At 37.2% G+C, this 144,179-nt stretch overlaps 6 protein-coding genes across 13 annotated transcripts in view; 4 read left to right on the top strand and 2 right to left on the bottom strand.

Moving 5' to 3' along the window:
- OLR1 (oxidized low density lipoprotein receptor 1) overlaps positions 1-13,449 on the top strand; it is a 13,858-nt gene extending 409 nt beyond the window's left edge. The window contains exons 2-6 of the mRNA XM_049882443.1: positions 3,170-3,271; positions 4,921-5,166; positions 10,881-11,020; positions 11,346-11,461; positions 11,730-13,449. Coding sequence (XP_049738400.1) covers positions 3,170-3,271; positions 4,921-5,166; positions 10,881-11,020; positions 11,346-11,461; positions 11,730-11,871 — 746 coding nt within the window. The 3' untranslated portion in view covers positions 11,872-13,449. The remainder of the gene's footprint in view (positions 1-3,169; positions 3,272-4,920; positions 5,167-10,880; positions 11,021-11,345; positions 11,462-11,729) is intronic.
- Positions 13,450-40,390: 26,941 nt separating this feature from the next.
- CLEC7A (C-type lectin domain containing 7A) lies at positions 40,391-56,895 on the top strand. Of its 3 annotated transcripts, none has more exons than XM_049882433.1 (6): positions 40,391-40,598; positions 42,577-42,675; positions 45,772-45,873; positions 47,059-47,210; positions 48,706-48,824; positions 56,301-56,895. In XM_049882433.1, exons 1-6 carry the CDS (start codon positions 40,469-40,471, stop codon positions 56,431-56,433), a joined length of 735 nt encoding a protein of 244 aa, XP_049738390.1. In that variant the 5' UTR covers positions 40,391-40,468; the 3' UTR covers positions 56,434-56,895. The 3 variants fall into 3 exon arrangements, with proteins under 3 accessions (XP_049738390.1, XP_049738389.1, XP_049738391.1); XM_049882432.1 differs by having other exon boundaries at positions 45,772-45,906; XM_049882434.1 differs by lacking the exon at positions 45,772-45,873.
- Positions 48,737-90,488, top strand: CLEC1A (C-type lectin domain family 1 member A). Its single transcript, XM_049882431.1, has 7 exons — positions 48,737-48,824; positions 66,189-66,311; positions 77,126-77,224; positions 79,492-79,668; positions 84,229-84,380; positions 87,689-87,807; positions 89,354-90,488. Exons 2-7 carry the CDS (start codon positions 66,197-66,199, stop codon positions 89,502-89,504), a joined length of 813 nt encoding a protein of 270 aa, XP_049738388.1. The 5' UTR covers positions 48,737-48,824; positions 66,189-66,196; the 3' UTR covers positions 89,505-90,488.
- Positions 90,489-96,689: 6,201 nt separating this feature from the next.
- CLEC9A (C-type lectin domain containing 9A) lies at positions 96,690-106,972 on the bottom strand. The gene is made up of 6 exons (XM_049882442.1): positions 106,409-106,972; positions 104,439-104,519; positions 100,760-100,906; positions 99,548-99,699; positions 98,144-98,265; positions 96,690-97,287 (listed from the first exon to the last, which is right to left on the bottom strand). The coding sequence occupies exons 1-6, from the start codon at positions 106,497-106,499 to the stop codon at positions 97,176-97,178; spliced, it is 705 nt and encodes a 234-aa protein (XP_049738399.1). The 5' UTR covers positions 106,500-106,972; the 3' UTR covers positions 96,690-97,175.
- Positions 106,973-107,718: 746 nt separating this feature from the next.
- CLEC1B (C-type lectin domain family 1 member B) lies at positions 107,719-117,456 on the bottom strand. 6 transcript variants are annotated; one of them, XM_049882435.1, is made up of 7 exons: positions 117,287-117,456; positions 116,570-116,665; positions 115,404-115,523; positions 115,092-115,243; positions 113,376-113,491; positions 111,094-111,170; positions 107,719-107,872 (listed from the first exon to the last, which is right to left on the bottom strand). In XM_049882435.1, exons 1-7 carry the CDS (start codon positions 117,348-117,350, stop codon positions 107,793-107,795), a joined length of 705 nt encoding a protein of 234 aa, XP_049738392.1. In that variant the 5' UTR covers positions 117,351-117,456; the 3' UTR covers positions 107,719-107,792. The 6 variants fall into 6 exon arrangements, with proteins under 6 accessions (XP_049738392.1, XP_049738396.1, XP_049738395.1 ...); XM_049882439.1 differs by lacking the exon at positions 117,287-117,456 and adding an exon at positions 116,971-117,259; XM_049882438.1 differs by lacking the exon at positions 111,094-111,170 and adding an exon at positions 108,957-109,048 and having other exon boundaries at positions 107,791-107,872.
- Positions 117,457-127,044: 9,588 nt separating this feature from the next.
- Positions 127,045-139,948, top strand: CLEC12B (C-type lectin domain family 12 member B). The gene is made up of 6 exons (XM_049884823.1): positions 127,045-127,135; positions 129,411-129,509; positions 133,277-133,495; positions 133,988-134,142; positions 134,342-134,457; positions 139,798-139,948. Exons 1-6 carry the CDS (start codon positions 127,045-127,047, stop codon positions 139,946-139,948), a joined length of 831 nt encoding a protein of 276 aa, XP_049740780.1.
- The last annotated feature ends 4,231 nt before the right edge of the window (positions 139,949-144,179 follow it).

Genomic DNA, 144,179 nt, shown 5'->3' with positions numbered 1-144,179 from the left:
TTGCATACAAAAATTTATACACGTATTGTTTTCTGACATTAGTTGCAATCCCCACAATGTGACAGGACATTCCCCTTTCTACCCCAGGTTCCCTGTGGGAAGGGACAGGAACTGGTCAAATGATAACTTTTATTGAGCGTTTACCATAGGCTGTGTGTTATGCTAAGGAGCCCTGGTGGCACAGTGGTTAAGCCCTTAGCTGCTAACCAAAAGGTCAGCAGTTCAAATCCACCGGCTACTCTGTGGGAAAAAGATGTGGCAGTCAGCTTCCATAAAGATTTACAGCCTTGTAAGCCCTACGGGCAGTTCTACCGTGTCCTACAGGGTATCCCTAAGAGTCAGAATTACTCAGCTGTAATGGGTTTCGGGAAACCCTGGTGCTGTAGTGGTTAAGTGCTAAGGCTGCTAACCAAACGGTTGGCAGTTCGAATCCACCAGGTGCTCCTTGGAAACTCTATCGGGCAGTTGTACTCTGTCCTTTAGGGTCACTATGAGTCGGAAATGAAGGTACTGGGCTTGGTTTGGTTAATGGGTTTTGTTATGTTCTATGCTACTCCCTTCACATATATTACCTCTCTGAATCATCACAATAATCCTCTGAGATTAGCACTATTGCTACACACTTTTTTGCAGAGACAAACTGGGGATCAGGAAGATTAGGATTGTGCCACAATTTTCCATTTATCCATAATCCAATCCACCAGTAGATTTAAGAAACCTTGAATCCACCCAGTGTATACAATGGTAATTTTTATAACAGTGTCCTTAAATATCTTCTGAATTATCCAAAGCAGATTAAATGACATTTAGTATGGTCTAGCAAAATTTATATTTTATTGTATAACACATCTTTGAGAAAATATAGTTTCTGTTTGGCATAAACAATACCTTGAACTGTTTAATATAAATGAATACATAATCCCAACTCCACAAACACTATGAATAAACTACTTTTTATTTTATACCCATTCAGATAAAAAGGAACAAAATATATGAGAGGGAAGACAGAAGTAGCGTCAGAAATTTGGCTAAAAGGAATTCTAGATCATGTTTCCATAAACAAGACAAAATTTTTTTTTTTCATTTGGGAAAAGAAGTGTGAGCATGGAATGATTTAACATTTGAGCTAATGAACCAATTTGATTTAAACGCAGTACCAGCATTTCTTGGACTACAAGTTAACAATAAACAAAAAAACCCGTTTGCTGTCGGGTCAATTCCAACTCACATCGACCCTATAGGAGAGAGTAAAACTGACCCATATGGTTTCCAAAGAGCAGCCGGTGGATTTGAATTTCTGACCTTTTGGTTAGCAGCCAAGCTCTTAACCACTGAGCCACCAGGACTCCACAAGTTAACTATAGTCATTTATCATTCACTTATTTATTCATGTAGTAAATATTGAATGCCTGACTTCTACTTCAATTATGAAATTCATTCTTCTCTCAGAACCCTGATTAGATAAGGTATCTACCACAAAAGATCCAAATGCTTTTTCATTAGAAAAACACAAATGGGGTAAGGGTGTTGGAGTAATGGTCTATGTCTATCAAGGAGAGAGGAAAAAATGTAGCCTGTAGAAAACTGGAACACAGGCCGTCCCTGCACAGGTATGGGTCCTGTGATTTTCTTCTAAAAATTCAGAAATTTCATTAGTTAAGAATGGTAATGAAATTATCACTTCAAATCCTATAATATGAAATGAATATCCACAAGAAGGAAATTGTTACTCCAAAGACTTACACAGGCGCATTTGCCCGTGAGGCAAGGATTAGGCAGTTATTTGCAAGAGACTCAGCTATGTTCTACTTCTTCTCTGCCAACTTGCCGTGCTCTAGAGTCTTAATAACTATTTGTTGATTCAGTGAATGAATTATATTCCTCCCTGTAAAAATTTCTTTTTGGTTTATATCATCTGTAGCATGATACACTAATACACTGCTTTTGGCATATGAAAATGCTGTAAATATATTTGGCCATTCATTGGCTTGAATCATAACACATTCACACTGTAAATTTTGTGATGTAGTGTTCCAAGTTATGTAGCTATTGACAGTTGGGTTACAGATGTTTATGTAGTTTATATGGGTCTTAGCATCTATGTGATCTTAGACAAGTCACTGAACATTTCAGTTTCCCCATTTGTATAGAGGATACAATATCAATGTTTTATTTGTTTATCTCACAAGGTGAGGAGTCTAAATATATTGTGTATGATGTTTTCCTGCTGAACCAGGGATATGCATGCTCTTTTAGTGGTGAAACACATAATTAACACATTGCTGTTGAGTTGATGCCAACTCATAGAGACCCTATAGAACAAAGTAGAACTGTCCCATAGAGTTTCCAAGGCTGTAAATCTTTATGGAAGTAGACTGCCACACCTTTCTCCCATAGAAATGTTGGTGGGTTCAAATGGCCAACCTCTTGGTTAGTGGCCACGTGCTTAACCACTGTGTCACCAGGGCTCCTAACACATAATTAGATAGTCATATGTCTGTGAGTCAGTGTGTTACATGATTTATCTGTTTTTTCTTTTGTAACAATAAGACCATGGTTAGTATAAATATAGGAAATTATGTAAAATGAGCCAAGTGAATATTGAGATTTCATTCCTATATTTATTTTTGTTAATAATTCCAGTTCCAGATATAATTTTAATAGAACAAATATTGAATAACATAAAATTATATACTGAATTGAGGCAATCTCTGTTGATTAATGAAATAAAATTTACTTGCCTGACATTTGACATTCACTTATGATATGTTACTTATAAAACACATGCAAGTACATGTACATATGGTAGATATTGAAGACATCAGGCTCTCTGACTATGGAAAATTTGACTCGGTCAAACTGGACTGGGAGTTTCTTAAGGAATAGACCAAATATCAGCTTTATATTTACATATTTAGATATCTGGTCTTGAATCCGAGTTCTTAAATTTACTGGTTGGGTGTGTGACAAAAGGAAAATTACTTAAAGTCTTTAATTGTCCATATGGATATATGTGAATAATAAATTATTTGTAGAGTTAGTGGGAGACTAAATTTAAGGAAAGCAAAGCACCAAAAGGCACCAAACACGGACAGGATCCAAAGAATTGTTTGATTAATAGATGAAATCTTTGTTCTCATCCTTCTAATTCTATTTTCTGTCACTCTAGGTCCTAACTGTCTTTCTTCTCCATGGTGGTGCCCTGCTACAATGACTCTAGGAATCCTTTGCCTGGGATTACTGGTGGCCATTATAATGCAGAGAATGCAATGTAAGTGTTGAAACAGGGAAATGGGGAAAAAAATAAGGAGGGCTTACAAACGTTGTTTATAAGTTGGTTTCATAATATCTACGAACAGCCTTGGTTTAGATACATTTTAGAGAAAATATTTTTAGAATGAGTGGGAACATGAATTAGTACACATTGTTCTCATTTCTGAAAGGAATAGAGTCATGGAGATTGTATAGAGTCATGGAGATTGTGAATGGCAGGATGGGGGAAAAAAGATAATTTGAAGCTACCAATCCACAAGATCACCTGAGAGACCTAAAAGTAAAAGAAACTTTGTTGAGTTCAAAACTTAGAAGGTTGTGTTTTCATAGATATTTAAACACAATTTAAAAATCAAGAACCAAAACACAACCTTACTCAATAAATAAAACATTTAAAACAGAATGTACTTCACCTTATAATAGGTCCTTTTAGGAAAGAGGGAATACTGAGAGGGAAAGAAGAAATGAAAAGAAACATCACAGTGGTTAAGATGGAATGGTGCCCATTATCCTTCTCCTCTGCCAGTGTATTTGGGTTGTAGTTATGGGTTCTTTTGGCTGTCCAAGGTTCAAGGAGAGCCAAAGCACTCTGAAGTGCTATTTAGCTTCTCAATTGTTGTTCAAAGTTTAAAAAAAAAAAAAATTTTTTTTTTTTTTTTTTAATATGGAGCATGTAGAGCCTTTCCTAATGACTGGAAGAAGTGGCCATGCCTCATTGGTGATGGCTGGAGTAGTATTACTCTGAGGCTTGGATCACTTTACAACAGGGTCACATCCAGCCTTCAAGCCAGGGGCCTGCTTTATACTGAACCGTCATGCTTCTAGAACTGGGATATTAAACCCTAAACATTCGTTGCTTGCTTGATTTCACAACTTTTATTTCATCTCCACCCTTCCTAAAATGTGCTGTGGCAAAAGAAAAAAAAAAAGTTGTTTTGACTCTTGCAATACATCCCCTTACAATTCTGTGTGGGTGAGTGTCACAAAAAGGGTGTCACAGTTCTTAAATAAAATCAAGAAGTCTGGAATGGTAGACAGAATGATAGGCGAGATGGTAGAGGACTTAAGATACAAAAAGATAATAAATTACTAATGACCCACCTGTTGCTGTCAAGTTGATTCCAACTCATAGTGACCCTAAAGAACTGTTATATAATGTTTCCAAGGAGTGGCTGGTGGATTCGAACTGCTGACCTTTTGATTAGGAGCCATAGCTCTTAACCACTACACCACCAGGGTGTTCTCACTAATGACAAGTCCCACTATGTGTCACTGAGTCTGGTTGGCATCTATTTTAGATTATCTGTATTTTATTTGTACTTCTGCTATACTATTTATATTGTGATTACTTTTTACTTGTATATGTGACTCAATAAAAAGTTAAACCCTCATAATTCACTTAAACCCTGGTGATTTGTTGAAAAACCCTGTCGTAGCTATTAACATTAATATATATATATATATATATATATGGAATATTGAATGACTTTCAAATCCATAAATTCTGATTAAATTTGGGCCCTCTTCCAAGCAGTTGATATGTTGTCAAAATAGATTATCTGGTTCTGTTTTCATATTTCCTCAAAACCCAGTGGGGAGTGTTTTATTGGGGATTGGGAATAGAGTCTTGATCCAGCTGTGATTTAGTATCCCAGGTGTCTGATCTTCTAAAGCAACAGCAAGCCAACCTTACTCACCAGGAAAATATACAGGAGGGACAGGTGTTAGCCCAGCACCAGGCAGAAGAAGCTTCCCAGGAGTCACAAAAGGAACTCCAGGAAATTATAAACACCCTTATTGAGAAGCTGGATGAGAAATCCAAGAAGCAAATGGAACTTCAACACCAGATCCTGAATCTCCAAGAAGCTCTGAAGAGGGCAGCAAACTTTTCAGGTACATTGGGAAGGTAGTGGAAACATTTGTTCAATTTTAACACTTTTTTGGAAATGTTTCTAGGCGCAGGATAGGCATACTGATGCATGTATTATTATTCATTCATAATGTTTTATGCCACAAGCTCTCTATTTCTGTATTACTCACTTCACCGCAGAATCTTTGCGATTTCTTATTTGATTACGTTTTTCTTCCTCAGAAGAAACTCTTCTTTCTTTTTCAAATTCTAGTTTTGAGATTTTTCTGAAAGAACACTTCCATCATCACCCTTGGACACAGGTCCTTATTTCTTTCCATCCCAATGTATCTTAATTCTTGAATTTCTTTGCCCAAGGGCTCTGCTTTGTCTGGAAACCCTAGTGGCATAGGGGTTAAGTACTATGGCTGCTACCTACCCAAGAGGTCAGCAGTTTGAATCAGCCAGGCGCTCCTTGGAAACTCTGTGGGGCAATTCTACTCTGTCCTATAGGGTCACTATGAGTTGGAATCAACTCGATGGCAGTGGGCTTTTTTTTTTTTCTCCCTTGTTCCAGGGACTTGCTACCCCTTCCTTCATTCTTTACTTCATTCTATGGCACCATTTTTAAAAGTGTGCTCCCACATCAATTTAAATTGAGTCAATGGAGGTAGGTTGGCTTGGCAGAGTTAGGCTGATACTTCAGATTATCCAACAGCGTGATGAGTTTAGGAAGTCAGTTTATATGAGAAGGGTTGAGTTAATCTGAATTGACTGAGTGGACTCAATCTACGAGGTAGATAGAAATGGTAGCATTTATAAGAAGGAAATCTATATTTATCATTTAGTCTTTCTACAATGTGTAATTTTAGTCACAGGGAGAACTCAAAAGTGCAAGATGGAGCTATATCCTGAATGAATCACTTTCCAAATTACATTGCTTCCTTGGAGGTACATGAGTCAACACCCTATTCTCAGTATTAATAACTGCCATTAGCAAGCAGAAAATACTCCAGCTTCTTGCTTGTACAAACATCTCAGTCTCAAACATTTAATCTCTTGGAATAAAAATTTTATAATAGTATTTCACAGGTGCCTATTTCCTCATTTATGGATGAAAGAATTGAGACACAGATAAGTTAAATAACAATAAATTAATAAATATTTTTATAGTTTATAAATCTCTTTGGTATTTACAAAGTCACTTAAATTTCCATTGTAAACATAACTTTTCAGACAAACTGATCTTTAACAAGTGTCAGCCGTTTACTCAGTCTTTTTAAGGAGGAATTCAGCAAGGAAATAATATACCAAGAAGGCCTATACACCCGAGGGTAGAACGGTTTATGTAAGGAGACATGGCTACATATCAACCAGTGGTTTATTTCACAGGCAGGGCTGTAAAACAGTTTTTTTTTTTTTTTTTAAATCAGTTGTATGGGATTAAATCTGTGTCATAACCATTTAAAATTGCTTTCTAAAGATTCCAAGTATGAAAAACTAATTAAAAATAATAAGAAATATGTCTATTGCTGGAAGATGTACCAGATGTCAGATTTGCTTACCTGAGGGTATCGGATAAAGGCCAATGACAGAGAAACAAAATTAAGTTTTATTTTGCATCAAGCAGATTTGAGAAGAGTTTCCAATAATAATGATGATAATTTTTAAAAATACCATAAGCAAAAATATGCTAATTTTCTTAAGTTTGAGACACATTTTATCTTTATTACTAACAAGTCTGTGGCCTTCAATTTATAGATGAAAATGAAGCAGTGGCAGACTCTGAGAAGGTTTTCAGGATAACAGATTTTACATTTAACACGGAAATTTTCGTGGTGATTCTCAAACTTTACTGTACTATCACCCAAGTAGCTTGTTAAATATGACAGATTCCAGGTTTACCCCAAGATTCTGTATTAAAATGTCTTGAGGGGCACCAAGAGATATTTCCTCAGAAGATTCTAACTCAACAGTTTGAAAGGTAGTATGGTATAGTGGCTAAATATACAGACTCTAAAGTTAAACTATGTCTTAGTTTTCTAGTGCTACTGTAACAGAAATACCACAACTGGATGGCTTTAGCAAAGAGAAATGTATTTTGTCACAGCTTAGGAGGCTAGAGGTTAGAGTGCCAAACCTAGGGCACCAGCCCTAGGCAAAGGCTTTCTCTCTCTGTCGGTTCTTGGAGAAGGTCCTTGTCATCAGTCTTCCTCTGGTCTAGGAGCTTCCCACCATGGCGACCCTGGGTCCAAAGGAGGCACTTGCTCCTGGCTCTTCTTTCTTGGTGGTATGAGGTCCCTCTCCTCTTTGCTTGATTCTCTCTTTTTATATCTCAAAAGAGATTGACTTAAGACACCACCTAATCCTGTAGATTGAGTCCTGCCTCATTAACATAACTGTCTCTAATACTGCCTCATTAACATCGTAGAGGTTAGAATTTATAAAACAAAGGAAAATCACATCAGATCACAAAATGGAGGACAACCACACAATACTAGCAATCATGGCCTAGCCAAGTTGATACACATTTTGGAGGACAAAACAGGCTTGGTTAAATACCCATTTTCTCTGTAAAACAAACAAAATTAATGAAACCTATCTCACAGAGTTGTTATTAGGATTAGCTGAAATTATATATCTATATCTATCTATCTATAGATATAGATATAGATATAGGTATAGGTATAGGTTATAGGTATAGGTATAGATATACATAGATGATATAGATATAGATAGAGATATAGATAGAGATATAGATAGAGATATAGATAGAGATATAGATAGAGATATAGATAGAGATATAGATAGAGATATAGATAGAGATATAGATAGAGATATAGATAGAGAGATAGATAGAGAGATAGATAGAGAGATAGATAGAGAGATAGATAGAGAGATAGATAGAGAGATAGATAGAGAGATAGATAGAGAGATAGATAGAGAGATAGATAGAGAGATAGATAGAGATAGATAGAGAGATAGATAGAGAGATAGATAGAGAGATAGATAGAGATAGATAGAGATAGATAGAGATATAGATAGAGATATAGATAGAGATATAGATAGAGATATAGATAGAGATATAGATAGAGATATAGATAGAGATATAGATAGAGATATAGATAGAGATATAGATAGAGATATAGATAGAGATATAGATAGAGATATAGATAGAGATATAGATAGAGATATAGATAGAGATATAGATAGAGATAGAGATAGAGATAGAGATAGAGATATAGATATAGATATAGATATAGATATAGATATAGATATAGATATAGATATAGATATAGATATAGATATAGATATAGATATAGATATAGATATAGATATAGATATAGATATAGATATAGATATAGATATAGATATAGATATAGATATAGATAGCTAGAGATAGAGATAGAGATAGAGATAGAGATAGAGATAGAGATAGAGATAGAGATAGAGATAGAGATAGAGATAGAGAGAGAGAGAGAGAGAGAGAGAGAGAGAGAGAGAGAGAGATAGAGATAGATAGATATAGATATAGATATAGATATAGATATAGATATAGATATAGATATAGATATAGATATAGATATAGATATAGATATAGATATAGATATAGATATAGATATAGATATAGATATAGATATAGATATAGATATAGATATAGATATAGATATAGATATAGATATAGATATAGATATAGATATAGATATAGATATAGATATAGATATAGATATAGATATAGATATAGATATAGATATAGATATAGATATAGATATAGATATAGATATAGATATAGATATAGATAGATAGATATAGATATAGATATAGATATAGATAGATATAGATATAGATATAGATATAGATATAGATATAGATATAGATATAGATATAGATATAGATATAGATATAGATATAGATATAGATATAGATATAGATATAGATATAGATATAGATATAGATATAGATATAGATATAGATATAGATATAGATATAGATATAGATATAGATATAGATATAGATATAGATATAGATATAGATATAGATATAGATATAGATATAGATATAGATATAGATATAGATATAGATATAGATATCCTTCCAACAGTTTCTGGCACATAATAAGTGATTTGGTGTTTGTTAAATTAAAAAAGTTAAAAAACGAACAAAAATACAGGCAGTTTGAATACCACATTTTGAGATATGCCTTTCTTGTTTTGTTATGACTTGAAAAACTTGACTAGGCTGTTCCTTTAGTCCATGAAAACCTATGTTTGTTTTCTCTTTACCTAATACTATGGGTCTAGGCAAATTAAGAAGTAAAAAATTTGTATTCCATGCTTTCACCCAGAATTTTGTGTATCTTTTCTCACTCACTTTCCTGGTGTTTTCCTTTCTGATAGAAGTTACTCTTATAAAAAGTATCTAATGGTTTTATGCCACAATGAAAATTGAAATTAAAATGTTGCCTTTCTCAAGGATTTTCTTTTTTTTTTTTTTTTTTAATCTTTTGGTCACAGTGTAGACTAAAGGGCTTTGTTTCCTACTAAAGAGATTCCAAATGTTGCTAACATACAGAAGAGATGATAATGATGGTGATGATGATGATGACGGTGATGGAGATGGTTAGAATGATTTGGGGTGTTATTTAAAACATCTATAAATACATAGACATTGGCATATTTTGCCTACTGCCTAAACCCTGAATTGGATTTGTTGGTTAGCCTGGGAATTTTGCAGCCGAAAATTTCTCACCATTTTTCTGAATTCTTACTGAAACTGAAATCCTTACTTTATATCAATATACAATTTTCCCCAGAATAACACTGTGCAAAAGAAATATAATATGAACCATAAATGTAATATGAAATTTTATAGTAACCACATTAAAAAAGGAAAAAGAAATAGGTGAAATAATTTTAATAATGTATTTTATTTGACTCAACATATTAAAAATATTTTAACACTGTAATCAATGTAAAATTATTAATGAGACATTTTACATTTTTTCTTTCAAACTACATTTTCAAAATCTGGTGTGTATTATATACTTGCAGCACATCTCAGTGTAGACTAGCCACATTTCAACTGCTGAAGAGCCATGTGTGTCTTTGTTGTTGATAACGGCGACCCATGTGTGCAGAATAAAACTGGTCCATAGTGTTTTCAAGGCTGTGAATTTTCGGAAGCAGATCACCAGGCAGTCTTTTGAGGAGCCTCTGGGTGGGTTTGAACTGCCAACTTTTGGTTAGTAGTTGAGTGCTTTGTTTGTGTCACCCAGGGACTCCTCACATGTAGCTAGTGGCTACCATATTGGACAGCACAAGCCCAGAAGCAGAAGGCTCACTATTAAGTCTAAGCCTAAGGTCTTGAAGTTTTAAAATACACAAACATAACTTTTTGATGTCAGAATGACTACTAAGTGTCCACTCCCAAACTCTCACGTTATTCCAAACATAATGTTAAAAAAAAAAAAAGACCAAATTCTAAAAATACATCCCAATCAAGTCCTGCTTTTTAACAGGGGAAGTGAAAATGGTAGATGAGAAGTAAAATTAGTTTTTTTTAAATCAGATTGTTTTTCTTCAAAAAATGGAGAAATAAAGACTATGAGGCTACTTAAGTTTGTGGAGTATCTGGGTATAATAATCAAGAAGAGGTAGATGCCTGTGAAAGGACTGAGGAGAGAATTGATTTAAGAAAGAATTGCAGCATTTTTTACTCAGGCATAACTCACTGATTAAGTTCATACTACATTTCCTAGGTCCTTGTCCCCAAGACTGGTTCTGGCATGAAGAAAACTGTTACTTATTTTCCTCTAGCCCCTATAACTGGGAAAAGAGCCAAGAGACCTGCTTATCTTTGGATGCCCACTTGCTGAAAATAAATAGCACGGACGATCTGGTGAGTTTTTATGGATTTGTGTTGGGTTGGAGTATATGTTTATAAGGAAATAAATTTGGTTTAGGCCCATGGTAGGAGAACACTCATTTGAGAGGCAGAATACTTATATTCTAGAGTAGCCTGGCACTAATTACATGCATGATCTTGGATGGACAGGTTATGCATTATCTTTGGGCCTCAGTAAACGTTCTATAAAACCATCAAGGAGATGGCAAAATCCCTTTTGGTTCTTAAGTTTGTGAATCTAGTGCTAATGAACTTGCAGAGTCTGAAACCACCACCTTGGCTCCATAATCAACTCAGAAACTTTACTTACTCTTCACAGGAATTCATCAAGAAAGCCAGTGCCCATTCCAATTTCCCATTCTGGATGGGGTTGTCTTTCAGAAAACCCAAAAACTCGTGGTTCTGGGAAGATGGTTCTCCTTGGAGGTCTCATTTGTAAGTTTCCTACTATTTGCTACACCTACCGGTGAAGTTACTGCCAGTCCCTTACAGAATCCTCTTCTCACCAGAAAGAAGCTTGGGAATTTCTGAAAGTCTATTTCCCTACTGCTCTCATACAGGGATGTGCCCATTTACCCATTCTAACCTTCTCTTGAGTTTTCCTTCCCATATTTATTACTGACTTGAAGATTTTAAGACAAGTTCCTTACATAAAGTGGTAGTAAAATCTCACTTTTTTTTTTTTTTCTTTTCCTATCTGCAGGTTTAGACTCCAGGGTGCTTCCAAGACATACTCTTCAGGCACCTGTGCATATATACAAAGGGGAATTGTTTATGCCGAGAACTGTATTTTAGTTGCATTCAGTATCTGTCAGAAGAAGGCGAATCTACTGACAACACAGTGAATTTGAAGGCCCCGGGAGAAGGAGAAGGTCTCCAAATTCTATTGCAGAAATTAAGCTATTGCTCCACACTCAGGTGCAAACCACGAGAGTCCTGAGCACTGGTGCCTGCTATTAGCTGGCTGCAGAGTTCATTAGCAGAGATTTGGGTTCCAGCTGCCTGTCACCTTTACATAAAAAGTTTGTCTAACATGTCTCGATCCTCCCTGCCAGCCTTCAATTCCTCTTTCCTTTTCTATTTTTAAATTTGACTCTTCTCCAAGCCTTGGAACCCCTCTGCAGTCAGTCCTTTCTACCTCAGTGCCACCTTCCCCTCACCCTCCTAAAACTGCATAGACAATAGAACAGGGAGAACTTGCCCAACTGCAGGCAAAGGGGAGAAAAAAAAGGGGAAATATGCATGGGCAACAGTGCCCATGAAGAAATCAAAGACGGGAAAAGCCACATTGAAATCAAGAAACTCCTGTTCTCAAATTTAAAAAGCCATCTCTCATCGGTCTTTCTTTTGCAGTTCATCTCCACACTCCACCCTTTGCACACCCCACCCCCAACACAACACCTGCATATTTTGGGGGGCAACTAAGGAGTCCTAGGGAGTAATTAGATAGTCTTTTTTGTGAACCAGTCCACAACCCATTATCAGTTCCTGACTTAGTTATTATTTCTTCATTTTTTTCTCTGCCAAAGAACAGGAGCTTGGCAGATGCATAACCTCTCAGAACACGTGTTTGCAGTATTTGTCAGAATCTTGGTCCAGAAGCAAGAATTTAAAAAAAAAAGTGATAATTTTTATTTTTCCTGAAAGTACATACTCTTTGCAGCAGATCTCTTGTCAGCTCTGTTATGCTTTGCTATAAGGTGTAACATATAGGACAAAAAAGAAATAAATAATGAAGACACTCATTTCTAGCATAAACTGAACCAGGTCTGGAGATATTGCTGTACAGAAAAAGGGGCAATTAGAATTCTTCTCTCTATTTTCAGTGCTTCTACGCCCTTTCCACCTCCCCTCACAGACATTCTACTTTAAAGAGAGGCTTTCCGTTCTATTGTACCTACTGCTGCACGTACACTAGCACCAATCTTATTAAAAAACTCTATCATCCCTAGGAAGATAAGCGATGTCCCCTTTTTCAACAGTTTCATTGAGGTGTAATTGACAGACAACCAGCTGAACATATTTAAGGTGTGAAGTCTGATTGTTTGACATATGTAAGCACTCTTGAAATCATCACCACAATCAAGACAATGAACACCTCCATCACCCCCAAAAGTCTCATCATGCTCCTCAACCCCACTCCCCAGACAACTCCTGATCTGCCTTCAGTCTGCCTTTGGTAGAGATTTATAAAAGTGGGATCATACAATATACCCTTTGTTTGTTTCACTTCTTTCACCTAGCATAATTATTTTCAGATTCATCCATCTTATGGCTTATATCAATTGTTCATTTTGTTAATACGGGTTGTCATTCCCTTGTGTGGGATAAACCACAATTCATTTATTCATCCACTTTTTGATGGCATTTGGATTGTTTTCAGTTTGTGGCTGTTACAAATAAAGATGCTGTTATGGATTCAATAGTGCCCCCCAAAAATGTGCGTCAACCTGGCTAGGCCATGATTCTCATTATTGTGTAGTTGTCCTCCATTTTGCTATCTAGTGTAATTGTCCTGTGTGTTGTAAATCTTAATCCCTGCCTGAGGTTAATAGGGTAAGATTAGGTTATACTAAAGAGGATTAGGGTGGGATGGAACACCCTTACCCAGGTCACAGCCCTGATCTTATGTAAGGGAATTTTCCCTGGGGTTTATAGCCTGCATCACCTTTTACACATTACCTTACAAGAGGTAAAAGGAGAGAGAAAGGAGCAGAGAGATAGCGACCTCATGCCACCAAGAAAGAAGTGCTGGGATTGGAGTGCTGGGGTCCCCACGCTAAGAACTCCTAGACTAGGTCGAGGTTGATGACATGGACCTTCCCCCAGAACTGACAGAGAAAGAGAGCCTTCCCCTAGAGCTGGTGCCCTGAATTTGGACTTCTAGCCTCCTAAACTGTGAAAGAATAAACTTCTGTTTGTTAAAGACATCCGTTTGTGGTATTTCTGTTATAGCAGCCCTAGATAACTAAGACAGCTGCTATGAACATTTGTGTGCAAGTCTTTACAGGGATACAGGGTTTCTTTTCTCTTGGGTAAATACCTATGAGTATAATGTCTACAGAGCCCTGGTGGCACAAACGGTTAAATGCTTTACTGCTAACCAGAAGGTTGGCAGTTCAAACCCACCCAGTGGCTCCACAGGAGAAAGACCTGGAGATATGCTTTCATAAAGACTACAGCCTAGAAAACCTTATGGGCAGTTCTACTCTGTCACACGGGATCACTATGAGTCAGAATTAAGACGGCACCTAACAGTAACAACATAAAGTTTACGTCATTAGGTGTATATTTAGCTCTTTGAGAATCTGCCAAACTGTATTCCAAAGTAGTACCATTTTACATTCCCAGAGTAGTATATGAACGTTCTTATTCTGACTCATCCTTGCCAATGCTTAGTATGGTCAATCTTTGTAATTTTATCTGTCTTTCCAAATTATTATTATTATTTTGGTGAAGATATGCACAGCAAAACATACACGAATTCAACAATTCCTCCATGTACAATTAAATGACATTATTGATTACATTCTTCAAATTGTACAACCATTCTTGCTATCTTTTTCCAAATTATTCCACCTCCATTAAGATAATTCTTCAAAAGAGCATAATGCTCAAGGCAAACATTCTTTATTAATTAAGCTAAACCAAATTGTGGTTAAAAAATGGTTTAAATATGACTTCAGTGGATAGTTTCAATTTAAGGGTTAAAGGTTATCTAAGGACAATCGTTTTAAGGGGGCATTTAGCCTCAATTGCTCAAAAAAGTCTGAATTCCACGGGATTCTCAAATTCTGTTCCACATTTTACACCTTTGATGAGGAGTCTTTTGTAGAATCTTTGATCAAAACATTCAGTAATGGCAGCCAGACATTATCCAGTTCTTCTGGTCTCATTGCAAAGGAGGAAATTGTTCATGGAGATGATTAGACAGGCATTCCATTTCCTTCCCTGATTCTGACTCTCCTTCTTCCTCTGCTGCTCTAGACAAAAAGAGACCAATTGTTGTACCTTGGATGGCCACTCACAACCTTTCAAGGCCTCAGGCACTACACAAGGGGCTATGAAGTAGAAGAGGGATGTCCCATGAAACCATGACCCTAAATTTCCAAACTGAGAAAACAAACCTCATGAGGTGTTTGGTTGTACATTAGCAGAATCAACAGGTCCCTGCTCTTTCTCTTTTTTTTTTTGTAAAAATATATATGACACAGCATTTTGCTATTCAACCTTTTTCCAGTGTACAGCTTACTGATATACATTACATTAATCAGTTTGTACAATCTTTACCCTTAATCAATTTCAAATTTCCTGTCGCTATAAACAAAAGCTCATTGTTGCCCAAACAATAGCTCCCCCTCTTCCCTTCCTTCCCTTCCCTGGTAACTACTAATAACTTTGGTCTCTATACATTTGCCTATTGATATCATTTCATATAAGTGAGATCACATAATATGTGTCTTTTTGTAGTTGACTCATTTTACTCAGCATAATAATTTCAAGGTTCATCCATGTTGTGGCATATATCAGGAAGTCATTTCTCTTTATGGCTGAATAGTATTCCATTGTATGTGTGTACCACATCTCATGTACCCATTTATTCATTGTTGGGCATTTAAGTTGTTTCCACCTTTTGGCTATTGTAAATAGTGCTGCAATGAACATTGGTATAAATTTTATCCATTTAAATACATATGTAGTAGTATATCACTATAATTTTAATTTGCATTTCCCAAATGACAAAAGATCTTGAAATTCTTTTCAAGTGTCCAGCTACTGTGTATAAATTTCCTTTGATAAAGTATCTGTTCAAATCTTTTGGACATTTTTAAATTGGGTGGTTTTCTTGCTGAGGTTTGAGACTTCTTTATATTTTCTGGACAAAAGTCCTTATACAGATATGTTTTGCGAATTTTTTTCTCAATGTATGGCCTGTCTCTTCACTCTCTGAAATGTATCCTCAGAAAACCAGGAGATTTTAATTTTGATGAAGTCCATTTTCTTGTTTCTCTTAGTGGTGTTTTCAAGAAGTGTTTTCCTAACCCAAGGTCACAAGAATTTTCTCCTTTGCTTTCTTCTATGTTTTATAGTTACAGGTTATACATTGAGATCTTTTTTTTTTTTGGCGTATGGTATGAGTTATGAATTGAAATTCTTTTTTTTTTTTTTTTTTTGCTTATGGATATTCAAGTGTTTCAGCACCATTTTTTTAAAAAAGATTTTTCTTCCTTTATTTTCACTGCAATGCCTTTATACCTTTGTCAGCAATCAGTTGTTCATATATGTGTGGGTTTATTTCTGGACTCTACTCTGTCCCACTGAGTTGACTATTTTTACACAACCACCACATTAATTTGAATATTGTAGTTTAAAAATACATATTGAAATCAAGTAGTGATAGCCCTTCAATTTTTTCTTATTTTTCAATATTGTCTTGGCTATTTCCACATTGCATTTCCATATTAATTTTAGGATCAACTTGTCAATTTCTTCAAAAAAAAAAAAAAACTTTGGGGATTTTTATTGTGATTGTCTTAAAAATATTAATTTTTACAATCCATGTTACTTAAGGATTCTTTAAATTTTTCACCAATGTTTTATAGTTTTCAGTGTACACATTTTTTTTGTAGATTATCTTTAAACATTACACATTTTTATGCTGCTGTAAAAGATATTATTTTTAAATTTTTATTTCCATGTGTTTGTTTTTTAGTATATAGAAATGCAATTGATTTTATATTGATCTTATATTTTGCAACCCTGCTGTTGTTGTTTCTGGGTACCGTTGAGTTGATTCTGACTCATAGTGACCCCATGTGACAAAACAGAACTCCCCACAGAATTTTCTTGGCTGTAATCTTTAGAGAGACAGATTGCCAGGCATCTCTCCTGCAAAGCTGCTGGGTGGGTTTGAACAGCTAACCTTTTGGCTAGAAGCCAAGTGCTAAATCATTGCACCACCAGGGCTTGATAAACTCACTTATTTCTTCTATTAAATTTTTGTAGATTCCACTGGATTTCGTACACAGATAATCACGTCATGTGAGAATATAGACAGTTTTGCTTCTTCCTTTCCAATCTGGATGTCTTTTATCTCTTTTTCTTGCCTGATGTCATAGACTAGGACAGATACTTATTTTATAAAGTATACAGGTAGTAAACGAACATGTGGAAGTAAGCTCAAGATTGTTCCTCATTTGGGAAATGCAAAATAAAACTACGCAAAACCCAGTGCTGTCGAGTCGATTCCAACTCACAGCGACCCTATAGGACAGAGTAGAATTGCCCCATAGAGTTTCCAAGGAGCGCCTGGCAGATTCAAACTGCCGACCCTTTGGTTAGCAGCTGTAGCACTTAACCACTACACCACGAGAGTTTCCGATATACCACTACATACCTATTAAAATGGATAACATTACAAAGGCTGATCATAAAGCATCGGCAAGGGTGTTTCTCTCTTAAGATGTTTCATTTTTGATAGTTTCTATTGCTATGTCTTCAAATCCACTGGTCTTCTGTTCCGTAGTTCTAGTCTGCCATTAACACTAAAAAGACAGATTTTTTTTTCACTTTATACTTTGTAGTTTTCATCTCTCAAAGTACACTTTTTTATTTTCATCCATATCTCTACTTAACTCTGAATACATGAACTATTTTAAAGTCCGTGTCTTGTAATTCTTACCTCTGTGTGAGTTCTGAGTCAATTTTGATTGGTTATTCTCCATATTATGGGTCATGTTTCCATGAAAATTTTTTAAAAAAAAATTTACTGCATGTTTTTATTTTTAGGTGAAAGTTTACATAGTGAATTAGGTTCCCATTTAACAATTGTTATAGAAATTGTTCCATAACATTGGTTTCAATTTTCACGTTGTGTCGGCATTCTCATTATTTCCACTCTGCTCTGTTTCCATCGATCTGGCTTCCCTTCCCTCCTTGTCCTCTCTTCTTTGCTTTTGGGTAAATGCTGACAGTTTGGTCTTATATAGCTAATTGTTTAAGGGACACATTACTCACTGGTGATATTGTTTATTTTATAATCTAATCTATTGTTTGACTGAAAATTGACCTCCAGGAGTGGTTTCAGTTCTAGGTTAAAAGGGTATCTTAGGTTAATAGTCTCAGGGGTTCCTCCAGCCTCTATTAGTCCAGTAAATCTGGTCTTTTTTTTTTTTTATGAGTTTCGGTTTTGTTCTATGTTTCTTTCCCATTCTAACTGGAACCTTATATTGTATCCCTGGTCAGAATGGTCAGTAGTGATATCTGGACACCATCTAGTTATTCTGGTCTCAGGTTAAAAGAGGCCATGTTTCATGTGGCCTATTAGTCCTGTGGACTAGTTTCTCCCTCGAGTCTTTGGTTTTCTTCATTCTCTGTTATCCCAAATTAGTAGAGACCAATAGTTGTGTCTTAAATGAATGTTTGCAAGCTTTTAAGACACCAGGCACAAAGGTGGAGCCAACAGGGTGCTATAGACAGAAGCACCATGCCGTCCCTCTGCAGCAAAAACCTGAAAAACTAAGTAAAACAGATACAAATGTCAATCCTGGAACCCTAAGCATCAATTGAATGGATAAAGAGCTAGATCAAGCACCCAATGGAAGAAGAAACTGACAGAGAACAGAGAATGAAAAGAGCTACAGAGTGGAGATAACATGCCAGTTAACATGGCACAGATTTGCCATCTTGGAACACAACCACCAATGACCCTGAACGGGGATATAGGAGGGCAAATTCATGGAGCTCCCGAGAGGGTACAGGGCACCCCGTAACCAAAGATACATGCATCCCCACACCCCACCCTTCTGCCCTATATGCTGCCTCTGCTGCTTTTCAATGGGCCACAGTCACTCAGCCGGAGAGACACAGACTCAGTGCCACCCGGGTCTGCCCTTCCCACAATGGCTGGTTCCCTTAGCACTATATTTTGTTTGTTTCTTCTCCTGTTTCTCTTCCTTCCTTTCCTTTCTTCTGTGCACCTGGACGCACATGCTGCTCACGCCTCTTCTTTTTGGGCTGTGCTGCACTGCTGTACTAGAAAGCCACCAGCACACAGCCATCCTTTTTCTGCACTGCCCCCACCAACCAGCTCACTCATTACCATATTTTTATTTTTCTTTGTCTTTCCTTTTCTCCCTTCAACCTAGTCCCTGCACTGTCTTTGCCCTTTCCTGACAGGCTGTGCCACGCCATCCAGCAAGAAAGACACCAGCTCACCACCACCCCTGTTCTGCTCCACTCCCAACTGCTGGTTCCCCCAGCATCATATATATATTTTTCTCTCCCTTCCTTCCTTCCCTTTCTCCCACTCACCTAACCCAGTGTGCCACTTCTGTCCCTTCTCAGTGGGCCAGCCACTCTACTTGGCTAGAGAGTCACTAGCACATGGCCTTCCTGGGCTTCCCCATCCCTACCACTGGCTCCCTCAGTGCCATATCCTTTATTTTTCTTCAGTTTTCCCTTTCTTCCTTTCCTTTCTCTCTTCTACTGAGGGCCTGCACTGCCTCTGTGGCTTCCTGACAGGATGTACTGCACTGCCCAGGAAAAGAAACACGAGGTTGCTGCTACCCTGGATTCGCCCCAACTCCAAAGGATGGTTCCCTTAGCACCATATTTTTTTTATTTTGTTTTATTTTCTTCTCTCTTTCCCTTTCTTCTTTTCCTTTCTCCCACCCACCCAGCCCCATGCACCATCCCTGACCCTTCTTGACAGGCTGTGCTGCACCACTTGGATAGAGAACCACCAGCACTCAGCCTCTCTGAGTCTGCCCTGCCCCCATGCACTAACTCCCACTGCACCACCATTTTATTTATTTTTCCTTTTTTTTGCTTCTGTTTCTCTTCTCTCTCCCACTTAGCTCTGCACATCACATCATCTCCATTCCCTCTGCCTCTCTGCACCATAAACCAAGCACCATACCCCTGAGTGACACTTGCACACATCTTCAGACCCCTGGACGCAATCCTGCACCACCCCCTCCCCCACCCTGCCAAGTGTCACACACTTCAGTGGCACCAATGTGAACCTTCTGAACCCTAGGCCTTGCCCCACTGCACTGCCCCTAGACCTGTCCCACAGCTCCAGTTTGTGCTGCAAATGACCCATCTCTGCCCTTCACTGAACCTGCCTTACTGCACCATAGCTGAGTGACTGGCCCTGGACAAAGTGCTGAGAACTATCATGCCCACAGATGAGCAAGCAACAAAACACACGCAGCCTGCCCACACAGACATAACCAAATAAAACCAAAGAGGGTGAAACAAACAAACCTATGATCAATAAACAAAGAAAATAATTCCTTAATGTCTCAGAGACAACAGATAATATCAAAACATATTTTAAAATAAAACACAAGATGAACTTCTGGTAGAAGAGGTCACTGGAACTACCTGATAGGGAATTCAAAAGTCTAATATTCAGGTCTCTCCAAGTGATGAGGAAAGAGATGAAGAAAAACACAGACAAAACTAAGGAAAAAATAGACAAAATCATGGAAAATACAGATACAGCAATGGAAGAATTCAGGGAAATAATACAAGAACAGAGCATCCAAATAAACAATACGGAATAATATAAAAACAGCTATTAGAAATGCAAAAGACAACAAGATTTTCGGAAATGGGCAGTGCAATAGATTTTAGGGAGAAAATTTGAGACAATGGAAAACAGCGTCAGTGAAATTGAAGACAAATCCTTGGATACCACTTTGAGGAAAAAAATCAGGAAAAAAAATGAAGAAAGCCTGAGAACGATGTGCAGTACCATCAAGAGCAAAAATTTGCATGTGACCGGAGTTCCAGAACAGGGAAGGGGGGAAACAAAAAACACAGAGGGGATCATTGAAGACTTGCTGACAGAAAACTTCCCTAACACCATGAAAAATGAAAAGCTGAACATCCAAGAAGCTTAACAAATCCCATATAAAATAGACACTAAAAGAAAGTCACCATATCATAATCACACTCACCAAAACCAAAGACAAAGAATCCTGAAAGCAGCTTGAGAAAAATGAGACATCACATACAAAGGGGAAACAATAAGACTAAATTCTGGTTACTTGACAGAAACCATGCAGGAAGAAGGCAATGGGATGATATATATAAAACCTTGAAAGAAAAAAACTACCAACCAAGAATAACATGCCCTGCAAAACTCTTGCTCAAATATGATGGCAAAATTAGGATATTTACAGATAAACAGAAATTAAGGGAATATGTAAAAATCAAAGCAAACTAACAAGAATAATTAAAGGAAGTTCCTTGTTTAGAGAAACAATATCAGACAACAACCTGAATCTAGGACACAGGAGAGCATCAGCCAGATACCAACCTTGGTAATGAACTCTCAAGGATAAAACAAAACTAAAATATTTACAACAGGGAACCAGAGACATCAATTTGTAAATGACAACAACATCAGGGCAATAAAAGGGAGAATAATCAGTGTAGGTACAGAGCTTTCAAATGGAGAGGAAGTCAAGGTGATACCAAGTAATAAAAGTAACATCTCTCATGAATATAGATGAGAAAATGCTCAACAAAATTTTCTATCCAATAGCATTCAGTGTCATAAATATATATATATATATATATTCGTATATATATATATGTATACCATGATCATGTGGGATTCCTATTAGGTATGCAAGGATGGTTTGACATTAGAAAATCAATCAATGTAATCCACCACATAAATAAAAGAATCACATAATCATCTTGATCAATGCAGAAAAGACATTCGATAAAGTTCAACACTTGTTCCTGATAAAAACTATCAATAAAATAGGAATAAAAGAGAAATTCTTCAACATAATAAAGGGCATCTATACAAAACCAACAGCCAACATCATTCTCAATGGAGAGAGTCTGAAATCATTTCCCGTGAGAACAGGAACAAGACAAGGATGCCCTTTATCACCACTTGTATTGAACATTTTGCTGGAAGTTCTAGCTAGAGCACTAAAAAAAGGCAAGAAAAAGAAATAAAGGGCACCCCAACTAGTAAGGAAGAAGTAAAACTATTCTATTTGTGGAAGGCATGGTACTATACATAGAGAACCCAAAAGACTTCACAGGACAACTACTAGAACTAATGGAAAGATTCAGCAGATTATCAGGATACAAGATAAACAAAAAAATCATTTGGGTACCTATATACCAACAAAGAGAACTATGAAAAGAAACTCAGGAAAACAATATCATTTATACCCAGACCCAGTGCCATTGAGTCGATTCCGACTTGTAGCGACCCTATAGGACAGAGGTTTCCATATCATTTCTAATGGCCCTTAAAAATATAAAATACTTAGAAAAAAACTAACCAGGGATGTAAAAGACCCATACAAAGAAAACTACAAAACATTACTGAAAGAAACCAAAAGAGACCTTAACTCATTGCCATTGAGTCGATTCCGATGCATAGAGACCCTATAGGACAGAGTAGAACTGTCCCACAGAGTTTCCAAGGAGCGCCTGAAGGATTCGAACTGCGAACCTTTTGGTTAACAGGCGTAGCTCTTAACCACTATACCACCAGGGTTTCCTAAAAGAGACCTGCATAAATGGAAAAACATACCATGATTATGGATAGGTAGATTCAACATCCTGAAAATGTCAATTCTAACCAAATCAATCTACAAATACAATGCAATTCAGATAAAATATCAATAGTATTCTTTAAAGAAATGGAAAAACTAATCATTAACTTTATGTGGAAAGGAAAGAGGTCCCAGATAAGTAAAGCATTATTGAAGATCCACAAAGTAGGAGGCCTCACTGTACCAGAACTCAGGACCTACTAATCAGCTACTGTAGTCAAAACAACCTGGTACTGGTACAACAACAGACACACTGACCCATGGAACAGAGTCGAGAACCCAGATGAAAATCCATCCACCTACAGTCACCTGATCTTTGACAAAGGCTAAAATCCATTGAATGGGGAAAAGATAGATTTTTTAACAAATGGTGCTGGGAAAATTTGATGTCCATCTGTAAAAAAATGAAAAAGGACCCATACCTCACACCATACACAAAAACTAATTCAAAATATATCAAAGACCTAAATATAAAACCAAAAACTATAAAGATCATGGAAGAAAAAGTAGAGTCAGGGGTACTGGACCCTAAGTTAGGACACAAATAAGATGCAAACCATAACTAACAATGCACAAACACCAGAAGTTAAACTAGATAACTAGAATCTTCTTAAAATTAAACACTTATGTTCATCAAAGACTTCACCAAAAGAGTAAAAAGAGAACCTACAAACTGGGAAAAAATGTTTGGCTACAACATATCCAATAAGGGTCTAATCTCTAAAATCTACAAGATACTGCAACATCTCAACAACAAAAAGACAAATAATCCAATTAAAAAATGGGCAGAGGATATGAACAGACACTTTACCAAAGAAGACATTCAGGTGGCTAACAGAAAAATGAAGAAATGCTCACAATAACTAGCCATTAGAGAAATACAAACAAGCCACAATGAGATGCCTTCTCACCTTGATATTACTGGCACTAATCACAAAAACAGAAAATAAAAATGTTGGAGAAGCTGTGGGGAGATTAGAACTCTCATGCACTGCTGGTGGAAATGCAAAAGGAATAACCATTTTGGAAAATGATACAGCATTTCCTTAGAAAGCTAGAAACAGAAATACCATACTATCCAGAAATCCCACTTCTAGGACTATATCCTAGAGAAATAAGAGCTGTCACACAAATAGACATATGTATACCCCTGCTCATTGCAGCATTATTCACAACCACCAAAGGATGGAAACAACTTAAGTACCCATCAACAGATGAATGGGTAAATAAACTATGGTACATAGATACAATGGAATACTACACACTGATAAACGACAATGATGAATCTACTAAATATATCACAACATGGATGAATCTGGAGGGCATTATACTGAGGGAAATAAATCAATCACAAAAGGACAAATACTGTATAAGACCACTATTATAAAAACTTGTGAAAAGTTTTACATATAGAAAGAAATAATCTTTGATGGTTACAAGGGGGGGAAGGGAAGGAGAAGGAAAAACACTAACTAGACAATAGATAAACAATAATATTTGTGAAGGGTAAGAGTACACAGTACTAGGGAAATCAGCACAGCTTGACCAATGCAAAGTCATAGAAGCTTCATAAACCAAAAAACCAAACCTACCGCCATCGAGTCAGTTCTAACTCATAGCAGCCCTACAGGACAGAGTAGAACTGCCCCACAGGGTTTCCAAGGAGTGCCTGGCAGATTCAAACTGTTGTGCTTTTGGTTACTAACTGTAGCACTTAACCACTATGCCACCGGGGTTTCCAGAAGCTTCATAGACACACCCAAACTCCCAAAGGGACTGAGTTACTGGGCTGAGGGCTGGGGATCATGGCCTCGGAGGCCATCTAGCTCTATTGGCATAACATAGTTTATAAAGAAAATGTTCTACATCCTACTTTGGTGAGCAGCATCTGGGATCTTAAAAGCTTGGGAACACATCAAAGATATGCCTACTGGCCCCAGTCCATCTGGAGAAAGGGGGAATGAAGAAAACCAAAGACATAAGGGAAAGGTTAGTCCAAAGGACTAATGGACCACGACTACCACAGCCTCCACCAGGCTGGGTCCAGCACAACTAGATGGTGTCCGGCTATCACCACCGACTACTCTGACAGGGATCACAACAGTCAGTCCTGGGCAGAGCTGAATTGAAATGTAGAACAAAATTCTAACTCACAAAAAAAGACCAGACTTACTGGTCTCACAAGAGACTAGAGAAACCCTGAGAGTATGGCATCTGGACATCCTTTTAACTCAGTACCAAAGTTCCTCCTGAGGTTCACCCTTCAAAGATTAGACAGACCTATAAAACAAATAATAACACATGTAGTTCAACCACGTATAGGAGACTGAATGCACACACAGCCTAGAGGCAAGGACGAGAAGGCAGGAGAGGATAGGAAGCTGAATGAATGGAAATGGGGAACCCACGGTCTAAAAGAGGAGAGTGTTTATACATTGCAGAGTTGGCAACCAATGTCACAAAACAATATATGTATTAATTGTTTAATGAGAAACTAATTTGTTCTGTAAACTTTCACCTAAAGAGCCATTTAAAAAAAAACAAAAACAAAAACCAGGAGCTAATCAAACTAGAGTGTAGAACATTAACTTTATGAACTATGTTATATCAATTGACTAAGTTACCCCACAAGACAATGGTCTTAAGCCCTTCAACCCAGTTAACCAATTCCTTGAGTTGTTTTGATATGTCTAGGAAGTCTTTGCAACTGTGCTGAGATCATTGGCAAAAATAAAAAACAAGGCTCCAGGAACTGACAGAATGCCAACTGAGATGTTTCAAAAGATGGATGCAGCACTGGATACTCACTCATCTATATCATGAATTTGGAAGAGAGGCACCTGGTCAACCAGCTGGAAGAGATCCATATTTGTGCCTATTCCAAAGAAAAGTGATCCACCAGAATGCAGAAATTATAGAATGATATCATTAGTATCACACACAAATAAAGCTTTGCTGAAGATCACTCAAAAGCGATTGTAGCAATACATTGACAGGGAACTGCCAGAAATTCAATCCAAATTCAGAAGAGGACATGAAACAAGGAGTATCATTTCATAGGGTAGGAATAACAATCTATTGACTTATTTCACTCAGTATAATATCTTCTAGATTCATCCAAGTTTTAAGATGTTTTTCTGACACTTCATTTTTCTTTATATTGTATAATATTCCATTGTATGAATTTACAACAATTTGTTTATCCATTTGTCTAAAGATGGGCACTTAGATTGTTTCCATCTTTTTGTTATTGTGAATAATGCTGCAGTGTACATTGGTGTGCTTATGTATATTTACGTCACTGCTCATATCTCTTGAGTGTATTACTAGGAGTGAGATTGTAAGGTATTTATACTTCTAGCTTTTTGAGGAAGCACCATACCATTTTCCATAGTGGTTGTTTCATTTTAGAGTTGCACCAGCAGTATATAAGAGTTACAATCTCCTCACAGCTTTGCCAGCATTTGTTGTTTTCTGATTTTTTTTTCTTTAATCATTGCCATTTTTGTACGGGTGTGATGGTATCTCACTGTTTCCTGACTCTTTGCGTGCCTGGTAATCTTTCATGGAGGGTCAATTTTACTTTTTCAATATTGAATATTTTTGTATTCTTATAAATAGTTCTGAGCTTTATTCTTGGATATACTTAAATTACTTGGTAACAGTTTGATGCTTCTTGTTATTATTTTTATGATTGCTAGGCAGTATCAAGGAAGTACTCAGACTGGGTCTAATTATCCTCTAATACTGAGGTAATATATTATGAGTATTCGCCTAAGCTTATGACTTATGAGCTTTTCAAGCCTTGCTATTGGGAAAAGGCCCTCCCCCAGCCCTGTGTGAGCACTGGGTGTTGTTCTTTCTAATCCTTTTGGATAGTTCTTTCACCTACCCCTCTGGTAGTTTCCTCACACTTGTGTGCCCTGATCTATACTCAGCTGAACCCTCAGTGAAAATCCTCTGCAGGTCTTCGGGGCTATCTCCCTGTGCAACATCCCCTCTCTGGTTTTACCCTCACTGCCTTTATCTCCCCAGGCCCTCAGTTGTGTTTACTACACTTAGAGGATTTTCTGGTTTCCTCCTTAGGTCCTCCTCTCTGCTCCATGGCCTGGAAACTCCCTAAACATGGAACGCTAGGGTCGTCATAGAGTTCACCTTGTTTGTTTTCCACCTCAACGAAGATCATTGCCTTTTGCTGTTTAATTTCCAGTGTTTTGAAAATTACTGTTTTATATATTTTGTCTATTTTTGTTTGAAGTGGAAAGACAAATTCAGTCCCTGTGACTCTGTCGCCAAACCCTAGAAGATGGGTTTTATCTGGTGCACTCAGATCTGCCAATAATCTGGACACCAGCCTTTGAGACAGAGAAAGTAACATTATTGCAATGTGCAGAGCATGGAGCTGGGAGGAACTTCCTCAGATCTGACTCCCCAGGTGGCAGAGAAACAGGGCTTTTATATATTTTGGGCAGCAAAATGGCAGCTGGGCAGGCATACTGGGGAGGGAAAATTCTAGAAGGAATATGTAGGGAAGACACTGCAGAAATTATGGCAGCCAGGAAACAGGACGTGATGTGGTTCTCGTGGGACCTCTCGCTTTAGAATGGGGTTTGGGTGATGATTTTCCTTCTGATTCGTTCCACCTGTGGCTGCGTTGTTTGTTGAGGTCAATCACCAGTCACAGCTGGTCCTTTTGCGCATGTGGGCAGGCCAAATATGACTTGGGCTGGTTTAAGGCAGTCTTTTCTGACTAACGAAAATTTACTGGCATTCATAGGGCCAGGTTAAAACTCCATCTTGGCTTTAAGAAAAAGGCCAATATGTGTTTTTTTTAATTAAAGTAATTAAGGTTTCCTTTCTTTTGGGGCTCCTGATATCACTGAGCAAGGAAATGTTGAGCAAAAATTGTCTTTGGGAAAAAAATTCTAGTCGAAGACTAGAAGGTGAATTCCTTGCCTTTGGGTTTGGTACTTACTATTTCGAAGCTGCTGACAGAGCTATCTTCTTTAGCCAAGCCAACAGTGCCTATGAGCCATTGTCCATTCACCCTTACTATTTCTGTCTCCAATTTTGACTTCCTAAAACTGAGATTTGGAGGCAATTGTTCTAATCTCATTTATCCTGGGGGAAATACTTCTATATTTGTAGATACTGTTTCTTGATCTCAACCACACATGTTCCTATCCTTGTTATTATTTAAATCAGGCCTACAACTACAGCTCACAGCCAGCCTGTGGCCTGTTTGCATGTCCTATGAGATATGACTGGTTTTTACATTTTTAATGGGTTATTTAACAAAATAAAAAATATGCAGCAGAGACTGAAAGAGGCTCTCAAAGCCTAAAATATTTACTGTCTTGCCCTCTACAGAAAAGTTTGCCAACCGCTGATGTAAATAACTTACTGTTTATGTATGCATTTCTTTAATCAGAAATAAGCGTGGTGGTTTAGCACATGAACTGGAGTTGAACTATCTGAGTTCAAATCTCAGTCTGCCACTGACTATGTCTATAATCTAAGGCAAGTTACTTAATCTTTCTTCACCTTAATTTCCTCAATCATGAAATAGGAATAACAATAGTAGCTACCTCATAGATATTTGAGAATTTAATGGGATAATGTTTACATGGTGTTTCATATAGTGCTTCAAATTCGTTGAGTTCAATAATGTTAGCTATTAAAACTATTAGCTCATTTTTTTCTGTGTTTATAATCCCTACAAGTATCTCTGATTTAGATAGTAGGCTCTTAAGCTCTCATAGCACATTGATCAAATAACCTGAAGGCCTTCTTATGTTTAATTGTGCTGGCAAACACTGCTTGGAATTCTTTTTCTGTTGAAATAGTGTGCCGTGGAATGTACCCTAACCTGGCCTTATTAGCTAAGCATTCAGAGTGAAACATTCAACATTTCTTCCATTCCTCCTTTGTAGAGATTTTCTGAGGCTTATTAGGTCTCTGCAAGCCCTTTGAGTCAGTATGGGAATAGACGGTTTATAAATAAATGAATATTATTTCAAATACTATATTACCTTAAACTGCTGATTATTTGAACAGCAAACCTTAGGTTGTTCTGGTTTGGCAACATGAACAGAATATTTATGTTTTCCTGAATCTATAGTTCATGTTTCTAAAACTGAGCAAGTAAAACGAGCAAATTTATAATACCTGATCTTTATATTTTGATATCTCCAAATGCACCTCCCTTTTGCCTGTGCTTTCACTCCCAAATCCTCTGCACCCCTGTTCCTCCTTGATCAGCCTCATGCTATGGTGGGCAAGGCATTAATCTGCAGGAGATGCCATCGACCAGACAACTGACGGACCACTAATGTCCTGGGAGCAGATTAAATATGAGCCAAGAGTTTTAAGCAGTCACACAGCTGGAAACTCAGATTTCTAAGTAAGAGTATTACCCATCTGACTTATACCTGACCTGAAAGGAAATCTGAGAGCTAGAAAAATTGTTGAATTGACCCTTAGTTGTAGCACATTTAAACTTAACGACCCACAGCATATGCCAGGGAACAGTCATGTCTCACAGCTCTTCCCTCCTTCTTTTACTTCTTTAAGAACCCAGCTGACAGATAACCATAATTCAACTCTTAGAGAGTAAACAATTCAATAGCAATACAAATAATTTAAGTGAAAAAATGCATTCTCTAAGACTGACAGAAGGAATCTACCTCAATGTATTCATCAACATCAAATCATCGGCCTTTGCTGGGCTCTCTTCTGGGATAGGCTTATATGGCACTAAATCTTTTTTTTCCTTCCAAAAAAACCCCAAAAGCTAAAAAAAAAAAAAGTTAAATTGAACAGCTTTTTCTAAATTGTATGCTCATCCTAATAAGCATGTGTGTCATATTTTGCAAAGGAACCCCCAGTGGTGAAGTGGTTAATTGCTCCCTTGCTAACAGAAAGGTCACAGGTATGAACGCACCAGGTACTCTGCGGGAGAAGAATGTGGCAGTCTGGTTCTGTAAAGATTACAGCCTATGGGGCAGTTCTGCCTTACCCTATTTGGTTTTAATGGGTTGGAATCAACTTGACAGTAATGGGTCTGGTTTCCATTGTTGTATTTTGCAAATACAGGGTGCCAAATATGTAAAAAAAAAAAAATCTGATTATATAATTCAGTAAATTAGATACTGAAATAATAGTCTCAGAATATTTGCTTTTTCCAATTTATTTTAACTTCGTTAACACAGAGATACGGACTAAACTTTATTTTTCTTTTTGGTTTATTCTTTCATTCATTTAACAACTATATATTGAATGCTTGTATTTTTAATGCTAGCAAGTTAGACAGTGACGAAACCCATAAATTCTGTCCTTGTGATGCCTACAGACTCTTGTAAAGAAAGAAAATAAACAATTAATTTTTAAAGTTGTAAATAAATGAATTTTATTTATTCACTCAAAATAGTGCGAGTGCTACTCTAGGTGCTGGGAATTAGTAGTACAAAACAAGGCAAAGAAGTTCTCGACCTCCTGATACTTATATCGTGGTGGCGGAAGTAAAAAATAACAACCAAATAAAATAAACATACACGGTAATTCCAGATTGCGGTAAGCACTATGAAGAAAACCAACAGGTACGCATAACAGAGAATAACTCTTAACAACCATCATAGGTTGAAGAAATAAAGGTGCCTGTAAGCAGAGTGAAGGAGTACTGGTAGAGCAGTGGCTAAGTGTTCAACTACGAACTCAAAGGTCAGAGATTGGAACCCACCAGTTACCCTGAAGAAGAAAGATGTGGCAGTTGATTCCATAAAGATCACTGCCTTGGAAACCCTATAGGGCAGTTCTACTCCGTCTTATAGGGTCTCTATGAGTCGAAACCAACTCAATGGCAATGGGTTTTGGATTTTAAGCAGAGTGAGAGGCCACTTTTTTAGTATCAGTCAGGTCCAACCATAAAACTAAACCAAACCCATTGCTGTCAAGTCATTTCCAATCCACAGCGGCCCTATAGGACAGAGTAGAACTGCCCCATAGAGTTTCCAAGGAGCGCCTGGGGTGGATTCCAGCCGCCGACCTTTTGGTTAGCAGCCATAGCTCTTAACCACTACGCCACCAGGGTTTTGTCAGTCAGGTCCAGCCTACAGAAATTCTCCAATTTTACTCCCCAGTGAACAGAATAAATTGACTTTCTCAAGCTTGCCTTGAAATTACTGAAACAAACCAGCAGATGGCACCATCATCTCATTCATTCTTGCTGAATTTTCCTACTCCTTTTGATTATTTTCACTGCCTTAGCTCCAATCACATACCACAGGGATTGTTATTTCATTCATCAGCTATCTTCCCCTCCCTTATTCACCGTACAGGGATCCCAAAAGAGATTTAAGATCCACCATCGTTTTACTCATGAAGACACAAGCCCTGAATATTAAACAACACATCTGAAGTCACTCCATCAGTGACAGAGTCAGAAGCAACAAGGCCACGTGATGCATTTACCTGGTAGAACATGGACTTTGAATTTAGAAGCTCTGCCAATAACTTAGGGATTTATTTTCCTGATGCAATTAAATTGACATTGAAGTCTAGTTCCCCTTTTAAAAAATAAGTGAAACATACCAGGTGAATAGCTTCCATTTTTGAGCTGATTTTTTTTTTTTTTTCCTAAATGAGATTCCTACATAGAAAACAAGTAAATTCAGATAGCCTGGTAGAAACAATACCGGAGTGGTCTAGAGATCTGCCCATTTGGCCTGTCCCGCATCTCATCACTAGCTGAAAGTCCTGCTTTATTTCTCTCTCACTTTATAGATGATACTGAGTTTAAGGACAGACGAAACAGTCAATATATTTGACCAAAATATTGATGTCCAATAAAGTGACAAAAGTGAATGGCTGATGATGGGAAAGGTAACACGGAATAAGGGTGAAGGGTGCACAGTTTGACGAAAGTAAACTATGTCACTAAGATGTACACAAGAAAAAGGACCTTTTGGTAATTGCTATGGTGTTCAGGAAACCCTGGAGGAGCAGGGGTTAAGAGCTATGGCTGCTAACCAAAAGGTCAGCAGTTCAAATTCACCAAGCACTGCTTGGAAACTCTTTGGGGGCGGTTCTACTCTGACCTATAGGACTGCTGTGAGTCGGAATCAACTCAATGGCAATGGGTTTTTATGGCATATATAATTTTGCAACAACAACTGAAAAATATATGAGTGGGTATATATGTATGTATGTATGCATGTATGTATATAGATACGTATGTGGGTATATGTATATATGTATGCATGTGTATGTGTAAATTCATGAATGTGACTGACTATATGCACATATATTCATATATATAATAAAGAACATAGGAGGCATAGTTATAAATACTTCTTAGAAAAACCTCACAGGATTGGTTTTCTGGGTTTGAAGGTTTAGGACCTTAGTCTCACAGTACTACTCTGCCAATTGGCATAATAATATAGCTAATAAAGTTTATATTCTACATCCTAGTTTGGTGAATAGTGTCTGGGGTCTTCGAAGCTTGGGAGTGGCCATCTAGGATACAACTATTGATCTTGACTTGTCTGGAACAAAAGAGAAAGAAGGAAACCAAAGAATCAAAGAACAATCTAGTCTATAGAACTAATACTGTATTCTACATGAACTTCGGCCTCATCTATCTTGAGACAAGAACTAGTTGGTGCCCAGCTACTATTACTGACAGTTCTGCTCAGGGCCACAATAGATGGATTCTGATAGAACGGGAGAAAAATGTGGAACAGAACCTCAAATTCTTAAAAAATCCAGACTTACTGGACTGGCTGAGACCAGAAAGCTCCCCAAGGCTATTGCTCTGAGATGTTCCTTATACATTGAACCAAAATTGTCCCTTGAGATCATCTTTTAGTTAAATAACAGATTAGCTTCCAAAATAAAGAGTATCACACTTGAGTATGATGTTCGTTTAAAAAATTGTCTATATGAGGCCAAGCAGTCAACAGTTATTTTAAAGTAAAGGTGAGAAGTAAAAGGGAAGGTAAACTAGATATATGGAAATAGAACAACCAGAATGGAAATAATGAGAATGTTTACTCATTGTGCAGAATGTAAGCAATGTCACGGGACAATCCATGTAGAAATTGTTGACTGGGAACCTAAATTGCTGTGTAAATATTCACTGAAAATACAATAAAATGGTATTAAAAACAACAAAACATACAATAAAAGTGAAAGGAATGGAGAAAGAAGAGCCACTGTGGGTTGAGATAGGAAAATTGACAATTATAACCTATAACAAACAAAACATATATGTACATACATGCAACACTTCCAACTTGATGAGAACAGTTAACACACTTGGCTGCTAACCAAAAGGTTGGCAGTTCGAGTTCATCTGGGGTGCCTCAGAAGAAAAGGCCTGGTGATCTACTTCCAAAAATTCAGCCGTTGAGAACCTCACGGAACACAGTTCTATCTGCTGTGACACACATGAGATCACCGTGAGGCAACTGGTAGTAACTGGAAGATGACAGGCACAGTTCTTTGTTTTCTCTTGCCTTCCAAACGCAATTTACAGACACTTGGTTGTGACTTGGGACTAAAAATCGGGATTATTAACAGTTTAGTTTGAAAGTTTTCACAAGAAGTGGAGTTGCTTGTCTTCTCATCTATTTTCCTTGTTAGACGTTAAACTATCGAGGCATTATAGTAGACAATGGATACAGAATACATGCAGAGACAGAGCACTTATCTTTTTGGTGTTCATAAACTGAATCGGTCAGTAGAACTGGGTGATTTTAGGCTATAATATATTGAGGTACTTATACATTTTTGTACTTATAGCATTACTTTCAAAGTATTTTCATTTACTTTTACACATTGACCAAACATTATATTTTTTTATGATTTTTTGTGATGACATTGAATCAGGAGCTATTCTAGGATTTTGGGATATGACAGTAAATAGGGCAGGCAAGATTCTTAATTTATGAAATTATAACCATGTGGACTGGATGAGTATAATTATGAACATGTAAATAAGTATATTTATAAGATACATTCATGTAGTGAGAAATGCTTTGAAGAAGAAAAAAAAAAAAAGAATAAAAGGTGGATGTGACCCAGCATAATAGGCAGAGGCTGTGGTGGCGTAGTGGTTAAGAGCTACGGCTTCTAACCAAAAAGTCTGCAGTTCGAATCCACCCAGTGCTCCTTGGAAACTCCGTGGGGCAGTTCTACTCTGTTCTACGTGGTCTCTATGAGTCAGAATCGATGGGACAGCAGTGGAGTGGGTGGTGTGCTTCAAACTGGGCAATCAGGAGAAACCTTCTAGAGAGGATAATATTTGAAGTAAGAGATGATTATCAAGAAATTACCATCTTGAAAAGTTCTGAGAGAAAAGGATTTAGGACAAAATACAAGCACAAAGACCCTGAGATAGGAACAAACTTAGTGTTTATGTGACGAAGAAGGCCTCTTTAAAAGACCTTTGGAAAAAACAGTTGCTGTGGGGTTGATTCTGACTCATGGTGATTTCATGTGTATCAGAGTAGAGCTGTGCTCCACAGGATTTTCCATGGCTGATTTTTCAGAAGTGGTTTGCCAGGCATTTCTTCCAAGGCACCTCTTGGGTAGACTTGAACCTTCAACATTTTGGTTAGCAGCTGAGCATTGTCATTCCTTGCCATCCAGGGACAAAAAAAGAATTCAAGACCACAGGAAACGTATTTGGAATTTATGAGCCCTCAGATCTCCAAAGAGGACTTAATGAACTTCACTGGATTCTAAACACCTTCACCAGGTCTTCATCAGGGAGTCGTGGGGGCCATGGTCTAAGCCATGGGGACATTAGAAACACGATCTTTTCTCTGGTTCACTAAAAACTGTAGCCTAGCTTGGTTTACACTGAAATACCTTCCAGTTATTACCAAGCTTTGAAGTGCCATCAGGAAAGGATTTTTTCAAAAGTTGGTATTTTGCCAAAACTTTAGGTTAGGAACTTTTGTACCTTTATTTTTCTTTCCCTGTGGCCCAAGGATAAAGTCTGATTTTTTCCTAACTCTAAAGCTGCCTTACACCTTCAGTAGTTTCCCTAAGGGCTGTTTATTCCTTCATAATTCAACAAATATTTATTGACCACCTAGGATTACTTCAGAAACTGGTAATGTGAACAACAGTTCACTAGATATTTTCATCTTTGCTTTTCTGAAAACATGCATGACTTCTTACTTTCAAGGATTTTATTTCTACTTACCACATAAGCATCTAATCTGTCTGCCATCTCAACCATCAGCTGTCAATCTGAGTCAACTCTTACCCACATTTTAAAATGCTGTAGTTAATTTTTTTTTCACTCACAGTGTAATTTTTAAACATCTGATGTACTAGCAGAGGGGGTACTTACACGAATAAGACACTCTGATGCATTCTTTCATTTAACACATATTTATGAGGCAGCTATTAAGTTCCAGGGAATATGTTAAATGGAGCCCTGGTGGCATAGTGGTTATGAGGTCGACTGCTAACCAAAAGTTCGGCAGTTCGAATCTACCAGCTGCTCCTCGAAAACCTTGTCAGGCAGTTCTGCTCTGTCCTATAGGATCGCAATGTGTCAGAATCGACTTGACAGAATTGCATTAACATGTTAAATGCGAAGGATACCCTAATGATCAAGACAGAGTCCTTGTAAGGACAATGGAGAATACGGGACAGCAAGAGCAGTCAGCAGGCAATAAAGAGTGGTGCACTGTCTGTAGAGATTAAAAAAAATAATAATAAAACTAACCAAAAGTTAATCTGCTTTTTATTATGACCATAAACCAGCAAATCTAAACAATGTCAGTGTTAAAATACTCCCTGAAAATATCTTTCGTTGCCCAAAGTTCATTACTGTTGAGTTTGAATTATATATAAACACTCACACACATATACATATATGCTTCAAATTAGCACATTAGCATTATTATCCTTTAGTAAATGTTGCAGTCCACATAGAAATTAATTCACAGGACTCCCATTATACAGGCACTTGGGGATTCAGCAACATGCATTCCTTTCTGGAATAAGTTGGAATAATTTGGAATTGCTCAAGTTCACTCAAAGCACTGCTTGCTGTTTGCATCATTTTAACTACACCTTATGGAACTAGGGAAACCCTGGTGGCATAGTGGGTTAAGTGCTACAGCTGCTGACCAAACCGTCAGCAGTTTGAATCCGCCAGGCGCTCCTCGGAAAATTTATGGTGCAGTCCTACTCTCTCCTACAGGGTTGCTATGACTAGGAATTGGCTTGATGGCAACAGGCTTATGGAACTACCTATTTCAGTGTTTAAACAGTAAATTTGAGGTAAGCAATGATAGTATTGTACAGTGATTATAAAAACAAAGAAACAGAATTTGGTCTACTTTAACTGTCATTCTATGTGACCACTTAGAATTTTTATTTATATTGTATAAAATTTTTTGACCTGCAGAGCAACATTTGAAGCCTCTAGAATTGATTCTGAAGGAAAAAGACATGAGCAATCTTGCAATTTCTGAAACTATTGTGAAATAAGAGTTTTATAGATCTCTTGTATCCTTATAAACCTTTTTCCTAAGTTTACGTATATGTTTCTTCAGCAAAATAAACTTTTCAAAATTAAATTGATTAGTCAACGAGAATATATGAAAAATATTAATTTTGACAAAATCATTGACAAATTGGGGAAGGTAAGCTCTAAATCAGAAACTGTAATATTTTTTATTAATGTGATATACATAAATATAGGTGTAAAACTTTCTCCTTTTCCCAGAAGTACATTACTATAATTTAAAAGATTTTACACATATAATTCAAAGTATTTTGTACAATACTATTCATTTTAATTTGTTGAAAAGAAAATGAGGCTCAGATTGTCAGATTCCTCTGAGTGCATAGAAAAGTTGCACAAAGATCATTGACCAATGTGGAATGCACTCGAGAACAGATAGACAGGAACAAAGAGACAAGGTGGCAATACCAAAAAAACAAAACAAAACAAAACCCATTGCTGTGAAGTCAATTCTGACTCACGGTGACCTTATAGGACAGTGCAGAAATGTCCTAAAGTGTTTCCAAGGCTGTAAATCTTTACAGAAGCAGATTGCCACATCTTTCTCCCATGGAGCGACTGGTGGATTCAAACCTAGCACTTTAACCGCTGCACCACCAGGGCTTCTTGATGGCGATATACCCTTGAGTTGATTATGACTTATAGTGACCCTATAGCACAGAGTAGAACTGCCCCCAATAGGCTTTCCAAGGAGTGTCTGGTGGAATTCAAACTGCCAGCCTTTGGGGTAGCAGCCAAGCTCCTAACCACTACCCCACCAGGGCTCCCTACCCAAACCAAAAAATACCAAGCCTGTCGTTGTGGAGTCGATTCCAGCTAAGAGTGACTCTATGGAACAGGGTAGATCTGCTCCATAGAGTTTCCAAGGAGTGCCTGGTGGATCTGAACTGCCAACCCTTTAGTTAGCAGCCAGAGCACTTAACCACTACAGCACCAAGGCGCCATAAAAAAAAAAAAAAAAACCAAACCCACTGCCATCGAGTCAATTTTTGGCTTTAGGTAAAGATAAATCCTTTTCATAATGTGAACTCTGAGTTCACGGTTCACAAATGTTTTGTCACAAAGAGGGTTTGTGTGATTTTATGGGTTTTTGGTTTTATGAATCAGTTTTTTCATCAAATCCCACTGAGAATATGAATTATTATTATTACCTTTTTTTTCTTTTTTTGCCTATTTGGTATTTTGGTTAAGTCCACTTATTTTTCTCCTGTTTCTTACATTAATGTTTAAAAACAAAACCAAACTTGTTGCAGTGGAGTCGATTCTATCTTACAGCAACCCTATAGGACAGAGTAGAATTGCCCCCTGAGTTTCCAAGAAGTGACTGATAGATTCCTGGAACTGCGGAAATTTTGATTAGCAGCCAAGCTCTTAACCACTAACCACAAAGGCCTCCCAAATTAATGTTTAACAGAGAGTATTTTTCTCTGGATATTTAGACCCTCTCCTTTCCCCATCCTTTTAAATGCGGAGGGTTTTCTTATTTTTCCAGTATGTCAAGTTTCGCTGTTCAGTTGTTTGACTGCCTCTCACTGCCATCCAGTGGATTCGGACTCATAGCGGCCCTGTAGGACAGATCTTTACTGAAGCAGACCGCCACATCTTTCTCCTGCTGAGTGGCTGGAAGGTTCAAATCAATGACCTTTTAGTCAGCAGCCAAGCACTTTAGCCGCTGCACAACCAGGGCTCCCAGAATAAAAAACACCAAAGTTTATGTCTATTGCATTTTTCTTTGACAGTTTAGAGAGTCAATTGTTTTTGTGGGATTGAGATTAAATAGAGGAATATAGTCATAGAGAATAAAAGTCATTTCATACAGAAAGACTCTTGTATCAGCGGTCTGCATTGACAGAATAAATCCAGCTTCTCCAATTACTGCCTGGAAGAAGTGTTTCCCTCATCGCTGTTCTTTGGTTCTGTATAGTAGGCTGACCCTCCTGCCTTTAGCCATGATATGGCCTGCTTTCTAAGGGCTCCTTTATAGAACTGAAATACTGAAGAATGTTGGAATTAGACCACACTGCTGCTTTGCAGCACACCTACAAAAAGTTAGTGGAAGTTTAATTTTATGTGTCAACTTGGCTAGACTGTGGTGCCCGTTTTTTTGGACAAACGCTTTTCTAGATGCTTTTATGAAGTAGTTAAACCAAAAAACCAAACCCAGTGCCATCGAGCCGATTCCAACTCATAGTGACCCCATAGGACAGAGTAGAACTGCCCCAAAGAGTTTCCAAGGAGGGCCTGGTGGATTTGAACTGCTGACGCTTTGGTTACCAGCAGTAGCACTTAACCACTATGCCACCAGGGTTTCCGTATGAAGTAGTTACATGTGATTAAATTAGTTACATGCCTCAGGTAAAACAGATTACCCTCCATAATGTGTGTGGGCTTCAACCAATCAGTTAAAGGCCATAAGAGCAAAAAGGGACTTTCTCTTAAGGTGTATTCTTCTTTCAGACTGTAAGTAGACATTTTGCCAGAACCCCTTCACTCTTTATTCTTCCCCATCACCTGACCTATGAATGTTGGTATGTAAGACTGCAGGAATCGCCAGTCTGTTGCCTGACCCACAGATTTTTAATTTTCCAGCCCCCACATCCTGTGAGCAAGCCAATTCCTTAAAAATAAATCTCTCTGCCTCTATTATATAGATACATGTGTATACATAAATATATATATGTGTGTTTGTGAGTATGTATGTATATATATATATGAGAGGCATTAGTGATTCAGTGGTAGAATTCTCACCTTTCATGCAGATCTGAGTTTGATTCTATTCCTGGCCAGGGCAACTCATTCACAGCCAATACCCGTCTGTCAACAGAGGCTTGCATTTAGCTATGATGCTGAATAGGTTTCATGGGGCTTCCAGACTAAGACAGACTAGGAAGGAAAGCCCAGCGATTTACTTCTGAAAATAAGCCAATGAAAATTTTATGGATCACTATGGTCTGATCCTGTTGCATGTGGGGTCACCATGAGTTGGGGTCTGAATCAATGTTAGCTAAAAACAATATCTATATCTACATCTATAAAACCAAACCAAACTCGCTGCTGTCCAGTTGATTCCAACTCATAGCAAACTTACGCCTGTATCTATATGTCTTAATGATTCCGTTTCTCTAGAAAATTGTGGTTAAGACAGGGAGGAACCCACTTATTTACTCTCCAGTGATCTATCTTCCATTTTGATAACATGTTAAACAGATGTGTCCTGCTTTCTACAGTCTTCAAATTCTGATAAATGGATTGGACATCTGTCTAGTTTCTAGAAGTAATAAGTATTTTCCATGTATCATTGATTTAATCATTACTAAGGAAATTGGAAGAGAGGAAAAAATCAAACACTTTGCAGAACATTTCAGTCCCAGAACTCTCCATGAGCTGTTAATTGCTACAGAAATGTACAGAATGGTGAAGGAGGCAGTGTAACCTAACAGAAAGGGCACGAAGTTTGCAGCAGGAGTGAACCTTGCTCTGATTACTTAGTCCACTCTCTTTTATTAACTACTTAAACCTGAGAAAGGGGCTAAATTTTTTCATCTGAAAATAGAAATAATAATACCTACAATATAGGCTCGCTGGAAAACTGAGATTAAATGAGAAAGCAAGTACAATGCACAGTACCTAACACATAGTAATTGTTCAATAAATAATTACTGCTTCGTGTGATTATCCCACGACAAATATCAGATATTTGATCCCTGCTGTTGCTACAATTATGCCCCTCCTAATGGCATCCTTCACACTTTCATCTGTAGGTTTCCTTTGCTAAGCAATAAGCTTCTACACAGGTATTGTTTATCCTTATATTCCCAACTCCTATTGGTTGAAAAGGTGGACATTCAACAAATGTTTATTGAATGAATGCATGAATAAATTAATGAATGTGTAGTCATAATGAAGTCATGGTGAACTCAAGATACCAAGATTGTTTGACAGTTTGCATAAGCCAAGTCATTTAATGATGTCAAAATCAGTTGTGAGAATAATGAAAGCAGCTTGGGACATAAATCTATATATTTTTATTTTATTAGGTCTGAAACAAGGATCTATCTACTATGCTGTGTTATAATTTTCTTAGAATCAGCAGTCTCAGAAATAGGATCTAAAGGTCCGAATGGGAAATTGCCACAGCAGAATTTTCACTTCCTGCTCCTGGGTATCTGGTTGAACTACTCAAGCTCAAGTCGTTAAACCTCAGCGATTGCCCATCCCACATGATTTGACTCATAGGTCCTCTTTTGTCCGTAAGCAGTTGTCTTAGAAGAGAAGAAAGGGCTCTCAGATGCTATGTCTGTCCAGGGACTCAACAGAACAATGGAATATTATTCCAATACAGAAAATTTGGATGAGGATGGATATACTCAATTAGACTTCAACTCTAGAGACAACTCCAGGAGACCTATAGTCTCAAAGAAAGGTAATTTTTCTTTATCCCTTCAATACTTTCATCATCATTATCCAAATCACCGAAGAGAAGAAAATTTGAGACTTGTGATTTATAGGGCTTTTATTAATACTTTTTTAAATGTCAGGTTTTCAGAAGTCACTGAAGATAATTTGAATGTGAGCTAAGTATTTTCTTGTGGCAACTCAGATAATAGCATTCAGTGTCTAATTACTAGTATTTAAATTAATTATGTATGATGACAAAATATTCAGAATTTCTCTTTTCTGTAGGAGTAGACATTTGAACAGTGAGGAGTTGTAATAAATGTGGCAATGAGCAAAAATGAAGGAATTTCAATAAGAGTGGTTTATTGCTTGGTTGATAGAAAGGCATAGATTGTAGAATGGAGGTCAAGGAAACTTAAAGAAGTGTATAAGAACATCAGGATATAGCAGATAAGAAAGCGAATGATAAAAAAAAAAAAAAAAGATGGAAGATCAGTAATGGAAGGCACCGAGGGAAAAAGAATCTGTCATATTCTGGTAAAATGGAAGTCAGATGTAATAGTGTTTATAATATTGATTTGTTATGATTTATGTGATGTGAAATTGATTTGGCTTATTGATTTAATTAGCTTTTAATCAAAGGGAAGTTCTTGATATACCGGTGAAGGAAAATACACATGTTAAAGGAAGAGATTCCTTTAGTGACAAATGAGTCTTAAAATATAAGAAGGTGAAATACGAAGGACATAAGAAAAACCCATCTTTTCATAGAATTAATAATTTAGCCTCCTCTATTAGTTTCCTGGAAACCCTGGTGGTATAGTGGTTAAGAGCTATAGCTACTAACCAAAAGGATGGTAGTTCAAATCCACCAGGTGCTCCTTGGAAATCCTATGAGGCAGTTCTGTTCTGTCCTGTAGGGTCGCTATGAGTTGGTATTGACTTAATGGCAACAGGTTTGGTTTTTTTTTTTTTTTATTATTAGTTTCCTATTTGAAAATCCTATGAAATTCTCTTATTACTTATTCTCAGTTAAAGGCAGAGATAGGTTCTTAGTGTGTCAATGTTAACACAAAATGGGTTCCATGTTATATCGGGAGAGAGATTATTGACAGGTTTTGGCATAAGAATTTGCTCTCTTCTGCTTTCTTGTTAGTCACATTGCACAATTATTTTTGTCTCACCACTTATGTAATTCTTTCCTTGAGCAATCTACTGGGGAAGAGTGGAAAAACTGAGTGAGGCAAGAGGGAGGAAGGCATGCATGTGTTTATGTGTATGCGTGGGCAAACACTGAGTTACCTACAGTGTGCTAACAGTATTTAAACTAGGTGCTTTTACTTATGTAAACCAATGCAATCCCCACAACAATCCATTGAAGTATTCTTAGTCCAGTTTTCAATAAATAATAATGAAAAACCAGAGGGGGTAATTTGCTCAAGATCCTGCAGCAAATAAGTAAAAAGAGAAGGTTCCATATTTTGATTTTGCCACCCTTGGTAACCACTGTTCTTTCCCCTACATTAAGCTCCCTGCTTAAGGAATAAGTGGGATTTCAGGATTCCTAGCAGTGACAAGACCTGTAGCTGACTTTGTGGAACTGAAATTAAGAATGGATACATATCAAAGCACTGTGCCCAAATTACATGTCCAGGGCTTGAAGAGGCATGCTAAAGGTGTATAAAAAATTAGGCTAGTACTAGATGATTAGATTATCTCAAAAACAGTGACTAATGAATGGTTCACTTTGGAATTTGCCAGATTTTGATGAACTGTAGATTTAAAGAGCCTCACAGTCCATCAGGTGTAGTGGTTAAGTGCTACGGCTGCTAACCAAAAGGTCAGCAGTTCGAATCCCCCAGGCACTCCTTGGAAACTCTATGAGGCAGTTCTACTCTGTCCTTTAGGGTCGCTGTGAGTCCGAATCAACAGGTTTGGCTTTTTGGTTTCTCAGTCCATCATTCTAGTCCTTCATTCAACTTCTTCTCCCTCTGGCTCCTCAGGAACTTGTGCTGCATCTCCTCGTTGGTGTGTCATTGCTGTGATTTTGGGGATCTTATTCTTGATAACACTGGTGATAGCTGTGGTTCTGGGCACCAAGGGTGAGTACTGTTAGAGGAGATTAGCAATAATGCATACTTTCAATGAACATTCATTACATGCCAGGCACTTGTTTAAAGGTTTGACATACATAATTTCATTTAACCCTTACATTAACTCTATTGAGTTGGTACTATTAATCCCCATTTTATTTATAAGTGAATTGAGAGATAGGGAGGTAATTTTACTATTCTAGGGTCATGGTGGGGCCATGATTAAAATTTAGATAGGCTGTCTGAGAAACTCCGAGTCCATGGGTTCCACATCAGTGGATTCAACCAACCACAGATTGAAAATATTTGAAAAAAATACAAAAGAAGAAGGAAGGAATACACGGACTCACTGTACCAAAAAGAATTGATGTTCAGCCATTTAAGGAGATTGTATATGATCAAGAACTGATGTTACTAAAGGAAGAGTTCCAAGCTACACTGAAGGCATTGGTGAAAAACAGGATTCCAGAAATTGATGGAATACCAACGGAGATGTTTAGAAAAAACGTTTTCAGTGCCAGAGGTGCTCACTCATCTGTGTCAAGAAATTTGGAAGACAGCTACCTGGCCAATCAACTGAAAGAGATCCATATTTGTAACGATTCCAAAGAAAGATGATCCAACAGAGTGTGGAAATTATGGAACAGTATCATTAATATCACACACCAGTAAAATTTTGCTGAAGATCATTCAAAAGCAGCTGCAGCAGTATATCGACAGGGAAGTGCCAGAAACCCAAACCAGATTCAGAAGAGATGTGGAACCAGGGATATCATTGCTGATGTCATATGGATGTTGGCTGAAAGCAGAGAATACTAGAAAGGTGTTTACCTGTGTTTTATTGACTATGCAAAGGCATTTTACTGTGCGGATCATAACAAATTACAGAGAACATTTCCAAGAATTGAAATTCCAGAACACTTAATTGTACTCATGAGGAACCTGTACTTAGGTCAAGAAGCAGTTGTTCAAACACAATAAGGTAATACTGTGTGGTTTAAAGTCAAGAAAGGTGTGCATTAGGGTTGTGTCCTTTCACCATATTCATTCAATCTGTATGCTGAGCTAATAATCTGAGAAGCTGGAGTATATGAAGAAGAACAGGGCACCAGGATTGGAGGAAGACTTGTTAACAACCTGTGATATTCAGAAGACACAATCTACCTTGCTGAAAATGAAGAGAATTTGAAGCACTTATTGATGAAGATCAAAGACCACAGCCTTCAGTATGAATTACACCTCAACATAAAAAAAAAAATCTTCACAACTGGATCAATAAGAAACATGATGATAAACCAAGAAAAGACTGAAGTTGTCAAGGATTTAATTTCACTTGGATACACAGTCAATGCTTATGGAAGCAGCAGTCAAGAAATCAAATGACATATTACATTGGGCAAATGTGCTTCAAAAGACCTCTTTAGAGTGTTAAAAGCAAAGATGTCACTTTAAGGACTAAGGTGCACCTGACCCAAGCTTGGTGTTTTCATTCACCTCATATACATGTGAAAGCTGGGCAATGAATAAGGAAGAGGGAAGAAGAATTGAGGGCTTTAAATTATGGTGTTGGAGAAGAATATTGAATATACCATGGACTGCCAGAAGAACAAACAAATCAAAACATGTCTTAGAAGAAGCACAGCCATAATGCCCCTTAGAAGTGAGCATGGCAAGATTTTGTCTAACATACTTTGGAGGTGTTATCAGGAGGGACCAGTCCCTGGAGAAGGACATCATCCTTGGTAAAGTAGGGCATCAACAAAAAGAGGAAGGCCCTCAGAGAGTTTGACTGACACAAAGCTGCAACAATGGGCTAAAGCAAAACAACAATTGATAGCATGGCTCAGGACCGGATAACGTTCCGTTCTGTTGTACACAGGGTCGCTATGAGTCAGAACTGACTCAACGGCTGCTAACAACAGAGATGATTTAAAGTATATGGGAGGATGTGTGTAGAATTGAGCGTTTGAGGATTTTGGTATGGAAGGGTTGTTCTGGAACCAATCTCCTATGGATACCGAAGGACTACTGTGACTAGTTTCAAAGGCATGGAATTTCCACAATAAATTAATGGAGCTGAAGAGGGAAGTACGATATGGTACCATCTTCCTAAAGAAGTAAATTCACTAAAGAGACTATAAAATTTTTCTATAAAGCTTATGATTTAAGGAAATCATTTTATACCTGATATTTAGTACAAACTCCTCTGGATGTACCAGGAATTGTCTGAGGCAACTAGAAATATCTGAGACACCTACTAAGTACTGTATATATTTTTTATGATGAATAAATTTCTTTAGATTTTATATATCATGCATTCTGGTCACAATAAAGTACTATTATGCCTTAAGAGATTCTTCATTAATTAGTCAAATGTTTATTGAGTGTATTCTACTACCGACACTCAAGGAGCTAAGGAGCTAACATTTCTAAATAACAGAAAGCAGAGAGACGAATTATTACTGTTTTAGATCTATCATTATTCCTATCAACTCTCTTCCATTTGCCTCCTACTTCCATCATTTTTTTTCTTTTCTACCTGCTTCATTTCTCTCACTTCTCACAGCACCTCCTTTATGGAAGTTATTTAGCCTTTCTTTCTACCACTATGCGTGCAGCCATCTGTCCATAGGTCCCTCTGTTCATACATACATATATCAGTCCACCCGTCCACTGTTTGGTTGGTCTGTCTGCCTATCTATCTATGGATGGATCTGTTGATTTCTCACTCATCTTCACCTCCCCACTAGCAATTTGTCATTTACTTCTCATTAATCTGGTGCCCTCGTGGTGCAGTTGTTAAGCACTCAGCTGCTAACTGAAAAGTCAGCAGTTCAAACCCACCAGCCAATTCTGTGGAAGAAAGATGTGGCAGTCTGCTTCTGCAAAGATTTTTAGCCTTGGAAACCCCATAGGGCAGTTGTACTAAACAGGGTTGCTTTTGAGTTGGAATGGACTCGAAAGAAATTTTTTTGTGTCATTAATCAATAATGTATTTCTTTATGTCCCCACAAAACAAATACACGGGTTTTGGGATTTTACTTTTCAAATATAGTGGAATGACTTTTTTTTTTCTTTCACCATTATTGTTGTTGATATATGAAGCTGTTTGGAGATCCTACTCAGGGAGCAACCCACTGGAGAACAACTTTTCATCAAGAAGTAACCAGAACCAGAGCCAACCCACACAATCATCTTTAGAAGAGAGTATGTCTCCTACCAAGGCTCTCACAACCAGAGGCAAGGGCCCAGTCAAAGCGCTCATGAAATCCTTGATTCTAGAGGGTTCATTCTTGGTGGGAAGGCTTAGGACAGAAGGGTGAGGAGATTACACTTACAGACAGTGATTGTGCACTCAAGAAATCACACTTATCAGAATTATCATAGTACCCTGTCAATAGGCAATAGGGTGGTATCATAAACACTTCTAACTAAGTTGGAGTATTTTTCCAAATCAGTAACTGATTTATAACTAGCTATGTAAAGCCTACAGAAGATTTTGTAGTTTAATGCCCACCCAGATAGTTTAATGCAGATGAAAGAAATATGTTCTTTCTCCTTAAGGAATTGACATTTTACAGTGGTACATTTGGAATAGGCAATAGAACACTAAAGAAGATGTTCTATTTTAAAGGGAGGGAAGGAGAGAAAGAAGAAAGAAGGTAACATGTTTCTAAGAAATAAGATATTATATTGCCACAAGCTGATATTATACTAGAAACATTCAAAGCAGATGGAACTGATAGTTATGTTCCTAGAAACTTGGATTTGTTTTTAAAGATAATCATACAATTTCATTGATTTGCCTTCCAATTTTATATACACGACTTCTACTTCTAATTACACTAAATACTGTGACAGTATTTTAACTTCAATTTTCTGTCTTTAAGCCCACACCTCCTCATTATTTTTATCAAGTAGCTAATGAAACATAGTAGGGTTACTCTGTGGTGTGAATAATCACTCTTTTCATTTCAAAGGTTGTATTCTGAAATGGATCTCCCACCTATAAAAAAAGTAACATGAGGCTACTTTGTGTACCTCAATGACTGATTTTGAGTGGCTTTATATTAGGAAGAGATGGAGAAATCCAGGAGTTCTGGGCTGAATTTAAAGGCGCAGAAGAAAAGGCAAGGAGAGGAGGCTTGGCTGTCTAAAACACTGTTCACAGTTACTCAACTCATATTTACTTTTTTATTTTAAGTGGTGGGGGGTATCTCAATGTGGTCTGTAAACTTGTATTCCTGTAGTTTGAAGTAAAAATGGAATATAATAATGACAATTCAGTGATTATTTAATAAGTATGCTCATGATACATATATTAACGGTGCTCACCCTGACAAAGTGAATTAGCGTAGTATGAACCTCACGGTACTTCTATTTTCTTTGCAGGAGTTTTTTCCAGCCCTTGTCCTCCTAACTGGATTATACATGAGAAGAGCTGTTATCTATTTAGAAAGTCACAAGATTCCTGGGATAGGAGTAAAAAACAATGCTCTCAACGGGGCTCTAGTCTGCTGAAGATAGACAGCTCAGAAGAATTGGTTAAGTATAGACTTCAGTTATATTTACATGTGGTTTATATTGAGCAGGAAAATGGAGATGATAGGGAGATTATAATCATTCATAGCATCTCTGTGATTAACATCAAGTGTATAATACATGCTTTTATTTTTAATGAATTAATTTTAAAAGTATTTATTTTAAAACAAATACTTTTAGACACATGCCACATTTGTATGACTATAATAATCACATCACTACTAATTTTTGTGAGTTTAGATTTCAATTTTTGGAAACCCTGGTGGCGTAGTGGTTAAGTGCTATGGCTGCTAACCAGAGGGTTGCTAGTTCAAATCCACGAGGTGCTCCTTGGAAACTCTATGGTGCAGTTCTACTCTGTCCTATAGGGTCGCTATGAGTCGGAACCAATTCGATGGCAGTGGTTTTTTTAGATTTCAATTTATATATTTGGTGGAATGAAACAAAATTCTTCCCCTTGTCATCATGATTATTGAGAAAAATACCAGCTATGATGACATGCACTTATAAATCATTTATTCTTTGCAAAACAAAAATGTTTAAAACATAACCTTGCTATTGCAATGGCCATAGAATTTGTAAGAAAAAAGAAGCAACCCAACAGATGTCAAAACTTTTATATGTGGCATTGGCAACAGATGCTACAGGAGTTAAGAGTGAGAGCCCTGTGGATATAAAATGTTTTACAGAAAAAGTGAGACGTTACACTGAATCATCATGAATCATGAATGAAGGGTAAAATTAGATGAGCCATACAAAGGAGCTAATAGTAAACATTCTATACTACAAATCTAAATTATTCTATAACTTCTGCATCTCTTTTGACTACCTTCATATTTTTCTGGCCTCTCTGGCCTGTCTTACCCAAGAGTGGTGCCAAAAGAGTGGTAGTCCACGTTAAAGTGAATGAAAGTAGATATAAAGCAAAGAATGTGTATTGGACTGGAAGTCTGACTGGCTTTTAGGCCAGTGTGTAATTGCCACTAAGTTGTACAATATCTGTCAACAATTCAAATATTATCATTGAGCCTCAGATTGCCTTCAGTGCATAGTCCCAAGGAGTGGGACTAAATTATTTTAAGTTGCCATCCAACTCTGAGAAGTGTTTCTTGACAAAGGTAGTAGAAATTTGTATTTTCAATATGAAGGGAAGGTAGCGGTCTTTGGCACCCGTGGGTATTACCTAGGGGGCCTATCATCCCTGGGCTTTGTCAGGTAGGTTGAATGGGGACTGTGCCATCTTGACATCTTGAATTTATTCTATCTTAGAAAATTAAATAATAATGACTGAAGAAATGAAATATACCTTTCAGACACTCAGTGATATCCAAGAATTGACCTTTCTCTCTAAGCTGATGGTAGTTTATGTGCATTCTTTTGCAAAAAGGCTCAATCAGTGTCTCTTTCTAAAAGTCTAGAATAAGAGCCTCTCCCTCGCTGACTCTTTTCTTTCTTTTTGATGTATGTCTCTATGTTTTTATTTGTATTGCCCTACAGGAATTTATAAGGAAGCAAGTGTCTTCCCAACCTGATAATTCATTTTGGATAGGGCTTTCTCGCCCTCAGACTGAAGGACCATGGCTCTGGGAAGATGGCTCAACATTCTCTTCAAACTTGTAAGTTTCTAAAGAGACAAAGTTTCATTCCCTTTCTCAGAGAGGTAAAAGTATAAGAAGCAGTTACAAACCTGATTTGTTGGTCATGTATGAGAAAGGGAGAAATACTAAGAGTGACATGGGTGAGAGAGAGAGAAAAAAAGAAGAGCAAACAGGGGAAAATAAAAAGAAGAAGAAGAAGGGAGTGGAGTCAAAAGGAGCTGAAAGGCCATTTAGTACTATCAACATTTGTATTTCCTCAGCTTTCTTACCAGGAGGGCTTCTGACATCTATTTGAAGTTGTACAGTCAAGGAGCAGTCACTGTTTCTCAGTGTAATACTGTTGTTAAGAGCATGAGCTTTGAAGTCAGGTCTAAGCTTGAATCAATGAGTGGCCACTCAACGATTGTGTGACATTGGGTAAACTGCTTAACTTCTCTGATCCTCACTTTTCTCTGTAATGACTATAAGAGTAACTGCCTCTTAAAATTGGGAGATAAAGGAGATCAAAGTAAAGTCACTTAGCATGTTGCTTGCACGTAGTAAGTGCTTGCTACATGCTATTATTAATTAAAAAAAACATTTCACTTTGTATACAGTTCTAATATTATTTCACATTTACATGATTATAAAATTTTCTTTATAGTGTGAAGTCTTCCTCCCTGTAATTGTTATACATTTTCTTTTTAATATCTGCATAATATAAAGTTATATTCACCTTTTAAGTTTCTATTATCATTTGTGTGTTTGCATACACTTCCTCCTCTTATTTATTTATTTCATTAAATCACACCAGGTGCTTTTCAGTTTAATTAGTCTTGTCTAAGAAACAATTTTTGGCCCCTTTTCTATTATCTCTTCCATTAATTTTGGCTCTCATATTTATTATTTTCTTTCATCCAATTTCTTTGGACTGAATTTGCCATTCTTTTTCTAACTTCTTGTACCACATCTCTGCTCATGAATTTCAGCCTTTCTTTTTCTTAAGAATATGCATTTAAGTTTATAATTTTAATGTATTTTCATTACCTTTCAGTTCAAAATACTTTCTAATTTCTGCTGTGAATTGTTCTTTGGCTCATGGGTTACGCAGTTATGTATTTCTTAACTTAAAAAATGGGTATATCTAATAATTCTTTTGTTTCAGTTTTCAGGCCTAATTTCCTTGTGGTCAGAGAACATATTAATATGATTGCAATTCTTTGATCCTTATTCTGCTAATTCTCCCTACGATGAGAGAATTGTATTAAGATCATCCATGTGTTTGTAGATCTTTAAATTTCTACTTATAGTGCTATTAACATTTTATTTGAATGTTTTCAAGTCATGTTCTTAGGCACATATAAAGAATTATTATCTCTTGTTGATATAAGGCCTATTCAATGTTACTTTTTCTTTTCTTTCCTCTGGTCTGATTTGGTACTTTTTATTATTTCACCTTTTCTTCTGTTAGTTGGTATTTTTATTTGGTCTGATTTGGTACTTTTTATTATTTCACCTTTTCTTCTGTTAGTTGATATTTTTACTATTTACCATTACTATTACTATTTTTTGCTTTTACTATTTTTTTAGTAGTTGTTTTTACTATTTTCTACTTTGACTATTTTTTAGCAGTTACTCTAGAGATCAAGGAGCCCTGGTGGTGCAGTGGTTAAGAGCTCAGCAGCTAACCAAAACGTCAGCAGTTTGAATCTACCAGCTGCTCCTTGGAAACCCTATGGGACAGTTCTACTCTGTTCTGTAGGGTTGCTAGGAGTTGGAATCAACATAACACCGTTGGGTTTGGTTTGGGCTTTTCTAGAGACTAAAACATGTATTCTTCACTCATCAAAGTCTAATACATATTGGAATTTTTATTCTCTTCCTGGACAATACAAAAACCTTAGAACATGGTTTGCTCTGTTTACAACCCCATCCCCAATATACAGGCTATTATTGTTGTGTATTTTAATTCTAAGGCACAATTTTTTTTGACATGTTAATAGCTCTAAAATTGGGATATATCTTACCATTGATGTCCTTTTATAATCCATGCAGGCCTGGACCAAAGTTGAACTCTCTCAAAAAGAATTAGCATTTGTTTCTCTCAATCAGCTAGGGCCATAGCAAACCTGAGAATAAATTAAATATTCTGTTCAGAATTTTTTCAACTACACTGGTATTATGAATTAAGTGAGCGAAATTGTGGAAATATCAGTTTGTGGTTCAAAGTCTCAGGGGGATATAATTTTTTCTTCTGACTCTCCACCTTGTGGTAAGATTGAAATATAACACATTTCATTTTCTGTTTGCTGTTTTTTTTTTCATTTATTCTTACACCAAAATAGCCCTTTGTTGTCCAACTTTTGCAAGGTATACTATTAAAATTCCCGTACTGTTATTTCACAGTACTAGATTAAATGGTGTGTTTTACAATTGATAACATCTTGAATTCAATAAAAATGTAGGCCTAGGAGACCCTATCATAAGGTTTTCACTGTCTTAATCTGAAAAAAAAAAAAAAAGATCCACTAAAACCTGTCCACCATGGGTAACCCCGCTGTTATTTGAAATACGGTGCAGGACTAGGCAGTGTTTTGTTCTGTTGCACATGGGGTTGCTATGACTCAGAATTGACTCCACTGCACTTAACAATAACAACAGGAAACACTAGATTTATAATTTCATGCAGTCAGTATTCATCCTGATTTGCTCACATATTTCTGGTTTCTATTGTTCCTTGTTTCTCTCTGCCTCTCCCACCTTTCCAGCTGAATTATTTTCCTTTTGCCTCAAGAATGCTCTTTAGTATTTCCCTAAATTTAGCCTTGTATTCTTTCAGTGTCCATCTAAAAATGCTTTTATTTTAATTTTTCTAAAAGATATTTTCATTGAGGATAGAACTAGAGTTTTTTTTTTTTCCCCACTCAACTCTTCAAAGACATCATTCCACTTTTTTTTCTGGTTTTTATTGTTGTTGAAAGGTCAGCTATTTGAATGGAATGTATCTTTTTAATCTGTTTCTTCAGTTTTAAAAGTTTTTCAGCCATTCCAGTTTATAGTTGTCATGTAGCTGATTCTGACATGTGTTGATCCCATGTGTGTCACAGAGTACAACTGTATTCCATAGGGTTTTTAATGCTGATTTTTTCCAAGTAGATGGCCAGGCCTTTCTTGCAAGGCACCTCGGGGTGGACTCAAACTTTCAACCTTTTGCTTAGCAGCTGAATGTGTTAATCAGTTGTACCACTCGAGGATTCTTTCAGCCATGCTTGCTTTAAATATTGCTTCTTCTCATCTTCCTTCCCTTCTTCTGGGATTCTAGTTGCATATATGATAGACCTTTTCACAATATCACAAATGTCTCTTAAACTCTTTCTTTTATTTTTCATCCATTTGTTTCCCTTCTTGCTTTAATCTAGGTATTTATTTCTCATTTCTCTCCAGTTCATCAATTTTCTTAATCTAGGGCCAATAAACTGTTAAAAGCATCCATTAGATTCTTAATTTTGGTTCTTGAATTTTTGAGTTTTATAATTTCTACTGGATTCTATTTCAAATCTAAATGCCACAATATTGACTTTTAACTTCTAGTTAAAAACCAATTTTCTTTCAACATTCTCAATATTGTCTTCTAACTTCTAGAACACACTGAGCATAGTTGTTTTAATGTCTTCGTCTGATAATTCCAACATTTTATACTCAATATGTGTCTGTTTCTACTATATTTTCTCCCGTTTTTCATTCATGCTATTTTGTTTTCTTATATGCTTTACTGCATTTGATAGTTTGTGGGACGTTGTATCTTAAAATGTTTGCAGAATTAGTTTAAAGTTACAGAGTAGTTTTTCATTTGCTTCTGGCAGGCAGTATTGGGTATGAGCAGTACAAACTGCTGAGTACAATAACACTTAGATTTGGTGTAGTGACTAAGAGCTAGGGTGCTAACCAAAAAGGTTGGCAGTTCAAATCCACCAGCCACTCCTTGGAAACCCTATGGGGCAGTTTTACTCTGTCCTATAGGGTTGCTATGAGTAGGAATTGGCTTGATGACAAACAGGTTTGGTTTTGGTTTTTTAACTATTTTACTTCTACTAGCCTAAAACACAGTGAATTTATTAACAGTCATATATGTACATATATTTTCTGTAACACTAATTTGTCTTGAGTTTTCTTTTGTCATTTTAAACACATGACTAGAGGACTCTTTCTAGAGTCACAAGAGCTGTCCAGAATTATCATTTTGACATATTACTGCTCTTTGGTTTCCTGGATGGCAGTACACTTAATCTGGCTCTCCACATAAAACCACTTGGATGTCAAGTAACATGTGTGGAGAAGAAAGCTTACCAGAGTTTTCCCTGAAGCATGAATCCAAAGTTTTACATGCCCTTAGCTTAGTCATTTCTACAGTAGGGGTGATCCCATTTCCCTGACCTCAGAGACAGGAAGTAAGAAAGAGATACCTAAAATAATGAGTACCAGACTCAGTGATGTCCTTTGAGTTTGAGTGATAACTATCATAAATGTCAATCATTGTATTGTAGTATAATTCTGCATTCAGGGTGTGTTACAATATGCACAGTTGTTTATCTTTACTTTCTTTAAATGGCCTTGATAATCTGTGAGTCTTTCTTTAATTCTAGAACCCATTTAACATTTAACTCTTGCTGCTTGGTTTACTTGCTAAGTCTACCCAATAATAATTTCACTAGTCTGTTCCTTGATTTTATTTTAAAAAAATGACATTTTTTAATGAGATGAAGAAACAAATTGCCAACTTCATATGGAAGGGAAAGAGGCCCCGGATAAGCAAAGCATTACTAAAAAAGAAGAACAAAGTGGGAGGCCTCACACTACCTGATTTTAGAACCTATTATACTGCCACAGTAGTCAAAACAGCCTGGTACTGGTACAACAACAGATACATAGAACAATGAAACAGAATTGAGAATCCAGACATAAATCTATCCACATATGAGCAGTTGATATTTGACAAAGGCCCCAAAACACTTAAATGGGGAAAAGACAGTCCTTTTAACAAATGATGCTGGCATAACTGGATATCCATCTCCAAAAAAAATGAAACAAGACCTATACCTCACTCCATGAACAAAAACAAACTCAAAATGGATCAAAGACCTAAATATAAAATCTAAAATGATAAAGATCATGGAAGAAAAAATATGGACAATGTTAGGAGCCCTAATACATGGCATAAATAGTATACAAAACATTACTAACAATGGAGAAGAAAAACTAGATAACTGGGAGCTCCTAAAAATCAAACACCTATGCTCATCCAAAGACTTCACCAAAAGAATAAAAAGCTTATCTACAGACTGGGAAAAAGTTTTTAGCTATGACGTTTCCAATCAGAACCTGATCTCTAAAATCTATATGATAGTGCAAAAACTCAACTATAAAAAGACAAATAACTCAATTAAAAAATGGGCAAAGGATATGAACAGACAATTCACTAAAGAACACAATTCAGGTAGCTAACAGACACTTGAGGAAATGCTCACGATCATTAACCATTAGAGAAATGCAGATCAAAACTACAATGAGATTTCATCACACTCCAACAAGGCTGGCATTAATCCATAAAATACAACATAATAATGTTGGAGAGGCTGTGGAGAGATTGGAACACTCCTACACTGCTGGTGGGAATGTAAAATGGTACAACCACTTTGGAAATCTATCTGGCGTTTTCTTAAAAAGTTAGAAATAGAACTACCATAGGATCCAGTAATCCCACTCCTTGGAACATATCCTAGAGAAATAGGAGCCTTTACATGAACAGATATATGCACACCCATGTTCATTGCAGCACTGTTTACAATAGCAAAAAGATGGAAGCAACCACGACACCCATCCATGGATGAATGAATAAATAATGGTATATCCACACAAGAAACTACCACGCATTGACAAAGAACAGTGAGGAATCTGTGAAACATTTCATAACATGGAGGAACCTGGAAGGCATTATGCTGAGTGAAATTAGTCAGTTGCAAAAGAACAAATGTTGTATAAGACCACTATTATAAGAACTTGAGAAATAGTTTAAACAGAGAAGAAGATGTTCTTTGATAGTTATGAGACGGGGAAGGGAGGGAGGGTGGGAGAGGAGTATTCACTAATTAGATAGTAGATAAGAACTACTTTAGGTGAAGGGAAAGACAACACACCATACAGGTAAGGTCAACACAACTGGATTAAAACAAAAGCAAAGAAGTTTCCTGAATAAACTGAATGCTTTGAAGGCCAGCGTAACAGGGGAGGGGGTTTGGAGACCATGGTTTCAGGGAACATCTAAGTCAATTGGCATAATAACATTTATTAAGAAAATATTCTGCTTCCCACTTTGGGGAGTGGTGTCTGGAGTCTTAAACACTAGCAAGCAGCCATCTAAGATGCATCAATTGGTCTCAACCCACATGGAGCAAAGGAGAATGAAGAACACCAAAGACACAAGGTAATTAGGAGCCCAAGAGACAGAAAGGGCCACATGAACCAGAGACTACAACAGCCTGAAACCAGAAGAACTAGATGGTGCCCAGTTACAACCAATGACTGCCCTGACAGGGAACACAACAGAGAACCCCTGAGGGAGCAGGAGAGCAGTGGGATGCAGACCCCAAATTCTTGTAAAAAGACCAGACTTAATGGTCTGACTGAGACTAGAAGGACCCCTGTGGTCATGGCCCCCAGGCCTGCTCTTGGCCCAGGACAGAAACCATTCCCAAAGCCAACTCTTCAGACAGGGATTGGACAGGACAATGGGTTGGAGAGGGATGCTGGTGAGGAGTGAGCTTCTTGCATCAGGTGGACACTTGAGACTATGTTGGCATCTCCTGCCTGGAGGGGAGATGAGAGGATAGAGGGGGTTAGAAGCTGGCGAAACAGACATGAAAAGAGAGAGTGGAGGGAGGGAATGGGCTGTCTGATTAGGAGGAGAGCAATTGGAAGTATGTAGCAAGGTGTATATAAGTTTTTGTGTGGGAGACTGACTTTATTTGTAAACTCTCACTTAAAGCACAATAAAAATTAAAAAAAAAAATCCAGGTAAGGGGCAAAAAAAGTAAATAATCTTCCATGGAATAGGCAATGGCTTTACTTTAGTATCAGAAACTTTGTTTACTTTATCCTACTAGTAATCTTTCTTGAAAAAAAATTGAGTTATTTTCTGCCTTAATAATGGAGACTATTCTCTTAACTGGAGTCCTGGTAGCACAGTGGTTAAGAGCTTAGCTGCTAACCAAAAGGTTGGAAACCCTATGGGGCAGTTCTACTCTGTTCTACAGGATTCCTATAAATCAAAATCGACTCAAAAGCAACAGATTTGCTTTTTTTTTTTTTTTTTAATCTTCTTACCACTTTAGAACCAAAGCAATCTAAATTCCAGGTTTATTTTCCAATAACATAGACACTTTAGAAACTATTATTAATATCTTTGCCAATTTATCCCCATGTTTGTTCTAATTACCTTTTCATATATTATTTTAACAGATTTCAAATAAGAAGTACAGTTAACCCGGAAAGCTTATCGCACAATTGTGTATGGATTCACCTATCAATCATTTATGACCAACTTTGTAATGTCCATTCATACAGTATCTGTGAGAAGACAATTGCAAGATAATGGGGAGGGAGTGGAGAAGGGCAGAGAAATGTGGGGTATAAATATTGAAAATGTTAAGAGGCGCAGTCACTCCAACAAACTTTATTATCTTAGCTGAGAAACAGAATGGAGAGGCTGTGATTTCTACATTTACCAATCAGTGTTATATTCTAGTTATAGAGCCTCAGAGCTGGACTCAGGGCAGCTGAATTTGAATTTCCATTCTATCATTGAGTTAGTATTTACCTGAGATAAACCACAAATCCTTTGTGTTTCAAGGGAATATTGATTTCTGACTCTATCAGAGTCTTTTATTGTCCCCCCTCCCAAAAAAGTTATTATGTTAGACACTGTGTGTTTCCATGTTGCTCTTCAACTTCTAGTAATATTTCAGACATAGGTGGGATGCAAAATGTATTTCTGAATGGCTAAATGAAGAAATGAGAAAAGTCTTCACTTCAATCAGAACAATTTTATTGTTTTCTACAAGATCATGACCATGATCATCATCAATAAACTACCACACCACCCTTCCCCTCCTACCAATTAAATATCTCAGAGAATATGTCTGCCACACTTCTGATTAATAGGCTCCTGTAGTGCATTTGTTAAGAGCTCAGCTGCTAACCAAAAGGTAGGCAGTTGGAATCCACCAGCTGCTCCTTGAAAACCCTAAAGGGCAGCTCTAGTCTGTCCTATGGGGTTGCTATGAGTCAGAATTGACTCGAAGGCAATGGATTTTTTATTTTTTTATAATATGAAATTGTAGGGCAACTGCTCTTACAGGGGATAAGTCTCCTTTTTAAATTGTATCAATCAAAAAATAAATAAAATCTGGTAATGAATATAAAGAAGTAATCAATCCCAATGACTGGTGTAATTAAAATTTTGGAACCCAAAATGTTTTTGTTTATTAATTTTTATGATTACTATTTTTCAGTTTTTACCAATTCCCAAGTAATTACTGTAAAAATGTATTACTGAAATGTAACTAGGTATTATGGATTGAATTGTGCCCCCCCAAAAAATATGTGTTGTAAATCCTAACCTCATACCTGTGGTTATAATCTCATTTGAGAATAGGTAGTCTGTTTTGTTTATCAGACAGGATTCGTGTAAGGGTGTTTTGAGTCAATTTCTTTTGAGATACACAAGAGATTAAATAAGCAAGCCACAGGCAGAGAGGGGAAGACAGATGCCAAGACATAGAAAGATGGCCAAGGAGCAGAAGCTCAAAAGAGGCAAGGACCTTCCTCTAGAGCCAACAGAGAGAGAGCCTTCCCCAGAGCTGGCACCCTGAATTCGGACTTCTAACCTCCTAAATTGTGAGAAAAAAAATTTCTGTTTATTAAAGCCACCACCTGTGGTCTTTCTTTTGTGGCATCACACTGGGTGACTAAGACAGTAGTCTTCTTTATGCATAATTTGTATTTCTCTCTCTTTTAATTTTCTCATTTATGTCATTTTTATTTCCAGTGTGGATTTCCATATTGTTTGGGAGGCATTCACAGCCCTCCCATGCTGATTAGTAAGTGAACAGAAATTGTGTCAAGCTCATTAATTTGCTTATCAAAGAGCCTTTGATTTCCTAATTGTGTGCCTGTGTATAATAATCACTACCATAATTTGCCTTCTTCTCAGAACTTAGGATGAATTTGGCAAGGGGGAGGAGGTAGGTGTTTTGGATAGTTCTGTGTTGAAGAATACATTTGAGATCTTAAATATTTTTTAAAACTACAAAAGAAGATATAGATTTTGAATGAAATTACTATTCTATTACATCTCCAAGTGTCTGTCAGTTTGTCATACTGTGGGAGCTTGCTTGTTGCTGTGATGTTGGAAGATATGCTACTGGTATTCAGATACCAGCAGGGTCACACATGGGAGACAGGTTTTCACTGAGGCATCAGCTGAGCTTCCAGACTAAGACAGACTAGGAAGAAGGACCTGGCAGTCTACTTCTGAAAAGCATTAGCCAGTGAAAACCTTATGAATGGCAGCAGAACATTGTCTGATATAGTGCTGGAAGATGAGCCCCCCAGGTTGGAAGGCACTCAAAAAATGACTGGGAAAGAGCTGCCTACTCAAAGTAGAGTCACCTTAATGACATGGATGGAGTAAAGCTTTCGGGACCTTCATTTGTTGATGTGACATGACTCAAAATGAGAAGAAACACCTGCAAACACCCATTAATAACTGGAATCTGGAATGTATGACGTATGAATCTAGGAAAATTGGAAATCATCAGAAATGAAATGGAACACATAAACATTGATATCCTAGGCATTAGTGAGCTGAAATGGACTGGTATTGGCCATTTTGAATCAGACAATAATATAGTGTATTATGCTGGGAATGACAACTCGAAGAGGAATGGTGTTGCATTCATCGTCAAAAAGAACATTTCAAGATCTATCCTGAAGTACAACTCTGTCAGTGATAGGATAATATCCATAAGCCTACAAGAAAGACCAGTTAACACAACTGTTATTCAAATTTACGCACCAACCACTAGGACCGAAGATAAAGAAATAGAAGATTTTTATCAGCTGCTACAGTCTGAAATTGATTGAACATGCAATCAAGATACATTGATAATTACTGGTGATTGGAATGTGAAACTTAGAAACAAAGAAGAAGGATCAGTAGTTGGAAAATATGGCCTTGGTGATAGAAACAATGCCAGAGACCAAATGATAGAATTTTGCAAAACCAACGACTTCTTCATTGCAAATACCTTCTTTCATCAACATAAACATTGACTATACACATGGACATCCCCGGATGGAACACACAGGAATCAAATTGACTACATCTGTGGAAAAAGACAATGGAAAAGCTTAATATCATCAGTCAGAAAAAGGTCAGGTGCTGACTGTGGAACAGACCATCAATTGCTTATATGCAAGTTCAAGCTGAAACTGAAGAAAATCAGAGCAAGTCCACGAGAGCCAAAATATGACCTTGAGTATATCCCACCTGAATTTAGAGATCATCTCAAGAATAGATTTGACACATTGATCACTGGTGACCGAAGACTGGATGAGTTGTGGAATGACATCAAGGACATCATCTATGAAGAAAGAGGTCATTGAAAAGACAGGAAAGAAAGACCAAGATGTATGTCTGAGGAGACTCTGAAACTTGCTCTCAAATGTCGAGCAGCTAAAGCAAAAGGAAGAATTGATGAAGTAAAAGAACTGAACAGAAGATTTCAAAAGGCTTCTCGAGAAGACAAAGTAAAGTATTATAATGACATGTGCAAAGAGCTGGAGATGGAAAACCAAAAGGGAAGAACACACTCGGCATTTCTCAAGCTGAAAGAACTGAAGAAAAAATTCAAGCCTCGAGTTGCAATAGTGAAGGATTCCATGGGGAAAATATTAAATGATGCAGAAAGCATCAAAAGAAGATGGGAAGAATACGCAGTCATTATACCAAAAAAAATTAGTCGATATTCAACCATTTCAAGAGGTAGCATATGGTCAGGAAACGATGGTACTGAAGGGAGAAGTCCAAGATGCTCTGAAGGCATTGGTGAAAAACGAGGCTTCAGGAATTGATGGAATATCAATTGAGATGTTTCAACAAACAGATGCAGCACTGGAGGTGCTCACTCATCTATGCCAAGAAATACGAAAGACAGCTTCTTGGGCAACTGACTGGAAGAGATCCATATCTTTGCCTCCTCCCAAGAAAGGTGACCCAACCCAATGTGCAAATTATAGAACAATATCAATATCACATGCAAGCAAAATTTTGCTGAAGAACATGTAAAAACATCTGCAGCATTATATGGATAGGCAGCTGCCAGAAATTCAGGCCAGTTTCAGAGGAAGACGTGGAACCAGGGATATCATTGCTGATGTCAGATGGATCCTGGCTGAAAGCAGAGAATACCAGAAGGATGTTTACCTGTGTTTTATTGACTATGCAAAGGCATTCGACTATGTGGATAATAATGAATTGTGGATAACATTGCAAAGAATGGGAATCCCAGAACACTTAATTGCGCTCATGAGGAACCTATACATAGATCAAGAGGCAGTTGTTTGGATAGAACAAGGGGATACTGATTGGTTTAAAGTCAGGAAAGGTGTGCGCCATTGTTGTATTCTTTCACCATACCTGTTCAATCTGCATTCTGAGCAAATAATTTGAGAAGCTGGACTATACAAAGAAGAACAGGGCATCAGGACTGGAGGAAGACTCATTAACAACCTGCATTATGAAGATAACCTTGCTTGCTGAAATACTTACTAATGAAGATCAAAGACCACAGCCTTCAGTATGGATTGCACCTCAACATAAAGAAAACAAAAATCCTCACAACTGGACCAATGAGCAACGTGATGATAAAGGGAGAAAAGATTGAAGCTGTCAAGGATTTCATTTTCCTTGGATCCACAATCAACAGCCATGGAAGCAGCAGTCAAGAAATCAAAAGACGCATTGCATTAGGTAAATCTCCTGCAAAGGACCTCTTGAAAGTGTTGAAGAGCAAAGATGTCACCTTGAAGACTAAGGTGAGCCTGACCCAAGTCATGGTATTTTCAATCTCATCATATGCATGTGAAAGCTGGACAATGAATAAGGAAAACCAAAGAAGAATTGATGCCTTTGAATTGTGGTGTTGGCGAAGAATATTGAATGTACCATGGACTGACAAAAGTACGAACAAATCTGTCTTAGAAGAAGTACAACCAGAATGCTCCTTAGAAGCAAGGATGGCAAGACTGAGTCTTACATACTTTGGACATGTTGTCAGGAGGGATCAGTCCCTGGAGAAGGACATCATTCTTGGCAGAGTACAGGGTCAGCGGAAAAGAGGAAGACCGTCAACGAGGTGGATTGACACAGTGGCTGCAACAATGAGCTCAAGCATAACAAGGATTGTAAGGGTGGCACAGGACCGGGCAGTGTTTCATTCTGTTGTGCATAGGGTCGCTATGAGTCAGAACCGACTTGATGGCACCTAACAACAACAACATTCTATTACATCGACTATTGCTTTTAATACACAAAAGTGACTAGTGAAAAAAATGTGAAAAAGATAGTGATAATTGAGGCTAGGAGGAGTAAGCTTCCATGCTTTAAGTGGTTAATGAACTCGCAGAGTACGATGGTGAAGAGCTGGCATATATTTAATGTTGGTTTTGGTTTGATAGATTCCCAAAAAGGGGTGGATGAGTCCAAGAAATCACGATAGCCAAGAAAAATAATCCTGGATGCTGAAAATCAAGGCTGTACTAATTTAAAACAGCAGGCTAAGTGATAATAACCCTGGTGACACAATGGTTAAGTGTTTGGCTGCTAACCAAAATGTGGGTGGTTGGAAACCGCCTGTCACTCCAGAAGAGAAAAGACCTGGTGATCTACTTACATAAAGATTACAGCCTAGGAAACACTATGGGGCATTTCTACTCTATCCTATAGAGTTGCTATAAGTCCATTCTGGACTCAAGGGTACCTCACAACAACAAGAGGTAAACGCACTAGTATGACAAAGATGATGGGGTGGGAAAAGCAAGATCGCTCTAGGTTGTTCCAGGCGTACTGTATCTGAACTGCCCATGCATGTTTATACTGAAGCTTATCCAGAAATGTACATGGTAACAATCAGGAAACATCCTCATTTTTCCAAGACACAGAAGAGAGCATATAGCTGCTAGCTGAGCCTGTGTGTAACAGGTAAACTCAAGATAAGTGATGACTGAGGAAACATTTATTGAAGGGCCACCATCTTCAGCTGTCTAGGTTATTGTAATGATTTTCTAAGTAATCTGCCAGGTTTGACCCTTGGCCTTTAGAGTCCGTTTTCAAACCGAGCAACTAGAGTGGTTTTGTCTGAATTTAAATCAAATCAAGTCAGTTCTTTATTTAAAACTCTCCCCAGACAATGGTTTCTCTATTGTTTCTCAACCCTACCTAGCATGCTTCCACTCAGGGTGTTTGTGTTTTGTTTCCTCCACCTGGAAGATTCTTACCTCGGATAGCTGCAGGGCCTACTGTTTTACCTTTTTTCAAGTCTTTGCACAGATATCTATCACTTTCTTAATTAAGACCTAGCCTGACTATCCTATTTAAAATTATCAAACCTCCTTCCCAACATTCTTAATCTCTCTTATTCTCTTCTATGTTTGCCATAAAACCAAAAAAAAAAACAAAAAACCCATTGCCATCGAGCTGGTTCTGACTCACAGCAATCCTGTAGGACAGAGTAGAACTGCCCCATAGGGTTTTCAAGGAGCAGCCGGTGTATTCAAACTGCTGACATCTTGGTTAGCAGCCAAAACAACCACTGCACCACAAGGGCTCCGTATCAGCCATAGCACTTATTATAGTCTAATCTAATCTATTAGTTACATACTTGTTATCTTTCTGGTATTTTATCTGCCTTCTTCCATAGAATATAGGCCCGCAAAGGCCAGACCGTTTCGTTTTACACTGATGTATCCGACAACCTGAGAATACTACCTTTCACATAATAAGTGTTTGAGAAATGTTTTTTGTTGTTGAAAAGTGAGTCTTTAAGGAAAAATAATATAAATGGTAATATAGTTTTTTGTTCGTTTTTGCAAAAATTATAAAGTTTTGTATCCATTTGAATGAGGGAGGTTGGGCGATAGTTATAATTGCTATCCATTAGAATCGTAATTAGCAGCTTCTCTTAACGCAAGGAGCCCTGGGGGCCCAGTGGTTGAAAAGCTTGGCTGCTAACTGTCAGTCAGAGAGGTTTGAATGTACCAGCTGCTCCGGGGGAGAAAGATGTAGCAGGCAGCTTCCATAAAAATTACAGCCTTGGAAACCCTGTCCTATAGGGTAACTATGAGTCAGAATTGATTCGCCGGCAACGGGGTTTTCCTCCTAATGCATTTTTTTCTGCCCTGTCTGTTACTATTTTCTAATATTCTATGTTTTTGCTTCTTTCTTATGTATGCTTCGTTTACTTCCCTCTTCAAATTTTTACTCCTCTCACCTCTCTTAAAACATTGTCTGATATCTCAATTCAAACCAAATGGGCAAGTGATTTTGATTTCCTACTATTTGCAAGGCACTATGCAAGAGGCTGTAAATCTTTACAGGAACAGACTGTGACATCTTTCTCCTGTGGAGCAGCTGGTGAGTTTGAACTGCCCACTTTTTGGTTAGTAGCTGAGTGCTTAACCACTAACCAAAAGGTCAGCAGTTCAAATCCACCAACTGTTTTTTGGAAACTCTGTGGAGCAGTTCTAAAAAAAAAAAAAATTTTTTTTTTTTTTTTTTTTATGCAAGAGGCTGTAAATCTTTACAGGAACAGACTGTGACATCTTTCTCCTGTGGAGCAGCTGGTGAGTTTGAACTGCCCACTTTTTGGTTAGTAGCTGAGTGCTTAACCACTAACCAAAAGGTCAGCAGTTCAAATCCACCAACTGTTTTTTGGAAACTCTGTGGAGCAGTTCTACTCTGCCCTATAGGGTTGCTGTGAGTGGGAATCTACTTAAGGGCAATGGGTTTTATGCAAGCAGAGAAAGGAGCCCGGGTGGAGCAGCGGTTAAGCACTCAGATGCTAACCAAAAGTTCTGTGGTTTAAATCTACCAGTAGCTCAGTGAGAGAAAGATGTCACAGTGTGCTCCTGTAAAGATTTACAGCCTGGGAAACCTTATGGGTCAGTTCTACTCTGTTCTATAGGGTCGCTATGAGTTGGAATTGGCTTGATGGCAACGGGTTTTTAAGGGTTTATGCAAGAGGAAGTTCTTTTCCTGTTTGTTTTATGTAGAATATCCTGATGAACAACGCATAGCTGGAAACACATCATGAACTGACAATAAATACTTCCTGACAGATCTCTTATAGGGCCTGGCTGCCTCAGCCAAAGCATCTTCCACACTCCTTAACACTTAACATGCTTGACTTAGCCCAGCTGTCTCCACACATCCAGAAAAGTGTTGATAGAGGAATATAACTGTATTGCACTGATTTATCAAGGATTTTTGACATTATCTAAAATAATCTCATTTCCTCCTCAATTTAGGAAATTTAGGCACAAATAGTTAACTGACTTCCCAATGTCACAATGTAATTAGTAATAGCTCCAAAATATCTGACTCCTAGTAAAATGTGTAATTCCGCGTGATTATGATGCTTCAAATGTGTTATAAAATGTTAAATTAAGTGCAGATAGCATAAAAGAAAAAGATAACTGAATTGACAACAGGAGGCACTTTTAAGGCCAATTCTGTCACTAACAAGATGTGACTTGGTCCAATCCTTTCACCTATCTGGGTGTCAATGTCCTTTTTCCTAAAATGGAAGAGCAGAATCAATTAGCTACCCTTAAAAGGACTCTTTTGTGCTTCACATTCCATGTATATGATCTTTTACTCTATACCACTGGAGAAAGAAAGGAAGAGGTTAGGCCCTACAGTCTCTTCACTTTTCGTTGTAAAAGTGAAATGGGTGCTGTAACGGTTAATTTTATGTGTCAGCTTGGCTAGGTTGTGATGCCCGGTTGTTTGGTCAAACACTAGTCTAGATGTTCTATCAAGTATTTACATGAAATTAGCATTTAAATCGGTTGACCTTAAGTAAAGCAGATTATCCTCCAAAATGTGGGTGGGCTTCGTCCAATCCGTTGAAGGTTTTAAGAGCAAAACTAGAGGTTTCTCAACAGAGGATTCTGCCTCCAGACAATAAATAGCACCCTGCCAGAATTCCTTTCTCTTTCCTACTGCCTGACCTACTGGCTTGGGACACGAGGCCACCGGAATTTCCAGTCTGCTCCCTAGCTGCAGTCCCTGGATGGCACAAACAGTTAAGCTCTTGGTAGTAATTGAAAGGTTGGTAGTTTGAATCCATGCAGAGGTACCTTGAAAGAATGGCCTGGTAATCTATTCTGAAAGATTACAATTGTGGAAAACCCTACAGAGTGCAGTTCTATTCTGAAATGCACGAGGTCACCTGAGTAGGTATTGAATCGATGGCATCAGGTTTGGTTTGGTTTTTGCCTTACCTACAAATTTTGTACTTGCAAGTCCTTAATTCCTCAGAATAAATCCCTCTGGTGGCACGGTGGTTAAAGCACTCAGCTGCTAACTGGAAGGTCAGTGGTTCAAACCTACCAGCTGCTCTGGGGGAGAAAGAGATAGCAGTCTGCTTCCATAAAGATTGTAATCTTAGAAACCCTATGGAAAGTTCTACTCTGTCCTACAGGGTCGCCATGAGATGGAATTGACTCAATGGCAATGGATTTGGTTTTGGGTTTGACCTCTCTCTGTATATCTTATTGGTTCTGTTTCTCTAGACAACCCTAGCTAAGACAGGCACAAAAAAATTAATAAACTTGATCTAAGTGACTCACTCAGTAACTCCATGTACAGTAAGAACCTAGATGATATGTTTCCTTCTGGCTGATTATCACTCTGCAGACTCAAAATGAACCACCATGGTATTAAAAGAACTTGTTTTCTTTATACTGTAGTTACACAGGAAGTACAAACAAATGAACAGAAGAGATCCCAGAAGGGCAATTCCCTCATAATTGTTCAGGGAGAGACCGCCCAAACAGAAAACACATGCTACTTCCCCTCAGCCTGACTAATCTGGCATTGAGAGTACAAGCTCACTGGAGAGGGGCTGGGCCTCAGCAGGCAGGGACCGTTGCCAGAGGCTTCTTCTGCTACTTGCAGGAGAGACAAGCATTGGGAATGTCTCTCAGTGCCTGGGTTCCTCGACTCTCTTACACTAGCCAGGCGGCTTGGAGCAGTTGGACCACACCTCTGTTTCACCCCTGCAGGAAGCCAGATGCATGCCAAGTACAGCAGCACGAAGGACATGCTAGATGATGATGGGGACACCACTATAAGCCTGCATTCTCGAGCCTCTACTACAACCCGGAGACCAGGACCTGAGCACACAGGTACTTTGCCTCCCTGAGTCCAAACAGACCAGAAAAAAATCATTGCCCTCGAGTTAATTCCGACTCATAGCAATCCTATAGGACAGAGTAGACCTGCCCCAGAGGGTCTCCAAGGAGCGAGTGATGGATTTGAACTGCTGATTTTTTCGTTAGCAGCCGTAGCTCTTTAACCATTGCGCCACCAGACCCCACATAGACTAAAGCCCTTGAGAAATGCATGAGATGAGATATTTCTCTGAAAATTATAAAAAAATGGAAGGAAGAGAGGAAATGTTTTTATGATTTACAGTAATTGGGTAACTGTGCACTCTTCACAATTTGTGTGCCATATATATGTATATCTGACAATTTAAACTCAGTACTGTTTCTTCTGAGATTTATTGCTGGCATAGTGGTTTGCAGTTGAAGACCTGTCACTTTTTCCTTCATGTAGATGAGATTGTGTGTAAAATTAAAGCAAAGTCTTCCCTTTCCCATCTTCCAGTGAAGACTGAATCCCAGGTTGTTTTTATTTACCACAGAGATCTGACTAGGAAATTTAGAGTTATAAAAGTTACCTTTTTGCTAGTTTGGAAAGTATGGCTTTAGAGGGAGGTTTCCGAGCAGACACATTAAACCTACTACACCTCGAAGTTGCGAGTCCTTGGGAGAATCATGTTAACCTCAGGTGTTCAGTTTTGTCATCTGTAAAATGAGTGGGGATTGAAACAAATGCTTTCTAACATTCCTTCAGCTCTAAAGTTCTGTGATTTGATAATATAAATAACGGCCTCAGATAAAATTACATCCAATCTCCACACCCTTTTGCTTTACTGCCCCTCTCCCCCAGAATATTATTGGGATGATGGAGTCAAATTATGGACATATTTCATTGGAGTGAAGTTTAGTCTCCATCTGTATAATCTTATTTCCAATTATTCATTTTATGACATAGTAATGAATTTTTTTTTTCTTTCAGTTTCATAGAAGAGAAAATTGGCACACAGAGTGAAGGGTCTTATTTCCTGGGTAACTCAGCCAATTAGGTAGAAATTTGACTTGAACTGTAGTGAAAGAACCTCACACTGTAACATAGACAGGACTAGTTTCTAATACCAGGTATGCCACTTACTAACTGTGTAATCTTAGACAAGTTGCTTAAGTATCCTTGGGCTTCAGGTTCTTTACTTATAAATTATTAATAACTTAAAAAGGTATGCAGTGTTTATTATGTGCCTGATATAGTTTTATTCACATGAACTTGAACTAATATAAAGTAGAAGTAATAAAACATCCCTTATAAGGGAGGGTAATGATGGTTCAGTGGCAGAACTCTCACCTTCCATGATGAAGACCAGGGTTCGAGTCCCAGCCAGGGCACCTCATGTTCAGCTACCACCTGTTAGTGGTGGAGGCTTGCATGTTGCTATGGTACTGAACGGGTTTCAGAGGAGCTGCCAGACTAAGACAGACTAGGAAGAAAGACCTGGCAAACTACTTCTGAAAATCAACCAATGAAAACCTTATAGATCACAACCTCCGACCCACAACTGATCATGGGAATGGCACAGGAATGAGCAGCATTGCATTCTGTTGTGCATGGAATCGACGTGAGTCAGGGCCTGCTCAATGACAGCTAACAACAATGAGTACTTAAGTTGAGAAGTTATGTAGAGTGTTTGGTACATCACAGACACTCCAAAAATATGAGTTTCCTTTTATTATAGTCTAGGTGGTGATAAAAAAAAAAAAATTTTTTTTTTTTTTTTTTTTTTTTTATTCCAAGGAGCCCTTGTGGTGCAGTGGTGACCAAAAGTTCAGTGGATTGAACCCGCCAGCTTCTCCATGCAGAAAGATGTGGCAGTCTGCTCCCTTAAAGATTACAGCCTTGGAAACCCTATGGGGATGTTCTACTTTGCCCTATACGTTTACTATCAGCTCGACAGCAATAGGTTTTTGTTGTTGCTGTTATTATATTCCATTCCTTGAGAATTCCTAAGGTGTTCTGTTTACAATTTTGTGAGTCAGCATCAGAGAGGTATTCCTTCAGTGTTTGTATCTTAACATGTCTTTTCCCTTTTGACCATATCCAGATTTTCTTTACCTTTTTTTTTTTTTTTACTGTTTTCCTCCTTTTTCAAGTAACTTTTCAACCTTTCCTCCATTTCCGTTTACTAAATGGAATAAATAAACCTTTCTGTTTACTTTCTATGTATTGTATGAGCCTCCACCTGAGACCCACTGATATGACTTTTTGTTTCTAGACTACCAATAAGATGTTAAAGGTCATTGGGGATTTCCAGCCTCCTGAACATGAAGCTGAGTGACAAAAGCAGGGATGTTAGTTTCTGCAGTCACAGGATATGTGTAAAAGGATACGATATGTTTTCCTCCAACAAATCTTACATGGAGTCAGCTCCTAAGGGTGTGGTTTTGAATGGCCTGTGTATAATTTCATTTTTCATCTTTGACTGGAAGCAGGAACACTCACAAGGGTTAGCAACCAGCATAATCAGGGAACAGGGTGTACGAATAAGTTCTGCTAAGAGTAGGGGGGAGGAGAAGGAGGTGGACTATTATAGAACGCTAACAGCATCATCTGGCCGTCTGTTTGTAAGAAACGGAAATCAAAACAGTAGGAGTGAAGTTTACAAGAAGGTATCTTGGGGCAAACATCTGGAAATAGTCATCTTACCGTACATGTATGATATCTTTTTTTTAATCTTCTTGTGTAATGCAAATACTTACAGGAATGTCTTTATAGAATCTTATTTATTTCTTAGCTAAATAAATCTGATATAACTTTGCTGTTAAAATAACAGAGGCATAGAGATCACTCTAGGAATTTCTTGGCAATATCAATTATCCAGATTCAAAATAATGACTGGAAAATTTATATTTTTTTCTCTAGAATTAATAAAAATAAATAACTTTACCTTTAATATTTAAAAAAAATTCAATCTAATAAATGTGATTGTGTTAAAAGATGTCAAACAATTCAGTAAACAGAAAGTGAAAATGAAAGACAATAACATTACACCAACTTTCCAGAAACTTCTGTTTGGAGTCATGTTATACCAGGCACAGTTCAAGTACTAGGTACAAGTACACAGTTCAAGTACTAAGAATATAGTGCCAAAGATGATTTGATACCTATTTATGAGAAAGCTTATAGCCTAATACAGTTTTCAACTAAGAAAAAAAGTGGAATCAAGTTCTGTGATGGAAACATGGGCATGGTACAAAGGATAGTTTACTCACTTTTATCTGGTAAGGATAGAGGGGTAGAGGAGGTCAGGAAAGGCTTCACAGAGGGAGAGACCATTGAGACGAGTTGGTTTTAAGATGTCCTACATGATACGGTGGCAGGAGTTGGGTGGGGGATGTTGAGGGCAATGTGGGGTACTACAGGCAGAGCGAGGCATGAGAGGCAAACCAGGGAAATTTTAAGTAACTTTGGGTTTATAGGAAACTTATAAGCAACATATTTTGGACGGGTATTTTTTTTTTTTTTAGAGAGTTTAGGAGAAAGCTTGGCAACAGGCTGAGAGTTAAGGAGGGCCTTCTATGCCGTCTTTAAACTTAGGGAAGACCTTTTATGCATACTGAGATATTTTGAGTCTACTTAGAAAGGAAAATAAGTTCACTGAGGGATTTTAAACAGAGAGTAACATAATCAATTTTGTGTTCTTTGAAGACCATCTTTGTTACAATAAGGAGGATGGATTGAAGGAGCATGAACGTGGATGAACTGATAACTGGGTTTTGCACTAGTCCAGACATGAGGTTAGAAGATTCTGAACTGAGCTAATACGGTAGGAATAAGGAGGAGGAATCAGATATGAAAAAAAGTAGAGGAGATAGAGTTTAAAGTATTGGTGATTGGTTACATGTGGGAAGACAAGCAAAGGGAGACCTTAGGTTGACTAGGTTCTGCCTGATATTATGTAGATGACGCTGCCATTAACTAAGGTAGAAACTACAGGAGAAATAGAAAAGACTATAAATTGAGCTTTAGGTCAGAGACCTTTAGGTGGAGGGACATGCAGAATTCTGAGCTACATAAATATGTGGGAAATAAAACATTTAGGTAGTAATTAAAATGTATAGGAGTGAATGAATGAGATCACTGAGGTGGCCATGTAAAATGAAAAGACAAAGAATAAAAGTGTCAAAAGAGATTCTTAAGGAATATCAACAAATGAAAGGCAAGAAGAGCAAGAGAGTCCAAAAGAACTACTAAGATTGAGTTACACAAGATGACAGAAGGAGGACCAGGAGGGAAAGACATCCAGAGAGCCAGGAGACAGTAACTTCAAGAGTAATGGAAAGGTCAATGACAATAAAATGGTTAGTGAATTAAAACAAATAAATAATAATACATGATAAATAAGTTCAAGTAAGAGGAAGGCTAAACATAATTTATTGTTTTGACAATAAGAAGGAAAACTGATTATTGATAATTATTGATAGCAGTGGTTGAAAAGGTGAACTAGTAAGATAAGCTATATAATTCATTTTCTTTTTTCTTCTTTTCTGAGGAGCCTGAATATAAAGAGAAGAGATAAAGCGTTACTACACGGATATTACAGGGCTAAGAGAGAAATTTTTTAATTTTTTTTTTTTAAGTTTTGGACAATTCTAATTCAAAGGTTAAAAATAAATGCAAGTAGAGTCCTTCACGTTAACACTACAGTGGAGAGAAAGGATGAATTAATTGCTAAGACAAAATTCCTGCTAGAGACTAAATGTGATCCCACTAAGAGAACATGAAAAACTGCTTGGGTTAAAAAAATACAAAACAAACAAAAAACCCTTAATAGTCAATTCAATTTTTTAATCAATTCAAAAGTTTCGTCTTTGGCCTAGTCATACTAAATACCAATATTCTCCATTCTTTCCCCAGATTTTTAGGTTCATCTCCTCAGCTAGAGCCTAGTCCCCTCACTGCAGAGCCATGGCCTAACTCAAGTCTAATCAATTTAAGGCATCTTTAAAGTACATCTACTAAGTACCAAACATTATGGTAGGCACAGGGGAGTCCCTGTTTCTGAGGTGCTTAGAGAAATGGAAGGGGTAATCTGAACCAATAGCTATAATAGAAGGTCATTTAGCACTATTGAAGAAATGGAGTGGGCCACAGATACAAATAGGAATGAGTGAATAACTGTGTTGAGTCATGTAAATGTTCCTAGAGCAGGTGGCATTTAACCTGGGTCTTCAAATCTGAGTCTAGGTTTTTTAGACAGAAATAGGGGACACTGTGTGACTTTCTGATACCAAGGGCCACATGTGCAAAGAAAAAAACAGAGAGGCAAGAGCTAGCCTAGTGCACATGTAAAGGGTGCAATGTTTTAAGGAGTAAAATTAAGGAAAAAAAAAAAAAACTAGCTTAGAGAGAAAGAATGACGTGAATTTGGGATTGAATTTTAGATTAAGATAAGATAATTTGGGGATTTATCTGCTGAGAAGGCTGTTGGGCTGAAGAGTGTTGTCATCCATGGGGGGAGATGTCTGAGGAGGATTTGGGAAGATGAGGCTAAAAAAATAGGCTTAAATAGTGGTGGCATGATTAAACGTGTACTTTAGAAAGTTAAATGGAAAAGGTATGGGTTCAGATGGTTGTTACCAAGACATTGCACACTATGGGAGTGAAAAGTTGGAAGTGGTAGAACACTAGGGTCTTTTTATAATTCCATTATGGGGGCTTCTATAATGGAACTGTCATATAGGGGAAACTATAACTGTGAGATTTGTTTGGGATAGCAAAATGACTGGAAATGTTCATCTCTGGAATCAGGGTGATTGAATAGCACTTCTGGTTCTGTCGCTTACTGGCTTTGCAATCTTGAGCAAGTTAATTAACTATTTGACGCTTCTGAATTTTTATCCAAATAAACTTCAAAACTGTTTCCCTCTTGAATGATTTTTAGGAGACTCAAATGAAATACTATGGCATATATAACACACTCAGTAAGTATTTTGGCAGTATCTGTGTGGACTTGGATAAAGTATCTAAGCCCTCTATGACTCAGTTCTCCATCTGTAAAATGGCTATGATAATACTATCTACCTCTTAGGTGTTCGTGAAGATGGATGAGATAATTTACATAGGGCATTATCTCAGTAACTCAAGGAATGTTATCAATTATTAATAATAGTTTTATTTTTGAGCCATGTCTCAGAAATAAAACCTCTCAATTGGATTATAAAATTGATTGACTTGAATTTTACGAAAATGGAAAAATATAATGAACCCTCTAGTTTCTCTGAGTTGGAAAGTCAATGATATTCTGGAAAGAGCTCATAAGTTCTCCTTACATACATACCCTCTTGAGAGAATGGGAAGAAAAGAGCCATTTACTTATAGAAAGAATGGAAATAGAGAACATTTGGACTACAACCATAGGAAAAAGGAAACCTGGATTTTCAGGAACACAGAAAAGCACCCTCAAACCCACTGAACCTTGAATGGCCTCCCATGAACAGGTGTGTCTACTCTTGCCATCTGCGAGGATTTCAGAGACAAAGAGAAGTTGTTAAAAAGAAAGCATTTAAAAATAAAAATATTAACAATAGTCAGATATGGACTAGCAGTGTCCCATGGTTGAAAAGTGTTAAAATTCCAGCAAGGTAGAAGGATCAGATAATAATTTTCTGAAGTATATACCTTGCAACCAGCTTAGCCTCCACTAGGGTCACTATGAGTTGGCATCAACTTGATGGCAATGAGTTTTTTGTTGTTGTTGGCTCTGTGAATCCTGATTCACAGGGAAGTCTATGAAGTGTGGTGGTAAGCACAGAAATAGAAGCATGACAGTCTAATCCCGGCTCTGCCACTAGCTTGCAATGTGGCTTTGTGCAAATTGTTGAAACTCTCTGTGTCTTTTCCAGTCTTAAGACCCTTTGTATTTCAGACCACACTAAGAGACTATATAGATAATATCTGTTTCACGCCTTCTAATCCCTGAGCATAAATAACCCCAAACACGTTGCCAACAAGTCAGTTCTGATTCAAAGGGACCCTATAGACAGAGTAGAACTGCCCCATAAGGTTTCCAAGGAGTGCCTGGTAGATTCAAACTGCTGACCTTTTGGTTAGCAGCTGAGCTCATAACCACTGTGCCACCAGAGCTCCAACCCTAGGCATAGAGGAGTGCAAACTTTTCCCTCTCTGATGCCTGATGCAGAGTAATTGTTTAAGTACGACTTCTCCTTTCATCTACAAATTTCATATAGCTACAAAGGAATTTGTATTCCAAATTTGACCCTGGCACTATAGCCTTTTATAGTATGGTTAAAGTAAGAGGATACAGGAAAGGGATGTTTGTTTTCTATATATATCTTATTATTTCTGGAGATGTTTATACCATTCCTGGGCCTGTCCACACCTCTTTGTTAAATATGCTTCAGGAGACAGCAAAGGGGTTCTCTTCCAAAAAATAAAACCACAATAAAGCCAAGGCAAACTGAAACACCTCCTAGCAACTTATTTTTGTGAAGATCTGTCTTGTTCTGGGGTGTGGTGGTCCCTAGAGAAAGACCTCATTACAGTCAAGGGCATTTGGAAGAAAACTCAAGAACATTAGACTCAGAGTTAAGAGAAAAACACCTAGATGAAGAAATACCATCAAGAGAAAGAAGCAAAGAAACTTTCCACCTTATAGTTCTTGCCCCATGGAAGCCTGGCTGCCTAGGAAATGGCCACATCAGCCACAGAAACTCTTGGGGGTGGTGTTTGCAGGGGTCTTTAGATAAAACAAGATGGGGTCCAGTGGGAGGAGGGGAAGAACATAGAGCCAGAATAGAAAAATCTCCAAATATAACCAGGAAAAAAATGATTCTTGGAAAGAAATTTGAAACTATTTAGTCCACTAGCAGGAGAAAACCATAGCTCTTTCTTTTTCCGTCCTATAGGCAACCCCAGGGAGGAATTGTGTATTTGTTCTTTTCATGGATAAAATTATTATGAAACAATGTTCTAATTCCTCAAAGCCCAGGGCCTCACTTCAACATAAAAATTTAGTTCACTATTTTTTATCCTTTTTTTTTTAGGGATAATTAGGTTAATTTCCCTGGTTCTTCTTTACCTTCTTTTTATTATTTCTAATTTTGGCCAGCAGAATATTAAACATAAAAGAGACAGGATTCTTTATTTTTTATGCCCTTGAGAAGTGTATTAATGTAAATAATTTTGAGCAGATATCCACACCAGTCTTAGTTGCCATCCAGTCAATTCTGATGGCAACCCTATGTGTGCCAGAGTAGAACTGTGCCCCGAAGGAGCTGATTTTTTGGAAGTAGATTGCCGGGTCTTTCTTTTGAGCATCTGTGAGTAGACTCCAACTGCCAACCTTTTGATTAGCACCCAAGCACATTAACTGTGCCACCCAAGGACTCCTAGGCAGGTGTGTAGCAGAGATATTTATAAACAATAGACGTACTCGTTCTTTCGACATTTATTGAGCGCCTATCAAATTTCAGGTGTCCCTGGTGGCACAGTGGTTAAGACCTATGGCTGCTAACCACAAGGTTGGCAGTTCCAATCTACCAGGTACTCCTTGGAAACCCTACAGGGCAGTTCTACTTTGTTCTACAGGATCGCTCTGAACCAGAATCGACACAACGAGTTTGTTTTGTTTTGGTTTATTATACTTCAACCATTGTTTTAGGTTCTAGGCTACCAAAAAACCAAATGCATTGCTATTGAGTCAATTCCAACTCATAGCACCCCTATAGGACAAAGTAGAACTCCCCATAGAGTTTGCAAGGAGTGGCTGGTGGATTCTAACAGCGGAATTTTTTGGTTAGCAGCCATAGCTCTTAACCAGTAGTGACTAAATAAATGCATGATCTTTTTCAAGAAGGCGTTTACTTTCAGACACAAACCAAAAGTACAAGTAAAATATGTAACATAGTTGATGGTAATAAGAGCAATGGAGAAAAATAAAGCCACCATGGATGGTGGGTTCGCAACAGTGCTGTACCTCTGGGATGTAGAAGCAGACACAGGATAATTATGTTGGGTTATACAGAACTCTGAAAAGGCTTAGGGTTTGGGAGAAAATGCTTAGCTTAGGCTATATTCCACCTCTGCTCTCGTTCTTTCACAGCTGGTATGAGGTACTCTTAGGGCCAATGCATGAGGAAGCATCCATTTCCAGGAAAACTTGGACTAAACCAGATAGTTAATCAAAGGAAACAGGGGAGAAAGCAAATCTCTTTCAGATTTGTTCATGATACAAACTCTCACAAAGTCAGCATATAGAAAACAGCATGGCTAGGAAATGCATTTAGCTGAGCCTGCCTTCTGCTGACAGAAGTACTACTGAAAAGTCAATAGATTTTTAAAAAAACAACCTGTTAAGTTTTATTTTAGATAATTCTCTGTGTCTCTATAAAACTTACTTCATTTAGGAAGCATTAATCTTTCATAATTTAATTCTTCATCCATTTACTCATTCAAATATTTATTCATCCCTTATGTATTAGGCACTTTTATAGTGCTGCAAAGACACTGGTGAACAAAATAGACAAGTCTACTACTTTAATGCAATACATGTTCTACAAAGAGACAGACAAAAACCAACCAAACAAAAGGAGTGAAACTATTACCTAATATTAAAAAAAACATACATAAGAGGGTGCTGTACTAGGGATGGACTTCTGGCCTCTTCCAATCAGGTGCCATTTAAAACAAAAGCTGAATAACAGGAGGTAGCCTGCCAATAATTGATGTGAGAATTGATTAATGCAGAGACAGAACTAATTCAAAGGCACTAAGACAGGGACAAACTTGTTTGGATCAAGGACAAAACAGAAAGCCACTATAAGTAGGGCATTTGTGTGAGAGGAAAATGGTTCAGAAAGTGGTGAAAAAGCTAGACGGAGTCTAGATTAAAAAGTCTCCTAGAATTTATGCCTCTTTAGTCTTTCTGTTTTGGAAGCTGAATTGAATTCAAAGGGAAGCAGAACTCACAGGTCACGATGAAAGTGGAGTGTATTCCAGGGACTCACTCTCCCTTTGTTTCATTTTAATCATAAGCTAGATGCTACCTGCACCTGATTGGAGGCCTTCTGTCAGAAAATTCACCGAGGCAGGAAGACTCAGATAGATAACTCACAGTGGAGCTTCTGCAAGTACCACCAGGCAGATTTGTGGAGGTTTTGGCAAGGAAAGGATGCTGGCCACAGCTCTTTCATAATTTAACTGGTGCAGAAATAGAGGTGGCTTAGATACATCCTTGAGAAATTGATGACCACATTTCTCTAGAGTCCATTTTTGGAGAGAAAAAAATCAAATGAATGAATGAACATCATCCTCACAAAAAGAGGCTTTTGACAAAGAGAAACAGTAAAAATGAGCTTTTTCCTATTACTGATGCACGATTGTTTTTTTTTGGAAGAAAGATACATGGAATTTGGCCGGAGGGGGATAGCACCAAATTAACTCCATGTTTCCTAATGAGAAAAAAAAATTTTTTGAGGTTCAGGGATCCTCAAGCCCCATTTCAGGCATTCTCTAGAGAGATTTTAACTTTACTTTTGACAAAAACAAGTTTATGCCAGCAATCATATAAAGATAATGATGTGTAACTAGATCCAGAGCAAAACTGGACTTGGGGGCTAATAGAAAGGGGTGGTTTAAGAAAGAACCTAGCTATAAGTGAGGCTTGGCATTGAGTCTGTGCGAGACAAAATGTTGGCTCTGCCCTGCTCACTGCTGGCCCGCATCATTTATTCCTGTCCAGGACCAGCTCCCCTGACTTGCTTGCTGCTAACTTAGATCCAAAAGAAAGGAAAAGCGAAACACTGTTCTCTCTTATTCCCTGCAGAGCACCAGGCTCCTTCTTCAGTTTGGCGACCATTGACCCTGACCGTGCTGACTTTGTGCTTGGTGCTACTGACTGGCCTGGCAGCCCTGGGGATTTTGTGTAAGTCTGTGTTCTGACTCGGGGGAAGATCCTGGTGCCAAGGCTTGTCTGGGATGAGAAACACTTGTTCTAGATTGTTTTTACTTTAATTCTGGTAGCCTGTGGACAATTCAATGTACCTTATTCAAATGGCACTGCTTTACATGATGAGTAGTGAAAGTAGCCTTGAACTGCAGCAGTCCCTTGCCAACTAGAATTATACATTCTATTTTGAGATAAGAAGGTTTTTTTTGTGTGTATGTTTGTTTATACACTAATATTTAAAACTGAATACATCTAATGAATCCATGTTTCAGCCCTCTCCCATTTCAGAAAAGAGCAGGACACTGTGGTGTTTGCTCTCTGGGTAGCACAGTGGGCTAATGCGGAGGGAAAAGATTCTGTTCAGATCCCACCCATTCAATGTAAGGAAAGTACACTAGGTCCTTAATCACTATGGTATTTTTCAAAAAGGCCAGAAAGCTACAGTCATTTTGCAGAAAATTCTGAAAATTAGAAAAAAAAAAAAATTGACTAGACGTACAGAAGTCTTTAAATTTCACGTTTGTAAGGGCAAGGTCTGGCTCATCAGATTGAGAACCTACAGCAGTGTTTCCTAAACAGCTGACTACAACGATTCAAGAAAAAGGGTCCCATGGAGCAGTTTCTTTCATTTTAGGTATACAGAAAAATTGCATAGAAAGTACAGAGCTCCCGTCTGCCTTCTCTCCTCTCTCCAGTGTGTCTCCTATTATTAACATCTTGCATTAGTGTGATACATTTGTTGCAGTTGATGAACCGATATCCATACATTACTATTAATGAAAGTCCATAAAGATCATTCTTTGTGCTGTACAGTCCTTTGGGTTTTGACAAATGTATAATGTCATGTATCCGCCATTACAGCATCGTACAGAATAGTTTCACTGTTCTTAACACGCCTTGCTCTTCACCTGTTCATCCCTTCTTCCCTCCCCTGATCCCTGGAAGCCACTGTTCTTTTTACTAGCTCTATTGTTTTGCCTTTTCCAGAATGTCATGTAGTTGGAATCATAAAGTATGTAGCTTTTTCAGACTAGCTTTTTTTCACTTAGCAATGTGCGTTTAGGGTTCCTCCATGTCTTTTTGTAGTTTGATAGCTCATTTCTTTTTATTGCTGAATAATACTCCATTATATAGATGTACCACAATTTGTTTATCCATTCATATGAAATTAATATAGCCTCTCCAGATTTATTTAGTATTTGCATTAGTATACTTGTATTTAAAGTATATTTCTTATAGACAACATATGCTTAGGTCTTGTTTTTAAATCCACTTTGATAGTCTCTGCTGTTTAACTGGTATATTTAGACTGTTCACAATTTAGTGATTATTGATAGAGTTGGTTTAATAGCTTCCATATTTGTAACTGTTTTATATTCAGACTTTGCTCTTCACTTTCTTTTTTTTTTTTTTTTTGGTTTTCCAGTCTTTTTGTTTGTTTGTTTAAAAGATCAGATTTTAATGTCAAAAAAGTGGGTTTGTACAGCAAATTTTAGAACTTTTGATGATGTATCTTAAATTTTAATATTTAAAAATAAATATATCTATATCTGGAAATACATCTGTTTGTTATTGCTCCTCTCCTGACTCCCTTTTTTTAAAAAAATTTGATATTATTAACTATTGCTTTACAACCACTGCACTTTTTAAGGATATAAAGTAAGTCTCAAGATTCATGCAGTTGTCTCCACATAGATTTAGAAATCTGAGCTTTAAATGTAGGTGTAGTAATTTTCTAGACAAGTGATATTAGGAAAGTTACTTGTTCTCACTGATATTAGGAAAGTTACTTGTTCTCCCTGATGTTTGGAAAGTTACTTGTTCTCACTGAGCTTAATTGCAAACCTGTAAAAGTATAGAAAAGACGAGATGACTATTTTAAATACTACTATATTTTCAATGCTCAATATAATGGTTACCAAATGTATAACTTTGTGGTTTTAACTTAACTAATAGTTTGACAGTGCACACAAAAATACTTATTGAGCAGTAAATATGGTCTAGAAATTTATTCCTAAACTGTAAATTGCTATTACGATTCCACATTTTCAGGTGACAGACTGACTTAAAAAAATTAATTTGCTCAAAGTCATACCATGTATTATGTACTAGGGCACAGATTTGAATACAGGCAATCTGAGGTCCCAGAGCCTGAGATCTTAAGCAATATACTATTTGTCTTCTCCATGTGTAGAAAAAGACAGATTCCCAAGATATAAGTCTGACTTGCTGACTTGGGTTAGTTTTTCAGTTCTACCAGCTCTCCATTACTCAGCAAGACAGCATCTCTCAAAAGGAAGAAAGATTAGGGAATCTCTCCCAACAGTTGCAATCTCTTGAAGCCCAGAACAGAAAGCTTGCAGCAACTCTTCAGCGTATGGCTGAAAATCTCTGCCGTGAACTCTATAATAAAACTGGAGGTAAGTGGGCCCAGATCACCAAGCGCCCCCTTTACCCTCATGATATCTGTCAATGTAAGGCTGAAAATTCCATCAGTGTACCTGGGAACTGTGCATTATTTAACTAACTGCTTGATGAACTCTATAAAGTGGTTATCAAGATCATCACCAGATGTAGGAATCATATGGTTGGGATATGTCTGAGTTGTAACGCATGAATGGATTCTTTAAATTCAGAGGTTTTCAACAATAAAAGGAATTAACTTAAAACACCCAAAAATAACACTGCAAGTAAATAAAAAATGGGATATTTCTCAATTTACTTTGGCACACACAGATCTAATAATAATATGCGTTTCATAATGTAACCATAAATCCTTCCACGTTAAGAAGTTAACAATCTCATAACTACAGTTTGGTAAATTTAAGATTCATGTAGGGATCAGGTTAAAAATGTAGAGACCCTGAATCAAATCCCAGGTATTTGAATTCAGTATAACATGGCTGGGTACCAAAAATCTGTATTTTAATAAGGACCACGGTGATTACAACCTTGAACAATGCTTTAGTTAATACTACTGGAGGAGACTAGAGGCATCATCTCAGACCTGTGTTTTTTTCTCTAACAGTTAGTGATTGTCCTTTTCTTGGAATTCGTGGTGATCTACTCTATTCAAGTCAGCCCTTCCTTCTGGTCTCCTTTACATCCATGCATAGGAAGCTATATACATTTTCAAGTCCCCATTTTTTATTTATCTTTTTGGAACTCAAAAATAAGATGTTGGCTCCTAGTCTTCCATGCACTTCTCCCCATCTTAACCATACATCCCGATTGTGTGGCTACCCAGTAAATAGTATTGCTAGCCATATTTCTGTTTCTTTAAGAGGACCCACTCTTTCCCAGATGGTTATTGATCTCACTGGTCACAATTTTCTTTCTTTTCTTATTTTCCTGACATTCATTTCTTTGTTAGATATCATATCATCAGGAAGGTAATCCAAATTTCTTTAAAACCAGGGGTCTCTGGATTCTGCATCCAACTGTATAAAATCAAATCAAATGAGAAGTTGTACAAATAAACTATATTTAATCTAAATTTAAAACCTATATGCAAATGTATTAATGAAGTTGCTTAGTCTCACACAAACTTTTATATACTTTTGGTTAGATATTAGTTCTCAGTTTTTTTCTACTGCTTTCCACTTCTCACTTTCTTCTTATTCATTGTCTATAAATCCATCTTTCCATCCATCCATTCACTCACCAAGTATTTATTGAGTGCCTACTGATACATACCATATAAAACATATTGGATTTTTTTTTTTTCATTGAAGTGATTTCATGACTGTTTTATTTACCAAATGATAGATTTTACTTTGGTCTGAAATACTATCTTTTTAAAAAAATTTATTATGGTTTAGGTGAAAGTTTATAGTGCAAATTTGTTTTTCATTCAAAAATTCATTGTTCTGTGACATTGGTTGCAATCTCCACATTGTCTCAGCACTCTCCCCTTTTCCTTTTCCACCCCAGGTTCCCTGTGTCCATTTGTCCAGTTTTCCTGTCCCTTCCTGCCTTCTTATTTTTGGCCAGGCATTGCCCATTTGGTCTCATACACTTGATCGAACAAAAGCATGTTCCACACATGTATATTGTTGGTTTTATAGTCCTGTCTAAACTTTGGCTGAAAGGTAGACTTCAGAAGTGGCTTCAGTTCTGAATTAGCACTCGGGGATTTCTCCAGTCTCTGTCAGACCGGTAAGTCTGGTCTTTTTGTGAATTTGAATTTTGTTCTACATTTTTCTGCTACTCTGTCTGGGACCCTCTATTGAGGTCCCTGTCAGAGCAGTTGGTAGTGGTGGCTGGGCACTACCTGGTTCTGGGCTCAGGCTGGTGGAGGCTGTGATTTATTAGTTGTTTTCCTCCTGTCTTTGGTTTTCTTCATTCTCCTTTGCTCCAGACAGGATGAGATCAATAGATACATCTTAGATGGCTACTCACAAGTTTTTAAGTCCTAAGAAGCTACTCACAAAGTAGAAAGCAGAACATTTTCTTTATTAACTATGTTATGACTATTGACTTCCATGTCTCCTGAGACAAAAGTTCCCAGCCTTCAACCTCAGTAACTCTGTCCCTCAAAGTGTTTGGATACGCCTAGGAAACTTCTATGACTTTGTGTTAGTCAAGTTGTGCTGATTTCCCTTATACTGTGTGCTGTCTTTCCCTTCACCAAAGTTACCACTTAACTGCTATCTAGTTAGTGATTTCCCTTCTCCACCCCTCCCCTCCCCAGTAACCATCAAAGATTGTTTTTTCTGCGTGTAAACCTTTTCTTGGGTTTTTAAAATACTGGTCTTATGCAATATCTTTCCTTCTGTGATTGACTTATTTCACTCAGCATAATATCCCCAGATTCATTCATATTATGAAATGTTTTGTGGATTCATCACTGTTCTTTATCATTGCATAGTATTCCATTGTGTGTATGTACCGTAATTTGTTTATCCATTCATCTGTTGATGGGCACTTAGGTTGTTTCCATCTTTTTGCTATTGTGAATAATGCTGCAATGAACATGGGTATGCCTAAGTCTATTTGCGTGACGGCTCTTATTACTCTAGAATATATTCCTAGCAGTGGGCTTGCTGGATCATACAGTATTTCTATTTCTAGCATTTTAAGGAGGCATCGTATCATTTCCCATGGTAGTTTTGATATAGAGTCACTATGAGTCAGAACCGACTTGATGGCAACAAGATTAGTCAATGGGTTAATGGCTTATGGTCAGAAGCAATTCCTCATGTGTCTATTAGACATCTGAATATCTTCTTTGGTGAAATGTCTGTTCAAATCCTTTACCATTTTTTTAATTGGATTATTTCTTTTTGTTGATGAAGCGCTAGAATATTCTATAGATTTTAGAAAAGTAGACTGTTGTCGGATGTGTTGTAGCCAAATTTTTTTCCCAGTCTGTGGGTTCTTTTTTTAATTTTTTGGTGAAGTCTTTTGATGAGCATAAGTATTTAATTTTTAAAAAGCTCTCAGTTATCTAGTTTATCTTCTGGTGTTTGTGTGTTGTTAGTTATAGTTTTCACAGTATTTATGCCATGTATTTGGGCCTCTCGCATTGTCCCTATTTTTTCTTCCATGACTTTTATAGTTTTTGGTTTTATATTTAAGTCTTTGATCCATTTTGAGTTATTTTTTGTGTATGGTGTGAAGCATCGGTCCTGTTTCATATATATATATATATATATATTTTAACAGATGGATATTCTGTTCTGCCAGCACCATTTGTTAAAAAAACTTTTTTTTTTTACCCATACATATAGGAATTTCTGCCCTCCTGAGGTTCTTGTTCTGGGGAGGGGGGAGGGCCTAAGTCGTCATAACAGCATCGATCACAACTGAAACTACCATTTATTAAGTGCTTTGTTTTTGTTTTTTTTGTACAAGTAGGTCACTGTGCTAATTGCAGTATTTATATTTCATCTTATTTTTTACAGCTATCCTCTTAGGTAAGAATTATTCCCATTCTCGGTCTGTGTTTTAGAAAGTTTGAAGCTCCTTTGATTTTTAACAAGACTATCCAAGTTTATTATTTTCCTTCTGGTTGAATTCTGGGTCAAGCAGAGGTGTCTGAGATAGCTCAAAAGTTGTCAAGTGCCACTGCAACTTGGGAATGTCATATTAAGACAAAGATGATCTCACAGATGATTATTTATAATTTTGTTTTACATTACAAAATTTTCAAATATGTAGAAAAACACAAACAATAGCATAACGCTTATCTGTATTTGCCACTCAGGTTTTAACATGTTAATATTCAGATTATCTTTAAAATAAAGAATCATTATGGTTATGAGGGAAGTTTTCACTCCACCACATACTCACAAGGTACTCGGCTTCAAGTTCCCAACTCTCAAAGATCCAAGGCCTTGTACCCACAGAGGTGTTAAAACTATATCTTTCAGGACCTAATTCCTATATTTGCAACTACTACTGGAGTGGTCCATTCATCCTCAGCCTCAAACATGCTTCTCTGACATCTGTCTTAACTTCTGACACATGAATATTTACCATTCTAATTTCATGCTTGAATCAGCTTTAATTGTGCTTCTAAAATTTTATTTATTTGTGTTTAGAGTGGGAAAAGAGTCCATACCATATTGGTTTATATTGCATTTTTTAAACCCCTTTTATTATCTTGCAAGAAGATTTTGTGGGAGAAAAATATAGAAATATTGTTTCTTAAATCCAATGCATATTGACTTTATGAACATATGAGAAGCTCTTTTTACCACCGAATATCCTATGTGCAGAATTATATAATCAAAGATCAATTTATTACTCCAAACTCCATGTAAAAGGGTAGTGCCTCATTTACTTTTTACTGTATACTCAGCACTGATTACAGTTCCTGGAATACAGTATTTGTAGTAATCATTGAGTAGATGGTTAAATACAAAGGAGAAAGGGAATCAATTCTTTCTTGGCTCATCACATACCATTTAATTTCAAGAATAAAAGGCTGCAGAACCAGGTAAATAGGAACTTACTAAATTCTGTTTCTTTCTAAGAACACAGGTGCAGCCCTTGTCCAGGAAAATGGAAGTGGCGTGGGGACAAATGCTACCAATTCTATAAAGAAAGCAGGAGTTGGCAAGGATGTGAATATTTCTGCATTGCTGAGAACTCTACCATGCTGAAAATAAACACACAGGAAGTGCTGGTGAGGTCCTGAGCCTTTGTCCCTGTTTGAGGGATTCTCATTTGTAAAGCCCTTACAAAAACTAGACAAGAAGAGTCTAAGGAGTCAAGGCTCCTGGGTCACAGATTCTTCCACGTATTTTAATCAAGGCCTAAGTGTTTTTTAAGTGTTACTCCCGTTGCTTTAAATGATTCCTTGAGGTGTTTGAGAGGAGTCCTGTTCTCCACAAATACCTCTGTCTTAGAAATAAATGTGTGAGGCATCTTTCAAACTCCTCATCCATCAGGAATCAAATGAAGAATTTTCTTTTTTTTTTTGGCTTGAGTAGGAAGGGAACAATAAAGATGTTAGCTCAGAAAGATGAAAGCAGAACTTCCTTCCTGCTCTTCTATTATAAAGTTGACGCAGCTTTTAACTGAAAAATAGTTAGCTAAATAATTATGATAATCTCTAAATATACATTTTGCTTTCCCATAGTTTATAGCCTAAGATAATATTTGTTTTGTCTTAAGATAAACTAGTCAAGACAAGTATGAGAATAAAACCATAAATTGTCAAGTATTGAATTAAATGCCTATTCACTCTGAAAACAGTGACAGCTTTCTAGTTACAGCTTAATTCCTACCTACTCTGGACACCTGTCATAAATGAACCTCTGCAACCTCTCATTTACTAAAATAATATATCCTCTCTTCCTTGAGGCTTACTTTGGCAATAAAAAAAGGCAATTCCTTTGACAAAGGTAATATGTCTAGCATAAATTCTTCTAATTTTTCTTATTTTTGTTCTGCCTCTGTCATATCCTGAGAACTCAGGTCTACATAACTGAGCTTTACTACATACAATCATACCAAAAAACTAAACCAAACTTATTGCCATTGAGTCAATTTCGACTCACAGCGACCCTATAGGACAGAGTAAAACTGCCCCATAGAGTTTCTAAGGAGCACCTGTTGGATTCGAACTGATGACCTTTTGGTTAGCAGCCATAGCTCTTAACCACTATACCACCAGGGTTTCCCATACAGTCATAGAAAATTTTATTCTGCAAATTATATAGTTATTTTTCTTCATGTACTTGATAGCTTTATACAGATTTAAATTATCCTATCCATATTTTCAGTACTTTTAATTTGATGGTCCTCCATTCAGTTAGAAACAATGTTTTTCGATTATAGTTCTTTTGACTTACCTAACTGGTGACTATTCTTTAGTAATATATGTAGTTTCACCTCTATTTCCAATAACCTCTTATTGAATTAATATGTGTCTGTCATTATCTGAGGGCCTGAGCATATAAAAATGAATAAAATACAGTATATTTCCTTTTAAAACTCAGAGTATAGTGTCAAAGACGTGTAAATGAGTCATCATAATAAAATCAGAATAATAAATAATGTTTATTTATATAAATATAATAAATAACTACTTTGTTAAAGATATTAGGAAGATAGAATAAAACTAGATAACCAGGGAGTAAATAACTCTTTTTAAAATGTCATGGTGTATATTTGAAAAGGAATCATATATACCGTATGTCAACATATATAAGAGAAATTATTTAAAAAAAAGTTATCTTTTTCCCTTTATTAGTCTGACACATAAACTTTTCTTCCAAATCCTTCTTTTTTCTCTTTCTACCTTAAAAATTCATTCATCTTTTCTTTCTCTTTCCTGGGCGGTCCTTTTCACAGGTATTTATAAAGGTTACTTCCTGTCTTAGTTATCTAGTGCTGCTATAACAGAAATACCACAGGTGTGTAGCTTTAACAAACAGAATTTTATTTTTCTCACAGTTAAAAAAATAATAATAAAAAACGTTGCCTTCGAGTCAATTCCAACTCATAGTGACCCTGTAGGACAGAGTAGAACTGACTCCCCCATAGGGTTTCCAAGGAGTGACTGGTGCATTCAAACTGCTGACCTTTTAGTTAGCAGCCAAGCTCTTAACCACTCTGTTACCAGGGCCCCAGTTTAGGAGGTTAGAAATCTGAATTCAGAGAACTGGCTCTAGTTGGTTCTGGGGAAAGGTCTTTGTCTCTTTTCAGCTGCTGTTCCTTGGCCATCATCTGGCATGTACCTTCCCTTCTGTTGTGTGCTTGTTTACTTAATCTGCTGTTTTGTATCTCAAAAGAAATTGACTTAAAGCACACCCTATATTAAACTGTCTCATTAACATAACAAAGAAAACCCATTCCCAAATGGGGTTATAACCACAGGTGTAAAACCAACCCACTGCCCTCAAGCCGATTCCTACTCATAGCGACCCTATAGGACAGAGTAGAACTGCCCTGTAGAGTTTCCAAGGAGAGCCTGGTGGATTTGAACTGCCGGCCTTTTGGTTAGCAGCCGTAGCACTTAACCACTACACCACCAGGGTTTCCACCACAGGTATAAGGGTTAGAATTTACAACACATATTTTTGGGGGACAAAATTCAATCCTTTCTGCACTTTTCCTGTCATATTCTCCTGTTTCCCAGAATCACTCCACATCTCATTGTAAATCTGCCTAATACATTTTATACCAGCCTTAGTGTTTAATCCTGAAAATAATGGGCCATTCATAAATCTTAGTTTTTATAATTCTTCATTTAAAAATATCAGTAAGTGTTCCATGCTTCTGGTTGTTATTAAGTGCCATCGAGTCAGTTCAGACTCACAGCAATCCTATGCACAGCAGAATGAAAAACTCCCAGGTCCTGTGCCATCTATACAAACTTTGTTATGCTTGAGCCCATTGTTGCAGCTACTGTGTCAATCCACCTCATTGAGGGTCTTCCTTTTTTCTGCCGGCCCTGTACTTTACCAAGCATGATGTCCTTCTCCAGGAGTGATCCCTCCTGACAACATGTCCAAAGTACGTAAGACACAGTCTCACCATCCTTGCTTTTGAGGAGCATTCTGGTTGTACTTCTTCCAAGACAGATTTGTTCGTTCTTTCGGCAGTCCTTGGTATATTCAATATTCTTCTCCAACACCACAATTCAAAGGTGTCAACTCTTCTTTGATTTCCTTATTCATTGTCCAGCTTTCACATGCATACGATGCGATTGAAAATAACATGGTTTAGGTCAGGTGCACCTTAGTCTTCAAGGTGACGTCTTTGCTTTTCAACACTTTCCATGCTTACTAAGTCAAAGTAAGTGCTTTTAACTTGGACAGCTTTCTAACTGACCTCAGCACAGATGTTTCTTTCTCTTGAGTGTTATCATCCATTTGAGGCAGGACCCATGCTATTCTCTTAAAAAAGTTGGTTGGCCTCACACACCTCTGTATAAATATGCTATAACATCTAAAAGCTAAAAGTTTTCTTGTATGCCTTTCACAGGAGTTTGCCATGCCTCAGAGCTACTCTGAGTTTTTCTACTCTTATTGGACAGGGCTTTCCCGCAACAGCAGTGGCAAGGACTGGCTGTGGATGGACGGAACCCATTACTCCTCTGAACTGTAAGCCTTCAGAACACTTTGTGGGAAAGGCATTTAGTAGAGAGATTTTGTTTTGAGTAATAGAGCTCAAGCATTTGTTCAGTAAGCATTAATCATTAATCAAATATCTACTTTGTATTGGATACTAGATACTATATATCTAGAGATGTACAAAACATACTTGTTTTTAAGTGATTCATAAACCAGCAAGGGAGACAGGTACTCAATGTTAGTAAAATATCAGGGACAGTTCTCTGATGTTTTCAGATCTATGTATTTCAGGAGCATAAGTCACTAGGAAAATAATTAAGAGTTTGGGATTCACCTTTGAATAAGAGATACAGTCATGTGTCACTGAACATCCACGATCCGTTCTATGAAATAGAATGTTATGTAATTTGCATATTGTGTGAACACCACATTATATACTGGCAGTCCCTGGGTTACAAATGTCTGATATACAACTGTAGTTAACACGCTAACCCCGTAAAGCCTATTATATTCAAAATTGAAGGTACATACAATGACTTGTAATAACAAATGAGCACTACTTTGCAACATGTACCAAAACATTATTATACTGTTTTATTATGATAAAGATGTTTTTGTGTATCCGGAAGTGTTTCTTTAATGATTTTTATGCAGAGAACCAAAAGAAAAAAACAAACAAACAAATCCATTGCCGTCAAGTCAATTTCAACTCAGCGACCCTATAGGACAGAGCAGAACTGCCCCATAGGGCTTCCAAGGAGAGGCTGGTGAATTCAAATGGCCAACCGTTTGGCTAGCAGCCAACCTCTTAAACACTGCGCCACCGCACCACCATATAATATGCACTATATACTAAGACAAATATTTGACTAACTGATATGAACTCTACCTAACTGTTCCAAATTAATTTGTTAATACCAGAGATATCATTAGACCTCAGATTTCTTGGCTTTCTGTGCAGTGAAGTTTGGCACACAACTTTAAAAAAGTCTCTGATTATATCTGCTTATAAAAAATATTATCAAAATTTAGTTTTCGATAATGAACATTTTATAATATGAACATCTTATAAAATTATTTGATAAGGTGAACATTTAGGACTGTACATGGTATCCTGAAATAAGTAGATGTAATTTCCACACCAGAATATAATTTAAGCCCGTACTTTAATAGACACTTTTCTCCTTTACATATTATTAAGGATTTATTCTCCCAGGAGATAGAAAATATTTAATCTAATCATTCTTCTTTTTACAGTTAAGTAAACTTGTCACAGAGAAGGTACATAACTTTCCAAATGCCAGGAAAATCATATGATACATTTGTAGTAGAGGGTATATCTTAGTTTTAGTTAGAAATAGTTTACGTTGGTCTGGGTAACCTGTTATTTTTAAGAAAGAGCATGCAAATTGAGGGGCTGAAAAGAAAGAGCTTTGTGACTCCATCTTCCAAGTAAACTTATTCTGGATACCTATTTTATAATTTTATCACCCTGGGAAGATTTCCCAGGTATTTTCTGGGTTCTTAATATTTTATTTTAGAAATAAATTGTAATTATTTTTTTTTCTTATTTAAGGTTCGACATTGTAATAGACTTCACCAGCATCAGAAGCAGGGACTGTGTGACCATCCTCAATGGGAAGGCTTTCTCAAAGGACTGCAGAGAGTTGAGGCGGTGTGCCTGTGAAAGGACAGCAGCAGCAGTGAGACCCGAGTGGCTCTATTAGTGTCGCTGAAACTTTAGATGTAGCTGATAGACTCTCCAGCTGCAACTACCAACAAAGACAAAAAAGGTCAATGCAAAGTGTTCTTGTAACACCGGAAAATGGAAAATAAACAGGAAAGGCAATCTCTCTGACTAGCACAAGTAGGGTCCGTTGTCACGTTTCCTGGTCAGGATCACCAGTCTCTCTGAGCTTGGGTTGATGCACATATTTACCAGTCATAAAAAAAGCCCTATTTCTCCAACCAGCCCCAGAAAACCATAAACTTATGAGTTTATGAACTTGTAATCTGCCATCTTGACTAAGAACTTTCTTTTTTTTTTCCTTTCTCACCGTCTAATATAATCTCCCTGTTTCTATGTCCTCTTTAATATTTGGAGAAATGAGAAGCTTCCTGAAGTAGAAGAAATAAATGTGAAATAATATCCTTTGCCCAGCAGTCAAGCAGCGCATGAAAAATTAGCAGTCACTCCTCATTGTGTGCTAAGCAAATACACAACTAATTCTTTGTGTCTGTTTCTGTTCAAACCCTTCCCTTTCTCATTTCTTCAATAAAGCCCCTGTCTGCTATATCTATGGCTACTTCCCAGTGGGGTTAACTCTCTTTATTAGAGTCTTAATTGGTTAGAAACATACCTGTCTGTGTACATTTATGACTCCCTGAACTTCTCCTTTCCCTAGGAAGTTCTTCCAGGAAAGAAGTCCATGATTCATATCAGAATTATTGTCTTCTATTGAAAACTCTGTGGGCCTTAATTCTACTCTGACACACATGGGGTCACCATGATTGGAATAAACTCCATGGCAACATTTTTTTTTTTTTTAATGCACCCTTCAAAGGGATCAAAGACCAGAACAAAACGCAATCTTTTTATGTGCACCTATAATGGTTTGGTTTCAACTCCTTTTTACTTCCATTTGATCCACTTTTATACATTTTCGGTACTGAAGATTTAATAATAATAAACATGCAAAATGTGAACTGTGTATGACTTTAGCACCAATTTGTGATTTGGGGAAATTCAGGGTAGGATTGCTCTTCAAACACAATAGCGTTCAGCAGTGTTTTACTTCTTTATGCCTTACTGATTGTGGGACCTCTACAAGAGTACTGATCATTTAGGGAAAAAAGTTCTTTGACATACAAGTTGTTTTCAAGGGAACAGTTTTAACACCCTGCTAAAATGGAATCCCTTGAGGAAAGCTTATGGCATCAACACACGGCTGAAGGGGAGTAAACAGAGTTGCAAGAGGACAAATTGTTTCCAGTCAGGCTCACGGAAGGTGAAAGAGAGATTTTGGCATCTGAATAGCTGGGCTTGACTAGGCGCTTCTTTTCCAGGAAGATGGTATGCACAAATATGACAGGGGTCATTGCAAAAGGCGCTGTCTGGACCGCTGACTTCACTGGTTTACAGATAAGTTGATTTAAGGGTTTGACATTAGAAAGAATAATCTACTAAGGTCTTTACTTTTCAACAGTGGAGAGTTGGATGCTTCAGTTTTATTTTCAGTAACCATCTATCTTGTGGTGAAATGACAACAAGTAAGAAAAATATGATAAAAAGGACTTTTTCATGTTTATTTTCATAAGACTAGGTTGCTTATAAGTTATTACCTGCAGACTTCTCTCCTGAGAACTTTCCTTTCTGTTTTATCTTCTATGGATTAGGTAGGAAATTCCTTCAGTGTCAAACAAATTCTTTGGTGATTTATTGCGTGTATGATTTCTTGTGCATCAAGGGTGAGGGGATGAAGATTTTAGACCTGCTATTCTGCCTTACTTCTTGGGAAAATTACTTCACTTATCTTAGTTCCTTAAGTATAAAGTGAGAATATTTGTAATTTCCTCCCAGTGTTACTGTTAGCTGAAATAAGGTAAATTTGAAGTTATTTTCTTAACATATAGTGCAATATAAAATGTAAGGGATGTTAAGAAAATGTAAAAAAAAAGAGAAAAGGAGAATTTGGTGTTTAATTTTTAAAGGTAGGAGAGTACAAATATATATAAACAACCTTCTTTAGAGACCTGTGCTCATAAACAAGTTATTGTGTGTGTGTGTGTGTGTGTGACTATTATCAAATATTTTCTATGATGAGAGTAAATAAATATCCAATGAATATGATTAGCATAATAGACATGCAACAATAAGTGAAAATTGAGCCTTTAATTACATAAAGCTTGTTCCATGCAGAAAGAAAATATGGTTAATGTGAAAAGTTAAATTTTCCATTTAAAAAAATGACTTTGTGGACTAAATTGTAAAATAAACACATAGCACTCAATTAAGTTTCTGGCCCCTGGCTTCCTATATAATTGCAGGCTAGTTTGGGGATGGATGACAAGTGTCACTTTAAATGCCAACTGCTCTGCAGAGTCCGGCTGCTTGGAGGGTGAGTATTAAAGAGTATCCTCTCTCCAAAATCTGGGACCTAACGGAAAGTGTCACTTTAGACGGAAGAAAAAGAAAAAGCATTTATTTGAAATATTTACTATCCTTGAGCTAATTTTTCTGAATCATTGCCCTCAATCCCCTCATCTGTATAGCAAAACTAACAATATTGATCACAGTGTGAACAAATATTTCAAAAGAGCAAAAAAGGAGAACATCAACATTATTATTAGAATAGGAAAAATCATAAAATGACTTTAGTAATACCACTTCCTGAAAGCAACTTTCAGCTGAGAATCAGAGAAGGCAGCATCATCTGAACTGGTTTTATAAGATGGGAAGACTTTTTCTCTTCCAGGCTTATGCGCCTAGTAGGTAATTGTGAAGACATTGCAGGAAAAGTCATTGCAGGGGCTTTCCTGGTGCAGCTGAGTTCCCCAGGGCCCGGAACGAGCCATTCCTTTTCCGGGGGATATTGAACTAGTTCTCTGGACTTATCAACAGGAAACAAGCCATGAGCCCTGTAGGAGCGGGAAGTGTGAGATGTGTGATTGGGAGCTTTTATTTGGGGATACACACAGATTATAAACTGAGCATAAGAGCTGAATAGCTTGTCTCAGGGTTGGTCTTGATGTTTAGGAGTCCTTGTAGTTTTTGAAGAAAACAAAATTCAGTGTAATATAAAGTGCACATGACTTTTTTTTTTTTACAAATTTCATTTTATGAATAGACTTTTAGAATCTAGTAGTATTTACTATTATTATTCTCTCAGTATTATTTGAACTTTTTTTGTATTGTACATTTAAAGTACCTTAAACTTCTTCACATTCGTAGGAACTCTTTGTTCCCCTTTTTCTCTTCCGTGTTTCAAGCTAACTCAGAACTCAGTGAGATGAATCAAAGATACCCTATTCATTAGGGTACAGAACAAGTTTATAGAAACGGTCGTCCAAGCATTAAGGGCCAAACTCTTACCACCACCCTGACACAAGCCTTGGGGTCACACATAAGGTTTGCACTAGACTACTAAGCTGAAGGTTAGCAGTTTGAACTCACTCAGTAATGCCATGGAAGAAAGGGCTGGCAATCTGCTTCTTAAAAGACTATAGCCAAGAAAACCCTATAGAGCAGTTCCACTCTGTAGCATACGAGGTTGCCAAGAGAGGAATCGACCTGATGGCACTGAGTTTGGTTTTTTGGTTTTTATCCAGGCCCAAAAGCAATCTGTAGGGGAAGAAAAAAAAAAATCTCTCATCATAACGCCTGCTTGGAAAGTAGTATTGCCACTGAGGAGATTTGTAGGAGCTTATGACAGCTGGTGGAAACCCTGGTGGCCTAGTGGTTAAGTGCTATAGCTACTAACCAAAAGGTTGGCAGTTTGAATCCAACAGGCGCTCCTTGAAAACTCTATGGGGCAGTTCTACTCTGTCCTATAGGGTCGCTATGAGTCGGAATCGACTCAACGGCACTGGGTTTTTTGGTTTATGACAGCTGGATTATAGATAAAATTCTGACTTGTAAATACTGTATCACATGTAAAGAGGATGACATCAGCCCAAGGATGTTTGCCTTTTGCTTCATTGTACTTTTTCTAAGGAGAGTTTTAAATGCTTCCTATCCTTTCTCTAAACATAGCTCCATGACAATACTCTGAAGAATCTTGAGGACAATCGTTCTTTACTACAGAAAATGGCTATTGTTTCTCCTCTATTCCAGGCTATTATACTCAGCTGCCAGCTGCCACCTGTGGAAACCAAGCACGGAAGACAACTGGTACTATGCTTACTTTGTATTCTCCTTTTCCAGGTTCAGCAAAAACTGGAGAGCATTCCTTTTATTGTAGTTCCCACTTTTTAAACTCCAGGTCAAGGCTTAATAAAGAAAAAATAAAATAAAAAACACTCTTGCTTAAAGGACCCCACTCTTTAGAGATGGGTGACCTTTAACAAAAGACTTCTAGGTTTATTTAAATGATTTCCACTGCCTTAGTAAATTAGGTTTAATTTTACTTCATTTACATGGTGCCTTATTGTACAGCAGAAAGAATGACACCCTAATCTGTGTCAGCTACTTCCAGTGTGAAATGAGAGATTAAAGTGGAGGATAAAATTATATTGAATTTAGCAAAGATTTATTGAGAAGCTACTGTCTGCTAAGGTGTTATTCCAAGGATTTTAAGTGATACAAATGCGACATAATAATAATTAGTGAATTTTTCTTCACTGGCTGGTATGAATGGTTAAGTGCTTGATTGCTAACTGAAAGGTTGGAGATTTGAACCCAACCAGAGGTACCTTGGAAGGCAGGCCCAGTAATCTGCTTCCAAAAGGTCATAGCCTTGAAAATCCTGTGGAGCATTTCCAATCTGCACACATTGGGTCATCATAAGTCAGGATCCACTTGACAGCAACTAGCAACCACAACATGGATCACTAGGTACTTTTGTATACACTACCCCTTGAGAACAAGATAGCCTACAAACCTGGTGCAGAGATTTCCTATAGACTATAGATTTATTTAAGGAGATTCATTAAAGTTCAAACAGATATTCTCTCCAGAGACTTTCTGAAATAATACATACAAATTTTATCTTAACAATATTACTTAGCATGAGCAGGGAAAGGGGTCAGTTTTACTTGGAATGCACAAGTAATACGAATGCCTAGAGGAGATTGGTGATTTATTCCAGGTAAAATCATCAAGCACTGATACAGTACTCACTCTGTGCAAGATAGTATTCTTAGCAATTTACATGTATTAATGATTTAATCCTTAAATTATATATTTGAGGTAAGACCTGTAATTATTTTTAAGTTCGGAAACTGAGGCATGGAGAGATTAATAACTTGCCAAATCCATGTGGTAAGTAGCAGAACTAATATTTGAATCCATACTGTCTGTTATGAGAGTCGGTGCTCTTTAATTACTACACAAATGCTACCTAAGGAATCAGAAAAAGAATAATACTTAAACCTAGCTTTCCAAAATGCTAGGTGTTTCCAGTAGATTTTTCCAGCGATCTCAGGACCTACCCGTGGAGCCTCTTCAGGGCCACAGTTGTTGGGCCAATGTTGGTGAGTGGACCAAGGAACCTCCACCCCTTTCTAGTCTTAGAAATCTCACTTTTCGGTGATTTGCCTAATTGGCCTCAAAGTACACTTTACTGATGAAAATAGTCAAATAACTTTTTTTTTTTTTTTAAGTTTGTAAAGCATTGATTTAGACCGGTTCTTCTCAAAGTTAATTGTGTCTATGAAACTCCTGGTATGCATCTGGAATGGATCCTAGGAAGCTACGTTTTTAACATGCACCTTAATTGGGCTCTGATATATTTTGAGAAAAACAGAGGAAGGCAAAATTGGAAAATGATATGGACTCCTGAAAAGAAATGTTCTTTACTATATTTATTCAAAGTGTCATCACATCTTTTTGCATGAAATATTTGTAATTAGTGTAGTCATGATTGTAACTGTGATGATTGTTATTAAAAAAAAAAAAAAGCTCCTTTTCCCTGAGAAAGCCCCTGGTTCTCTCTCTACACAAGTCTTTCTAGACCCTTTGAGTTTCTTCACCCTCTGGAATAAAATAAAAATATAAATGAGAGGAAAGGCAATGTAGCTAGAGAATGACATGATGCTTTCCCCATTCATTTGGTAAAGGTCCCCATGACCAGGCCTAGAGAGACTTTATTTATTTATTTTTTTAAGTGAGAGTTTACAAATCAAGTCAGTCTCTCATACAAAAATTTATATACACCTTGTTATACTCCTGGTTGCTCTCCCCCTAATGAGACTATAGACTCTTTCTCTCCACTCTTTTCATGAGCATTCAGCCAGCTTCTGACCGAATTCTAAAGTCTCCTCCATGTTCAACCTACGAAGGACGGTTTTCCTGTTGAACAAACTACTCGAGGCGAAGTCAGGCAGGCTGCAGATAAGGCTTTTTGTCAGCTCTCCATTAACCAGTGGTGACGTAGCTTTTCATTCTAGTCCTCCTGTTGTTTATATATGACAACCAGAGTGCTCCACAATTTGCTATTGAGTTTCTATTATATGTGCCAAACAGGGGTTATGCATATCAATTAATGCATTAGACTAGTGGTGTTATTTGTTCTATTTCATCACAGATACAAACGCTTACACAGGTGCTTAGTTATCGGTGCATTGATAATGGAAAGCACAGGCATCTGTCTAGGTTAGGGGCCACTTCCTTGAATTTGCATAGCACCTGTGCTACCTCCAACATTATGGCAATTTTGTATTTATGTTTACATGCTTCTCTCTTTGAGTATACGGTAAACTCAAGGGAAGTTGTAGTCTTTCATATCTGTTTCCTTGGACTAATAGTGTGCTGGACACAGGGTATCTATTGGATGAACATATTCATAAGTGAAAACTGCTAGAGTGTTAACTGAGAGTTCAGATTTTGAACTCTTTGATTATTGAGTTGTGGGGATGGCTAGTGTGAGCAAGGAAGAAAACTTATACCTGTCCTTTGTTGAGGATGAACTGATCCTGGCAGTCTGAGTTCAGACCTTGAACCCTTTGATTATTGAGTGGTGGGGATGGCTAGTGAGAGGAAGGAAGAAAACTTACAACTGACCTTTATTGAGGATGAACTGATCCTGACAGTCTATTTCTTTCACTACATGAAGTGTCATGGATGGATCACCTCTCCAGTAGAATTTTGCAATTCTAAAAATGGAGTCATCTGACAGGTCGCAGATAAGAAGCCTATCTTCTATTCAGTTTCAAAATCTGTATCTCTGTCTTCCCACTCGCTTTCTATCAGCTTGATAACATACCGGAAGCTCAGAAAAATCAAAGAAGGATCTGGCAGATGGTGAGTTTGAAAGGCCACATTTATTTATTTATTTGAAAATTCTAGTCAGCTAGAACTGCACCAACTCTGCAGTGACTCACAGATTTCTGTGTGGGGATTATAGCTACTGCAGACACACACACGCACAAAATAAACAAGACATATGGAAATGATTTTTCTTCAGTTTGCTCTCAGTTCTTCAGGGTTTTGTACCCTGTACCTCTAAATCAATTTTATTCTTGACAGATTGAGCTATGTCAAAATGGGAGCCTGGAGTGTATTAAGAATATTTCCAAGTGTAAATACAAAACTAAGTTAGTTGTCATAGACCACATATTGGTTTACTTCGGCACTTGCTCTTTGGCTTTTGGCGACAGGTTTTCCAATGGTGTCTTCAAATACGACTGTGATGGAGAGATCGCTTCGAGCACTATTTCTTTTGGACAGTGGATCTTAAAGCTTACTTCTCACAGATAAAATATTTCCAACTGCTGCAGTTAGCTGAAAAAAGGGACTTATCCCTGAGGTATCCACAGTCTTCATTAATCGATTGGAATCTCTGAATTGACCCCCTGAAAAAAAAAAAAATTTTTTTTTTTTTTTAAGAGACAAGTCAATATTATACTTGAGGCTAAATTTGGGGGTTACAGTGATGTGCTAATTTCAGCCTTCTTCTTCAACAACAGAGCTGTTTTCTCTCAATAAAAAATATGTTAATATAAACCAAAAAAAAACCCAACCCATTGCCATCGAGTGATTCTGGCTAACAACAAAAACACATTAAATTGGCTACACAAATATAGGCTCTAAATTAAAATCTCTTTCCTGACTCTTAATTCTCAAAATACAAGACTCCTGATTCTGCTCAGCCAACCCTCCAGTTCTTTCTGAAAAGTTTAATATGGAAACAACTTAATAAAAAAAAAATACTTAATAGTTACCACAATCTCTTTCCTTAGCACTCCTTAGCCATTAAGTGAACAAAGAAAATTTACTTGATAACTATACTATATTGGACCCCTGGTGGTGCAATGGTTAACTGTTCAGCTGCTAACTAAAAGGTCAGCAGTTTGAATCCACCAGCTGCTCCTTGGAAATGCTAAGGGGCAGTTCTACTCAGTTCTGCAGGGTCTCTATGGGTCCGAGTTGATTTGATGACAACGGGTAAGGTATACTACATTAAATTGTTCAGTTAGGCACTGCAATTTTGATATGAATTTTCTGGAGAATAATGGAAGTGAGGCTGAGAAGGAGAAAGCTTTAGAAGACAGAAAGCTTAATTACCTTGGTTTTGATTGTAATCAGTAGCCTGTGAAATTATCATGTTGGCTAGGCCTCCTGGAGGAAATCTAGCATATAAAATAAAATAAACCTTTGAATTCTCCCATGTTTCTAATTTCTCTTGTAACATTTCTTTTAGAGACTTACAGGTCAGGGGAAAGAGAGGAGCCATCTTGCCAAAGCCAAGGTCCGCTGAGTCCTTCCTGAGACAGTCCCACCCAGAAATGAAAGTCTTTTTTGGTTTTCCATAAGATGCGAGTGATGAAATCCTGTAAGAAACAAGGCCTGGACTATGAACTGAAGGGGAAGAAACAAAAACACCAAAAAACTAGTGTGATGTATAAAATGTGACGTTTTGCCTAGACAGAAATTAATGGAACATGAAGCTAAGGAAAGAAGCAGAGGGCTTAAACAAACAAAAAAAAAGAGATTCATTTTTGTTGCTAGATGATCAATGTGCTATTTATGGTAAAAATAGATAGCTGATATTACAAGATTGGCAGTTGGCATCCATCAGCCACTCCTTGGAAATCCTGCCGGGCAGTTCTACTCCATCGTATAGGCTCACTTATGAGATGGAGTTGACTGGACAGCAGCAGGTTTTTTTCATTTTTTGGTATTAAAATACTTTTAACAGATTGAGAGTTTAGCAGATAGAATATGTACTGAACTCTCATTATCAGGAGAAGTAAAATTGTCCTTGGTATCACAGAATCATACGGTTTATTCATTCTCAATATACTTCAATACAGGAATAGTTTAGGAGATTCCAGAAGCAACTTGTCTGTCAGAGTATTTTGTTAGAAGAAACATTATCAAATTCGTAAATTGCAAAAAGTTAGTCCAGATTGCCTTGGTTTGCTGGATATCTTTAACAGTGATCCCCCGACCCCCACCCCTGCCACGTATAGAAATGAGCTTTATCTAATTTCTGAATATCATAGGTATATATTTCCAACATGGTCACAAATGTGTAACTGTGAATTCTATTTCATGCATATTTGTGGGTAAAAGTGATTTCAGAGAAATATCTTATTGTTCACTTTTTAGTAAACTAGGTTTCATGTCAACTAAACATTTTATTTAGAAAATTCTTGTTTTTTATAGACCTATCCATTTCTTGATGTCACCTTACTTTTTTGTGCCTTTTTTTTTCTTTCATAATTACAAAATTGTTATAGGTTCTTATACTTCCCTACAGCATTGAATGGAATAAATGTAAAACATATATAAAATCGTAATGTATATATATTTTGGAGTGTATATGCATGACAGCATTAGATTCTTCTACCCTTCCCCTCCCTTTTTTTTTTTTTTTTTATTAACAAAGGACATAGAACATAATCTCCTTTGTTTCTGCACAACTATCTTGTTCTTTTATTCCCCCATTAAAAGGAAAGCAAATTATACTACTCATCTCATTTAAACCTTTAACAAATATGCTGCTGTTATAGAATATTAAGAAATTCTATCTTGTGAGAATTGGTGCCTTCTTTCAATGTTCAACTTGGTATTTTCAAAATTGTGGGAGGCCCTCAAAACAGTGTTTACCATTTCTTCTTTGGTGTCTATTTGTAGAAGCTTGGAGTCCTCCTTGGAGCAATCCTCTTTACTCTGGCGCCAACCCTGCCATTTTTCAACGATGTAGTAACAACTTTCCCCATTCCAAATCCAATTGTCTGGACAAGGGCTGCAGTTACGGGCTTTGAACATAAGCATTTTACTTTATTATTATTATCATCATTATAAAAATAACAGTAACAGTTCTCCTCCAAATTAACTCTTGCATCACCCCCAGTGAAGCTGCACACCCCTACCCAATGGTTCAGGTGATGCACACTTAACACTTCCCGTTTCTCTGAAGCTGAATGTAGTGATTTGTATAACCATTTCCAACTGAAACGGGCCTCTAAGAATCAGTTTAAGAAAAAATTAACTTGAGAAGCTTAACCCAAATCTTTCATTTTCAATAAAAAATCATCTGATTATTGCAGTTTCAATTAATCCTTTTTTTTTTAATGCTCTCATCTTTTATAGTCTTCACTTGCTTGTTTATTGTTTCATATCTATTAACCTTACTGCTCCAACTTTTTCTTTTTTTTTCCTGACATCTCTCATTGGAGATCACTTAAATGGTACACCCTAAAGGGAATTTCTAATTAAGTAGTCATAGCATACTTAATAAACTGTACAACAGGCAGAAATAGACTGCTTTAAGTTTAAAATGCTTGTGAAGGATTTAAAAACGGTAAAACTGAAATGACTTTATATGATTAAAAAAAACTGAATCCTGCATTATGTTATAATAATTTTATAGTTAATGCTCTAATTTTAAACATGCTGTTCAAAGAGTTACATACACTTGAAACTAAAGCAATACGTAAACTAGGCATATTAGGGAATTTGGAGCTAGAACTAAAGATACACTTATAAACTTGAGTGATTGGATTAAAACATAGACTGTTGCTTTTTTAGTTTTTTAAGTTCTGACCTACTAATCACACAAATTCCAATTTGCCACTTGCTGGCACATGTTCGAGCATATTTTCTTCCTCTGCATTTCATATCTCCTTCTTCAGCGTTTTCTACACGCAGAAGGAGATATGAATCAAGTTGAATTGAGGAGTGCATTAAAATTATTTCTCTCCTATTATAAAACCCTGACTAACAACTTTGCAGAGAATAAAAGGTGTGTGTCAGTGTCTTGTGAAGAACTGTGCACACATTTTGATCTGCAGTGGAAAATGATTTTACATCAGTTACCTGAACTGAAAGACTTTTGCATCAGAGCTTGGCAGCATTTCATCAGCAGGTCATGCTTTCCCTTCCACTGTGTAAAGTTTAACAACGCTCTGTCCTGTTGGGTTAGTTTTTCTTGCTGTTCCATTGCAATAGTGGACACCTGGAACACTTCAAACAATAACAATCATTCCTGATACTGACATATTGTAACAAACGAATCTTTCGATGTAGACTAAAGTCAACTACAAGTTACTGATAATTTTTGTGACATGAATTTGTATTATTTTAGGTTTTTCTGTTTAAAATTCACAGTGTTCAAAAATCAAAAGCTACAAGTGTGTACACAGCAAAAAAAAAAAAAAAAAAAAACCTCCCGGCCTTCTCTGTTTCTTTATTCACCCAGTTCCACTCCCCCAAAGTAGTTAGGTTTACCAATTTATTTTCTACCTTTGCAGAGATATGTCGCATTTTGTGGGCAAATGAATACAAAATGCCCTCCTCCCCTTTGCACAAATGGTGACAATCTGTTCATGCAGTTTTGCACCTTTTATCACACAAAATATATTTTGGACATAGTTCTTATCAGTATGTTATGACTGCATAAGGTTTCATTGTATGGATATATCATGATTTGGCGCAGTGGTTAAGGGCTTGGCTGCTAACTACAATGTTGGCAGTTCCAATCCACCAGCTGCTACTTGGAAACCTTTTGGGGCAGTTCTACTCTGTCCTTTAGAGTTCCTATGAGTTGGAATTGACTGGACAGCAATAGGTTTGGTTTTGGTCTATTGATTTTTAGACAATTTCCAATCTTTTGGTATTACAAAAACAAATGATGTCCTAAAGAACCTTGGATATACATAATCTGACACAAGTGCAGGTATATTTGTAAGATAAGTTGTTAGGTCAAATATATGGGCATTTAAACTATATTAGATATTTCCAAAATAGCCTCTATATATGCCCTAGTGGAAGCCACGGTGATGCAGCAGTTAAGAGCTCGACTGCTAACCCAAAGGTTGCAGTTCGAACACACCAGCTACTCTTTGGAAACTCTATGGGGCAGTTCTACTCTGACTGATAGGGTCACTATGAGTCGGAATCTACTTGACGGCATGTTTTTTTTTTAATTTTTTTTTGGAGGGGGTTATATGTTGTAGTAATCTCCATTATCTAAACCAAAAACCAAAACCAAACCCATTGCCGTCGAGTCGATTCCAACTCATAGCGACCCTATAGGACAGAGTAGAACTGCCTCATAGAGTTTCCAAGGAGTGCCTGGCGGATTTGAACTGCTGACCTTTAGGTTTGCAGCTGCAGCACTTAACAGCTACATCACCAGGGTTTCCCCATTATCTAAAAAAAAAAAAAAAAGGACACTCCTAATTCTTTGACCTTTGCCAATGTAATATTTGCAAATGATATCTCAATATCATTTAATTTGCATTTCTCTATTTATGATTGAGATTTTACCTTTTTTCATATATATATAAATGTGTCAGTTGTATAAAGTGTATGATTATATCCTTTGTAATTTTTAAGTTGAGTTTCTGGAATCTGCAAATAGGTATATTTTGTTTTTTCTCTCTGATTTGTAAGACTCAGCACCAAACAACAACAACAAAATCAGCTTTTTGGATGTATAATAATTGGTAATTGGAGACTACAGATTTGTCTTCATATGCAAAACAAATTGTATACCCCATTCACTTTATAATATTGCTCTAAGATGTATTGCATCTGCCCATAATGTTGTTTTTAATTGGAAGTGTTCTTTATACAGGTAGTCTCTGACTTACAACGTATTTGAGTCACGAGAAACCTTACTTACTACCCTCCTGGATGATCTAAATCAGGATGTGAAAGTGTCCCAATGACCCAAAGGCTAATCACTTTGCTAACATCCATAGGCAGATTTGGAAAACAGTGAGATGTTACCATGAAACATATGAAGAAAAAAAGAAAAGGACCATACAACTCTCATTGATTTTCTGACTGGAAACACTATCCCCATTCCCAGAGATAATTCAGATGATCCCAAACTTTCCAAAGTGGAGTTATTACCCCCACTGATGAAATAACAGCATTGTCCAACTCCTCTTCATCATCAGAGTAAACTTTTCTGATTTGTGTATTTTCTAACGTATGTATATATGTATTAAAATAATGTTTTCCAACTCTTTTTCATCATCAGAGTAAATTTTTTATGATTTGTGCATTTTTAACATATATATGTTTTAAAATATACCTATAAATCTGTAAGTTTATATGCAATAGAGCCAACAAACAAAGACAAATAAAGATCAGATTTATAAAGATACTGATAATGAAAAGATGAAAACTAAAACCAAGAAAGTATGTTCAACTTATGTCAGCGCCAACTTACAACTTATCTTCTTTCCTCAAGTAATTGATACTGGTAAAATAAGAGTGAAATTAATTATACAGAATTCATATTTAAACTATACCTTTTGATATTTTGCAAAGCAAGTGAAACATGGATTATTGCATTATAGAGTTAGAAGGGAGTTTGGCAATATTTCATTAAAAGTCCCCAATTTTTACAGAAGAAACTGGACTTACCAGCTATTTCTATTTCAACTATGCAAATGTACCTCCAGCATGCCTGTTTAGCAAACACATACTTAATGTGTGAGTTTCTTTAAAAAAAAAAAAAAAGGCACTAGCATTTGATTTAAAATGTCTTGATAAAGCACAGGAGGAGGATGGAGTGTGATATATGAAAGCTTCCTGAAAGTTCTAACATTTGAGCTAGGCTATGGGATATTGGGGAGGGGGGAGATAGACAAGGACAGTTGTTTATTGAGTTCTTAGTAATTCTTAAAACGTTCCTCTACAAACCATTAGGGGGAAAAAAAAAAAACCTCATAGCATTACATAAACAAGACCAAGCATCTTGTACTTAATAGAAGCCAATTTGAACTCTTCTCTTTCTCATTCTCAGAGCCCGTGCTTCTTCACTGGCTAATGACCAGGTGTACAATAAAGGAGACTCATCCATACAACAACCTTCGTCTCTGTCTTTTCGATCATATTTCTTACCGCTAGCATGAGTCGTAATAGATGTTCTTAGTTCTTTTCCTGGAATTTGTAGCTCTGTAATTATTTTCATATAAAATTTTTACTTGCCTGATATGGAAACATGTCTCCAATTTGGACTTAGGGGAGTAAAGAAACATGGTTAAATATGACCCAAATAAAACTCTCAGATTTGTACTAAACATTTTAAAATTACACCTTGTCTAATACAGTGAAACACTCTTATTAAATAATCTGCATAAGAGCATATTCTGAAATCTTCCTAATTTCATATTTGGACATATTAACATGGCCTATAAGTAGAATGAGGGTATAAATAATTGTTTGTATTATTTCTCCCAAAGAGACAAATGGCATTAGTTTTGATTTTAACAAAGTGCAGTTGATAACTGAAAGTTACCAGTAGCATCTAAATGCTCAGAGACTTATATCTATTAAAAGTTTTATAAATTAATAAGACATTGTTTTATATCATTTATATGCATTCTGGTGTTTCTTAATTGATTTATTCATCCTCATTTTTAAATTATAAAGGTTTTTACCTAATGATATACATATATCCTTATATACAAAGTTATGTATAATGTGATACATATATCTGTATTTAATAATATTTTTAAAAGTATTCTTTTGTACTTACACTTGATGCCCAGGAAAATGGAAGCTGTTAGTGAGCCCATGCAGAAAATACATGAAATCACCGTCACAAGACACCATGTTCCTAAACAAGTAACAGAGACAATAAAATTGAGTCAAAGAAAGAAGATGGAAGGAAAAGGTCAGGTTAAGATAAGTGCAAATAAAAGAAGGAATGTAACATTAATCCTAACTGGAGAATTAGGAAGGCCTAGAATTTGTAACTGGAAGTAAGAGGAAAAAGAGAGCCTTAACTCAAATGCCTTAAAATACAAATTATATCTTGGAATATGTTTGATTTGGAAAAATGCTAAATTGTACTGTTAATAATAAAGTTTCTCTCATCTTTATATATGACTCCACAACCTTACTAACTAGTTATATACGTTCTCTTCCAACAATCTTTTAGGAAGTATCACAAGATTTAGTTTCAGAGAGCAAGACAGCTGTCTTACATTTCCCTATCTCTTTTTGGCGTCACTTAAACATGATTGGTTCAAAAATATTTTCTTTTAAATATACACTTTTGGTTGAAGAGCATTTTTTTCCAGCTAATTTTGCAACTACTCAGAAAAGAAGAGCTAAAAATGTCTGATTAATTTTGTTCTTAACACCAATCAGACCAAATAGACCAAAGTTATCTTTGGATATTGTAGTAGGCTGAATAATGGCCTCCCAAGAGGTCCATAAGGACCCTTGATGGTGCAGTGGTTAAGCCCTCAGCTGCCAACCTAAAGGTTGGCAGTTCAAACCCACCAGCCCACTACTTGGGAAAAAGATGTGGCTATCTGCTTCCGTAAAGACTTATAGCCTTGGAAATCCTATTGGGCAGTTCTACTCTGTCCTATAGGGTTGCTATGAGTTGGAATCGACTCCACAACAGTGGGTTTGGTTTTTAAGATGTTTGTGCCCTAATCCTCAAAAACTGTAAATGTTAATTTATGTGCAAAGGAGATTTTAAAGATGTAATTTAATTAAGGATTGTAGGATGGGGCAGTTATTGTGGATTACCTGGATTCTTATAAGACAGAGATAGAAGGTTAGAGGGACAGAGGTGATGTGAAGAGAGAAGCAGAGAGAGATGTGAAAATGTTATGCCGTTGCTGTTGACTGTGAAGGTGTAGGAAGAGGACAGGAGCCAAGAAAATCAAGAAACACAGCTAGCTATACAAGCTGGAAAAGACAAATGAATTCTCCCCTACAGCCTCCCAAGAGAACACAGCCCAGTTGATACTTTGGTTTCAGCCCAGTGAAACCCATTTTGGACTTCTGACCTCCAGAACTGTAAGATAATAAATCCATGTCTTTTAAAAGCCCCTAAGTTTGTAATGACATAGTGCTTAAGAGCTACAGCTGCTAACCAAAAGGTCAGCCGTTTGAATCCGACAGGTGCTCCTTGGAAACCCTATTGGGCAGTTCTACTCTGTTCTATAGAGTTATTACGGGTCAGAATTGACTCAACGGCAAAGGTTTTGGTTTGGTTTGGAAGTTTGTAGTAATTTGTTACAGCAGCAATACAAAACCAACACAGATATTAAATAATTAAAACAGCACTGACCACTACAGCAGAGAATTCCAAACCCAATGAGATTTTGCCAGTTTTTCATTTTTTTTCTCTTTATTTCTTAGTGTTTACCAAATATTCCTGGGGTATTTTATGCAGGAGGTAAAATAATAAAAATATATGATTTCCTTCACTTATTTTCCAAATACAAAAATTCTCGGTCCTTTCCAGAGAGAGAGAGAAAAAAAATAGTAACAAGTATTTATCAATTCTATTGTCCTTTCCTTTTTTCACCTTTACTTACCCCTCCTTTACTTCATTTCATTTTTTTCATATGATAGAATATCATGCACATTATAATACTATTAGGTGTGTTGTTTCATATTAGAAAAACCACCTGGGGCTCATCATGGACCAAAAACAACAAAACATAAATTTTAGTCTTGGAGTAAATAATTACAACTGCTTACCTGAACATTTGTTGGGAGACAGAGGCTTTTCATAATGGTTTGGTGATGGATCATCCCACTGAAGAGAGGTATATATTTCGTCCCCTTGCATGTCTGAAATGCTTTGTTAGGTAAGGTGTCAACAGGAATGGCTGAGACAAATAACTCCTCTTGTGGTCAGGAGCAGATTGTTGGAAGAACTGAAAATTGGCTACTTTTTCATACTAATGGGTAAATACGTTTGGGTTTAAGGAGTAGAACAGATGAATCTTCATCCAGAAAGTGGAAGTTTATGAAGTTTAGGCCAAAGCGTAACTTAGTAAAGGAGGAAATGAGAAAGAAACTGAACTCAAAATGGCCAATGACAGAACATATCATGGCTCTGGTTTCCAAAACGTATCAGATGTTGAAGGTAACAGCACTGGATTAAAGTTAAGACGAAAGGGATAGAAGCACAAATAACACACTTGTATTTGGTACAGGACATAAAGCAGAGGGATCACTTACACAGTGAAGGTATGAGGATAACTCATATTGGCCATCTAGGCGTAAGGAATTGGAGATCACTGTATATACTTAAACAAGAATGCTAGGAAGGGATTTTTATCCCTAAAATAAATTTATATACAGTATATTAATTGGGGAAACCCTGGTGGTGTAGTGGTTAAGTGCTATAGCTGCTAACCAAAGGGTCAGCAGTTTGAATCCGCCAGGCGCTCCTTGGAAGCTCTATGGGGCAGTTCTACTCTGTCCTATAGGGTTGCTGTGAGTCGGAATCACCTCGATGGCACTGGGTTGCTGGGGTTTTTATATCAATTGGGGGACGAAGAACCACATCTTACCTACTTTGGGCATGTTATCAGGAGGGTTCAGTCCCTAGAAGAGGACATCATGCTTGGTAAGGTAGAAGGCCAACAAAAAAGAGGAAGATCCTCAACAAGATGGAGTGACACAGTGGCTGCAACAATGGGCTCAAGCATAACAAGGATTGTGAAGATGGTGCAGGACTGGGCAGTATTTCATTCTGTTATACATAGGCTTGCTATGAGTCGGAATCATCTTGATGGCACCTAACAATAATATTGAGAGTCCCTGGGTGGTACAAATGGTTAACGTAGTTGGCTCCTAACTGAAAGGATGGAGGATCAAGTCCACTCAGAGGTTCCTTGGAAGAAAGCCCTTGTGATCTACTAATCAACCATTGAATGTACTATGGAGCACAGTTCTACTCTGGTACACATGGGGTCACCATGAGTCGGAACTGACTCAATGGAAATTGGTGGTATATTCATTAAGGTTATGATAAATAATGATGAATAAATAAACCCCAAATAAACAAACCTCAAAATGTCAGTTTCCTAACACAGTAAATGTTTATTTTTCACTCTCATTTAATATTTTAACTTCAGTAATCCTGGTCACTTGGTAACTTTCCTCCAGGTTTCTTCCATCTTTTAAGACATTGGAGTTCTCTGTTTCTAGCCACTGAAAAGAAAAAGAGAAGGTGGAGAATTCACATCTGCTTCTTGAAAGCTATAACCTGAAAGTGACATGCATCACATCCTTGTCCATACCAATGCCCATATTTGGATATAAAAGTTGGACCTGAAAAGTGTAATCTCTGCCTGGGCAACAAGCTCTCACTGACAACTTCACTCCAGAAGGGGCGCATGAATTATTTAGTGGATATGTAGCCATCTCTGCCACATCCTGTAGCACAAGTTTTGAGAACCCTAATGCTTTAATCGTCATTCATATTTTGCCTTATGGACAAAGGTTACTTCTCAGTAATGTAGAGTCTGCAAGTCCCAAAAATCTGCAACATTGCAATGTTCTCTTTTGTTTCAATGTCTCACTGGTTTGATCATTTTCTTTATGACAGTCAGATTCCCAGAAGGAAGCAGATGGAACACTCCAGGGGTAATCTAAGGGCATTTAATAAAGCAACTGTTTATAAAGTTGTGGCAAGGTTAAGGAAACCAACAAGGGATGGTGAAATATGCATTGGAAAGCTGATGTCAACCCTAGGCCTGAAGGATCAAGGGGAGGGTAGTTATTGGAACATCATGAGGACAATTGTTGAGGACCCACCTGACAGGGATTGTGGTCTAAAATATAGAAAATGCAGCCTTTGCCAACCTGACACATGGTGGGGAGAGACCCAAGGAAATAAATACCCTGACTTCTCCCCTCCCACCCTGTGATCCCCTGCCAGTGCCTCCCGTTGGCTGAATTAACTGGAAGCCAGAGACCAAGTTTGCCCAGACAATGATGTTCATTTGCATTGGGCCTCCTAAGGCACAGGGTAGGGCTGAGAGTATCTAGAAGGACACATGGAGTATATCCAGCACATTCTCCAAATATTTCATGTGATTTTCATGTGACCTGAGATTCTGGTCTAAAAAATAATGCACCTCAACTCACTTGGTGTGTGCTTTGCAGGCAATTCTGACTCCTAGTGACCCCATGGGACAGAGTAGAACTGCTGCATGGGTTTTCCTAGGCTGTAATCTTTACGGAAGCTGAAAGCCAAGTCTTTTCTCCTGAGGAGTGGCTAGTGGATTCGTACCTTCAGTCTGTCAGTTAGCAGTCTAGCACTTAAGCGTTGCACCATCAGGGCTCCTACTTAACTCCCCAAGGCCTTTAAAAATAGGATAATTTCTATGGAGAAGAAAAAGAGGAAGTGATCATAATTGTATCAAATGCTCACTGAGACTAATATCAGGAAGATGGGAACGGAAGTTCTGTAAATTGTTAGTTTCCAGTTGTTCTCAAATTTTATCAGCACTAAAAATCAGGCCCAGAAAGATTAGCTTTTCCCAATACGGTATACACTCTTATAAATTTCTAAGGGAACAATTGGATTCTTCCAATAAAAACATGAATATGTTAATCATACTAAAACCAAACCCGTTGCCTCGAGTCAATTCCGACTCATGGCAACCCTACAGGACAGAGTAGAACTACCCCAAAGGTTTTCCAAGGAGCAGCTGGTAGATTCGAACTACTAATCTTTTGGTTAGCAACTGAGCTCTTAACCACTGTGCCACCAAGACTTCGGTAATCATAACCCATGCCTTATGGAAACCAAAACCAAACCTGTTGCTGTCGCGTCGATTCTGACTCACAGTGACCCTGTAGGAAAGGGTACAACTGTCCCATAGGGTTTCCAAGGAGCCGCTGGTGGTTTCGAACTGGCAACCTTTTGTTTTAGGAGCCTAGCTCTTAACCACTGCCCCACAAGGGCTGTGTAGCCTTATGAGCAAAGTAATAATATTAGACTCATGGACAAGGAAATTGGGTTTTAAAGAGGCTAAATTACTAATCCAAAGTCACATATGAAGCAAGTTTTAAGGAGTTTTTCTTGAAATGTCTTAAAGACTTTATATCAGAATCCTGTGGAGGTGCATGTTAACTACACAGGTCTCTGGATCTCCTCAGTCTTCAGACTGCTTACCATCAGTACTCATTTGTATGTGGATATCTGCAAGTTTTAATGAACACCTCAATTGAGATGTTTGAGAATCATTTCTATAAATTTTAATCTCACTAATGTAAGATGACAGAGCACCATCACGGCATCTGTGGGTAAGAAATGCAATTGTTTGCCTGTTATCCTGTTCAAACGTGCCTCTCCACATGGTCTATAAATACTTTCTGAGTTATTCAGCAAAAACCAAGGATAAAACTGCTAGAAAAAGAACCAGATAAGGCATTTTTACTTGCTTCTGGGCTTACCATCCATGGTTCTTCTTAGAGTATTTTTACTTGCTCTTCTGTCTACTAGAAGCATTTACTCATTTTACAAAGACCATGAGGTTTCTGACAAACTTTATTTTTCCTTCTGCAGAGAAAATTATTGCTATTGAGTTTGAGCAGAGGTGAACTTGGAATTGTAATGATATTTGTAGAGTCCTTTTACTAGTTAGTTTCTAGTAAATTATCTTATTCAATGAGAAGCAATTTTTTTCTGTTCCCCGTGAGCCAGGAACTGTGTTGGGTGCTGGACACAGAACAGTGAATAATAAAGTCATGGCATTTGCCTTCACAGGGTGTCTGGTATGGTTAACACCCCGAAGCTTGATTTTAGGTTGTAGAATCGTGAGGAATATAAGACAGAGTTATCATTCTACTTTAAATATGTGAAGATAGAAGTTAAAGAGGCTACTTGAATAATCCATGATCATATTTCAGCTAAGTGACCACACCATCTAAATTATTCTACTGATTTCAAATTCAGTACTCTTTCCACTATCTTATGCTGTCTTTCAAATGCAGACATTTTTCATAGCTTAAGCCAATTAAGCCCTAACCTTTTACTGTTCCAAGTTTAATTTTATACGTTAACGTCTGAATATAGAATGAATCATACAAAGTCCAGATAATGAGGAATGAAAGACAGGAAGAAAGGAAATTAATGGAAAGCAGAACAATTGGAAAGCAAATGATCAACTCATAGAGCTGACTTGTGGATGTATAAAGAAAAGGTTAAGTGATGTTGGATACAAAGATAATATAAAGGTGGCTCCATGCTGAAGAGAGGGAGAAATAAGAAATTTTATGGCTTGTGATTCTTTCATCAAGGCTTTTTATTGTATAATCAATCATTTGTCTGTGATACCCTGTTCATCTCTCTCATTAAAGTAGTTTGTCCACCTTTGCCATCCCAGCTTTCCGCTCACATATTAGATAATGTTTGTTCTTACAGAAGGAAGGGTGGATTTTCCCGTTATGAAAATAAGCACAATTCATGTTTTCTCTTCCATCTCCTGGAAGTTCAGGCCTATAAATGGAAAAGGTAGAATGAGTTTACTTGAAAGCTAAATAAATAATCAACAATCAAACCCTGTGTGCAGAATTTTGTGGCAGAAAGTGGAACCAATGAGTAGGGGGGAGTATAAACCAAGATCCATGCAACTGAGAAACTTCCAATATGCTTGGGAGTGGAAGGTATACACCAAAAAAAAAAAAAAAAAACCCACAGCCATTGAGTCGATTCTGACTCATAGCAATTGAAAATTTCAATACCAATTTAATATACAATAAATTTAAATAGTAAGTGAACACTAGGCTCAATAGGAGTCCAGAGGAAGAGATGGATGTGGGTCTGAAAAGGTGAGTAAAGGCTTTATCTAGAAGATGAGGCTTGAGTTCTGTCTTGAAGCAAGAGTAGGACTTAGGTAAGAGGAGACAAGTAGGGTGTAGATAAGATGGGAGGGCCTGGCAAGGCAAACAGCTGCACAAGATAGGAATGAACTCAAGGAAAAATGAGTTGATTAAATATTTTTGAACTGAAAATTTGTTATAGGGTAGTAGATAAAAGACAACACATTATATTATAATTGGCTATTAATCTGTCTGTATTCCTTGTTAGGGAAACCCTAGTAGCATAGTGGGTAAGAGCTACGTCTACTAACCAAAAGGTTGGCAGTTCAAATCCACCAGGTGTTCCTTGGAAACTCTATGGGGCAGTTCTACTCTGTCCTGTAGGGTCGCTATGAGTCGGAATCAACTCAACAGCAACAGGTTTGGTTTTTTGGTATCTCTTACTAGATTCCTTATGATGAAACGCCAAGGAATATATATGTACTAATCTATTTGACAATACCTATGGAACCCTTCCTATGTGCTAAAGTTGTGTATGTGCTGAGGATATGGTGGTAAACAAAGAAAGGTTTTTTTTCTTGGGGAGGTTATGTTATAGTAGGAGGATATTGCTAAGAAGCCAACAAATAAACAGATAAAATAACATCAGAGAACTGGTAAAATTGGTGAAGAAACAAGAGTATGATATGATAGACCTTGATTGGAGTAGATACCAGGGAGGCTAATTTAGTTTGAGAGATTAGAATTACTCTCACTGAGGAAATATTATTTAAACAGAGGCTTGAGTGACAAAGGGAGCCAGTTACGGAGTTCTGGAAGCAGAGCATTCTAGGTAGAGGGAACAGCAAGTACAAAAGCCCTAAGACAACTAAGCAAGACTGATTTGTCGATAAATAGAAGGAAGGCCAGTTTGTCTAGAATATTGTGAAAGAGTTAATAAGTGTTAAGAGATAAAGCCCAAGACTTAGAAAGAGGCTTGCTTGTGATCTTAATGTTCTGACCCTACAGTAAATAATAACTATTTGGTGAATAGTTAATAACTTAAGTTGTTCTCACGTTATAGATTTTGAATGTAGTTTATATTTGGATTAGAGAGACTTTGCAGCTTTCATATATAGGTTGAATAGACGGTGGTAGGACTGAAAAGCCATATTAAAAAATAATTGCCCAAGAGTTGATTCAGACTCACATCAACCCTACAGGACAGAGTAGAACTGTTCTGTAGGGTTTCCAAGGAGTGGCTCGTGGATTCGAACCGCTGACCTTTTGGTTAGCAGCTGAGCTCTTAACCACTGTGCCACTACAGCATAAAGAAAAGGCATATTAGGTAACTCCTAATGCAATTGGCCCTTTTGGCTGGATTGCCTCTAGCAGAATGGAGCCTTTTTACATGAACATTAGAATTTCCTTGTGAACTAAAATATGACTGATTCTTGGAGATGCCTAGGTTGGGAAAGTAGGCAGATGACACTGAAAAGTTAAAGGGACCTCCAAGGCAAAAATTTTCAGCCATAAGATAATGAGGATAATAATTTTGTTTTAAAAATATGTGAAGACAATTATAGAAAGGAAAAATGAAAACATAAAATGCTTCAAAGGTAAAGTTGAGGGCAAAAATGGATGGGAAAAAAAGTATGAAGAATACATGTGAATTGTGGTTTAGATAAAGAGAAGAATAAGAGCATGGGGAAGGTTGAGTTATTTTATTACCAGTGTTTTTTTGTTGGAGTAGGGCATGTGTGACTCAGCTGCTGTTTATGTAACCCATAGTAAGATATAGAGCTCCTCTCAAATTATAAGTAACTTGCACTCAAGAGGGAAGGGAATCTCAGAAACAAAAATTGCTAGCAGTGCCTTGAACTCTGAATGTTCAGTGACTTACATATTTTTGGAGAAAACTGAGCCAACTGAGCCATCTTCCCACATCCAGACTCCATTAGAGTTCTGGCGAGACAATCCTACCCAACGTATCAAACCAGTCCTGGCTTTGATATACTCCTGTTGTAAACACAAATAAACATAAAGGTCAGAATGCCTCCAAAGCTCTTGGTGATGACCTAAAGACAAAGTTTCATGATAAGACCCTTGACAAAAAGAAATGTTGGATTATATGTTTATATTAATATTAATGCATGCACCACCAGGGCTCCTTATATTCGAGACTTAAAATTGTACCAAATTGGCTTGTTTTAGAATTAAAAAACAAATAAACAAACAAAAAAACCCTTTATATTTATAGGGCATAAGAAAAATTATATACAAAATATCTAATATTCTAATCTTCTTCTGTGTTTATATGATTATATCTTCCATCAACTGAAGATTAGAGTATCAAAGAGAATACCAACTATGACCCTGAAATGGAGTAAACAGTAAATGACTGTAGTCCTTGGGTGGTGCAAATGGTTGATGTGCTGGGTTTGAGGTTGGAGTCCACCTAGAGGCACCTCGAAAAAAGATCTGGCAATTAAAAAAGAAAAAAAAAACCATAGAAAACCCTGTGGATCACAGTTCTATCTGATAGACACGGAGTTTCCAGGAGTTAGAACTGACTTGATGGCAACTGGTAAACGACTATAGAAAAGGAAATCATCGTTGTTAAGACTTTAATGCCCCAGAAGTAAGCTTTATCTGAATTTATTTTTTGCTTAGATTGTCTATAAAATCTTTCATGTAGAAGTTATAATTTGTTTTAGTTGATGGGTTAAAAGAGAATTACATGGTATTTTTCTCAAATGGATTATAAATAACATTCATCTATTTTTTCTTCTTAGCAATTATCACCATCAGGTGTGTGTGTGTACTATACTTTATGAATGGAGCCCTCATGGTGCAGTTGTTAAGTATTCTGCTGCTAACTGGAAGGTGGGCTGTTACAATGCACTAGCTTATTTTAGGGAAAAAGATGTGGCAGTCTTTGTAAATCTTCTGTAAAGATTTACAGCCTGGAAAACTTATGGGGCAGTTCTACTCTGTCCCATAGGGTCGCTATGAGTGGAAATAGACTCGATGGCACACAAAAACAACACTATACTATATCTATTTGTTTTGTTTATTGTCTGTAGAATATAAATTCCATGAGATTAGGAATTTTTGTCTGTTTTAGTGACTGCAAAGCTTCAAATTCCTGGAATAGTTCTAACATATATTTGTTGAATTAGTACATAAATCAATTAACCTCTCTCTATAAACCAAAACCAAATTCATTGCCATCGAGTGGATTCTGACTCATAGTGACCCTGTAGGACAGAGTAGAACTGCCCCATAGGGTTTTCAAGGAGTAGCTGGTGGATTTGAACTGCCAAGCTTTTTTTTTTTTTTTTTTGGACTTTCGGATTCTGTTCCAAGTTAGTAAATAGAGGTAAGGAAATTGAGAGAGGTTAAATTACTTACAGAAAAGATAAGACAAGACCTCAAAGTCCCTTGAGCCCTAAATCAGCACTTTCTACTCTCAAATGTTGTCATTTTTACTGAGCTTGATAAGGTTTTTAGATTAGCACAGACTGAAAGACGTAAGAAAAATATAAACAAAGCCAAATGTTACATTTGAGAGTTTCTTCTCGTAACTCCAAAACATTTGACCTAAGAATCTCCTTACCAGAATGTTCTGGCTGGCAATCTTCGGAAGAGTAGCATTCACGCCAGAGCAGTACTGCTTACTCTCTTCCCATGTCAAGTTGTGCTTGAAGAATCCATAGCAACTATCCCCATAGTATCTCCAGTTTTTGTCACAGGGGCTGCACTTATGGCCTTAAGGAGAGATCAGGCATAGGAACCATTTCATTCTAAATCAGGCTTACATTTTCCCCACATTCAGTGTTTCCCGCAGATCTCAAGATTCACTACAAATACCAGCACAAAAAAATACTCTGGTGTTAGAGGAGATCAAGAGTTACCAAACCACACTTACTGAAATTTTCTTTTTGTTCAGATTGTTTTATTAAATCTTGGCAGAAGCGCTTTGCTAATTGTTGCAGAGTTCCTGAAAGGTTTTCATTCTCAGCTTGTAGGAGATTCTGCTGTGTGACAGCTAAATGTAAAAATTAGATAATAACAATTTGTAATCAGGACCTTAAGTGTGACGCAAAGGCTTTTCAATAAACTTTCATTTTAATAGAATTGCCGTGCTATGAAGTGTTTACAAGGTACACATAAGTAAATGATACCTACAAAGGGATATGGGCAAAGGGGAATATTTTAAAAATATATATATAGAAAACTGACACTTGAGAGTTATCTAATAAAATGAGTGAACTCTTTAAGGAGAACAGTCACAAATAAGAAAATCTCATGAACAAATACACACCTAAAGCAATTGTTTTGACATTTTATTAAATGCAGGTTTCTAAACAGTGTTAACAGAAGTGAACACCTCTGCTATTTTCTGCTCTTAATGTCATACCAGAATATTCATTCACTGAAAAAAATACATACTGATTTCATGCTATGCCCAAAGTACTATGAGATTCAGGTGTATGAACGATCGTGAATGAAAGATTATTAAATATCTCATGAAAAAAAGAAAAAACAAGTATTCAAACAATCAAAAACTACCTAAAGTAAAAGGTGACATTGTAGGGCTATTAGGTTTACAGGAAGAAAAAACAATGTTTATCAGTTAGGTGGGATATGAATTGTCTCTTAGAGGAAGTAAGTAAATTTGTAAACAAAATAGGAAGGAAGGTATTTTAAGAAGCGGGAATAGGATAGGCAAAATTTCAGGCAGGTAGATACAGAATTTATTTATGAAATTGAGAAGACCCTGGTTTGGCTGGATCTGAGGATATGCAATGATGAAAGAAAGATTTCAAAATATAACTTGCATTCATACTCAAGAGAATCTTAAAGGCTAGTTTAAAATTCTTGAAAATAATTTTTAAATTTTTAATAGATAAACAGTTTAAAAAGTGATTTTGATCAAGAGGTAAAGGCCAGAGAAAATCTTGGCAACTATATATATAGTATGATTGGAGTAGTAACAAATGGAAGGACAATTAAGAAACTTAGTGTGATATACCAAAACCCTTAGGTATTGCCATCCTCAGACCAAACCCTTGTCAGTGAGTCAATACTTACACATAATTCTCAGAGCTACCAGCCCAACAACCATCCCTGTGCACAAGATCAGAAGAACAAAAGCCATCACACGCCACAAAGAGGACACAGGGTCAGCTGTGGACATACAATAAATATGTCAGGGAGCAGTAATAGGGCATGGCTATGGGACAGTGTCACCTGTGCCCCAGCCTCTTGGAATTTTCCAAGATCTTGCCTGTGTTCCTTGTTGATCATCAACAATAAGCACAACCCACTCCCATACCACACATCCATCCCCATCACCAATGGACTTCCCCTCTCTGAGCCAAAATATAACCCAGCTGTTAAGACATTATTGTTTGTTTTGTTTTGTGTACACTCCCCTTCCCCCCCATAAATATTCTTTAATAGGCAACTACTTAAGAATTATACCCACTTACTAGGATCCTGGAAAATGGTGGTTTCCAAACATTCCTTCCCCTGTTACCCCATATCCTTCACTTCAGCACCATCCAGCATTAAACTCTAGGAGCCTTAATGCAAGTTCATTATTATGTCTCCTGTGTTGTCTTTCTTCTAAATAAGTCTGAGTCTATGTAAATACTACTAAGGGCTATAGAGAAAGAACATCATTCAGGAAAAACAAAACAGAACAAAAAACAAAGCTGTATGTATTATCTCTAGTAGAAAAAGGGAAAACAGAGTTGACTTATTTTACTAATTAATTTCCAGATTTTTGGTTCTGGGCATTCTTACCTGAGGTGAAAGCTGATCTTCGAGTTTTAATATTTAAGGCTACGTATCCATCTTCATCCTGCATGGCCTCACTTGGACTGCAAGTGAGCTCAGGGGTCCAGTGACTTGGCAAAATGTAGTGTCCACTCTTAAGATTCCAAAGTCTGTCAGTCTGTGATCCTCCTCAACTGGGAGAGTGGAGCCGTATGAGTTAGGACACATGTTTTGTTTATTCTTTTTCCAGGAAGCCCTTTCATAGTTGTTCAGAGATACATGGACATTGAACATAAAATAAATAAATAAAAAGCAAAAATAATAAATTGTGGTAAAGGAGTAGATATGGCATTTGTTTCCTGTTTCCTCATCTTCAGCTTAAAGTAAAGAGATATTCCAGCATGTGTATCCTTTCAAAGAACCAAAAATTTTTCTGAAGTTCATACTTCATCTTAACCCTGTTGTTGTTGTTAGGTGCCATTGAGTCGGTTCTGACACATAGTGACCCTATGTACAACAGAACTAAACACTGTCAGGTCCTGCACCGTTCTCACTATCGTTGCTATGTTTGAACTTATTGTTGTAGCCACCATGTCAGTCCATCTCATAGAGTGTCTTCTTTTCTGAGGCCCTTCTACTTTACCAAGCATGATTTCTTTCCCCATTGACTGTTCCCTCCTGATAACATATTCAAAGTACCTGAGATGAAGTCTCACCATCCTTGCTTCCCTCATAGAACCTAAATCATATTGTTTAAATGAAGTGACTTCTGTGGAAAATCATGGATAAAACACCAGCAGAAGAACATGTCTAATATAATTTGATCAAATACTGCCTAAATTAGAAATTCCATGGTCTTGTATTGGAACGAACTATTCATAATTATGTCCTAGAACTCATTCAAATTCTTGTATCTCTAATAAATCAAATTTTCAAAAAATTTAGGAGTCCACATAGGGCTGGCTTTATACGACTTAGGTTTAGGCATTGAAGGAAAACAGACAAATAAAATGACACTATCCGGAGTTAATGACTTGCTGTACTATCAAAAAAATCAAACCCATTGCCATTGAGTTGATACTGACTTATAGTGATTTTTATAGGACAGAGCAGGACTGCCCCATAGGGTTTCCAGGGAGTGGCTGGTAGGTTCAAAACAATGACCTTTGGGTTAGCAGCCTGAGTTTTTAACCATTGCACCACTAGGGCTTCAAATTGATGTATAGCCCTTCAGTAATATTTTTACTTTGCAGTGAATTTCTTGGAATGGAAGAATCTTAATTCAGTAGAATCACGCAAGTTCAAGTATAGGGTGCCTGGATGAAGAACTATTTGGGGACTGGGTGGTTTCCAGTTCCCTTTACCTCACAATATAATAGTGTATTCCACATATTACCTTTATTAATTAGGCTTTCAAATTATTATTTCAGCTTATGTTGAAAGTAGTTATTTTGTCTTCTCCCCCGCCCCCCAACACACACAGCCCTTTTTCCTTTTTTTTTTTTTGTTCAGGGAACTGTACCTGAAAAAAAGTTCTTTATTCCAAATTTTTGATGAGTCTGAACTTGGAATAAAAACCTTCATTCATTCAACAGTTTAGAGATTAAGAAGTCACTCTTATATAAACCATCTCTTTTATTTTAAACAAATAATTAATGAATGTTCAGTATGCATCAGACACTGTAATTGGAGTTGAATATTCATAGAGAAAATCATAGTCCATATCCACTTGGTGCACAGAGTCTTAAATTAGACAACACACTATTTTCGTTAGACTATTTAGAACAATTTCTTCACACTCAAACATACCAGCCCACATTCCCTTCCCTCTTCCTTTCTTCACTTTTTTCCACAGCACTTATCACTATCTGACCCACATAGAGTCTTTTTATATATTTAAATCTTTGTCATTTATCCCCACGAGAATGTATTCCACGCCTCTATAATGGAGATTGGCAGATCGTTTCCACCCAATAAGTATTTGTTGAATGAATGAATATATGTACAATGGGCATTACCATGCTAATTTTATACATGTAGAAAGAGACATTTAAGGTATTTTGGGTACTTTTCTATGTAAATAGAAACCCTGGTGGCACAGTGGTTAAGAGCTATGGCTACTTACCAAAAGGTTGGCAGTTCAAATCCATGAGGCACTCTTTGGAAACCCTATGGGGAAATTCTACTCTGTCCTTTAGGGTTGCTATGATTCGGAATTGACTCGAAGGCAATGGGTTTGTTTGTTTGTTTGTTTCTGTGTAAATAGCAGTATAATTTACCCAGGTTTCAGGTTCTTTCAATGACATTATGATGTCTTTCAAATTTAGGCATTGTCCGACTCCATTGTCTATGTTTATGCTGAAGAATGGATGAAAAGTCACTAGGATCACAATGATAAGGTATAAGTGCAATAAGCAAGGAAATTACTGGAATGTAAAACATTGTGGATGTCACTGGTCAATATACAATGATGTGTAAAAGAGACAAGAAACTGATGCTTCCTACCTACTACAGGTGTTAAAATAATGGCTTCCAATTGAAAAAAAGGGATGTGAACATTTTGTAGCTGGTGATAGCTTGTTATAGATCTTTTAGTGTACACCTCCTTTAAGGTAAAGTCTTGGGTGCATGATCAGTGATATCCTATTCTATTATCCATCCCTCTGCATTAGTATTACTGGTTCACCTTTGCCTTGCCAGTCTTATACACACATATAAGTACTTTAATTTTATGTTATTAGTATCCAGATTGAGTGAATATAATTTTTAAAATAAATTTCATCCCATAATTATCCTCTTGCTCCTCCTTGTGGCCATTTTTTTTCTTTCTGATTTTAATTTCTTCTTGTGGCTGTCTGCATGTGTAAGGTTTTACAGCTTTGGAAGTCCAGCGGGGCGGTGCTACTCTGCCCTATAGGGTCACTATGAGTCAGAATCAACTTGATGGCAGTGGGTTTGGTTTTTTTGTAGGTTTTGGTTGTTTTCTTTGGATCCTTGATACCTCTGGATTGAATATTTACTCCTTTTCCTTTTTGTAAATAATTTTGAATTAATTCCTATTCTGGCCATTCTCCGGGTGCTATTCAATCTGCACCACTTTTTTTAAATGTTCTCTGAAACAGGCATACCTTGTGGGAATGGAATGATCATTGATAAACAGTGAGATTATAGCTTCCTGTAGTATAAACTCAGCATTTCTTTAATTTGGCTTAAATTGGCAATACTTCCATATTTAGTACCTGTGTTTCTGTGTTCCCTTATTTTCCACAGTGAACAAGATTTTCTGATGTATTTATTCACGTGAGAGTAAGAAGAGAAGCCAAGATGTTTCCAAGTTTTTGGGTGAGGAATAGCAAGTAAGGAGTTTCGTTTACTGAGATGAGAAAGCTTTGATGGGACACATTGGGAAAAGGCTGTTTGTTACTGGGTATGTTAGGTTTGAAAATCCTATAACGTATATAAGTAAATATGCCCATCTGTAGTCAGATATATGGGCCTGAAGATCAGTTCCTGGAGTGCAAATATGAATTTAGAGTTATTAGTGTGGTGTAGCAGTTAAGAGCTATGGCTGCTAACCAAAAGTTTGGCAGTTCAACTCCACCAGGCTCTCCTGGGAAATCCTATGGGGCAGTTCTACTCTGCCCTATAGGTCACTATGAGTCGGAATCAACTCGATAGCAATGAGTTTTAACAGGTTAGTGCATGTCTGCTACTTTAAGCCATGAATGTAGAAAAGCTCATTCAAGGACGAATGTAAACAGAAGACAGAGTGTCGCGGACTGAACTCTGGGGCACACCAACATTTAGAAGTTGAAAAGCTAGTGAAGAATTATCAAGCCTGGAAAAATGGGCAGTGAAGTAAAAGGAAAACCAGGAAAGAATGTTGTCTTGAGGACCAAAGTATTTTGGAGATAACCAAACCTGTTGCTTTCAAGTCGATTCCAATTTATAGTGACCCTACTGGACAAAGTAGAACTGCCCCATAGGGTTTCCAAGGATGGCTGGTGGATTAGAACTGTTGACCTTTTGGTTAGGAGCTGGGAGCTCTTAACCACCACGCCACCAAAGAAGAAAGATATTAACAAATGCTGCTTATAGGTTAAGTAAGTTGAAGTCTGAGAAACAGCCATTTTATTTGCTAATGTGGAGGCTAAATGGTGGCTCTGACGGGAGTGATTTTGTAGGAATAAACCAGTTGCCAACGAGCTCGTCCAGATCACGGTGGCCCCATGTATGTCAGAGCAGAACTGTGGTTTTCAATGGCTGAATTTTGGGGAGTAGATTACCAGAATTTTCTTCTGAAGTAGCTCTGAGTGGACTCCAACCTTCAACCTTTCAATGAGCAGCCAAGCAAGTTAACTGTTTGCACCACCCAGCGATACCTTTTGGAGATACAGTTATTGCAAACGCTTGACTAGAGTGAGGTTCAGGAAAAGCAGAAAGAAACACAGCAGGCATAGACAGCTTTTTGAGCACTTCTACTGTTAAGAGAATTGGAGAAATTAGAGAAAAGGGGTGATAGTGTGTGTGTGGTGGGGGACAGTGAGGAACAAGGGAGGTGTTTTTGTTGTTGATGTTGTTTTAATTCCTGAGTTTACCTGCAGTTCTCTCAAGCAGTAGATATTTTCTTGTCCACACATCATCACACATCTTGTACTGCTGGGCCTGGCAATGAATTAGGTCATCTGCTTACTCCTCACTTTTGCTTTTATACCTTTTTCCCTTAAAAACTTCCAACATCTTTTTAGCTCATTTTATCAGATTATACCATAAGATAACCCACTTTATAATTCACCTACAAAGATATTAAAATCACCGGTGATTATGACAGGAGTAGAGGCGAGCAAGGAGACATTAATAAGTTGAAAATGATGAAGGAATGTTTCAGAATTTGGCAGATGATTGCAACAAGATGAGTTAAACCTCAGACTTGGGAACAAAAAAAAGGCTTCAGTTAGAGCAAGAAAATGAAAGGAGTTTAGAGTGAAAAGATTGAGATAAATATAGTGAAGTTTGCTGAAGACTGCCTGTATGATCTGGAAGGTACAATTTACGAGTTTGAGGTTAGAGAGGGGTATCAGATTAGGGGATTCACAGAGGCTTCAGGGTACAAAACAATCTGAAGGGTCCTCATATCCAGTGTTCCATATGAATATCTAGTTATTCCAACACTATTTGTTGAAAATACTTTCCTTTCTCTGTTGGATTATTTTGGCACCTTTGCTGAAAATAAGACAAACATATGAATATGGGCGTATTGTTGTTGTGTGCCATAGCGTTAATTCCAACTCACAGTTACCTGATGGGACAGAGTAGAATTGCCTCATAGAGTTTCTTAGGCTGTAATCTTTATGGGAGCAGATTGCCAGGTCTTTTCTCCTGTGTAACCCCTGGTGGGTTTGAACTGGCAGCATTTTGGTTAGCAGCCAAACGCTTAACCTTTGTACCATGAGGGCTCCTTTTGTGTATGTACATAAGGGGATTTATCTGTGGGCCTTGTTCTGTCCCATTGATCTATTTGTTAATTCTTATTCCGATATCCCACTATCCTGAATACTGCAGGTTTATAGCAATTCTTGAAGTCAGATTGTATAAGTGCTCCAATTTTCTTGTTTTTAAAAATGGTTGTTTTGGATATTTAAGGTCCTTTGCATTTCCATATTGATTTTAAAATCTATGTATCTACTTTTTAATTCTAGGACTTTTATTGAAATTGAATTGAATGTACAGATAAATTCGAGGAAAACTATTTTAATGGTATCATTTTTCCAATTCATTAACACGGTATATGTCTTCATTTATTTAAGATCTCTTTAGTCATTCTCAGCAGTGTTTTGTAGTTTTCAGTGTAGTGATCTTGCAAATATTCTGTTATATTTTTTCTAAGTATTTTATGCTTTTTGTGCTATATAAGATGATTTTTAAAAAATGCCTCATTTCTAGTTATTTACTGCAGGTATAGAAAATGTTTATAGAAAATACAATAAATATTTGTATATTAAGATTGTATCTTGTGATATTTTTAATTTTATTGATTAGTTCTGGAGCTGTTTTGTAGATTCCTTTGGCTTTTCTATGGAAAAAAAAAAAAAAAAAGCATGTCATCTGGAACCAGAGATTGTTTATTTCTTTGTTTCCAGTCTCTGTTTTCTTTATTTTTACTGCCTTATGGCACTGGTTAGGATCTCCGATACAATTCTTATAAACATACTTAACATCCTTTCTTTGTTCCTGATTTTAGGGGAAAAATGTTCACCATTTCACTACTGACGTTAATACCAATCAGAAATTTTCCATAGATGCCTTTTATCAGATTTGGAAAGTTACATGGTATTCCTACTTTGTTGAACATTTTCTCATAGATGGGTGTTGAACTTTGTCAAATACTTTTTCTTCATGTAATAAAATCATTATATGAATTTCTCCTTTTTTCTGAGTAATTTTTTTAGTGTTAAACCTTGCTTTCCTGGGATAAACCCTACTCCATCATTATTATCATTTTAATGTATTCTTAGACTTCACTTACTAATATTTTGCTAAGAATTTTTGTGTGTCTATTCATGAGAGATATTGGCCTTTATTTTGGTTTTCTTGCAAAGGCTGTGAGGCTTTTTGTACTATGGTTACCCTAACTTCATCAAACGATATGAGGTTTACGAGTGATATGTTCATATCAATACGTTCCTGCTCCTGGGTTTTCTTAAAGAGTCTGTGTAAGATTGGTGAGATTTGTGTAATCATTTGATAGAATTCATCACTGAAGTCATTTTGGCTTAGAGTTTTCTTGTGGGAGAATTTGAAAACAAAATTAAATTTCTTGAATACATATAGGGCTACTCAGATTTTTTGTTTCAACTTCTGCTAACTTTGGAAAGTTGTATATAATTCAATAAATTTTTCTATTTTATCTATGCTATTTTTTTTTTTTTTGGCATGAAGTTGTTCCTAATGTATTCAGTTTATCTTTTAATGCGTAAAGGTTCTATGATGTTAACTCCTCCTGCATTCCATGTTATGTCATGGAGACTAAATTCTGTTATATTCTTCTGAAGAATGTTGTTATTTTTGTTGCAGTAGGCCATTAACTTGGTTGGACTCAAACTTCAAACTTCGTCTCTTGGAAAGCAGCTTAAATCTCAGTCCCATTCTTTCTGTTTTAGCTGAGCTACCTGCAGTCTGAAGAGCCTCGGTGGAACAGAGGTTAAAGCGCTAGGCTGCTGAGTTTGAGCCTGCAAGCAGCTCCGTGGGAGAAATATGAGGCATTCTGCTTCTGTAAAGATTTACAGCCTAATAAACCCTATGGGGAAGTTCTACTCTGTCCTATAGGGTCACTATGAGTTACAATCGACTCCATGCCAGTGAGTTTGGTTTTATTTGAAGTCTGTTTCCATGTACTCATGGTTCAAGATAAGACAGATATTTGGGGAGAATTTATACATAGGATTTGGGACTCCTTCTCTTTCACTGCCTCCTTTCCATGGCCATCCACTCACTTTCCAGGGGCTGTGGTTGCCCCAAACTCCATCTTCTGACTTTTCAGGCCTGAAAGACTGCATGTTTTCCACTGGAGATTCAGCTGCTCTGCAGGGCACTGTGGCTGTGGGTTGTCCTCAGGTTAAAAGCCAAATAAACAAAAACAAAACTAAAAAAATACTTCACTATGTGCCAGTCTCATTCTCTCTAGAACCTTCCAAATTTTTCACTCTCTTGAAACTTCAGGTAGTTATTTTAAAAATCTTGCCCTAAATATTTGGTTGTTATTTGCAGATTGATCACTCTGGTAGGAACTTATCCATGCCAGAAGGGAAATCCTGTTCATGTACAATTTTAATAGCTATCCATTTATTCTCCATGCCTCATTACCAACACCATACCTCTCTCTGTCTCATTTTCTCTCTCTTTCTCTTCCTCTCTCTCTCACACACACACACACACTTTGGGTTTCTTACAACAGCAGTCAGGGGTGTATGGCCTTTAACTACACAGTTCCTCCAGCCTTAGTATGCGTGTCTCTGCTTGATATCTGATGTGGGTGAGTATAAATCAGATCCCATATCTCCAACCAGTATTAGCTGGCCTTTGTCACATGTAAAGAAGACACTTGTTCCTTTACTGAAACATTCAGAGCTTCTACCTTGAGGATCTTGGGAGCTCTCTATGAAACTACTATGCCTGCTCTGCCTGCTAACACACCTTTGCTAACATACCTTCTTCTTTTCTTTTTTTTTTTAATAATTTTATTTATTTTGTTGTTGAGAATATACACACCAAAACATATACCAGTTCAACAGTTTCTACACATGCGATATAGTGACACTGATTACATTCTTCAAATTGTGCAACATTCTCACCCCCTTTTCTGAGTTTTTCTTCCCCTGTTAACTTAAGCTTATTGCCCCCTAAAGTTCCTATCTAATCTTTCGAGTTGCTGTTGTCAATTTGATCCCATGTAGACAGTTCTTAAAAGAGCATAATGCTCAGGGCAGACCTTTTTACCAGTTAAACTAAACTATTACTTGGCTTTAAGAAGACTTCAGGGCATATTTTTTGTTTAAGGTTTAAAGATTATCACAGGGCAATAGTTTCAGGGGTTCGTCTACCCGCCATGGCTCCAGGAAGTCGGGAGTCCATGAGAATTTGAAATCTTTACTACATTTTCCTGCCTCTGATTGAGATTCTTCTACGGAATTTTTGATCAAAATGTTCAGTAATGTTAGTGGGCACCATCCAGTTCTTCTGGTCTAATGGCAAAGGGGCAGTTGTTCATGGAGGCAATTAGCCCACGCGTGGTCCATTTTCTCCTCCTATTCCTGACTCTCCTTCCTCTGTTGCTCCAGGAGAATAAAGAATAATTGCTGTGCCTTTGATGACCACTTGCAAGCTTTTAAGACCCCAGGCACTACACAACAAACAAGAAGGTGAAACCAAAGCACTAAACATGTTATTAAGCCAATTAACTGTGATGTCCCATGAAACCACAACCCTAAACTTCCAAACCAAGGAACAAAATCCCATGAGGTGTTTGGTTGTACATAAGCAGCCTCAGCAGCTACTCTTTTTTTTTTTTTTTTTTTAAATCATCGTTGTCAATATATCTATCATACAGCTTCTGCCAGTTCGACTTTGTACAGGTATACAACTATTGACAGCAATTACAATAATTGGCTGTGCAAACTTACCCTTACTCAGTGTAATTTTTCCATCTCTGTTAACCCCCTTTTCCCCCTCCATCCCATCCCTGGTAATCACTAATAAACTTTGATCTCTATACATTTACCTTTTCTTATCTTTTTATATAAGTGAGGTCCTATAATATTTGTCCTTTGGGGATTGACTTATTTCACTCACCATAATGTCTTCAAGTTCCATCTATACTATAGCATGTATCAAGACTTCATTTCTTTTACTGACTGAGTAGTATTCCATTGTATGTATGTACCACATTTTGTTTATCCATTCGTCTGTTGATGGGCATTTAGACTGCATCCACCTTTTGGCTATTGTGGGTAGCATAAGTTCTTTACTCCACAGTAAGGAACTGTACTGAATAAGCAGACAGTTTGAGATCTACAATGTTTTGATTTCTAAAAAGAATGTTTGACTTCTCTCACTTTCTCTTCAGTAAGACTGATAGTCATTCTGTTCTTACAGGGGGCAGTGGGATGTGTCTCGGGTCAGTCCAATGTCTATATAAAGGCTCCCAGCCTTGAAAAGAACATCCTGATACCAGGCCTGAGGATATTGAAACATTAATTACATAATTTAGAGTAATGCTTTCTTCTACAATGTCTGAAGAAGTGACCTACGCGACACTCACATTTCAAAACTCTGCAGAAACAGGAAATAACAGGAATCAAAATAATCGAAGAAAAAGAGGTAGGAATTCAGAGAAAGTGGGATGTAACCTTGGGGAATGGACAGGTGTTAAAGGCAATGATAATGCTGGCTTTGATAATAATGTTAAAGGGGGGTGTGATGTGGAGTCTCCCAAATGGAAACAGAGTGTTGTGGAACACATAAGTAGAATGAGTGTTTCCAATATTTAGGACAAAATGTGTGTCTGTCAGAACCATCTCTAAACTGTGATATCATTATGTTCCATGAAACTATGTTTCAGTGAAAAATTGTAATCAAACACACTAGAGATTGGTTTTGGGGACTACACTTAGATATTTATTTTTAGAAATGTAGTCCTGTATATTTATACCTTGTAAGAGACACCAGGGGAATATTTTTTAAAAGTCAGGTTGGAGGCTTCCAAAATAGAGAAAAAAAAAATGTAGAGGGAATTTGTCTTTTAGGTAGTATAAATTGTTGAAAGAAAAAAAATACAGGATGGATGGGTCAGAAATGGACAAGAACTAGTTTATCGTTTATAAGTTAATTTTTTTTTTAGTGTAATTGAAATCTCCAATATAATTTGCAATGTTGAATTGGTAATAACAACTAACAGCTATCTAGTATTTTAATTATATAACATCATATCTTTATCAAAATATTACTGTGAAGTAAATGGAGTAATATTGTAGCTTTTCCATTGTATAGAAAACTGAGGCTGAAAAAGATTAAACGATTTACCCAAATTCACACTACTGGTATGTGATGGAGCCCAGACTTAATTCTAGTCTTCAGCTCATTCTCTTATACACAAGAGGAAGACATAGCAGTCTCACTGTCAGGAATCTGATTTAATATATCAGACTGCATCTTTTACCTAAAAGAGATCTGTCAACAGTTCAAGATGTTGTCCTGAACCATCTGAAACATATGATCTTTGTTTTCTACTTTAGGTTTATTTTTAGTTAAAATATGTGTGTGCATGTGGTGAATTTGACAATGCACCTGAGGATTGCATTAATCTATCTGTAACACAGAGCTAGAAACCATTAGGACATAAATCAAGGAATGAGGAGGTAAGGGATTTACGAGGTAGGGTGCTAAATTTTGAAGTCATACACTGGCTTTCTGGTCTATTCTGTACTGCACATTAATTCACTATTTCATTCCTCGTTCATTCATTATCCACAAGATGATAAATAGGACAGATAATACTTAAAAGTAAAACCCACAACAACCTTACTCTATGGAAGTTTGTAATCACAAAAAGAAGGGGGGTATCTCTTCCTTGTTGTCAGAGTCACCCAGAGAATCAGTTCCTGCAACATTTTATTCATAAGTTCAGTAAACTAGGGCTTCAAATCTGGTTCAAGCCCTTACTGAGAATTTGCATTTCTAACAATTTCCCACAGGATGGTAATCATTCCACCCAGGATATACTGAATCAGAATCTACATTTTAACAAGATCCCCAGGTGATTCTTATGTATAATAAACTTTGAGAACCTCTGCGCTACTAATGGTTCTCAGAATTGGTCCCTAACCAGCAACATTAGCATCACCACGGAACTTGTTAGAAATGCAAATTCTCAGCAGCAGTTTGAACCAAATTGAACTGGTTCAAAACCCTGCAGTAAACTTGAAAAAGGAAGGTGGAGATGAAGTATAGCAAAGGCCTAAAAATTAAAAATTAGGATAAACTTATTCTTGAAGGAAAGGAGAGCGGTGAGGAAATGGAGAGGAACAGATGGAGAGAGATACTTATTGTGCCTCATTATTGGCATTTGCTAAAAAATACTGAAGAGGCAAGAGAAAAAAAAAATTTTATTGTACTTTAGATAAAGATTTATAGAGCAAATTGGTTTCTCATTAAACAATTAATACACATATTGTTTTGTGACATTGATTGCCAGCCCCATGACATGTCAACACTCCCCTTCTTGACCTTGAGTTCTCCTTTACCAGCTTTCCTGTCCCTTCCTGCCTTCTCATCCTTGCCCTTGGGCTAGTGTGCCCATTTTGTTGGCAAGAGAGAAATTTTAATATCCAGAAGCTTCCTGCCGTCACGGCACAGTGGTTAAGAGCTCAGTTGATAACCAAAAGGTTGGTAGCTCGAATCCACCAGCTGCTCCTTGGAAACCACAAAGGGCAGTTCTACTCTGTCCTATAGGGTTGCTGTGAGTTAGAATCAACTGGATTGTGATTTTTTGTTTTGTTTTGTTTTAGAAGGTTCCTAAGAGGGAGAAATAAACAACACAAAGTGTAATAACTAAAAGACAATTCTGGTTGTTAACTGTTCCGTTGGCTTTCTTCAGGGTATCCAGCTCCATCCCCCATATGGCGTCAGGCTTCCCTAAGTCTGCTAACTCTTTGTCTGATACTGCTGATTGGGTTGGTGACTTTGGGGATTCTGTGTAAGTATATTTGCATAAAACCCAAGAGAGGTGAATGGGAAGCATATTTGTAAGCTATGTTAATTCAGATTATAATATATTGTAGGTGCTAGAATTTTAAGTCCTCTAATACTTTCTACTATCCTTTCTACTATCCTATGTATTCCTCATTCTCTAGGTTTCTGAGATTAATATAGATCAAACCCAGAAAAGAACACACTTCATTATTATAAGAATTTTCTCCAAAACCCATTGTTTTCTCTTGATAAACTAGCTTGGACTATGAAGAAGATTCTTATTTTCTAGTTATTGGTTGAAATAAGGTGCCTCTCTTCTGCCTGGACACACATTCACTTATTATTTCAATGACAAGGAATAGGGAGCCTGGGTAGATGTGTTCAAAAGGACACGCCATTGCATTTAACTCTAATGTTAGTGCCAGACTCATTTAATCTGCTTACCCAAGACCTTTCTAGCGTAGAAAAAACTCCTAAGCAGGAACAACAGCCTGACTGCAATGAACGGGGAAGGGATACAAGCAAAGAGGAAGAATGGCCTGATATACATCACTCAGTAGACACAGAGTCGAACCATCTGCACGTAACAGTGGAATCCCTATTCATCAGCGCCATGGTCAAATTTCTTCGATCACTGTGCAGTTTTGGGTGGACAGGGTAGAGAGTCCTGGACTAACAGTGAGTGAAAAAATATCCTGAGAAGTCACAGTTTATAGAATATTGTTAAACATATCCTAAGCAACTCACAGAGTAGAAAGCTGATATAGCCCTCACTTTCAGGGAACTTGTAGTCAGGAGAGTTTATATGCTGAATGAATTTGGCATCTCCTCTGATGCATTTGCTTTTGTTTCCCCCTATCTGTAAGAACTCACAGATAGTCAGGATTTTGGCATGCCTATTTGGACATTGGAGCCCTCGTGGTCCAGTGGTTAAGAACTTGGCTGCTAACCAAAAGGTCAGCAGTTCGAATCCACCAGCTGCTCCCTGGAAACCCTATAGGGCAGTTCTACTCTGTACTTTAGGGTTGCCCTGAATCGGAATCGACTCAACAGCAATGAGTTTTGTTTTTTGGGGTTTGATATTTGTACAAGGATACCGAGGTCAATGCCATAGCTTGGTGTTTTGAGACAGTAATATGATATTCCAGGAGCAGTAACAGGTATTAAGTAGCCAAGAATTACGAGGATTAGCAGTTGACCTTCTACACTGATGCATATTTTAAAAAATGAATGAAGATAAAATGTGTTTATTGGTTCACCACGGACGGGTACTTCTAACTTCTTTTCCTAAGTACAGTACCTTTAGTTCTTGTATTTACTGTGCTGATGAATCACCTGAAGTGCTTATTTAAAATGTAGGTTTTATGGACACAGGACTAGAAATAATCTGGCATTAAAATCTGCTTTTTTTTTGTTTTTTTAAGTAGCACCCCAGGAGATTTTTTTTTTTTCATTGTTAGGTGAAGGTTTACAGCACAAATTAATTTCTCATTCAAAAATTTATACACAAATTGTTCTGTGACGTTAGTTGCAATCTTTTCCACCTTCGGTTCCTGTGTCCATTCATCTAGTTTTTCCGTCTCTTTCTGTCTCCTTGGCTTGCCTTTGGGCAGGAGTTGCCCATTTGGACGCATAGCCTTGATTGAATGAAGAGGGACGTTCCTCACATGTGTTACCATTTGTTTTATAGGCCTGTCTAATCTATGTATGAAAAGTGGGCTTAGAGAATGGCTTCAGTTCTGAGTTAGCAGGGTGTCCTGGGGCCATAGTCTCAGGGGCTCCTCCAGTCTCTGTCAGTAAGTCTGGTCCTTTTTTCGTGTGTGTGAATTTGAATTTTGTTCTACATTTTCTCTGGTTCTGTCTGGGACTTTCTTTTGGGGTCTCTGTCAGAGTGGTTGGTAGTGATGCCTTGCACCATTTAGTTATTCTGGGCTCAGGCTGGTGGAGTCTCTGCTTCATGTGGTCCTTTAGTCCTTTGGGCTAATATTTTCCTTGTGTCTTGGTTTTCTACATTCTCTTTTACTCCAGATGGGGTGAGACCAATAGATGTATCTTAGATGGCCACTCACAAGCTTTTAAGACCCCAGACTCTACTCAATGAAGTAGTATGTAGAATACTTTCTTTATAAACTATGTTATGTCAATTGATCTAGATGTCTCCTGAGACCATGGTCCCCAGCCTCAACCCTAGCAACTCGGTCACTCTAAGTGTTTGACTGTGTCTAGGAAGCTTCTACGACTTTGTCAAGTTGTGCTGAATTCCTCTATATTGTATGTTGCCGTTCCCTTCGCCAAAGTTCACAGTTGTCTACTACCTAGTTAGTGATTCCCCCTCCCTAGCTCTTCCCTCCCTTGTAACCATTAAAGTTTTTTTTTTTTGTATGTGTAAACCTTTTCTTGAATTTTTTAATAATGGCCTCATGTAATATTTGTCATTTCGTGATTGATTTATTTCATTCAGCATAATGTCCTCCAGATTTATCCATGCCGTGAGATGATTCTCGAATTCATCATTGTTCTTAATCTTTGCATAGTATTCCATTGTGTGTATTTTTCCCCAGGAGATTGTGATGCATGTAGTCTGCAGGCCATACTTTTGAAATACCACTTATCCTAAAGATTCTATTCCTACTAAAAAAAAAAAAAAAATTTTTATTCCTACTAAAACAACAAAAATTACGTCAACCAACTACAAACAGAAAAAGCATATTACCAAAATGAATGGCGATAATAGTACTGCCTAAAATAAAATGTCAGATATATAAAATAATTAATTCATTATTTTAATGTAAGTAGGCTATTAATTTATGAATAAAATTATAAAGGTGAACTTTAAACAAGTGGTAATAGAAAGTTATCTGGTGTGTTTCTTCTATGATAGCACATTTATTATAGTTGTTGTTAGGTGCCGTCCAGTTGGTTCCAACTCATAGTGACCCTATGTACAACAGAACAAAACAGTGCCCAGTCCTGCGCCACCCTCACAGTGGTTGTTATACTTGAGCTCATTGTTGCAGCCGCTGTGTCAATCCATCTCATTAAGGGTCTTCCCCTTTTCCCTGACCCTCTACTTTACCAAGCATCATGTCCTTCTCCAGGGATTGATCCCTCCTGATAAACTGTCTAAAGTATGTGAGACATAGTCTCACCATCTTTGCTTCTAGGTAGCATTCTGGTTGTACTTTTTCCAAGACAGACTTGTTTGTTCTTCTGGCAGTCAATGGTATATTCAATATTCTTCACCAACACCACAATTCAAAGGTGTCAATTCTTCTTTGGTCTTCCTTATTCATTGTCCAGCTTTTGAATGCATATGAAGTGATTGAAAACGCCATGGCTTGGATCAGGAGCACCTTAGTCTTCAAGATGACATCTTTGCTTTTCAATACTTTAAAGAGGTCTTTTGTAGCAGATTTGCCTAATGAAATGCATCTTTTGATTCTTGATTGCTGCTTCCGTGGGTCTTGATTGTGGATCCAAGTAAAATGAAATCCTTGACAACTTCAATATTTTCTCCTTTTATCATGATGTTGCTTATTGGTCCAGTTGTGAGCATTTTTGTTCTCTTTATGTTGAGGTATAATCCACACTGAAGGCTGTAGTCTTTGATCTTCATCAGTAAATGCTTCAAGTTCTCTTCACTTTCACCAAAAGGTTGTATCATCAACATAACGTTGGTCACTAATAAATATTGAATAATTTAAGAAATGTTTTTGTGTCAAGACAATTATCTATGGCTATAGTAAAAACGTTTCCTGTTACGTCTTGGAGATTTGCAGGCATCTAATGAAATTAACTCAGATTCAGAGAAATTGAGTCGACTTCAGAAAACTGTCCACCAAAAGCAGGACAACTCATCCCAGCAGCTGGGCAACTATGGGAACTTTTCCATGGAGGAAGAATTTCTTAAATCACAGATCTCTAATCTACTGAAGAAGCAGGGGCAAATGGCCATCAAACTCTGCCAACAGCTTATCATTCACAATTCAGGTAAATAAGCATAGACTCACTGACCAGTCATATGTAAACTATTGCCTTTGTTTCAGTGACCATGTGTTTTCCTCAGAGTATAACAGAGTTATGGTAGCCAATGATTCTTAATGATGTCGCACTGAATTTACAGAGGAGAAAGGGAATATTCAAGTTCATTTAATATTTTTGAAAAACACAGAGGAAAATTTGGGGAGCATGTTGGAATGATATAGTCTGGATACTTCAGTTCCTCATTTTATTGGCTATTTGTAAATGATCCTGGTAATTCTAAATCCAGATGAAAAAAGCCCTGAAAAGTGAACTTGGTCTCCACTGTCCTAACCCAGGACATAATAAGGGGAACGTCTTTAAAGAGGCCCCTACAGTGGTATATTTTCAGGGTGCTGGCTCTAAGACTTTATTGCCCAATTAAACAATTTAGCCTCAGGACTTTCTCCAATCACTCTAGCGTCATTGAGTTTATACTATTAGGTATAATTTCTTTCTCAGACCACGAATGTAATCCTTGTCCTAAGATGTGGCAATGGTACCAAAACAGCTGCTATTATTTTACAACTAATGAAGAGAAAACCTGGATTAACAGTAGAAAGGACTGCATGGACAAGAACTCCACCCTGCTGAAGATAGACAGCTTGGAAGAAAAGGTATGGTTGAATCTCCTTCCCTAATCATAGGAATTATCCATATAATGAAAAGTAAATAAGCAGAATTTCTGATTCCCATGGTAGGAATTCAGTGCCTTTTGAAATGAGATTTAGTAAATGAATTTAATGAATGCTTCCATCCCTCTTGTCTCTACAAAATGGAATGTGGCTCTCACATAAAAAATTTTTTCTCTGTCAGGATTTTCTTAAATCGCAGCCATTACCCAAGCTTTCTTTCTTCTGGCTGGGATTATCATGGGACCCATTTGGCAGAAGTTGGCTATGGGAGGATGGCTCTACTCCTTCTGCATCCATGTAAGTTCTCTAACTATTGGGAGAAAATCAAGCTTTTCATGGACTCTCGAGAAAATAAATATTAATTATAAGAAATATTATAAATTTAGGTATTTTAAAAAAGAGGTACAGATCTACAAATGAAAGAAAGCTGCAGTAATAAATATTGAAAGAATGATACATCACCTGTGTGAGAACTCATGACAAAGTACTGGGCCTAATCTATTAGTTAAATGTATTTATTTAGCAAACATGTATAATACTATTTTCAAATTTCTTTAAAAATGTTAACCTTATAAGGTACACACTGTTAAATTCTCATTTTATAGATGAGAAAATTGAGTCACTGAGATTAAATAACTTGGCTGAGGTGACTTAGCTAGTAAGTAGCAAGATCAGAACTGTTCAGAGACTACACATTCAATCACTTGGCTGTTCTGGCTCTCCAGCACTTAGAATCCACAAGTGAGGTGGTTGTCATAGGAACACAGTAGAAACAACTGCAGGGATAAGAACTCCACGTTTATTTAAATTGAGAAGTTGTTAGCCATTTTCTAAAAGAATTTAAATCTGAATTGACTTGGTAGTTTAACAATTAGTTTCATGATAAGGACTTGCTAATTAAGTTATATGGCAAATATTTTTCATGAATTAAAATGAGCTAATTCTGACAGTGAAAGGTTTTGATGAAAATACTTAAACTTCATATAGAATATGTAATACTCAGAAAATTGCATTTTCGCAACCACTAAAAGTTATAAAAAAATGATGTGAACTTAAAAAATTTGTAAGGTCCACATGTTGTGGTTGTTGTTAGGCGCCATCAGGTCAGTTCAGACTCATAGCGACCCCATGTACAACAGGAAAAAAGCACTGACCAGTCCTGTGCCATTCTCACAATTGCTGCTATGTTTGAGGCCATTGTTGCAATCACTGCGTCAATCAATCTCATCAATGCTCTTCCTCTTTTTTGCTTACCCTCTACCTTACCAAGCATGATGACCTTCTCCAGGGACTGATCCCTCCTAATAACATGTCCAAAGTATGTGAGGCGAAATGTCACCATCCTCACTTCCAAGGAGCACTCTGGCTATATTTCTTCCAAGACAGACTTGTTCCTTCTTCTGGCAGTCCATGGTATATTCAATACTGTTTGTCAACACCATAATCCAAAGGCATCAATTATTCTTTAGCCTTCCTTATTTGTTGTCCAGCTTTCACATACATATGAGGCAACTGGAAATATGGCTTGAGTGAAGCGCACCTTAATCCTCAAAGTGTTATCTTTGCTTTTTCAAAAATTTAAAGAGGTCGTTTGCAGCAGGTTTGCCCAATGTAATACATCATTTGATTTCTTGACTGTTCCTTCCATGGTAGTTGATTGTGGTTCAAAATAAAATGAAATCCTTGACAATTTCAATATTTTCTCTATTTATCATGATACTGCTTATTGGTCCAGCTATGAGGATTTCGGTTTTTCTTTATGTTAAGATGTCATCTATACTGAAGGGTGAAGTCTTTGATCCTCGTCAGCAAGTGCTTTAAGTCCTCTTCACTTTCAGCACACAAGATTGTGTCATCTGCATATCACGGGTTGTTAAGGAGTCTTTCACCAATCCTGATACAAGGTCTTCTCTGCATAGTTCAGCTTCTAGAATTATTTGCTCAGCATGCATATTGAATAAGTATAGAAAAAGCATACAACCCTGACACACACCTTTTCTGGTTTTAAACCATATAGTATCCCTTTGTTCTGTTTGAACTATTGCCTCTTTTTCTATATACAGGTTCCCCATGAGCACAATTAAGTGTTCTGGAATTCCCATTCTTCACAACGTCATCCATAATTTGTTATGATCCATACAGTCAAATGCCTTTGCATAGTCAATAAAAGACATGTAAACATCTTTCTTGTATACTCTGCTTTCAGTCAAGGTCCATCTGACATCACCCATGATATCCCTCCTTCTAAATCTGGCTTGAATTTCTGGCAGTTCACTGTCAATGTACTGCTGCAAACATTTTTTAAAGATCTTCAGCAAAATTTTACTTGTGTGTGATATTAATTATATTGCTTGATAATTTCTGCATTCTGTTGGATCACCTTTCTTTGGATTGGGCACAAATATGGATGTCTTCTAGTAATTTGGCCAGGTAGCTGTCTTCTTAATTCCTTGGCATGAATGAGTGAGCACTCCCAGTGCTGTATCTGTGTTTGTTGAAACATCTCATTTGGAATTCCGTTAATTTCTGAAGACTTGTTTTTTGCTAATGCCTTCGGTGCAGCTTGGACTTCTTCCTTCAATACCATTAGTACTTCATCGTATGCTACCTCCTAAACTGGTTGAATTGTGACCAGCTCTTTTTGATACAGTGCCTCTGTATTCCTTCCATCTTCTTTTGATGCTTCCTGTGCCATTCAACATTGCAACTCAAGGCTTGAATTTTTTCTTCAGTTCTTTCAGCTTGAGAAATGCCAAGCATGTTCCTCCTTTTTCGTTTTCTAACTCCAGGTCTTTGTACATTTCATTTTCGAGCCGCTCTTTGAAATCTTCTGTTAAGCTCCTTTACTTCATTTCTTCCATTTGCTTTAGCTACTCAGCATTCAAGAGCAAGTTTCAGAGTCTCTTCTGATATCAATTTTGGTCTTTTCTTTCTTTCCTTTCTTTTTGATGACCTTTTGTTTTCTTCATGTATGATATCTTTGATGTCATCCCACAACTTCTCTGGTCTTTTGTCATTAGTGTTCAGTACATCAAATCTATTCTTGAGATGGTCTCCAAATTCAGGTAGGATATACTCAAGGTCAAATTTTGGCTCTTGTGAGCTTTTAAAAATTTTTTCAGCTCTGACTTGAACTTGCATATGAGTAATTTGATAGTTTGTTCTGCAGTCAACCCCTGGCCTTATTCTGATTGATGATATTGAGATTGCCATTGACTCTTTCCACAGATGTAGTCAATTTGATTTCTGCGTTTTCCGTCTGGTGAGGTTCAAGTGTATTGTCACATTTTATGTTTTTGAAAAAAGATATTTGCAATAAATAAGTCACTGGTCTTGTAAAATTCTATCATGTGGCCTCTATGGTGTTTCTGTCTTGAAAGTTTTATTTTCCAACTACCAATAATTCTTCGTTTCCAACTTTCACATTCAAATTGCCAGTAATTATCGATGCATCTTGAATGTATGTTTGATCACTTTCAGACTGCAGAAGTTGGTAAAAATCTCAATTTCTTCATCTCTGGCCTTAGTGGTTGTTGCATAAATTTGAAAAGTAGCTGTATTAACTCATCTTCTTTGTCTTTGTAGAGTATGGAATTATCCTATCACTGATAGCTTCGTACTGCAAGATAGATCTTGAAATGTTGTTTTTGACAATGAAGGCAACAGTATTCCTCTTCAATTTGTCATATTGCCATAGCAGACAATATGATTGTCTGATTCAAAATGGCCAATACCAGTCCATTACAGCTCACTAATGGATAGGATATCTATCTTTATGCATTCTATTTCATTTTTGACAGCTTCCAATTTTCCTTCATTTATACTTCATATGCCCCACCTTCCAATTTTTAATGTATGTTTGCAGCTGTTACTTTTGCAAAATTCTTTTGGGAACTACAAAATCAAAAATTTTGAGGAACATTGTAGTATACTCCCAACTCTAATTACAACCATTCTAAAATAAGAAAATCATATTTATATATTTTATTAATATAATATATAGTATTAACATATTAAATAAAAATTAAGATCAATGACATTTTTCTGGGTGTAGTGGATTTTCTCCACCCACACCCCCAGCAAGGATTTCATTCATCCAACTCACTCGTGTTTCTCTCTCTAATGCACGTTTTCATAGTTTTATTAAACTGAATTGTAATCACTCATTTTCTTTCAAAGATACTGGAGTGTAGCTGTGACTTGCCAAATTCCTTGAATAACAAACAAGGATATGGTTATTCTTTTCTCCCTAGATACATTTTATCTTCATCCATTTTCCAAAGTTTTATCACGGTTATTTCTATTCAGGCAAACACCAATCTCCTCACTCTCTAATCACTGCAACTAGTCATATTAAATCTACTAGGATGGTTTCACATGTACAAAAATGGCAAGGAACACACATTCAGATCAAAAAATGAAAAAGAAATTGCTTCTTTGCAACTGGTGCAATATTGGCAGGGACTAATTAAAAATAAATCTTATGTTCTTCTGCTGAACTGAGGGCTTACAGAAGTAGTACCATGAAACTATGTAAACATGTTTCTCTTTTCACCTTGAAATCTGAGATATGTCTCTTCCCCCAAAGGAATTTAATCATCCTTGTCACTCTCCTCTACCCCCAACTCCTAATCAAAGAATCAGAGAGGTGGCTTCCAGAGCAGGGTTTAGAGCCTGCAGACACTGAACCCTCTGAGATACCGTAGCTGCTAGAAGAGTCAGGAAGGCAACCTCAGGTTAGGGAGATGGAGCTTTAGGGTTACATAACCATTTCCTTGGGTATTGAGTAAAGAAGGCTACTTTGAGCAAGTACATACACTAAGATTAAGATTTTAGTAAAAAATATATATATATATATATATATATATTGAGCTACAGAAGAGGATTTTAGACCTAAATAGTATGCTACTACAAAGTCTCTTGCTGGTGTAAGTGGCTAAGGGCTGGGCTACTAACTGAAATGTTGATGGTTCAAACCAACCCAGGGTACCTCAGAAGGTCTGAAAGATCACAGCCATTGAAAACATATGGGGTCTCTATGAAGTAAAATCGACTTGAAGGTAACTGACAGATTTAAAAAAAAAAAAAAAAAGCATAATTTTCTAATGACATTATTTAAAGTTATTGCCAATTTTTAGCAGAGGATCTGGAACTGATTTCAGAACCACCTCTATGAAGACATTTATTTTTTTCTCTCAGCTTCTGTCTTGCGTTCTGTTCACTCACATATATGTATAATTATATACAAAATTATATCTGTGTATAGGTAAATGCACTTCTTACACAGATTGTGAATTAATATTTCTGTTTTTCTCCATAACACTACAAATTAAAGAAATTCTAGGAGTTCTCATATAATCTGAATTAGGTAGATTCTTTTTTTTTTTTTTACTATGTTAATAAAGAGAATACAAATTCTCGGACCAGAATTTAAGTATTCTTAAGAAGTTTACCTGGGATAATGATTAACTTGAAACAAGTAACATGAGTACGTTAGCTTTAGAGATTTAAATGTATCATGGATGTGGAAGTCTCTCAACATTCAGTTACATGATTTTGGGCTGGTAGGGCAACTGAGAACACTGAATTGCAATCATATATGAAATTTATACTTAATTTAAAATTGTTCATTTTCAGATTCAGTACTAAAGAACTTACCCAGTTCAATGGATCCAAGGGATGTGCTTACTTTCAAAAGGGCAATATTTATATTTCCCGTTGCAGTGCTGAAATTTCCTGGATTTGTGAGAAGACAGCTGCTTTGGTAAAGACTGAAGATTTGAAATAACTTGTTACTTCCAAATTCACCAAGAAATAAGGGACTTGTGATTAAGACAGTGTAAGGAAGGAGGAAGCTGTAGTACCAGAACAAAAAAAACAGATGAAAAGTGACTTTGTATTTAAACTATTAAGCAAGTGAACTTGCTTCAGAGAGCATTCTTCCCGTCTTCAACTGATCCCTCTTACTCTGATGCTCGAATTATTCAGTCTTAAAATCACCCCGGGGGCCTGCAGACTAGCCATTCTACGGCCCTACTATTCTGTGTCAGAAGCATTTCACTGAATTACTTCTCTCTCATATAAAATACTATTTTCTCTGTGTTTTATTATACATACACATGTGACAGGAATAATTTTATGAAAATATTCAAAAACCAGAACTGACACAGGCCACAGCACTGGAGTGAGGTCCAGAAGAGCCCTGCTGTAGCCGTTGCTGGGTGATGTGGACGTTTTGGGGATTCCAGGGTAAGGAGCCTGTGACTGGGCTGGGCTGCAGCCCTGTACCAGCTGATGTGGAAATATTTCAGTATCTTAGCACAGGATTTGGCTGTGCTGCTGCACACCGGCTAAGCATCAGCCCGCACATGCGAAGTAAACTTCTCTTCCCCAGCTCCTTATAAAAACACAACTTTTACTAAGCTTTTAAAATTTAGGACATTTGTAATCTAAGTGGACTAGAAGAAGCATTTAGCATTAAAAATTTTGTCCTTTAAGTTAATAATGCTGAGGTTATTGATTCGGTATTTGGGTATTATTATTTTTAGGAAAGTTTATTTTCTTACATAAACATGAAATGATGTTTTATTTCCTTCAAAAAAAAAAAAAAAAAAAAAACCTTGAGTTGTTTGAAGTCATTAACAAGTCTTTTATTAAAAAAAAAAAATTCTTTAAACAGTTTGTCAGTGTCCCTGCACTCTAGGTAGAAATCGTGGCAAATTTAGTGTTCAAGAGTTTTTTTTTAGAACAAAATTGCTGTTTTCAGAATATGGAAAAAAAGGTATAGCTGGTATTTTCTCCTTATATAATGGCACAGCTACATATTGACTAAAAGAATGGTAAGACAAACCAAAAACCTTAACTTAAAAAAGAATGGTAAAAACAGTGATGCTGTTTTTGCCGAACCAGAGATTTAGAATTTATTGGAAAACTGATATGTATTTCAAAATGCTTTGATGATACTTTGAAACTCCATCCCCCATACCTGGTAGCCTCTAATTCTCTAAAGACTTCAACTTGTGAGTTAGTCAACATTTTATATGCACAATAATGGAAACTTGAGAACAAAGTTCAGTGTGAAAATTTATTAAGCAAAATATATTTAATCACAAATCTTATGGATAATTATTTTTACCATTGGTTTATTGAATGGGGATTAGCAGTTCTCATATGTAACTTGAAATGTAAGTTACATACACATAGATTTAAAAAGCGACTTCATTCTTTCATTTTTCTTCAGTAGCTTACATTATGGTCACTCTCACAAAGATACAATTAGTCTTTGAAGGTGGAAAGCTCTGTACATGACTCCCACACAGTTGGGCTGCTTTTTATTCTCATGGGAAAGATAATTTCTTCTTTTATTCCTCTATTTCTAACCAAGACATTATCTACTATTAATAATTCAAATGTCTTTGTTATTTTGTTCCTATTAGGAGAAGTTTACATTATTTTTTTCCTGGCGCCTGGTATCTTTTAATTTTTATCACATACACACATTGGCCTTCACATGCATTAAAAGAGAAAATTTCTCTTTCCAGCCTCAGAACGGTTCTGGATTTTGACCAGGTCTGACTGTTCACAGGCCTCTCCCTGCTACCCTCGTCAAGTTATCTCTGCTGCATTTGCAGTGAACAAGTACATCTAAAGTTCTCCCAGATAGACGTGTCAAAATGCATGTTAGGTAGACCTGGAAATTCCCCAGGAATTTTGTTCTCTGTGTCTCTCAGACACACAAACTTGCATGCATTAGTGTAAATAAAAGGAGCCCGGGTGGCACAGTGGTTAAGCCCTTGGCTGCTAACCAAAAGGTTGGTGGTTTGAACCTACCAGCTGCCCGTCAGGAGAAAGCATCTGCTTCCACAAAGACCGAAGCCTTGGAAACCCTGTGGAGGCACTTCTACTCTGTCCTATAGTGGAATGGCCACATCTTATATTAATTTTGGACAACTCTTCTTCCTTCAATGAAAATTTATTCAGCTTCCAAACCTGGCTTCATATGAGATATGCCCAAGTAGTTTGTTAAAAGTACAGGTTCTTGGCCGCATCTCAGATCTGCAGAATCAGAACAGGGGTGTAAGACTAGATAATCTGTATCTTTTACAATCTCTCAGGCAATTCTTATTGTCTCAGCCTGAGTGTTGGCAATTTTTGGATAAATGACACCAATATTAATCTCCTGAGCAAATAGGAAAAGAAGCAAAAGTGCTGGAGCCATCTTCATATGGAACAATTCTTTCTCCAATGTTGGCAAAATTAGTTTGTTTTATGCAGGTCAAGTCTGGTCAGGTCAGGTCAGGGCATGTCAAAATTAGAAGAGGGGTAATCAACGTTTTTAAATTTTAATTGCTGTAAACTTGGCCAATGACTCATCCTTTTATGAGAAGATTACTGGGATGGCCAGGATATGCAATTTAGGCAATGGAAATGGTCCTCAGTCTGGTTACAGATCAAAATAACACTGGAGAGCTTTTAAGAAATACCAATGGCTGAGATTCCCTTCCTCTTGAAAGTCTGATTAATTGACCAAGGATGTGGTCTGTTTATTGAACAGTTTTAAAATTCTCCAAGTCATTCTAATGTCCAGCAAAGATTGAGAGCTCCTGGATTGAGATCATCCCAGTGACTCTCAATATGTTGGTTCAGGGACATCATGTCATTAAATAGCCAAATCATCATTATAAATTAAGAAAACATGTGAGTTAGATCCATGGTGAGAATTACATGAGGTTGACACTGTGGGCATAGTGATTATTATCTGGAGCCCTGGTGGCGTAGTGGTTAACATCTTGGCTGCTAAGCAAAAGGTCAGCAGTTCAAATCTGCCAGCTGCTCCTTGGAAACCCTATGGGGCAGTTCTACTCTGTCCTATAGCATCACTATGAGTTGGAACCAATTCGATGGCATCTAACAACAACAATATTCTGGATGACATATTGGAGGCTGCATACTGACCAAGAACATATGTGTAATTATGCTTGTATAGATTTCCAGGCACACGGAGAAAGATGTGAGGCACAAGTTGTTAACATTACTTACTTCAGGGTAGGTATGGGAGGAGTAACACTGGCAGAAGAGGGAAAATGAACCCCTTCAGGGTAGACAATAAACCGAAAAGAAACCCTTTGCTGTCCACTTGATTCTGACTCGTAGTCATCCTATAGGGCAGAGTAGAGCTGCCCAACAGTGTTTCCAAGGCTGTAATCTTTAAGCAAGCGGATTGCCACGGAGCAGCTGGGAGGTTTGAATTGCCAACTTTTGGGTTAGCTGTTGAGTGCTTAACCACTGTGTCATCAGGGCTCCTTATCTGCCGTCAGTGCTCTCAAAATATGTCTTAGCTTTCAATTCTGCAGAAATGCCCTTATTAATAGGAAGTGGTATAGCCTGGTGCTTTAGACAACCGATGTTTGAAGCCTGACAGCCTTGGGTTCATGTTCTTATTCTTGATTTAAAGCTGAATGACACACTGTATTGGATTAAATGGGCATATCTCCCTTCCCTTTGTTAGAAATACACAAGAAAGAAGCCATTCCTTTGGTAGTAATGACATACAGGTAGTCCCCGATTTTTGATGGGGCTCTGATCCAACAACTTCCTCATAAGTTGGTTCTGAAGTAAATTGAATACCTTTTTCTTTTCTTTCTTTTTTTTTTAGTTTTCATAGCCTGCTATATGGCAGTGTTTTGAAGAGTCAGTCATAACACTGATCATCTGCAAGTGAACATCTGAGAATAACATCAGCAAATTACAGATACAACATTGTATGTAGTACACCTTACTAACGATTAAAAAAAGAAAAGAACCCATTGCCATCATCAAGTCAATTCCGACTCATAGCAACCCTAAAGGACAGACTAGAACTGCCTCATAGGGTTTACAAGGAGTGCCTGATGAATTTGAACTGCTGACATTTTGGTTAGCAGCCTGAACTCTTAACCACTACACCACCATGGCTTCCTTACTAATAAGATGTACAGAAGAAAAAAAAAAAAAAACACAGTCATAAGTGCATTTCATCA

The sequence above is a fragment of the Elephas maximus genome, chromosome 4, assembly GCF_024166365.1.
Source record: "Elephas maximus indicus isolate mEleMax1 chromosome 4, mEleMax1 primary haplotype, whole genome shotgun sequence".
Taxonomy (NCBI): Eukaryota; Metazoa; Chordata; class Mammalia; order Proboscidea; family Elephantidae; genus Elephas; species Elephas maximus.
The sequence above is the reverse complement of the archived record's forward strand: the minus strand, read 5'-3'. Positions and strand labels throughout refer to the sequence as shown.

Excerpts from the sequence above, each read along its gene's own strand:
- CLEC7A (XM_049882432.1), top strand. The coding sequence starts at position 40,469 with ATGTCTGTCCAGGGACTCAACAGAACAATGGAATATTATTCCAATACA. Across the intron at positions 42,676-45,771 it reads TGTGGTTCTGGGCACCAAGG|CTGTTTGGAGATCCTACTCA; the intron begins GTGAGTACTGTT and ends TGATATATGAAG. Across the intron at positions 47,211-48,705 it reads TAGACAGCTCAGAAGAATTG|GAATTTATAAGGAAGCAAGT; the intron begins GTTAAGTATAGA and ends ATTGCCCTACAG.
- CLEC1A (XM_049882431.1), top strand. The coding sequence starts at position 66,197 with ATGCATGCCAAGTACAGCAGCACGAAGGACATGCTAGATGATGATGGG. Across the intron at positions 66,312-77,125 it reads ACCAGGACCTGAGCACACAG|AGCACCAGGCTCCTTCTTCA; the intron begins GTACTTTGCCTC and ends TATTCCCTGCAG. Across the intron at positions 77,225-79,491 it reads GGCAGCCCTGGGGATTTTGT|TTTTTCAGTTCTACCAGCTC; the intron begins GTAAGTCTGTGT and ends GACTTGGGTTAG.
- CLEC9A (XM_049882442.1), bottom strand. The coding sequence starts at position 106,499 with ATGCAAGGGGACGAAATATATACCTCTCTTCAGTGGGATGATCCATCA. Across the intron at positions 104,520-106,408 it reads GTCTCCCAACAAATGTTCAG|GAACATGGTGTCTTGTGACG; the intron begins GTAAGCAGTTGT and ends TTACTTGTTTAG. Across the intron at positions 100,907-104,438 it reads CATTTTCCTGGGCATCAAGT|TGTTCCAGGTGTCCACTATT; the intron begins GTAAGTACAAAA and ends TATTGTTTGAAG.
- CLEC1B (XM_049882435.1), bottom strand. The coding sequence starts at position 117,350 with ATGCAGGATGAAGATGGATACGTAGCCTTAAATATTAAAACTCGAAGA. Across the intron at positions 116,666-117,286 it reads AAGATCAGCTTTCACCTCAG|CTGACCCTGTGTCCTCTTTG; the intron begins GTAAGAATGCCC and ends GTATGTCCACAG. Across the intron at positions 115,524-116,569 it reads GGTAGCTCTGAGAATTATGT|CTGTCACACAGCAGAATCTC; the intron begins GTAAGTATTGAC and ends TTTTACATTTAG.
- CLEC12B (XM_049884823.1), top strand. The coding sequence starts at position 127,045 with ATGTCTGAAGAAGTGACCTACGCGACACTCACATTTCAAAACTCTGCA. Across the intron at positions 133,496-133,987 it reads GCTTATCATTCACAATTCAG|ACCACGAATGTAATCCTTGT; the intron begins GTAAATAAGCAT and ends TTTCTTTCTCAG. Across the intron at positions 134,143-134,341 it reads TAGACAGCTTGGAAGAAAAG|GATTTTCTTAAATCGCAGCC; the intron begins GTATGGTTGAAT and ends TTTCTCTGTCAG.